The sequence below is a fragment of the Gymnoscopelus microlampas genome (assembly GCF_963454915.1).
Source record: "Gymnoscopelus microlampas genome assembly, chromosome: 21".
NCBI lineage: Eukaryota > Metazoa > Chordata > Actinopteri > Myctophiformes > Myctophidae > Gymnoscopelus > Gymnoscopelus microlampas.
Window position 1 is genome coordinate 7,393,297 of NC_139958.1, and position 130,334 is coordinate 7,523,630.

At 41.7% G+C, this 130,334-nt stretch overlaps 2 protein-coding genes across 2 annotated transcripts; both read right to left on the reverse strand.

Moving 5' to 3' along the window:
• Window positions 1-4,978: 4,978 nt before the first annotated feature.
• csgalnact1a (chondroitin sulfate N-acetylgalactosaminyltransferase 1a) lies at window positions 4,979-64,477 on the reverse strand. Its single transcript, XM_084047598.1, is given in 9 exon segments — window positions 4,979-5,420; window positions 7,879-7,960; window positions 8,077-8,171; window positions 9,171-9,349; window positions 26,949-27,050; window positions 35,627-35,843; window positions 46,031-46,439; window positions 46,442-48,072; window positions 64,341-64,477. Coding segments are annotated over 8 exon segments (1,833 nt in total). The 5' UTR covers window positions 46,895-48,072; window positions 64,341-64,477; the 3' UTR covers window positions 4,979-5,124.
• A 47,113-nt stretch (window positions 64,478-111,590) lies between these two features.
• On the reverse strand, window positions 111,591-113,686 carry nxnl2 (nucleoredoxin like 2). Its single transcript, XM_084047608.1, has 2 exons — window positions 113,234-113,686; window positions 111,591-111,889 (listed from the first exon to the last, which is right to left on the reverse strand). Exons 1-2 carry the CDS (start codon window positions 113,557-113,559, stop codon window positions 111,721-111,723), a joined length of 495 nt encoding a protein of 164 aa, XP_083903734.1. The 5' UTR covers window positions 113,560-113,686; the 3' UTR covers window positions 111,591-111,720.
• Between the last annotated feature and the right edge of the window lie 16,648 nt (window positions 113,687-130,334).

The following is a 130,334-nucleotide window of genomic DNA, read 5'->3' on the forward strand; positions in this document are numbered from 1 at the left end:
GAACGCTGTGTAAAGAGCGAGCTTAAGTATGGCAGAGATCGCTCATGGAAGCCGCTGACAGTTTGGGAACTGAAAAACCTTCTGGGGATGTTCTTCCTCACTGGACTGATCCAGAAGCCAAAGATTGATAACTATTGGTCAACGGATGAGGCACTAACAACACCCTACTTCCACAAATGCGTGTCCAGGAACCGGTTCCAACTGATCCTGAGTAGTCTCCATTTTGTGGACAATGAGACCATTCACAACAATGATGACCCGCTGTGCAAAGTCCGCACAGTCCTGGACACCTTACTGTCCAATTTCAAGGAAATGTTCCAGCCAGGCAAGAACATTAGCTTAGATGAGGGAATGTTGTGTTGGCGTCTCTCTTGGAAGACATACAACCCAGCAAAGCCCATAAAATATGGCATTAAATCATATATGCCACAGGGTACCTGTATGCCATGAAGCCGTTCTGTGGTGAGAAGGTCCCCCTGCAGGAAACCGGGACCTTTCTGCTAGGTGACCTAAAAGGTTACGGTTTTAGATTGTGGATGGACAACTACTACAACTCATTGAAGCTGTGTTACCACCTCCATAGTCTCCAGACCCATGTGTGCGGGACCCTGCGAAAGAACAGAGGGGAGCCACCAGTCATCAGGGACGTGACCAATTCCAAGCTGGGAATTGGGTCAACAGTAGTGCGTCACACTGGCGATGTGATGGTGGTGGCATGGAGAGACGAGAGAATCGTCAAGATGGTCTCCACCCTCCACCCTGATGACAGTTCCTGTGTGGCAGAAGGCCACAGATAAACGCCCCGCCCAGCAGGTTCCAATACAGAAGCCATCATGCATTATTGACTACAACAGGTACATGAATGGTGTTGACAAAATGCATGCAAAACTTAGCATATTACCTGTTTGTGAGGAAGACCACCAAGTGGCCAAAAAAGTTTGTCGCCTATCTGTTCCAAATTAGCCTGTTCAACGCCTATATCATATACAAGGCAAACAATCCTCTGCCCAGCTGTCCAACCCTGAAGTCCTTCATCCTCAGCGTGGTGAAATCGTGGGCCACCTTCGAACACCCTGGGGGGGAGGAGGAAGGGGGGGTTGAGGAAGTGGGGGTTGGGGAGGGGGGGGGGGGAGGAACGCATTGCCCCACCTGCTAACCCACCTGTTGACCCACCTGTACACAACCCGCGGGCGAGGGCACCAAAGAAGGACCCTGAGAGCAGGCTGAGTCAGAGAGTGGCTGACCATGAACTGATCCTAGTCCCCCAAACCTCAAAAACGAACCCAGGTAGGGCATGCCGGGTTTGCAAAAGAAGAGACGGCAAGAGAGTAGACACAAGGTACATGGGCAAGTCCTGTTTGGTCCCCTTGTGTAAAATCAAATGGACAACACTGTACCACTCGAGGAAGAACTACACTAAAAAGTAATTATTTGAAAGACATCGGAGTGAAACTCCTGTTTGCCCCCCCCCCCCCTTATTGTTTTGTAATTGTAATTGTTGTATTGTACCTGTTCGCCCCCAGAATAGGGATGCTAACGTTCATGTGGTTACATACCCTGTTTTGTTTTTTTAGCCTAATGCCTACTTGTTTACTTTTCATATGAATCTTATTGTTTTGGGCCTAATGCCATTTTTGTTTTACTAATCATATGAAGCTCACTACACTGAGAAAGTAGACTAGGCACATCTGCAAATCCTGTCCGGTCCCCTGTGTGTAGGTCACTGAGAACTCAAAGAGAACTATGTCTAATTGTTGTATTGTACCTGTTCGCCCCCAGAATATGGATGCTAGTGTTCATGTGGTTACAGACCCTGTTGAATATTGTTTGTATTTATTTTATACTGTGAAGTACAACCTTGAACCTCTATTTTTCTATTTTGGACTTAGTGTTCAGTACAGATGACAAAATCTAAAATATCCCAACAACCGGCAATTATGAAATTATTACAAACTATAGAAGCTATGGATGCATGGGTAATACATGTAGATTATCACTCTGTATTCAAACAGCCGAGACATAAACAGAAGACCTCCCCCAAAATGTAGACATAATACATAACGTGAACAATGTGCTAAAAATAGGTTTTATTCAGTTCATTCAAGTGGAGAATAAACCAAAAGACATCAAACACAAAAATACTTACATTTCAGAAGAACATAAAAAACTGTGAATGGCTAAAAATAACAAATATGATTCAAGAGTGCCTCCTTTTTTCATAGCTTTGGTCATCAAACAAAAGTACTGTTCAGTTTACTTGCTTCTAATGGAACAAATGAAGTGCTGGGTTGAGACTAATGTGTGTCGCGAGCTTCTTCCATTTGGCGGAGTCAGGTTAGGATGAGACATCAAGTCAGGTTAATGTCCAATATGTCTATAGAAGATTATATGAAATATACTGTATCTTTGCTGTCAGGCCAAAACCTTGTATCTCCATATTTCATCTTTTTTAAATTAGTTTTTATAAATGAATGTTACGAAAATAGCCAATCTACAAGATCCCAACGCAATTTGGGTTTAAATAAACCAATGAAAAGTATTAAAGAAGAACTACATTAGATATATGGGGACACAGGTAATCTTTTTTTCCAGGTTTACACAGGGCAACATCCTATAGACGGATTTCCGCGCGACGTCATCACAGAGCAGAATGCGCAATCTGCGCATGCCTGGGGGTCAGTGGGGGAAAGGCGCGTTCGAAAATACAGCCCTGAGCGGCAGTGAGCGCACTGGCCAATACAAACTAATAGGCGAGTGTGCTCCGGTGCGTAATTTCCAAACGCACCCATAGGCTTCCCCCCGCAGCTGCGCGGTCATATTCCTCTCATGTTTACTAACAGGAAACCTCCCTATAGGGTCATAACATGGATCAGGTTTCCACCTGACAGTGACAATATTATAACATACTAATCTCTGTTGGAAGTGTATAATTATGGGCATCTATGCTTAACAACAAGGGGAATGGTTTAAATACACTTTAATATCACATTTACCCTACTTTGTCTCTGTAGCAATGTACGTCACTCATTTAATATTCTAACTTTTCCACTTTCTCTCGCTGTGTGTGTGTGTGTGTGTGTGTGTGTGTGTGTGTGTGTGTGTGTGTGTGTGTGTGTGTGTGTGTGTGTGTGTGTGTGTGTGTGTGTGTGTGTGTGTGTGTGTGTGTGTGTGTGTGTGTGTGCTTGCGGTATGCAGAGGACACATAATGAGATAAAATAATAATAAAGGTTAGACTTAATATGGCTCATTCTGACTTGTTAACTAAGTCATCGTCGATATAACCTCAGTAAAGTATCTTCCTGCAGTCATATCATAAATATCATATCTTCTACGCATTCTGCCATTCATGTGTCAATAACTTAGTTTAATAATAAACTAGAAAATAATATACAACTTATCTAATTATAATAAGCTCATAATAATTTTCCCCTTAATTATTTGTAGCCAGTTTGTGTGGAGAGATGTCTAAATCATTGGTTCTCAAAGTGGGGTCCGGGGACCCCCAGGGGTACTGGGGGCGGGGGTTCCAGGGGGTACCCAGCAAAAATGTGTTAATATAGCGTCACAATAATTATGACCTTTTACACTTTGGCTATTCAAAAATAGCAGAGCTACAAGCGTGCCGCGCTACGAGCTTGTAGATCTGCTATTTTTGAAAAATCGTGAAAATTTGCGCAAATCTTTGAATATGTATATATATTTTTAAGCAAACATTTGTTGCTCAAATCTTTGCTTTTGGGGGGTCCCTGGAACAACATATTTGAGATGGGGGTCCGCGGCCAAATAAATATCATTTTGGGGGTCCTTGACATGAAAACGTTTGAGAACCACTGGTCTAAAAATCACCATCTAGTTGAATAGAATAGGATGATGGAGCACATCAAATAATACTGCACAGGTAAGGTATCACATACCGTATCTTTACGTTCTTTATAAAATGTCATAACATTGCATATGATCTCTGAAAACAACAGCAACATAAAAGCAATTGATACAAATTCTATACAGTAATTCACAAACAAACATTTAAACAGATCCATTACAGGCTTGTAAGGGAAGTCCTTCATTTTAAATCACCGGCGTGTACTGCTTCTGTCCACTAGGTGGACCTGACAGTCTGCAGAATATAAATGTAGTCGAGGCCAGTCAAAGGCAAAGTCTGTAGAGGCATTCTGAAGAGAAGGTTGTCCAGACACACAAGGCACGTCATTTAAGAAAATAAGATGTGAGGAGCATTGAGTCTTTGACAATTTACTCAGATATTGTCTTTCTCGGCATACTGTAGGTACCAAGAAGAAATTGTCTCTCTCTTGTGATTGTTTTGTTTGAGTATGTCATTCCAATCTGGTTCTGCTGTGAGGAGGTACAGTGAGAGTAAGACACATGGAAAAGCACAGTAGAGATGGCTCTATCACGGTGGATATGTTCAGTAACAATCCAATGAAACACATTGCTGATCCAGGCGTCTCTCAACGTGAGCAAAACCTTATGTGTCTCCTCAAGAGTAATGCCAAGTCGGGGGCGCCCGCTGGCCTAGCGGTCCAGGCTCATACCACATTTGGGGCCCTATTTTCGCCGGTGCCTTACCCATTATCCCTGAACTTCTTTGCCATTTTTTAAAATATTTTCAAATAGTTCAACTGGCCGATCTACATCGACACGTTGTGAGCTTGTAGATTGGCTATTTGAACGATTTGAAAATGTTTTTAAAAATATAAAAAAAAATGGCAAAGAAGTTTAGGGATAAGAATGGGTGAGGCACCGGCGAAAATAGGGCCCATAGGCTCTAATGCCTTATGAAAGCGTGTCGCGGGTTCGCGTCCCGATCCCGACGGCCTTTGATGCGTGTCACTCCCTGTCTCTCTCTCCCTGTTTCCTGTCTATCTCCACTATCCATCCATCTATCAATAAAGGCAGAAAACCCCCCCCCCCCCCAAAAAAAAAGAAGAGTAATGCCAAATCAATTAGGCATTGTGAGCTCTTGACATCATGAAAAGTCCTCAGTATTATTCAAATACCGTCTAATGAAGAGCTCTCATCCGATCACTAGTATTTTAATACGATTATCAATGCTTCATCATCAGCCATCATCATGATGCTAATGATTATCACTATGATGCATCATCATGTCTTTTTGGGGCTTTGGGGGTTTTGCTGTTTTTGTTTATGGAGGTGGGCCTCGATCTCGTGTCTAAAGAACAGCATTCCCAGCTGGCCGTGCGAGGCCTCGTTCATGGCTTTGGACTGCATGCACATGCGGTACTGCTCCGGCGGGAGCTCGTCGGCGCAGCGCTTCTCGTGCCACAGGTGGAACAGGCCTCTGGACGGCGCGCGGATCACCAGCAGGTTGCTGTGGAGATATTTTCTGTAGAGATGGACGTCTTCGCCGCCCCAGCCTTTGATGTCCACGTCAAACCCTCCTGTAAGACAGTGGGAGCACAAACGTTGGAATGGTGAAATTGAATTAGAACATATTTTGCCAGCATTGTTTTCCAAGTTGCATGCACATTGGTTTTTATTGTCTAAGTTTTGTGTCTTTGTGTGGATTAGCAACCCAGGCGCGTATGAACACTAGGGATGCTTCAACATGGATGCCTGACCAGTGTGGCATCGAAGATGGAGAGCCACTGTTAGTTTAAATCCTGGTGAAAGAAAAAGGTGAATAACATACTGCAAGAATAATATACAAAACCATATGATTTCTGTTTACGCTTCACTTCTTCTAGGGCTGCAACTATCAATTATTTTCTTAGTGATTATTCTATTGATTACTTATTCGATTAATCGAATAAGTGCTTAATGTGACTTAATGACTTATACAAGAGTGTCACACAAAAAAATAGCAAAAATACATGATCTACATACAAGCTCTCAACAATTTTTTAATAATCATTTAAATCAATTAGTTTAATTTACTGTTGCACCCTCAGCTACTTCTATAACACATTCTGCTGTCTAATCACAACATGTTTTCTCTCTCGGCACTTCTTGCTTTGGCTATGTCACAAAACAGGAATGATAAGATAAGCATGGTGTGGCATCCAAGAACACCTCAACTAGACATGTTTTAACCTGCATTCTTAGAGCAGTCAACATCAGTTCCCCTCCATCTAGTGTATTTACCCCTTTAGTCTGGAAGTCATGTTTTACTTTGCTTTTATTTCATGTTTTATATACAGTTGGTGCACGGCAGTGTTGATTTCGTCGACTGAAACTATGACGAAAAATGTTCATCGACTACCTTTTTTCACCGACGAAAACTAAATACAAACAAAATAAAAACTAAGCTACGATGACTAAAGCTAAGACTAAATATATTGACAATTTTGTCAACAAATAAAAACTATTAAAATGTTAGGGAGGGACGAGTGGAGGAAGAGATCCAGTAGAACTAAAAGACAAGTCATTTTATGTTTGGTTGCGCTCGGGTGTTGCGCGCTGAAAATAGCCGATCTACAAGCTCACAACGCGTCGCAGCGCGACGCGTTGTGAGCTTGTAGATCGGCTATTTTCAGCATGCAACCAAGTGTAAAATCAGCCATTACGACGCCATCAAGGCACCACCAAAATACATTTTAGTCGACTAAATCAACTGTAGATTTAGTCGACTAAAACTAGACAAAAACTAAAACATTTCAGATGACTAAAATAAGACAAAAACTAAATGGAATTTTATTCAAAAGACTATGAATAAACTAGATCAAAATTTGATGTCAAAATCAACACTGACGTCTACACATATAGCATCATTTGTTGTCGCGCTATCCTACTATTCCTACCCTACTCTCCTAGTGTAAGATCCTACTATCTGATTATAGAATGACTAACCCTGTCCTCATCCATTTTCTCCTCAGTGTGGGTGCATTTTTGTTGAACTATAACTCAATTTAGACTCTGCTGTGGGTGGAAATGCCCTCATCCACTCCTCTCCACAGAGGGTTGACCAACAGAGCTCAAATTGGACACAGGCATCATTGACCGTTGGCATAATGCAGGGAGTGAGAGGCCCTTTCTTCCCTTCTCCCCAAATGTAAGCTGTTTATTAGCATTTCTGTGAACTCTCACTCAATTAAGGCTGCAGTGGGTGGAGACAGGAGAGTGGCTCAAGGGAGGCACGCACGCACACGCACACACACACACACACACACACACACACACACACACACACACACACACACACGTTTTTGTATTTCCTCTTACAGTATTTGCTATCAGAAAGTGGAAGTTGCAAGTTCTGTAGAGTACAGATTGCATTGTCAGTCAGGCCACATAATTACTCACAAGTGACAGTGGAGAGAACTGCAGAAAAGAGAAGCTGGCTTAATGCACAAACTGGTTAATGTTTACAGTATAAGGGCATTTGGATTAAAATGCATATCAAGCCGCATAGACCCACCCTGCAAGGCTGGGCTACACGTAGCTTAGATAATACTTGATGCACCAACATGTGCTCGTGTGTGATCAATAAAGCACCGAAGCTTTCATTACAAAACATTCTCATCAATTGTGAGTAAAATTGCCGGGGTGGTTTGTTTATTTTTGGAACACAGCTCTTATATGAGGCGATCTAAGATTCCCCTATGGAGATTTCAACACAAAAAAATAACTCTGCGACCCAGGGTGATCTGTAGTAGCAGTTGTGGTCCCAAGTCTCAAGTCTGCACATAAGTTGGACACACACATCTCCGGATATGGACTGGTTCTCAACATTAGGTCCAGGGACCACCAGCGGTCCAAATGGACCCTTTACGGGTCTGTAACTCTAAAAAACGAAAGCAAAAAAAAATGTTGATTGGGGTCCCAGAGATAAATGGGGATCCGTGGTATCAACCTGAAATGAAAAAGGTTGAAATCACAAGACTAGCAGTTATAATTCACCTATGTTGATGAAGTCGGTTTTGTATTGGCAGGTCATGCCAAAACCAAAGTCCCTCCAGAACCCTGTGTCTTTCTTCATCACCTGAGAGGCAAAAAGAAACAAAGCAGTACATTTATTAACAAAAAATCACTGCAACTGGATGTCTATCCCTACAGTAAGATATGAAAATAAAAGCCGTATGAAATGTATTCTCTCACCAGTTGCTGCTCCACAGGCGGGATGCGGTCGTGGTTTCCATAGATCAGTGACGGGTTGTACTGGCTGAACAACACAGGGTAGAAAACCTTTTTACCTGCAGAGACAGAGAGACATGGAGGTCAGACCACTGTGTGTGTGTGTGTGTGTGTGTGTGTGTGTGTGTGTGTGTGCGTGTGCGTGTGCGTGTGCGTGTGCGTGTGCGTGTGCGTGTGCGTGTGCGTGTGCGTGTGCGTGCGCGTGCGCGTGCGTGTGCGTGTGTGTGTGTGTGTGTGTGTGCGTGCGTGCGTGCGTGCGTGCGTGCGTGTGTGTGTAAAAGTATTTGAAAAGGGACATTCTGCATAATGATTACTGTCTACTTTTGGTGCTTTAAGAAGATGTTGATACCAATACTTTTGTACTTTTACTCAAGACATTTTTTTTAAAAATAATTTGTATCCCTCGATTTTGTAATCCTTTTTTCACCCGGTGCCAATTTGCTAAGTGATCCTGGGCACTACACTCCCCTCACCAGCCTAGGGAGGCCAGGGCCGAGCTCATGCCTCCTTCAATGCATGAGAGCCAACTGACCTTCTTGTCACCTGACAGGGGAGAGTTTCCCTGGTTGGACGTAGCGCGTGGAAGGAACACGTTATTCCAACCAGTTCCCTTCCCCTCCATCAGGCGCCCCGGCTGACCAGGGGGAGGCAGTATAGTGACCAGGATTACTACATGTTTTTGTGAGGGTATTAACTACCCTCACAGAACTCAAGAACATTTTGAATTCTGGACTTTCACTTGTAAGGGCACGGTCACACCACACTTTTATTTTACCTCTGGGGTGGAATCTGCCAATGCTTTGTCAATGCAAATGCGTGGATTCGAGTGAAAGGTGCACAAGATCCACACATTTGCATTGACAAAGCATTGGCAGATTCCGCCCCATAGATAAAAGTGCGGTGTGACCGCGCCCTAACAGAGTATTTCTACGTTGCAGTATCGATACTTTTACTTAAGTAAAACATTTGAGTACTTTTTCCACCACTGTGTGCGTGCGTGCGTTTGTACGCGTGTGTGTGTGTGTGTGTGCGTGTGTGTGTTGTGTGGGTCCACACACCAGGTTGTGCGTTGAGGCGACATGTGTTGAGGAAGTCAGCAGTGAAGTAGATGTCCACGTCACAGAAGAACAGCAGGACGTTGCTTCCCTTCCACGCTCTGGCTCCCAGATCTAGACCACGCCCCCGGGAAAACTCCTCGTCCAGCTGAAGCAGAGTGTAGTTCTTAAAGTTGACCTCCCTGAAGAAACAGAGGGAAAGAATTCATTAAAACTTTAAATATTATATATTATAACATTGGATATCAAGCTTCAGAAAAGCTTTTTTATCCACCTATATCTCCCAATTTATTCATTCTGTCAATTCTCAAGCCACCTTGTACAACAGTAGTCTGTTGGCACTGCTGACCCTATACTGTGAATAAGCTTTTTAATTATGAATGCATTAATTAAGTTGAAAGGCAGTAGGAATTAATTTGCTGATTGCCGATATTTTCGTGTCGATCGTCCTGGAGCTAAATATTCTGTGGCTCTTGAAAGGTTAGTAAAAAAATGCTCAAAAACGCTGGCACTGCTGACTTCATTTATTAATTGTGGCACTCAATGAGTCAAGGTGAAATAACGTGTAGACACATCTCAGCGTACGTGTGTCAGTTTGGCTGGAGCCTCAATCAAACCTCAGTAGGGGAGACCGAGGACGAAAGTAACACTTTTTGTATTTGCCTTCATAATTCACAGACTACTTGAAATATCCTAGTCATCTTTTGCTATAAGAAACATATATATGTGCCCTAATTAATAATACCATTTTTAAGCTTTCACTAATAAGGACAAGACTAAAATGTTAATTTGAATGCAATGAGTCACAGTGTTACAATTGCCCCCGTGACGGGGGCAGTTGTAACAGTGGTTGGGGGCAATTGTAACACTGTAAAAATAAGTCATATATAGACCACCGAAGTCTGACGTAATTTACACATCCTTCGCGGTTTTCCACCCCCATTCTGAATCCCATAGACGTCCTTAATATCGCGTCAAATAAGAACTGTGTTCCAAAAATAAACAAGTGACCCCGGCGGTTTGACTCTGATGGATATGAAGCATCAACTGACGGTGAGAAAACGATAATGTTACTTCCGCCGAATTAGTTACATTTTCGCCAGAAACAGACCGTATCAAATATGAGTGACTGACTATCATAAACGATACAGAACCTCCTCCCTGACAATATCGCCGAGACAGTTTGTTTATTTTTGGACCACAATTCTTATATGAGACGATTCTATGATGACCCAATGTTATTCTCCATAGAGAAATTACTTTACGAACGTGGGGATGAAAAAAATCTGTACACTCGAAAATGTACGTTTAGAACTCAAAATCTGTTTTTTGTTGAAAGCTTCTGCTGAGATGAAATGATCATTCTATTCTTTCATAGGCAGAGAGAGGACCCTACTGAGCATGTGCACAAGTAGTCTCACCCCTCTAGCTTATTTCTAATTAGAATTATTGAGTGTGTTACTTTTTCCCCCTGTTACTTTTGTCCCCGGTCTCCCCTACACACAACAAGAGGAAACAGGGAGGACCAGAGGAAACATCCACAGGATGAACTGACCAAGAACAGCTTCTGTCAGAACTTCAGCATTTCCCCCTGAGTACGTGTGCTTTTGTGCTTCTGCACGTATGCTTGTGTGTGTGTGTGTGTGTGTGCGTGCGTGCGTGCGTGCAGTGGTGTAAAGTAACTAAGTACATTTACTCAAGTACTGTACTTAAGTACAATTTTGAGGTATTTTTTACTTTACTGGAGTATTTCCAATTTTCAGTACTTTTACTTCTACTCCACTACATCTCAGAGGCAAATATTGTACTTTTACTCCACTACAATTCTTTAAAAACTTTAGTGACTAGTTACTTTGTATATTTGTATTATTATTACAAAACATACATTAACCACTTGTTCAGCCCTATAAACATTTCGGCCATTTGAAAATAGCCGATCTACAAGCTCTTGTAGAGCTTGTAGATCTGCTTTTTAAAGAATATTGAAAACGTGAAAACTTGTGAAATGGGACATTCTGCATAATGTGTACTTTTACTTTTGGTACTTTAACTACAATTTGATACCAATACCTTTGTACTTGTACTGAAGTACATTTTGAATACCTTACTTTTACTTGAAACAGAGTATTTCTACATTGCAGTATTGATACTTTTACTTACACGTAATTCTTATTTAGTACTTTGTCCACCACTGTGCGTGCGTGTGTGTGTGTGTGTGTGTGTGTGTGTGTGTGTGTGTGTGTGTGTGTGTGTGTGTGTGTGTGTGTGTGTGTGTGTGTTTGTTTGTCACTCATGACAAAGACTATAGTACAGGGGTCTTCAACAGGGGGTCCGGGACCCCTAGGGGGTCCTCAGAGCTACTATAGGGGGTCCGCCAAATCTTTGTGCGATAGGATTTAGTTTTTTTACATTAACCACTTGAACCCTAGAATTCCTTTTCTGAGGGGAACATTAGCCGCAAATAGCAGATCTACAAGCTCTCAACGCCTCGCGCTGCGAGGCGTTGAGAGCTTGTAGATCTGCTATTTTTAGCAAAGAGCCTAGGTGTAGAGGGAAAAAAGAGCAGACTTAAGTAAAAAAAAAAATTTAGTCTGAAACAATTTTTTATACAATATAGAGTAGGGGGTCCCTGCTTCATCTCTGTCTCTCAGCTAGGGGGTCCTTGGCCTGAAAACGTTGAAGACCCCTGCTATAGTAGATTGTTTGTGTTACCGTGTCTGATTGTCTTCCGTCCTCTAACACATCTGTAAATGACAATGACATAAAGCCTTGTTTTTCTACTCCTAACTGCCTTAAATAGCCACAGGACAATACAATACACACACACAGGCATCTGTGTGCTTGTTCCCCAAGAATGAGTGGGCTGAGAGAAGTATTTATCCTTCTGTGTAACGACCCCCACGGGCCAGCCTGGCAAACATACCGCTTTTCAGCTTCCAAGAATAGCGGGTGACGCCGGTGATTTTGGAGACTAAATGGGAACAGTTGAAACACTTATAATGCTCTGTAAACTTTCTCTCTCAATGTGTGTGTGTGTGTGTGTGTGTGTGTGTGTGTGTGTGTGTGTGCGCGCGCGTGTGTGTGCGCAAAAACACTTTGCAATAGCAATTACATGCTATAGCAAGCATGCACTGACATGCTATTATAGCAGAGACACATACAATAGCAGCAATAGTAACAGTACCTAAAACAACTAGTAGTCACAATCGTAGACACTCATTGACAAATGTGCAAGATACCGTATCTGTATTTTTTATATCAGCAACATAACAACAGTTTCCCTGTATTTTTATACGATAGCAGCGGTGATAACAGTAGGCCTGTAATATGTACATTGTGCAATGTGGCGTTGCCTCACACTATACGAGAAGACTGCGGTTTCAGTCTCTGGCAGTGATTCTTCTTCTCCTTTTTATTTTTCAATCTCAAGGACCCCCATTTTGATATGCATAAAGCCACAGACCCCCCGTCTGCTTCATAAAATAATAATGATAAATTATAATAATAATAATTAATTCATATTTTTAGGAATGTAAGAGAACTGGGCCCTTTTGTGAAGTGTTATGTTTAATTATTTAATCAAGTATTATTAATTATAATTCTATGACTATGTCTTATGCTAACCCATGAGCTCTGGGGGTCCCTGGACTCAGATAGAGTCCAGCCTGGTTTGTAGTTTGTGAATATAAACACAGCTGGTGTGCGCGCACGCACGCACGCACGCACGCACGCACGCACGCACGCACGCACGCACGCACGCACGCACGCACGCACGCACGCACGCACACACACACACACACACACACACACACACACACACACACACACACACACACACACACACACACACACACACACACACACACACACACACACACACACACACACACACAGTCAGTCTAAGGGGAAAAGGTCCCAACGAGGAATGGAATGGATAGACAGTGGGAACATAAACTACTTTTTGTCAAACAATACTTGGTGGATCAGTTGCATGGTCTGGGTGTATAATTACAGAGACGTGAATTGATTTACAACGCACATCATAAGGGGGTGTGACCTAAACCCTTCATTCAAAGGCGAGAAAAGTTACTCTGAATTGGAATGCGACCAACAACAAAAAAGTCACTGAAGTTGTCAGGGAGAGTTAGGAAACTTTCCCAATTCCCACAGTTAACAAGAGTGTGACAGAGAGGTCCTCTGTCACTGATGTTTGGCACTTTATAGCATTTTGCAAAGTTGTATTTTGCACAATTAAGTCATGATTTTAAGTATTTATAATCATGAGGGGCAAGTGCAACGTGTAATAGGTATGAGTGTGATAAGACATTGGTTCTCAAAGTGGGGTCCGGGGACCCCCAGAGGTCAAAAGGGGTCAAAGGGGTCAAAAGGGGCCATTTGTACACTCTCAGAGTTACATTAACATTGATTTTACCATAGAAATTGGGGTCCCAGGGATAGAAATGCAATTAAATGGGGGTCTGTAGCCCTAATGCATGTCAAACTGGGGGTCCTCTTGAAATGAAAAATCTTCTCTTATGGGGATATGTCCCTGGCATATCTTTTGAAATGGGGGTCCGCGGGCTAATAAGTGTCAATTCGGTGGTCCTTTACATGAAAAAGTTTGAGAACCACTGTGATAAGAGACCAAGGGCAATATGTTTGAGTAGTGCAATGTAGGGAATGCTGGGTGATTATTGAAAGCTTTTGTCCCTGTAAGTTGTGCTGTGGCCAGAGTAATTGGGCTGGACCAAGTCAGAAGGACAGAGGGGGGGGGGGGGGGGGGGGGGTGTTATAATGTGTATTTGGACTTGCTAGGGATATTGTGTAATGTTGTAGTATAAGAATCCTTATTGGTGTAGTTCATGGATTTTTAGTAGAAGTTATGAGAGTTAATGTTATCTGTATTTATGTATGTGTATTATTCGGTAATCTACCCCTTGACATGGTGGAGTCCAAACTGATAGCCTCCAGCTGAGTATAAAAGGCTGCCAGCAACAAACATATCCAGTTTGTTGGTAGGATAAGAGCTGGACACCTGTGTGGAGAGCTTCCTGTGTTCATGTATTGTTTGTATTGTCGGTGTACAATCAGAATAAATACACCTTTTTGGTTGCACCCTATCAAGGCCTCTGTACTAACTCCAACCGTAAGTCAGGCATTCTCACAAAGAGGTGTGTATTTATCGTTGAAGAAACACAAACATTATTGTACATTAACATGACGATGAGATCAGGATCATTCATCAACACCTGTTTTGCGACTAATCCTCCACATCCGCTGGCCTGACTAACACCATCAGCAACAAAGAACTGTGGCAACGCACCGACCAAAAACCAGCAGAGGAAGAGATCCTCAAACGGCGTTGGAGATGGATATAGGCCATACTCTCCGTAAACCAGCCTCAAACACCACGACAAGACAGTCCCTCAAGTAGAACCCCCAAGGGAAGAGAAAGGGAGGTCGGCCACGACACACCTGGCGCAGAGACTTATGGAGGCAGATGCCAAGAAAATGGGCCACACTTGGGGACAGCTGGAGGTGTGGGCTCAGGACCGAGATGCTTGGAGAACTCTTGTAGACGGCCTAAGCCCCCAGAAGGGCTAATAGTTAAGTAAGTAAGAACATGATGATTGTTCTGTATAAGATATGTTTTTCTTTCAAATGCTTCATTTTGTTATCAACACCAGCATCATGCCTTCACTCTGTGTGTGTGTGTGTGTGTGTGTGTGTGTGTGTGTGTGTGTGTGTGTGTGTGTGTGTGTGTGTGAGATATGAGAAATAGATGTTGTGAGGACCATTTCCTTGGTCCTCACAAGATAAATTGTTATTTTATGGTTGAAAAAAGATTTTTAGAGATACGTTTACAATTAGAAAAAGATTCAAGTTGGGGTTATAGGTTTAGGATGAGACCTTTAGAGGTTAGGTTTAGGGGGTTGGGGTTGTAGATTTTCCCCTATTTTATACTTAGTTGTGCGGCGATGTCACACACCGGAAAATAGTCGACCTACAAGCTCACAACGTGTCGCAGCGCGACACGTTGTGAGCTTGTAGATCTGCTATTTTTCGGCTTTAGACTTGCGCTTAAAAATGCCCCAAAAAATGTATAAATCAATCATACAATCGCTTCCTAAAATGTTCATGTCCTCGCAAGTATAGTAATACAAACGTGTGTGTGTGTTTGCACAGCTAAATCGTTCAAAATGCTAGGCCGATCAGCATCATATTTCTTGTGCACACTGACAGAAGGCCAAGGACATACATTCTTGAATATTTTTTCCAAATCTACTGTATGTCAGAGCAATTGTAAACATGTAGTATGAGATGTGGTTGCGAGATTAGTTGGACACACACACACACACACACACACACACACACACACACACACACACACACACACACACACACACAATACATGATGTCTTGGTGGAGATAATAACAGAACTGAACTGAACTGTACCACATTAGTGATGCTATGTATCATGGAACAACCAAGCAATTAAAATAAACATATTTCATGGATTAATAAAGCTCAGCTCAGGTGTAAATAATTCAGGGATCATTTTATGACGTCCGTAATTGAATGATTAAGAGGCAAAACTGGTGATGTATTATTCATCCTAGGAACTGCATCCATGTGAGCCTTATGCTAGTCTAAGAACATTATCTATTTGAAGCAGTCATCCCGTGTGTGTGTGTGTGTGTGTGTGTGTGTGTGAGTGTGTGTGTGTGTGTGTGTGTGTGTGTGTGTGTGTGTGTGTGTGTGTGTGTGTGTGTGTGTGTGTGTGTGTGTGTGTGTGTGTGTGTGTGTGTGTGTGTGTGTGTGTGTGTGACTGTGTGTGTGCGTGTGTGTGTGTGCGTGTGCGTGTGCGTGTGCGTGTGCGTGTGCGTGTGTGTGTGCGTGTGCGTGTGTGTGTGTGTGTGCGTGTGCTAGTACAGTACATAGAGCATTGGTTCTCAAAGTGGGGTCCGGGGACCCCCAGGGGTCCTTGAAGGAGTTCCAGGGGGTCCCCAGCTAAATGATAGATTAGGCACCAAATGGACCCTTATGGGTATGTAACTCTGAGAGTGTACAAATGGAACCAAATGGACCCTAACGGGTCCATTTGGTTCCATTTGTACACTCTCAGAGTTAAATTGACATTGATTTTACAATATAAATTGCGGTCCAAGTGATAGAAATGCCGTTAAATGGGGGTCTGTAGCCCTAATGCATGTCAAACTGGGGGTCCTTGAAATTGAAATGGTTGAGAATCACTGCTAGAGCCGTAAAAACATCTTCTCTTATGGGGGTCCCTGGCATATCTTTTGAAATGGGGGTCCGCGGGCTAATAAGTGTCAATTTGGGGGTCCTTGACATGAAAACGTTTGAGAACCACTGACATAGAGTATTAGGCTAGGAACGTAATTCTGCACCCTGCAGTGTCCTTAGTATCTTTATTGCTTTTCATATCTAGAGTACACAAACATAATCTACTGTACACAGCCATCTTCTCTGCCTCTCTTCCCACTGGTGCAATATATGACATACTAATTAACCCATTAAGACCGGGAAAGCATCTGTCATTTTATATTTTAACCACTTTAACCTTTATCTTATACTTTGGCTTTTCAAAAATAGCAGATCTACAAGCTCATAGCGCGGCACAGAGTGCCGATGAGCTTGTTAGATCTGCATTTCTTTTTTTAATCATGAAAAGTTTTGGAAATCTGAATTTGAATATATATATATATTTTTTTAAAGCAACATTTGTATGTAAATGTCTTCTAAATCCTAATCCTTTTTTTTTTTTTTTAAGTGTTGCTATAATATCAGTTTCCCAACTTTTTCATGTTAAGGACCCCCCAAAAAATGTATTTGACCTCCATCTCAAAATATGTTGTTCCAGGGACCGCCCAGAAGCAAAGATTTGAGTAACAAATGTTCGCTTAAAAAAAATATATATATATATAATGTATATCCAAAAATGTGCACACATTTTTCACGATTAAAAAAAAAATCGGTGCCGAGCTAGATCTTGTATATCTGCTATTTTTGAATAGCCCAAAGAAATCTTAAAATGACACGGACGCGTTCCCGGTCTCAATGGGTTAAATATGAGTAGGAGCTAAAGCGCCGCGGAGGTTCACATGTTGAAATAGTGTCAAAATAACAGGCGTACTAAAAGAAGTGTCATGTTCCCACGTAGCAGCAGACCAGATCCTGTTAGTTCTGCCAGGGGAGAGAGACACACATTTTCTCTCTTATCTATAATAGCCTGAGTTTTACACCGTGGTACGGCAGTGTCGCCCCGCTGAAAACAGCCGATCTACAAGCTCAAAACGTGTCACGATGCAACGCGCTTTGAGCTTGTAGATTGGCCAGTTCCAGCGAGTGACATACCGGTCGTAACCACAGTGTACAAATTAAGCATCTCTCTCTCTCTCTCTCTCTCTCTCTCTCTCTCTCTCTCTCTCTCTCTCTCTCTCTCTCTCTCTCTCTGTCTCTGTGAATGAGTTTTTTTACACCTCCCTTGGGTTTGATTTGTAGGTACAGTACGTGTGATAACAACAATGTACAGGCATTGTGGTTAGAAAAAGTACAATGTTATCATATAATAACAAATGGTGGAAAGTAACTAAGTACAATTTTGAGGTCTTTTTTTTTTTTACTTTATTGGAGTATTTCCAGTCTTCAGTACTTTTACTTCTACTCCACTACATCTCAGAGGAAAATATTGTACTTTTACTCCACCACAATGATTTTAAACCTTTAGTTACTAGTTACTTAGTAGATTTTGATTATTATTAAAAAACATACATTAACTACTTCAGCCCTATATACATTTCGTCCATTTGAAAATGGACGAAATGCTCACGAAATGGACGAAATGCTCACAATGCGTCGCGATGCGACGCATTGTGAGCATTGTAGATCTGCTATTTTCAAAAGACTTTCTTATACAATTTGAACTGGAAATGGGACATTTATTTCTGCATAATGAGTACTTTCTACTTTTGGTGCTTTAAGTACATTTTGATGCCGATTCTTCTGTACCTTTACTCAAGTCAATTTTTAATTCCAGACTAGAGTATTTCTACACTGCAGTATTGATGCTTCTACTTAAGTAAGAAATGTGAATACTTTTTTTCCACCACTGGTTTTCACATACACATACATGTGATGATACGGCTGCATCCAGCAGCTGTCTTTTCCTCCGCTGGTACTACACTACACTACCGTCTCCGGAGACATAACCGTATCTAATGGGTTTTTGAAGGTCTTATAGGAGACACGGTTTGTTCTTTGACCAAAAGTCTGGAACAACAGAGAAAGAATCTAAATCCTAAATCATCTGGTTCCTTCATTTCCCCGTCAGATCTGCCATGAAATCAACCAGCTGCCGTTTCAACCGCAATCCATCCAACTTTTATGACCTGCCCGCTCGTCTAAGAGGGAATCCCATCCCCTGCTTGCTTGCCACTTGTGAGCTTCAGGCAATACTACTCGTCTACCAGTAGGTGTCCTACCTGACAACAGGGTCTACATTTCTCAATGGGCTTTTAACCCATTAAGGCCTGAGTCCGATTCTTGTGTGATGTTTTCTAAAAAAGTTTTTTGAAAAATATATTAAAAAAAAGTTTTCTCACGATTTTTCAAAAATAGCAGATCTACAAGCTCATGGCGCGGCACTCGGTGCCGCGCCATGAGCTTGTATATCTGCTATTTTTGAATAGCCAAAGAAATCTAAAGTGACACAGATGCGTTCCAGGTATTAATGGGTTAAGCTATACCAAACAGTATACAGTAAAATACAGAGGTGCTGTAATATAAATGATATCTGTTGTTCTATTATTACACATGCTGAGTTTTGTTTATGTGTACATAATATTCATTAATATCATTTATATACACTTTGTTGTTGGTCTGGCTTCCATCCATCTGCCTGCTACAGCAGTGGTTCTCACACTTTTTCATGTCAAGGACCCCCAAATTGATAAATATTTGGCTGCTGACCCCCGTCTGAAAATGTGTTGTGCCAGGGACCCCCAGGAGCAAAGATTTCTGTTAAAAATGTTCACTAATGTTCAAGATTTTAGAAAAATAGCAGATCTACAACCTCTACAAGCTCATATGAGCTTGTAGATATGCTATTCTTGAATAGCCAAAGTATAACAGGTTAAAGTGGTTAAAATGATTGAGGCGCTAATTCTCATTTAGCTGGGAACCCCCTGGAACCCCCCTCAATGACCCCCTGGGGGTCCCCGGACCCCACAATGAGAAACAATGTGCTACAGTATATGCAGAACAGGAACTCTGGGGCCTCATTTTGGGGTCATTGAAATTAGGTTAAGACAGACAGACAGACAGACAGACAGACAGACAGACAGACAGACACACACACACACACAGGCCCTCTTCTAGACCAGTGGTTCTCAAAGTGGGGTGGATAATGGGGTGGAAATGTATTAACACCTTTTGCTGGGGGACCCCCTGGAACCCCCCTCAAGGACCACTGGTGGTCCCCGGACCACTGGTTGAGAACCACTCTGCTGTACGTGATCAGGAGTGAAAGTGACTCCGACGCAGAGCTTGAGGATCAAACGGTTGACTTTCTGATTCCTAGACAGCCTCTCTCTCCCCCCCCCCCCCCCCCCCCCGAGCCACCGATTGTCACTTGATAAACAGCTCGATCCTCTTTATCTTCTCCTCTCTTCTCGCTCCCTTTTAACCCATTAACAACTGAGGCCGATTCTACAAAATGTTTTTTTATTTATTTAGAATGTCTTCTAAAAACATTTTTTTGAAAAAACGTGTTACTATGTCAGTGGTTCTCAAACTTTTTCATGTCAAGGACCTCCAAAATGTATAATGTATTTGGCCGCGCCGACCCCCATCTCAAAATATTTTTTTTCCAGGGACCCCCCAGAAGCAAAGATTTGCGTTACAAATGTTTGCTAGAAAAAAGATTTGCACAAATTTTTTACGATTTGCACACATTTTTTACGATTTGACGAAGATTTGAGTTCAAAATGTTTGCTTCAAAAATATATATATTCAAAGAGTTGCACATTTTGCAGTTGCAAATTTTCAATTTTTTTCAAAAATAGCAGATCTACAAGCTCGTAGCGCGGCACTCGGTGCCGCGCTATGAGCTTGTAGATCTGCTATTTTTGAATAGCCCAAAGTGTAAAATTAATGCTTTTTAGCTCAAATCAAAAAAAGATGCGACACAGATGCGTTCCAGGTCTTACTGGGTTAAGATTGTTGTCTCTATATCCTGTTTGACAATCTGCTTCAGATTTGATGGATTCCCTCTTAGTTCACTTCCACTCCTCAGCAACCTGCTCTGTCCTGCTCTGAAATACAGTAATCATTCATGTGTATTGATTCATATCCGTCTTCAAATGCCTAAGACTGCATAACTACTAGACCCCACCGTGCATTCTACTCATCTCAATCACACGCACGCGAACGAGCGCACGCCACACGCACGCAGTGGTGGAAAGTAACTAAGTACATTTACTCAATTTACACAATTTTTAGGTATTTTTACTTTACTGGAGTATTTCCAATAGTTTTACTTCTACTCCGCTACATCTCAGAGGCAAATATTGTACTTTTACTCCACTACAGTTATTTGACAACTTTAGTTACTAGTTACTTTGCAGACATAAATTATTATATTAACATACATTAACCACTTTAGCCCTATTTTATACATAGGCTATTTTCAAACATTTGAGTACTTTTACTTTTGGCACTTTAAGTATATGTTGATGCCAAAACCTTTGTACTTTTACTCAAGTAACATTTTGAACACAGGGCCTTTTACTTGTAACAGAGTATTTTTATATTGTGGTATTGGATATATCTGGAGTACCTCTTCCACTTCTTCCATATGTGTGCGTGCGCGCACACACACACACACACACGCACACGCACACGCACACACGCACACGCACACGCGCACACGCGCGCACACACGCACACGCCCACGCCCACGCCCACGCGCACGCGCACGCGCACGCGCGCGCGCACACGCGCGCACACACGCACACGCACGCGCACGCGCACGCGCCCACGCCCACGCCCACGCGCACGCGCGCACGCGCACGCACACGCGCACGCGCGCACACGCACACGCACACACACGCACACCCCCACGGGGTAGAATCATTCATGGTTAACATTCAAGTCAGTGCACAGACGTCACATCTCGACACAGAGCTCTGTGCTCCTTCAACTGAATCCTCTCCAAAGTGAAGGAGAACCTTTTTTCCAGACCCTTCTCCTCCCGTAGGTTGAAAAGCAGGGAGTGGGATTGATCTGTTCTCCAAACATTCAAAAATAGTTGGAGGCTTGGACCGGTGGTTTTCAACCTATTTCATATCAAGGTCCATTATTTATTCCAGGGCTCTTCAACAGGGGGTCCGGGACCCCTAGGGGGTCCTCAGAGCTCCTATAGGGGGTCCGCCAAATCGTTGTGTGATTTTTTTTCATTAACCACTTCAACCAAGCATCCCTTTTCTGAGGAGTACTTTAGCCAAAAATAGCAGATCTACAAGTGCACAACGCCTCGCGCCGCGAGGCGTTGTGCGCTTGTAGATCCGCTATTTTCGGCAAAGTGGTTTGATGTATGGGGGGAAAAAGAGCAGACTAAGTACAGAGTGAAAGGTCAGGTTTACTAAGTATTGTTTAAGTGCATGGTTAAATGTCTGGAAATCCACATTAACATGAATCCAACATGATAGTGCTGTGAAACAAGTCTATGAAGCTGCCTATGAAAAAATAAATATTTGATACAATATATAATGGGGGTCCCTACTTTATCTCGCTCTCAGCCAAGGGGTCCTTGGCCTGAAAACGTTGAAGACCCCTGATTTATTCGGCATTTGAGCCACGGAACCACCGGTTGATGAGATTTTAGCCTCTCAGACCCAAGACTTAAGAATCTTTTGTTATCATTGGTTGAGATTTTGTCAAAATAACAATTTTTCTACCTTCACTAATTACGTAGACTTCTTGTAAATTAAGTAATGCAGATGTTTAACAATAATTGAACTCTTGAGAGCGTAAAATGAAACCAAATGGACCCTTACGGGTCCATTTGGTTTCATTTTACGCTCTCAAGAGTTAAAGGTCTATAAGGGTCCATTTGGCTGTACCAACTCTCCATCATTTAGCTGGGGACCACCTGGAAACTCCTAATATGGTCATGTTGTGTAAGGCTGTACTGTATGTATGTATTCTAATGCTCATGTGACAGCCCGAATGGTTTTATTTGCACCTGTTAATAAGTATTTCTGTTTCAAGACATGATGTGTTGATGTAGGCCAGGGGAAAGGGTTGCAAATAGACAATTATGTTCCGGGCTATTTGACTCTCAACGGCTTTTCTAACCATGTGTTTAGAGCTTATAGCTGAAGACACTGCGGTATTCTCCAAGAGACGTTGAAACTTTCTTTGGGTAATTGGCGATCGAAAGACAGACAGACAGACAGACAGACAGACAGACAGACAGTGTATGTTTGGAGGTAGTCCAACATTTTAAACATGTTGCACAAAATGACAGCTATTTCCCAGATTTAACATCATGAAGCACACTAATAAAATTGTTTAAATAGCAATGTCGAAAATAGCTGATCTACAAGCTAGAGATTGTAGATCAGCTATTTTCGTAAATAGAAGATGTATGTAACGTCTATGTATATATATATATATATGTAACCGCAGCCACTGTGATGCGTTGTGAGCTTGTAGATCTGCTATTTTGGAGAAGGCTTGACAATCTTTGGAAGATGTGAGTACTTTTACTATGGTACTTAAAATATATTTTATATAGTAGTGATACACACGCACACACACACACACACACGCACGCGCATGCGCACGCATTGAAAAGCAGGGAGTGGGATTGATCTGTTCTACAAACATTCAAAAATAGTTGGAGGTTTAGACTAACAACATGCACGCACACGCACGCACGCACGTGCGCGCACACACAGACACAGACACAGACACACACACACACACACACACACACACACACACACACACACACACACACACACACACACACACACACACACACACACACACACACACACACACAGTCACACCAACAGGATATTGTAGAGGTGGATCAAGTGGTATCAGATCACCAACTAATGATCTAGCCTAAGCCTTGCTACTGGAAATAGATACTGAAGCGTGCACGTGTGCGTGCGTGCGTGCGCATACATCATGTCGGCCTATTTGTAAACAAGTGCATGCATATTATCGTGTATGCGTGTTACATCATGTAACTCTATTGAGTTTTGTATGGGTAATTGGGTATGCAGTGCACACGCGCGCTTGTGTGTGTGTGTATGCATGGATCATGCGCGCATCCTCTTTACGTGTACGAGCATTCCTATGTAATCGCCAAAAGATAGCGATCCTCCGCAACTAAACAGATGCATAATGACAGCATTCACTCAAGCCAGAGAAAGATGGTCAGATGAAGGAGAAGAACAGGGGAACAGGCCGCTGCTGTCTCTCCAGGCAAATCGGAGCTTATGTTGACACAGTGGCCGATTCACACTAACATAAACAGTTATATAAGAGTCGCTAGTGCAGCGTTATTGGCCACGGGCAGAAACTTTAAAAGCTTTTTAACCCATTAAAACCGGGAACACATCTTTGTAACCACTTTTAACCATTATTTTACACTTTGGCTATTCAAAAATAGCAGATCTACAAGCTCCGCGCTATGAGCTTGTAGATCTGCTATTTTTTGAAAAATCGTGAAAATTTGTGCAACTCTTTGAATATATTGCTTTGCTTCTGGGGGGTTCCTGGAACTAAATATTTTGAGATAGGGGTCGGCGGCCAAATACATATAATTTTGGTAACTTGTTAGGATTAGGATAGGATTTTGAATACATTTGTAGAATATATATTCAAAGATTTGCAAAAAAATAGCGGATCTATATATCTGCTATTTTTGAATAGCCAAAGAAATCTAAAAATGACACCGATTCTTTCCCGGTCTAAATGGGTTAAGTAGTTCAACGCCAGAAAAAAACTCCTCAGATCAGGAATTCATACCAGATAGATAGAGAGAGTGTGTGTTTCAAGGCCACTGAAAGCTTTCGAGACATGTGGAACAGACCAACAACATCGTCATGGCAACCCTCTTATGCTGGAGCTGTGTAGCTCAATCAACAGCTGAGCTGATCAGCATGCTGCTGTACTACAGACGAGGGGGTCAGTGCGAACGCAAATCTGTGTCGGGGCCGATCTGTGATCAGCATTATGCATGCAGAGACACTATAGGGGTCAATGCTGCATACATCAGGGCTGACCTGTGATCGGCATGCATGCAGACACAGGGGTTTGATTGATTGATTGATTGATAGATAGATAGATAGATAGATACTTTATTTGTCCTTGCGGAAATTCATTTTGTGCCAAGCAGCCATCAGGATACGAAAATCTAATTATTGATGAAATACTTTATTTAGAAGGTTGCAGAGAAAACGCACATGGAAGTACAGTTTACAATACATGGTCAACAAAAATGGATCGCTCATGAAAGCCGCAATGGCGTGTTTCAAATGAGATCCTCACGTACTCAATTCATGGAGACTTTGACAGGGGCAAGTTTGGAATTGCAGCCTCCTGAAGCCTCCTGAAGGTGTTCTTTTAGGGCAGTTTTGAAAGTGAGTAGGGTTTTACACTCCTTTACTCCTTTTGGTAGGGCATTGCGCATTTTTGTTTGCATAGCATTAGAATTTAATTTATTTATCATTTATTTATCTCCCGAGTTCATTCCCTTGTTTGTGCCAAATATGGGTTGGACATGATCAGTGCAGCTGATTTGGTGTTGTGATCGTGGACTTCATTTAAGTTTTTGAAGTATTTAGACAGGTACATGGGTATCTCAATGTTGTGGTGTATCTGGTAGACCAGCCCCATTGCAAGTTGCCGTACTCTGTCCTCAACCCTGAATGCATCCGACCCTAAACGTGTAAATGTGAATGTAAGCTACATCAGGGCTGACGCTGACCTGTGATCAGCATGCATGCAGTGACATAGGGGTCAATGTGAATGTAAGCTGCTTCAGGGCTGACCTCTGCGCTGCCTGCAGCGATGACTGAGCTCTGAGAAATGTACTTACTGTAGGTAAAAGTAGAAAATACCAAAATGTCGAAATATTCTGCATTCACATTTAAATTTGAAATTTACTATAAATATATACATTTTTTAATTGAAATTTGAATGCGGTACTTTTACATGTATTACCAAACACTATAAAATGCTACAAATGCCTCACTGCTTGGCACCCAGCATCACGGTTGGCCGAACCAAAATTACGGAGAGTTGGGACATCTGGAGGTGCACGAGTTCTGAGACCGCCCATCAGACGTCAATTTGTAGCCATTTCCGAAGAAAAGCGTTTGAAGGATCAGGTACTGGGCTTAAGTACCTGAGACAAACTAGTGTCATGTCCTGGAGGTTGTACTTGTACATCAAGGTGCCTCGCCGGCTCTGAAACCGTTGGTTTCCAAGGCAACTTACTTAGTGCTGAGGTGTCTGAATCAGCATAGGTAGCATACACCTTCCCTTTCTATTATTCATCTGGTAGGAGACAGTGTGGGGCACATCAATGAGGTAGGTGTGTGTGTGTGTGTGTGTGTGTGTGTGTGTGTGTGTGTGTGTGTGTGTGTGTGTGTGTGTGTGTGTGTGTGTGTGTGTGTGTGTGTGTGTGTGTGTGTGTGTGTGTGTGTGTGTGTGTGTGTGTGTGTGTGCGTGCGTGCGTGCGTGCGTGCGTGCGCACGCGTGCCACACCTGCCAACACTCCAAAGATTCTAGCAGGAGTCTCCATACTTCTATCTCAAGCTGTGCTCCCATTTTATCATTTATTTATCCCGTTAATCTCCCGATTTCATAAGTAATGCATGCGCACACGATACCTGCCTATACTGCGCTCGTTCGCTCAAACCCGCTCTGTTCACTTTGCTGCTGAAAAGTGAGAATGGATGAAAGAAGAATTTCTTCCCAAGAAGAAATACGCTTCTACATTTCACCTTCCCGTCTCCAACCCCCGAATATGTCACATATAGGCGAACACTGTCACAATGTTTTGAATAGACGAAGTATAAAATAGGCCTTAAGTGCTTAACCCATTAAGATCTGAGGCGATTCTTAAACATGTTTTCTAAATCCTAACAGTTTTTTGAAAAAAAAAAAAAAAAGATTTTTCAAAAATAGCAGATCTACAAGCTCATAGCGCGGCACCGAGTGCCGCGCTACGAGCATGTAGATCTGCTATTTTTGAATAGCCAAAGACATCTAAAGTGACACAGATGCGTTCCAGGTCTTAGTGGATTAATCTGTGAGATATGGTTATATGGGGGCGGGTTTGTTGAGGGTTGCTATTACGGAGAGAGAGAGAGAGAGAGAGAGAGAGAGAGAGAGAGAGAGAGAGAGAGAGAGAGAGAGAGAGAGAGAGAGAGAGAGAGAGAGAGAGAGAGAGAGAGAGAGAGAGAGAGAGAGAGAGAGAGAGAGAGAGAGAGAGAGAGAGAGAGAGAGAGAGAGAGAGAGAGAGAGAGAATGAAGTGAGTGTGATGTGATGTATCTGCAGAAGCACGTGAAAAGGGTTTCTGTATAGTAATTAGATTGCATGTACTGTAGTGTGTCTGAAGGATGGGATTCCACCAACTTGAACGTGTTCTCCTGTGTGTGTGCGTGTGTGTGTGTGTGCGTGTGTGCGCGTGTGCGCGTGCGTGTGTGTGTGTGTGTGTGATGGCACCTACCTGGACGTGTTCTCCAGTGTGCTGCGGACCTCACTCATCTGCTCCTTGCCAAAGTACACCACTGTCAGATGAACACGACCGTCCTGGCGCACACACACTTCCCTGGAAGCGCACACACACACACACACACACACGTTACTATACTTGTGAGAGCAAAGGTTTAGGACGACAATTTCATAAATGTCACTTTTTCCATTTTTGGCCATTTAACCCATTAAGACCTGAGGCCGATTCTACATGTCTCCTAAATCCCAATTCTGAAAAATGTATGTTTCTATATCAGTGTTGCTCAATATTTTTCATGTCAAGGACCCCCAGAATGACATGTATTTGGCCGCGGACCCCCATCGCAAAATATGTTGTTCCAGGGACCCCCAGAAGCAAAGATTTGAGTTAAAAATGTTCGCTTTAAAAATATATATATTCAAAGATTTGCACACATTTTCACTATTTAAAAAAAATAGCAGATCTACAAGCTCATAGCGCGGCACTCGGTGCCGCGCTATGAGCTTGTAGATCTGCTATTTTTGAATAGCTAAAGTGTAAAATAATGCTTTTTAGCTCAAATAAAAAAAATTACAGATGCGTTCCAGGTCTTAATGGGTTAAACCCTAACCTTAGTTTTAATTAGGAAGAAGAGACAAACTGGAAAGGAGACTTTTGGAATAATAGAGCAAGATATCTCACCAATATGTGTAGTTACATCATGGCAAGGTAACTACACCATTGGTTGTCAAAGTGGTGTCCAGGGACCCCCAGGGGTCCTTGGGGGAGTTCCAGGGGGTCCCCAGCATCGCAATCATTCATTGTAACCACTTTATCCATTTATACGCTGGCTATTCAAAAACGGCAGATCTACAAGCTCACAGCACGTCACTTCATGCTGCGCTGCAAGCTTGTACATCAGCTATCTTTGAAAATATTTTTAGAATATCGAACACGTTTGGGAAAAAAAATATAATTACATTTTTTTTTTAACAAATCTTTTCTTCTGGTGGTCCCTGGCACAAAACCCTTTCAGATGGGAGTTCCGTGGACGAATACATATTCAATTTGGGGGTCCTTGACACAAAAACATTACAATTACATGCATGCGAACAAATGAAGTTGGCCGGTATTGGCCAGACCGACATATCGGTTGGGCTGAGGGCTCCACTAGAAAATGTCTACAAAGGACACATCCAGAGAAAAAGAGAGACAAAGTAAGACCTAGTGGGACATTCCTGCGTGCATTTTAATGGAGACATGTCAAATATACCACACACATGTCGACCATGCTTCATCTGGCCTCCCTAAATGCATGCATAGATGCACAAACACAACACGCACACTGCACACACACACACACACACACACACACACACACACACACACACACACACACACACACACACACACACACACACACACACACACACACACACACACACACACACACACACACTGCACTGTTGGATTAACCGACACTAACTCCAGATCTATGGCTCGTGTGGTGGAGTGCATCATGCCGTATAGGCTCAGTCCTCGCCACGGCCGGTCTGGGTTCAGGTCTGACCCCCGAGGCCCTTTAGCAGCCTGTCCTTCCCCATATCTCTCCTGCCATTTCCTGACTCTCTCCACTGTCGCTAATACAGGCGTGAAAATGTCTAAGAAATAACCAAATGAAGGATCTCTATCTCCAGAAAAGATATGAAAATATATGAGTATTTCGACAGATACAGCATCTAGCCTCAGTAGCCTGTGTCATCCAAATAGCGCACGTTTCTTGATATTTGTGTATTATCAGTGTGTGTGTGTGTGTGTGTGTGTGTGTGTGTGTGTGTGTGTGTGCGTGCGTGTACATACTGTATACTGTATAGACAGAGAGAGGCGAGAGGTAGAGCGAGGAAGAGAGAGACGGGAGAGAGAGACTGATGTTTCTATATCAGTGGTGCTCAAACCTTTTCATGTCAAGGACCCCAAAATGATATGTTTGGCCGCCGACCCCCATCTCAAATAGTTTTGTTCCAGGGACCCCCCAGAAGCAAAGATTTGTGTTACAAACGTTCGCTTTAAAAGAATATAATATTCAAAGATTTGCACACATTTTCACAATTTTTCAAAAATAGCCAAAGTGTAAAATAATGCTTTTTAGTTCAAATCAAAAATGACACAGATGCGTTCCAGGTCTTAATGGTATTGTTATCAGTGTCTGTGTGTGTGTGTGTGCGTGTGTGTGTGTGTGTGTGTGTGTGTGTGAGTGTGTGTGTGTGTGCGCGTGTGTACTGTGTATACTGTATAGAAAGAGAGAGGCGAGGGAGAGAGTGGGAGAAAGAGAGCAAAGGGAGAGAGGGAGAGCGGGTGAAAGATGGAGAGAGGATGAGAGAGTGAGAGATGGGTGGGAGGAGTGGGAGAGAGAGCGAGAGAGAGAGTCAAACTAATCAGCTAATACGGCTATTTGCTCGTTGCTCAGCAGTCTGTCACCATCAGCAGAGAAGAGACATCCTCCTTGAAGGCTGATTTGTTATATATGCCTGCTGCTGCTGCTGCTGCTGCTTATCAAAGCTCTTTTTACATGTAAATCCTGCTTAGTAGCAGTCTTGTAGCCCATTAAAACATTAAAACGCCCCCTGGGCAGAACAGCAGTGTGTGATATATATATATATATTTATACAGCACGGCTAGCATTCCCTCTTCATAACGATAAGTCGCTGAGGTAACACTTTACCCTCATTCACGATTAACCCTTTAAGACCGGGAACGCATCTGTGCCATATTAAGATGTCTTTAGCTATATAAAAATAGCAGATCTACAAGCTCATAGCGCGGCACCGAGTGCCGCGCTATGAGCTTGTAGATCTGCTATTTTTAGCGGTGCCAACCGCTCTACACTTGACTTTGTCCGTATGTCCGTCCGTCCGTCCGTATCAGCACGGGATGATGAGCACGGGATTTTACACAGCTATAACTCCAGTTTGCAACATGCCACCAAGTCCAAATATGGTATGTGGACTTAGACCACCAATAGGGACGAGCATGAATTGCTGAAGTTATCACAGCGGGGTCCAGGGACCCCCCGCGTATGTTCTGTCCGTCCGCCCGTTTAGGGCACGGGATTTAAAACAGCTATAACTCCAGGTTGAAGCCTGCCACCAAGTCCTAATTTGGTTTGTGGACTTACACCACCAATAGGGACGAGCATGAATTTCTGAAGTTATCACAGCGGGGTCCAGGGACCCCCCGCGTATGTTCTGTCCGTCCGCCCGTTTAGGGCACAGGATTTAAAACAGCTATAACTCCAGTTTGCAGCATGCCACCAAGTCCACATTTGGTATGTGGACTTACACCACAAATAGGGACGAGCATGAATTGCTGAAGTTATCAAAGCGGGGTCCAGGGACCCCCCGCGTATGTTATGTCCGTCCGCCCGTTTAGGGCACGGGATTTAAAACAGCTATAACTCCAGTTTGCAGCATGCCACCAAGTCCAAATTTGGTATGTGGACTTAGACCACCAATAGGGACGAGCATGAATTGCTGAAGCCCCGCCCCCTCTGTCTTCCCATTGGCTGGCCTTTAAACAGCCATAACTCACGTTCGCAGCATGCTACGGAGTACAAATTTTGTGCATGGACTAAAACCACCAATAGGGACAAACTGTAATTACTTAAGCCACGCCCCCTCTATCTGCCCATTGGCTGGCCTTTAAACAGCCATTATTCCAGTTTGCAGCATGCTACCAAGTACAAATTTGGTAAGTGGACTCAGACCACCAATAGGGACGAACTGAAATGAGTTACGCCCCGCCCCAAAGGCACCGCTTCCTTCACACAGGGTGTGATTTTTTTTTGAAGAGTCGTGAAAATGTGTGCAAATCTTTAGTTTCAATATATATATATATACTTTTTTAAAGCGAAAGTTTTTAACTCAAATCTTTGCTTCTGGGGATTTTACAAATGTCTTCTAAATCCTAACATAGTTTTTTTTTAAATACATTTTTTTTACTTATGTTGCTATATTATCAATGGTTTTCAAACTGTTTTCATGCCAAGGACCCCCAAAATAATATGTTTTTGACCGCGGACCCCCTCCCATCTAAAGATATTTTGTCCCAGGGACCCCCAGAAGCAAAGATTTGAGTTACAAATGTATATAAAAGATTTGCACAAATTTTCAGGATTTTTCTAAAAATAGCAGATCTACAAGCTCATAGCGCGGCACTCGGTGCCGCGCTATGAGCTTGTATATCTGCTATTTTTGAATAGCCAAAGAAATCTTAAAATGACACGCATGCGTTCCCTTCCCGGCCTTAAAGGGTTAACCACTTTTAACCTGGTGGTGTCCCTGTTTTGGGCGTATTATTTTACATATACGTATAGGTGAAGATTAGGACTGCAGGAAAACATCGATTTGAATACGAATCGCGATTGTCATGTTGGACGATTCAGAATCGATTCTCATTTTCAAAAAAAGAGATTTAAAAAGTATTTTTGTGTAATGACATTTTTGAGTGTGTGGCAAGTTCTTGGCTGAATCGGGGGGGAAGAATCAAATCGTGAGATAGCAGAAGATTCACAGCCCTAGTGAAGATTTTCTATAGTTGTGAAAATAGCACATTGTGTGAGCTTGCAGATCTGCTATCTTTGCTATTCAACAAATGTGTCGCGATGCAACGCATTGTGTGCTGTTTTCAAAAGATTTTTACACATTTGAAAACTTGTGAAATGGCACATTCTGCATACTGAGTACTTTCTACCTTTGGTACTTTAAGTACATTTTGATACCAATACTTTTTTCTACATTGCAGTATTGATAATTTGACTTAAGTAAAACATTTGAGTACTTTTCCACCACTGTGTATATATACGTATATAAGGTGCATAAGGGTGATTGTGTTAGTTTTCTGCGTTTCAGACATTTTTCGCAGCACAACAACAAACATGTAGACCCACACGGTGCACCTGATTCGGATGCTATCAATGCATAGAATGGGAGATTATCACGTTCTATCAGACCATTGAATGGGCGAAGTAGGCGACCTACCGTCTACCCCGCGATTTATCAGACCATTCAGTGGGCGTAATCAGGAGCTACTGACCTACCGACGGAGATGACTTAAATACTTTAGTTTCGGTTTTGGTTTTGGTTGTTTCGGTTTCGGACCATGACGGAGGCGCGCAGTCTCAGGCGAGGTGGAGCCCCGCGACGGGCCACCGAAGGAGCTAAGGCGACTGAGTTGCCGTCCGGAGCGGTGCGACCCTCGCCTGTGCCTACTCAGCGCCGTTCGAGTTATGTACCGATATGGACAGAATCGTAAATATTGTTGTGGGGACTGCTCCGCCTCCGTCGGTAGGCCAGTAGCTCCTGATTACGCCCAATGAATGGTCTGACAAATCGCGGGGTAGACGGTAGCTCGCCTACTTCGCCCATTCAATGGTCTGATAAAACGTGATAATCTCCCATTCAATGCATTGATAGCATTCGAAGCCGGACATCTGCCAGACAGGCAGTGAAAAATACATTATTTCTACTTCTATTCTACTTCCACTTCAGATTAATAACTAATTAATATTCCTGCTCTGTAGCCTGAAAAGATGAAAGATGACACAATGTCATAATGTCACGCCCTGGTGAAAAGCAATTTACTTTTAACCCATTAAGACCTGAAGGCGATTCTACAAATGTCTTCTAAATCGTAACAGTTTTCTGAAAAACATATGTTTCTATATCAGTGGTGCTCAAACTTTTTCATGTCAAGGACCCCCAAAATTATATGTATTTGGCCGCCGACCCCCATCTCAAAATAGTTTTGTTCCAGGGACCCCCCAGAAGCAAAGATTTGAGTTACAAATGTTCGCTTTAAAAGAATATATATTCAAAGAGATGCACACATTTTCACAATTTTTCAAAAATAGCAGATCTAGCAAGCTTGTATATCTGCTATTTTTGAATAGCCAAAGTGTAGAATAATGCTTTTTAGCTCAAATCAAAAAATGACATAGATGCGTTCCAGGTCTTAATGGGCTAATAATGCTAGACTATTCTAGGATCAACCTTTCACAAAGCAGAAACCTGAAAATGAGAGGGCAACACCTAAAGTGGTAATGTTATGAGTCTTTTAGCTATTATTAGACACGCTATACTGCACAATTATTTAAATATTTGTGTTATTCTTTGCAAAATCAACCCGATTTCACACAGAACCATCGTGGGCAGTTTGTCTGTGTATAGCCGTCACCCACGCACGTGTTTCAACATACAATAGACAGAGCCCACACAAGTCCATGTGTGCTGCAACAGGAAAGTAAGTGTGTGTGTGTGTGTGTGTGTGTGTGTGTGTGTGTGTGTGTGTGTGTGTGTGTGTGTGTGTGTGTGTGTGTGTGTGTGTGTGTGTGTGTGTGTGTGTGTGTGTGTGTGTGTGTGTGTGTGCGTGCGTGCGTGCGTGCGTGCGTGCGTGCGTGTGTGTGTCCATGTGCACGCGTGTGTGTCTGTCGGTGCGTGTGATGGTAATATCAGGGCTACAAGCTAACCCACTGTCCAGACATAATGATCCCAGCTCATCCACTGAAAGGACACAGATTAAACATGATTACTTTTCCCAAAAAAAAACCTCTATGATGTTTATTCTGTCCTTTTCCTTGTTTACCCAATTCCCTCTCTTCATGTAAATGTCTGCCTTCCTGTCCTGTCCGTGCCTCTGGCCCCATACTGACTCTATCTTCAGACATCTATCTCCCCAAACAATATGACTCAACCATCCTACTGTTTCCAAAAAGAATTGTTATGCACCATACGAATAGGGTGACCACCCGTCCCGAAATTCGCGGGACAGTCCCGAAATTGGACCCTCTGTCCCGCGTCCCGCACAAGCAGAGCAATGTCCCGAAAATCAAAGATATGAAAAAATAAAAAAATAAAAAATAATATCAGGCAAAAATAAGAATTCCATAACATAGCCCTAACCTAACCCTAACCCTAAAACCGAAAACCGAAATAAAGAAACCAAAAACTGGAAACAAACGAACCCAACCCGCCCAGAACCGCGCGTGCGCACGGGGGGTCCTCATGCACACGCGCTACGCGCGCGTGCATGTGTCCCGCGAACCGGGTTCATCTGTCCCTCAATGGGCCTGTTTGAAGGTGGTCACCCTACATACGAACCATATAGTCGCTGGTGCCGGACAAAAAAAAAATCGACATGTGTTGTTACCAGAAGACCCAATTGTTGGTCGAAACCCGGAGCAGCAGCTGTTGTGCGGACTTCTTTCTTTTATTCAACCATCCTACTAACTAACCTACAATAAAATCCTACTATCCCATGATCCTATTATATCCTATTAGCCTACTAAAAAGACTTCAGTCTATCTGCATCAGGGGGTCCTCAGAGTTACTACAGGGGGTCCGTCAAATCTTTGTGCGGCTTTAACATTAACCACTTCAACCCCAGCATCCCTATTCTGAGGAGACCTTTATAGCCAAAAAATAGCAGATCTACAAGCGCACAACGCCTCGCGCTGCGAGGCGTTGTGCGCTTGTAGATCGGCTATTTTCGGCAAAGAGGTTTGGTGGTGTAGAGGTAAAAAAGAGCAGACCAAGTACAGAGTGAAAGGTCAAGTTTACTTAGTGTTGAGGGTTTAAGTGGTTAAATGTCTGAACATCTAAGTCTATGAAGCTATCTATGAAATCTATGAAAACAATTCTATTTTATACAATATGTAATGGGGGTCCCTGCTTCATCTCTCTCTCAGCCAAGGCGTCCTTGGCTTGAAAAACGTTGAAGACCCCTGATCTACATATGGTGACAACAGTAATGGGTATAAAACAGAAACAACGTTTTTAATCTCATAGGTACTTATGACTCTGGTACAGTATTTTTCTTGCAGTGGAGTCATGTTAAGTTGCCCCAGTCAATATGGCGGCAACGTTGATGTATGATGCAGTGGCTAATGCAGTGTCAACTCCATTCATATATTATGTCTATGGGTTAAGTGGCTTGCTCAGGGGCACTTTGACACGTAGACTGGACAGACCAGGGGGCAGGCAAACTGAGGACCTTTCTGGTTATTAGATGGCCTTGTCTGCCGCTAGGCTTTTAACAAACCCTAAGAAGTGTGACCATATCACCCCTACTGTACTGTATATTGGGTATTGCTCTTCATTGGTTACCTGTAAGCTGCAGAATCGATTTTAAGATTTTACTCATCACTTGTAAAGCCCTGCATGGACAGGCTCCCAAGTACATTACTGATATGCTGGAGCCCTACAAGCCGGAGCGTAGCCTCAGACCAAGGCTCTATTGGTCGTGTGTGCCACGGCAAACCTCACTACTCGGGGTGAGCGGGCTTTTTCGGTCCGGGCCCCTTCATGGGCTCTGGAACGGCCTCCCGGAGGAGCTGAGGCTAGCACAATCGGTGCTTTCTTTTAAATCTCTTCTGAAAACACACTTGTATGCTAAGTGTTTTTCTTAAGTCTATCTGCTTTTAACTGGCACTTTTACTTCCACTGCTGTATATTGTTGTTGTTTTTTTGTATTGCTTGGTTGTTTTTATTGCTTGTTTTTGACATGTCTGTAAAGCACTTTGTAACATTGTTTATAAAAGCGCTATACAAATAAATTCATCATCATTATCATCAAATTATAGTAGTTATCAATGAGATATTAAAGTAAAAAACTGTAATGTAAATGAGTTGAGAACTGACCTGAAGTTGTGCATGAACTGCTTGAACTTTTCCGTGCGCTTGGACAGCGGGACGATGATATTGATGAGGACGTTGGACGTGTCCACTCTCTCGTTCTTCACCTTCATCAGTGGACCAAAGGGACGGAAATAGACCAGGTGACGAAACTCTCTGCTGGACTCTCCTTTGAAGGTCAGCTCATACAGCGTCCCTTTGTCCTTCTCCGTACGGGCGATTCCTGTCCAAAAAAGACAAGACGGATATTTAAATCCAGTGGTTTGGGACGGTTTTGACCTACGGTAACAGCTGACAGTGAGGACCATATGTAGCGTCTTCCGTGGTGGAAAAAGTAACATTTTTTAAAAGTATCAATACTGCAATGTAGAAAAACAAAAGTATTGGTATCAAAATGTACTTAAAATACCAAAAGTAGAAAGTTCTCATTGTGCAGAATGTCCCATTTCACAAGTTTTCTAACATATAAAATGTATTAAAAAAAAATGAAAATAGCCGATCTACAAGCTCACAATGCGTCGCATCGCGACGCATTGTGAGCTTGTAGGTCGGCTATTTTCGAATGGCCAAAATGTATATAAGGCTGAAGTGATGTATGTTTTGTAATAATAATCAAAATCTACAAAGTAACTAGTAACTAAAGTTTTCAAATAATTGTAGTGGAGTAAAAGTACAATATTTGCCTCTAAGATGTAGTGGAAGTACTTGAGTAAATGTACTTAGTTACTTTACACCACTGTGTCAAGTACACTTCTGTGTATTGTAAACAGTAACACCTCTGCATGCGTGAGCAAAGGATTACTGAAAGTAATTGCTCCACGTGAAAAACGGAGATGGAGAATTGCTCGCCCATGATGAAACCATTGACTCATAAAGAATAATTACGTCCCTGAGCAAGTCGGCCGCCTGACAACACAGAACACATAGATCTGAATATATACTGCATGTTAGGCTGCCTGCACCATTAAATAAACAGCCTGTTCTATGCATCCTGTTTCTATGAGCAGCCTTAAGCTTCCAGCTGTTACTGGCTGTCTTACTTAGCCTGCCAGGAGGACATTGTTGACATCCTCTGATTGTTTTTAAGAGAAAGGATGACCAGCCTGTTAGATGAAGGAGAGAGGATGACCATGTTGTGTAGACTATTCATAACATACATGTCAGTGAAGTTATAACTTTTAAGTACTGACTTCAACGATATTCAGTCAGTCTCGTAGATTAACCCATTAAGACCTGAGGCCAATTCTACAAATGCCTCTTTTTGTTGCTGTAATATCAGTGGTTCTCAGACCCCCAAAATTATACGTATTTGGCCGCGGACCCCCAAATATTTTGTACCAGGGACCCCCAAAAGCAATTTTTTTTAATAATAATATTTTAATAAAAAAATGTTTGCTTAAAAATATATATATATTCAAAGATTTGCATCAATGATCACGATTAAAAAGAAATAGCGATCTACAAGCTCATAGCGCGGCACGAAGTGACGCTTGTACAGTATATCTGCTATTTTTGAATAGCCAACCAATGTGCTATATACTGTAGCTCAAATCTAAAATGACACAGATGCTCTTTAATGGGTGGGTAAATGTGTGAAAATCTTTAAATATATATATTTAAAGAAATATATATATATATTTAAAGATGTGCACAAATGTTCACTTTTTTTTTTGTAGATCTACAAGCTATGAGCTTGTATATCTGCTATTTTTGAATAGCCCAAAGAAATCTTAAAATGACACGGATACTTTCCCGGCTATATTGGTTAAATGGCTTTTTAAAAGCCATTTAAGCTATAACTAGGCTAAGTTTGAACTTAGTGTGAGGTGGTGCAACTGGGCCCAGCAGATCACTTTAATTACATTTCTCTGACGGCCATTATTTCCGTATACCTTTGAACAAAACAAAACATGGTGTTGTGGACTATAGGACTGTGTTATGATAGTGTATTGTGTACATGTTCTGGCTAACAACAGTGGTTAGAGGTACTGCTTTACAGCCATGCGGCAGCTGTTTTATGGAAAATGGGTGCTACAGTACTTTTTGTTTTGCCAAGTCAGTGTATAGGTCTCCTGAGAAAGGTGTCACAGGCTATGCACGGTGTGGGTGCACACTATAAAAGGCTTGACACTCACACAAAATACACAGCGTCAGACAATAAAGTCAGCGAGAATAAACAACAAACAACACAAAACAACGAACCTGAAGTATCTCTGAAAAATATAGCAATTGCTAATTAATTAAATGCTTTTTGCTTGTAGAGTCAATACAGGAACTTGCAAACAGTCTTAAACCAGTAGAAACTGACACCCTGACAGTGGACCAGAGCACTCAAAAGATCAAAACATGTATGTATGTAGTAGATAGAAATGTGCATTCAGTAGAATAGAGCACACATTTCCACCAGGAGGCATTCCCTAAAATAATAACAGTGATGTAAGCAGTGAAATGTCTACCGACAGTCATGACAGAGTAGACCAGCATGTGATTACCAGGTGCAAACCATCTCTACTGTCTTCCTTCCTCTCTCTCTCTCTCTCTCTCTTTTTTTCTCTCTCTCTCTCTCTCTCTCTCTCTCTCTCTCTCTCTCTCTCTCTCTCTCTCTCTCTCTCTCTCTCTCTCTCTCTCTCTCTCTCTCTCTCTCACACATTCATTGTCTACCTCTCTCTCTCTCACATTCAATGTCTACCTCTCCCTATCTGTCTCTCTGTCTGGGGCATGTGATGAAAATGTTTTGCGGTTGGGGCAAGTATGAAACGGTGCGGTTCAATGGGGGGAAGAATATATTAAAGGATACGGTTGCACTTTATAATAACTACACAAACAACGACGCGTTGTGAGCTTGTAGATCGGCTATTTTCAATTAGCCTATGTATAAAATAGGGCCAACGTGGTTAATGTATGATAATATAATAATATAGTAATTTATATCTGGAAAGTAACTAGTAATTAAAGTTTTCAAGTATTAAAAGTGGTGTAAAAGTACAATATTTGCCTCTGAGATGTAGTGGAGTAGAAGTAATTGGAATTGCAAATTGGAAATAGTAAAGTAACTCAAAATTGTACTTAAGTACAGTACTACTTAAAGGGATATTTCACTTTCAAAAAAGGTTTTGGTCATTTTATCGTCTACTCAGGCTTTTGTGAACCCCCCAGACAGTTTTTAAGTTGCTCGATTCAGTATTTAGATATTTGATATTCATTTTATCAGATGCTGTACCACCCTTTACCCTTCCTATACAAACCCATTGTAACTTCAAACTCAATTTTAACCATGTTAGATTCATCAAAAACACCCGTCGTCGACTCATACATACTCACACCCGTCGTCGACTCATACCGCCCCCCTCACGTATTAGGGGGGCGGTATGAGTCACCAGAACCAAGGACATTTTTTGAAAGTGAAATATCCCTTTAAGTACGTGTACTTAGTTACTTTCCACCACTGCTCTTTGTGTGTTCGTGTGTGTGTGTGTGTGTGTGCGTGAGTGCATTTGTGCATGTGATTAGCGCGTACATACTGTACTGTATGTGCGTACGTGCATGCATTTATGTGTGCCTGGGTGCATATGTTCACTATAAAACCAACGCTTACAAAGCCTTAATCAGTGAACCCTGATGAGTGCTTTGTAAGCAGAAATGCATCCACTTTATGAAGTATATTGAGCTCTGCAGGTGATTTCCCAGTTGTTTTCTTCTGGTATTCTATACGTATAATATGCTTATATGCTGTTCAAGCATCTTGTTTGAGCTGTGAGATGTCTTTCTTTCATATACGTTTAGACAAGAGAGACTGATGAGGGATTCATGTCTCCTTAGATCAGTGGTTCTCAAACTTTTTCATGTCAAGGACCCCCAGATTGACACTTATTAGCCCGTAGACCCCCATTTGAAAAGATGTTTACGGCTCTAGCAGTGATTCTCAATCATTGTAATTTAAGGACCCCCCCCCCAGTTTGACATGCATTAGGCTATACGGACCCCCATTTAATGGCGTTTCTATCTCTGGGACCCCAATTCATATTGTAAAATCAATGTTAATTTAACTCTGAGAGTGTACAAATGGAACCAAATGGACCCTAACGGGTCCATTTGGTTCCATTTGTACACTCTCAGAGTTATAGAGCCGTAAGGGTCCATTTGGTTCCTATAAATGATTTAGCTGGGGACCCCCTGGTATCCCCTCAAGTACCCCTGGGGGTCCCCGGACCCCAGTTTGAGAACCAATGCCCTAGATGTCAGGTGCAATCCATTCCTTGTAAAAGTGTTTATTTTCATGAAATGGAAAAAAGAAAAGAAAAACCTGTTGCAATGGATCCTAATGGAGTTATGAGCATTTAGTTACTGTAGTACTTTTCATTGGTTAACCACTTTCAACCTGGTGTTCCTATATTTTGGGCATGTCCTTATAAAAAGTTAGAGATAGGGCTTAAAGGAGAATTTTGGACTAAGGTTTTCTTATTTTTTCTATGATGTTATGATATCTTTGGATGACATTTTTGTACTGGTACAGTAGAAAAATGTCATAACTCCATCCCGGGTCCGCCACAGCTTAAAACGTTTGCAGATAGGCCTTGCGCTAGATTGCGTATTTTAATAGTTTTTTTTTTTTTTGTGAGATCTGACGTTCATAGTGACAGAACACTGTCAAAAAAAAGAAAAGAAAAACAGAAGTCTCGTCTAGCGAGACTTAGTTGTTTTTTTTTGTTGTTTTTTTGGTTACATAGTGTTCTGTCACTATGAACGTCAGATCTCACAAAAAAAAAAAGCGCAAGGCCTATCCGCGCACGTTTTAAGCTGGGAAGGAGCCGGGAAGGAGTTATGACATTTTTCAACTGTACCATTCATCCTAAGATATCATAACATCATAGAAAAGGTAAGAAAAACTTAGTCCAAAATTCTCCTTTAGGTGGTTAAATATTTGTAAAGCGAAAAGAGAGACATAAGTGTAACTGGAACATTGAGCTGTAAAAAAAAAAAAATGATATGGAGATACAAGGTTCCCACCTGACAGTGTGGATATCCTACATTCACCCACAGCATTTCTCTCAGTGACATGACACTCCTGTCTCTGAGGTAACAGCATGGTTATGGTTTCAGTGCTAGTAGGTGGGGGTGGGGTGGTACTGTATAAGAGTGTGTTTTTTTTAAACGGTGCTTAAGTGGTTAAACTGTTCCTCATTTTGCTGGGGACCCCCTGGAACCCCCTCAAGGGCCCCTGTGTGTCCCCGGGCTCCACTTTGAGAAACCAGTGTTGTAAGGAATTCATTAAGCAGGGAGGGAACACGACCACAAATGACACAAATCTGTTGAGAATTACGTGCCGGACCCTACTGACACTGTCTGGAGCTGGGAGGGTCACACACACTATGCGATGTATTAATAATGGCTATAATATTGTGACTTCATATCTGTCCTAGTGATGACAATATACATCACCTATACTTTTCAATGAGTTCAGTTCAGTGTCCGAAAGATTCGTTTTTACCTACTCTGTTTGCACTGTGTGATGTTGTAATCAGTATTTTTATATTGCGGTATTCACAATATATATATATATTTTTTTATATTGCGGTATTGCTACTTTTACTTGCTTCCGGAGGTCCAGGCTCCCAAAGATCTGGCGCCGTGCTGCGGTCATAGCCCTTCCAAAGCCAAACAAACCTGCTGAGGACCCTAAATCCTACAGACCCATCTCACTGCTCTGCGTCCCATTCAAGATCTTGGAGAGGATGATTCACAGCCGCATCGAGCCAGTAGTGGACCCACAACTCCCACGGGAACAGGCCGGTTTCCGTCGCGGACGGTCAACGGTCGACCAGGTGACACTGCTCACTCAGGATATTGAGGACAGCTTTCAGCTAAAACAGAAGGCTGGAGTAGTGTTGCTGGATCTTACAGCTGCCTATGACACCGTCTGGCACCGTGGACTCCACCTGAAGCTACTGAAGACCATCCCCGACAGGCACATGGTCAAGTTCATCATGGAGATGCTGACGAACCGCAGCTTCACCTTAAAGACCAGTGATGGACAATGCAGTAGGCTCAGGAGGCTGAGGAATGGCGTTCCGCAGGGGTCTGTCCTCGCACCGATGTTGTTCAACATATACATCCACGATCCACCGGAGACAACATCCCGGAAATATGGCTACGCTGACGACCTGGCCATCATGATGCGACGACCAACATGGGAGGCGATGGAAGTCGGCCTGAACCAGGATATGGGTATCCTTGAAGCCTATCTGCGCAAGTGGCGCCTACAGCTCAGCATTGGCAAGACAGTGTCAGCTGCTTACCACCTCAACAACCGCGAAGCAGGAAGGGAACTGGAAGTATTCGTCAACAACAAGCGCCTGGAGTTCCAGCAAGCCCCGCGGTACCTTGGTGTACGTCTGGACAGGACACTTTCCTTCAAACAACACCTGGAAGAAGTGACAGCCAAAGTGTCATCAAGGGTCTCACTAATCCGACGTCTCGCCGGTACCAGCTGGGGTGCATCTGCCAAGGTGCTCCGAATCTCCACGCAAGCCCTGGTCTTCTCTGCAGCTGAGTACTGTGCCCCAGCCTGGTGCAGAAGCCCACATGCCAGGAAGGTCGACGTTGCCATAAACAACGCTCTTCGGACCATAACTGGCTGCCTGAAGCCCACCCCTGTATTCCACCTGCCAGTGCTAGCGGGAATTGCCCCGGCCGGCCTCCGACGAGAGGCTGCTACCCTCGCCCTTGCAAGGAAAGCCTGTAGACATGACTGGCATATCCTGCACAACACCACCACAACAGTGTTGCCTCTAGATAGGCTCAAGTCCCGCCACCCGTACAACAAGGCGGTACAAGAGCTGCTCAGGTCCATCCCTGAGGACCTGTCTACAGAGGCATGGCTGGCGGCAGCCTGGAAGCAGGAGTGGGAGTTGGCCGGGCCCACACGCATCCACCGCTACATCCAGGACCCGGGAGGCGGCATTAAAGGAGAGGAACTGCCACGCCGGCAATGGACCCTGCTGAACCGCCTGCGAACCGGGGTCGGACGCTTCAAAACATCCATGAGGAAGTGGGGCCTGGCGGACGGAGCAGCATGCGAGTGTGGGGAGCCGGAGCAGACCGCTGAGCACATAATCACAGTCTGTCCCCTGTATAAACCACCCTCGGAGGCCGGCCTCTTCGATGTGGGACCCGAGACGAGGGCGTGGCTGTACACTACTGAACTGGACATCTGATGATGACACACGAAAGAAGAAGAAGCTACTTTTACTTATGTAAAATATCTGAGTACTTCTCCCACCACTGACGAAGAGAGAAAGAGCATACTAGAGGGAGGGAGAGAGAGAATGAAAGAGAACTGTAAAGAAATGCAATTATGCATTTTGTCAGAGTTGAAGATCTTTTGGTCTGGTCGTACTTGAGGCTGTAGATGTGATACTCTTTACTCTAGTAGTCTATTCAGCAGGCCTCAGGGCTAAAGCATGAAAGGGAAGAACGCGATAAGGAGCAAGACGGAGAGAAAGATGGAAAGGATAGTTGGAGCAAACAGAATAACAAAGAAGACAGGACAGGAAGAGAGACATTAAAAATAATTGTGATGAGAGAGAGAGAGAGAGAGAGAGAGAGAGAGAGAGAGAGAGAGAGAGAGAGAGAGAGAGAGAGAGAGAGAGAGAGAGAGAGAGAGAGAGAGAGAGAGAGAGAGAGAGAGAGAGAGAGAGAGAGAGAGAGAGAGAGAGAGAGAGAGAGAGAGAGAGAGAGAGAGAGAGAGAGAGAGAGAGAATATTCCTAACCATTATAAAGGTTACTGTACCCATATCTGCAAAGTAACAAGTAAGTTTTCAAATAACTGTTGTGGAGTAAAAGTACAATATTTGCCTCTGAGATGTAGTGGAGTAAAAGTACTGAAAACTGGAAATACTCCAGTAAAGTAAAAATGCCTCAAAATTGTACTTTACAATAGTACAGTACTTGAGTAAATGTACTTGGTTACTTTACACCACTAGAGAGAGAGAGAGAGAGAGAGAGAGAGAGAGAGAGAGAGAGAGATAATATTCCTAACCATTATATAAGTTACTGTACCCATAGATCGGTTGTGTGATAGTGAAACCAGTCAGGACTTCCTGTCATAACAAGGTTAGTTTCCTGTGTTGTCAGGCTTCATCATTGAGAGAGGGGCGGGGCTCGGCTTACATGGAATAAAAATACTATATATTTGATCAGGCTAGGCTGTCTCTATTTGTTTTACTGATGCATTGCATTTACATTCAGCCTCGATGTTGGGTGTTTACTCCTAAACCAAGCCTAAACCTGATTTATATCTGTTGTCGTGTGTGTCAGCGTCGCGTGCAGAGCTGACACCCATTGTGTGAGCTTCAAGAATCAAGAGCTTGTAGATCTGCTATATTCGGCACGCGACACTGAGGCACAACAGATTATAAATCAGGCTAAACCTTTTGTGTGGCTGCCTGGGTATATACCAATACCCATATACTTTGTGTGCTATTATTGTGTGCTATTTTATCTCCTGGAACGCATCTGTGTCACTTTAGATTTCTTTGGCTATTCAAAAATAGCAGATATACAAGCTCATAGCGCGGCACCAAGTGCCGCGCTATGAGCTTGTAGATCTGCTATTTTTGAAAAATCTTGAAAAAAAATGTTTTTGATTTTTTTCCAAAAACTGTTAGGATTTAGATTTTTTTTAAAGAATCGCCTCAGGTCTTAATGGGTTATACTGTAGAAGACTATAAGTATACAGACATTAGCCAGGCTATACAGTTCATTATAAAACCTCTACATTGTGCTACAATAGTTGTAGTTCAAGAGTAGGTTGAAAGAAAAGTCACTTAATCCTTTTTAAGTACTAAAGTAAAAACATACAAGCTTACGGGAGATGTCATTTCCTTTTAAACAGGATATACCTAACCTTTGTGGAATGAGTCTCTCTCTCTCTCTGTCTCTCTCACACACACACACACACACACACACACACACACACACACACACACACACACACAGACACACACACACACACACACACACACACACACACACACACACACAGACACACACACACACACACACACACACACACACACACACACACACACACACACACACACACACACACACACACACACACACACACACACACACACACACACACACACACACACACACACGCTGGTGGTGATGCTCCCCTGTAAACAAGGAGCAGCTGTGTTCATGTCCTACGGCATGTGTGTGATCATGTGAGTGCATTACTGTCTGCAGGATATCCTGACTTCAGGAGTCTCTCTCTCTCTCTCTCATAAAACATTTACACAGTAAAGCCCTCTCAGTGTTCATAATAATCATTTCACTCTGAGTGCAGAAATTGACCATTACTGGTCAATTTGTACACTCTCAGTGTACTGTACACTCTCAGAGTAAAATGAACACAGGATTGGGTTCATGGGGTGTGTAATTCATAGAAAATAAATCATTTTTTGGATGAACTATTCCTTTAACTCTGAGAGAGAATAAATGGACACTAAGGGTCCATTTGGTTCCATTTGTACACTCAAGAGTTACAGTCTCGTAAGGAGGTCCCCAGACCCCAGGTTGACAACCAGTGGTTTAAAAATGGACCGGCTTTGAATGCTACCAATGCATTGAATGGGACATTATCACGTTGTTTTATCAGACCACTGAATGGGCGAAGTAGGCGACATACTGACCTACCTGCGATTTATCAGACCATTCATTGGGTGTAATCAGGAGATACTGACCTACTCGGAGGCAGAGCAGTCCCCACAACATGATTTACCATTCTGTGTCTATCGGTACATAACTTGGACGGTCGCAACGCAACGTTCGGCACGGCAACTCGCTCGCTTTAGCTCGCTCGGTGGTCCCTCACGTGGCTCCAGTTCGCTTGAGACTGTCCACAAATAACGATTTTTAGCAGCCTGTGCTGGTCATTACCGCCACTGCAGGCCGTTCGTTTATTCCTCCGTTACCCAGAATTCCATTTGTTTTCACCGGAAGACAATCTCTTAAAAACAGCGTGAGATTCCTTTTTGTTATTAGCGCGGTAGTTCCTGGCCAAACAGGAAACCGGTGCATTTCTGTTTCCGTTTTCCGGCCGGATGACGTCATTTTCGCGGGAATGGCTAACCTAACCACCGTTTCAATATAAAATAGTTTATAAAAGGCTTTCGGGGGTGAAATTCATGGAGTGGGTGTTGTGAAACATTTGCCACTCACAAAAGATATACAATTTAACTTTAGTTTTGTTGAAAAAGTTACCTAGTATTACTTTCAAGTCATCGTAGGTCAGTATGTCCTGATAACACCCAATAAATGGTCTGATAAATCACGAGTAGGTCGCCTACTTCGCCCATTCAATGGTCTGATAAAACGTGATAATGTGTCGACCTATATCCTCACCTTCTATGAAGTCAGACGGCGTGTAGACCTTGCCCGTCGTCTTGCCCCCTTTGCCCAGACCCTCCGGCTGAGCCTGAGGCGGCGGTGGTACGTTGAGGCTGTGGAGGGCCGTCTCCAGCACGTCGCCCAGCTCGTCCCTCCTGTCCTTCCGGACGGGCTTCTCCTCGGGGTGCCGGGTCAGCCCCGTCTCCAGCTGGTACACCCTCTGCAGGGTGAAGCTCTCGAAGGGCACCACCGCGTACTCGCTGGGCAGACGGGTGCCGGCGTTCACCTCGGCCTTCAGCAGCTGGCTCCTCAGGAACTCCTGGAGGTCGGCCTGTTGGCTCTTGGCCCCCTGCGCCTCCCCCAAGCCCCCGCCGCCCCGAGCCACGCCCAGTACCCCTCCTCCTTGTCCCTCCGCCGGGCCCCCCCGGGCCCGGCCGCAGCCGCCGCCGCCCTCTCCAGGGTCTCCTGGACCCCTTTGAGCTGCTGGCTCCTCTCCTGCAAGGCCTCCTTCAGCTGCGCGATCTGTTTCTTCAAGGAGGTGATGTGGAGGCGGTGCTGCTCCTCGCGCTCCTGGAGAAGGGCTTGGTAGGACTGGGCTCCTCCTCCTCCTCCTGGGGGGGCGGGGCCTCCGCTCTGGACCGCTCCGGTTCCTCCTTCCCTTGCCGCGGCGGGCCCCCCCGCTCCAGCGGCCCCGTGCCCCGTGCCCCCCAGCAGGGTGAGATGGTTGGGTCCGGCGTGGGGCAGGGCGTGGCTCAGCGGGGGCTCGTCGGAGTGCGGCGGGCTGCAGGTCATGACGTAGAGGAGGGACAGCGAGCAGCACACGAGGACGAGCACCCCTCCCACGCGGGACGCCCAGGACAGGAGCCCGCGCCGCAACATCACAACAACAACACACTTAACGCTGCGCTTATCTATCTGATTTAAACGGCCATACACCCAGAACAGGAACAGGACCAGTGGTGGAAAAAGTACTATCGATACTGGAATATAGAAATACTATGTTAGTAAGTAAAAGTCCGGAATTCAAAATCCACTTGAGTACAAGTACAAAAGTATTGGCATCAAAATGTACTTAAAGTACTCATTATGCAGAATGTCCCAGTTCAAGTTCTCAGTTTTGAAAATAGCAGATCTACAAGCTCTCAATGCGTCGCGATGCGACGCATTGTGAGCTTGTAGATCAGCTCTTTTCAAATGGCTGAAATGTATATTAAGGGCTGAAGTGGTTAATAATAATCAAAATCTTCAAAGTAACTAAAAGTTTTCAAATAATTGTACTGGAGTAAAAGTACAATATTTGCCTCTGAGATGTAGTGGAGTAGAAGTAAAACTGCTGGAAATTGGAAATACTCAAGTAAGGTACAAATATCTCAAAATTGTACTTAAGTACAGTACTTAGGTAAATGTACTTAGCTACTGTCCACCACTGAACAGGACACAACAACACACATACACATGAGCCTATGTGTGCGGGTACGCACGCATGGCAGAAACAGTGTATAATAACCTCACACACTACGATAATGCTTGCATGTGTCACTTATTATCTTTAAGCTGCACAGTGAGGTGTGGGGGGGGGGGGGGCAGTAGTAGTTAAGATATCAGCGTTCGGTCATCGTATCATGAATTAGGTCATTGCTTTTCCATTGACATGCTAGACGAAACTCTCCCGTTGGTTCCATTCAGCTCCACAGACCAGAGCCTGGTGGTTCCATCATCATCTAACAGTCATCTGCGACTCATATGTACAAATGATGTCATCATTTAGTCTCTCTCAGTTGGTCCAGAATAATATCCTCGTCTTCCCGTCTGTGTAACAGACAGACAGACAGACAGCTCTGAGATACTGTCTAAGAATGTAAGCCCAGGATATTGAACAGTGTGTTTGTCTCATGGAATGCAGAATGCTCCACTGATGGTCTCATGCGAAAGGATTGATGCATCCAGCATCAGGCTGGAGGGATGGATGTAGATGTACGGGGCATGAGGAAACGGATCCTCTGTGGTCGCCGGCGGTTTCGTCATGGGCCGCACGATCCCCCTGAGACCTCTGTGGGCTGAGAGAGAGACAGAGAGAGAGAGAGAGACAGAGAGAGAGAGAGAGAGGGAGAGGGAGGGGACATTTTTATAACTTGATGATTCTTAACATCTTGCACCATCATCACATACTTATGTTGTATTGTTTAAATGAAGTTTAAGAGAGGAGGAAAACATGCCAGACCACTCTCTCTCTGACATGCTGGTTTAGAACTAGCGTGCAGCAGAGGCCAAAGCCAAACTAAGCATTCCTCCAAGACTACAGCTCCTGACAAAACACACTGAAGTGTCACCGACGTGTGAAAGAATGAAGCAATGTGCGAGGGCATGTGTGCCCGTAAAGTCTATACGGGCGCGCACAAACACACACACACACACACACACACACACACACACACACACACACACACACACACACACACACACACACACACACACGCGCGCACGCGCAAGGATAGCGTACAGTATGTGGATTCTGGATAAGAGAGCACACATATTAATTTGAATATGAATGGAAAGGATATGTGTATATTTATGTTTCAGTGTCAGTGTGTGTGTGTGTGTGTGTGTGTGTGTGTGTGTGTGTGTGTGTGTGTGTGTGTGTGTGTGTGTGTGTGTGTGTGTGTGTGTGTGTGTGTGTGTGTGTGTGTGTGTGTGTGTGTGTGTGTCAGGGTTAGTGTGTGTGTGTGTCTGTGCGTTTGTGTGTGCGCGCGTGCATGTGTGCACTGTGTGCGTGTGTGAGCACAAGTGCGTGCGTGCACTGTGTGCATGTGTGTGTGCGTGCGTGCACGAGTGCGTGAGAGTCTATTGACTTAGCGCACAGTTAGCTCTTTGGCAGGCCTAACTGAAGCCGAGATCCTAATGAAAGGATTAGTTTATGGCAGTAGTGAATACTGGACTGTGCTCTAACTAACAGCTGAATGAGGGAAGACAGGACATCTGTTCAGCCGGACCTCCACTGCTCTGAAAATGTTTGAAGCAAGGAACGGTTGGGCTAAATGAGATCTTGTGCAGTTATGGTAGAAAATAAAAATGATTTGATGGAGTGTCACTCCCATGTACCGGTCTCTCTTAGTCAATGTCTTCATGAGGTCATAAGGGTGACTAAACCCTAGAATGAACCACTTAACCAGTTTGTTTTGACAGAATCTAAACAAAATGGTGTGATCAGTTACTATGGGACATTAACATCAGGTTAACTTAAAGGTAGGGTAAGTGATAAATATATATATATATATTAAAAAAAACTTCAAAGGTTAAAGTACCATAATCTGATAGTAATCATTGCTACAGAGCGTTTGTTTGGTCACAGGGGTCTCTCCAGCTCTTTAGTAAACAGAATATATGTACATTTTCAGGTAGGTGACAACATTTAAGCCAATCAGGAGAGAGTACTGAAAATGCATTTCCTGTTTAATAAAGAGCTGGAGAGACACGGAGACTCCTTTTACTGAACAAACACTCTATAACAATGAGTACTATCAGAATATAGAGCTATTTGACACTTATTTTAACCAAAGTAAATCACTTACCCTACCCTAAGTAATAAATCACAGTTGTTGTGGACGTCGTTGAAACAGCAAGAAAGACAAAACATAGGGTAGCCTATTGGAGAGCCTGATTCGGATAGGGACATGTGATCTGATGCAGGACTATATCACTATGACAGAGAGTGACAAGATGAGTCTGCTCCAAACCAAACACTCTGTTGCCACTCTTGTTCAGTTGGCCCCGTAATTCCCAATGGAAGTGGGAATAGGATCGGTGCCAGGGGCGGATTAACCCCCGCCTCGGACCATTGGTATATCTGCCAACGGATATGCCGATGGTCCGAAGCGGTGGCAATATCTGTTTCTTGTTCCCGTTCCTAAAGTGTATCAGTTAGATATAGGGTTCAAGTGTTTAAACCAGGAAAGTAATAATTTGAAATAAGAGGGTTATTTTCCTGTTACTCCATAGCTCTAGTAGCAATATGAAATACATGGAAACCAGCGGTGAATGAACAAGAGAATGATGTTACATTTCTCCAATCTCCACCACAATGTCTTTAAGCCCTGAGGTTTAGCCTAGGATCATAATTAGAATGAGGATAATGGATGTTAAGTCTAGGTGCAGGCAGGGGAACATAATTGCACACGCCACCACAATGAGCTGATGAGTCTGACATCAGAATGTCAAATCTCATCATCACTCACAATCATCATAATGGATAGCAGCTTTCAGACATAAAAAAAACTAGTTTGGTGCAATTCTGAAACATCATCTTAGAATCATTACCATAGAAGCTCTCCACAGGTTTTTGATTTGTGCAATGCGTCATTGTTGTGAGCTTGTAGAACTGCTATTTTCTCCAATGTTCACGGCAGAATAGGGACGCTTTGGTTGATGTGGTTACGTGCGTGCTTATTGTTTTGAATAATAATAATTAGAAAAGACCACAATTTTGATATGATTATGAATGGATAAAAATGCCTGTCATGTATGTTTTCTGTGTGGGGCAGCATAATACTCCAGTGTGTTCATTCCACCTTGAGTTTCAATAACAGAAGGTGCATTGGTTGATATTGAAAATATATTTTGCATGACATGTCTCTGTCTGTCTGTCTGTCTGTCTGTCCATTATAACTATTTATTGTTCTTCTTGTGACCATTACTAGTGCCGGACCCTTTCTGACTTTCAGAGCCTGGCTTAGTTAAGAGGCATGAAGCAAAGTGTGAAAGTGTAGTTATTAATGACACGGTCTGTCTCTGTGTATATAATGTATGTGTGTGTCCCTCTGTGTCCACAAGTTTGTCCACCAGTGGTTTACTGCAAATACCAAAACAAACACACAAGCCCACTGTGTCTCAACATCTGGTCCGGGGACAACCAGAAGTCGTCCAAATGGACCCTTACGGTTCTGTAACACTCAGAGTAAAATTCCTTAACTTTCAAAAAAAGACATTAATAGTGGAATTAGCCGAGTGGAAAATAGCCGATCTACACGCTCAAAATGTGTCGCATCACGACATTGAGCGTGTAAATCTGCTATTTCCACTATTTTTGAAAATGTTTGAAAGTATGAGTGATTCATTGATTGATTCTTTTATTTTCGTAATAATATATGAACATTTTTAACATGTTACTGATCATGACGATTATGCAAAAAAATATTATCTGAAATAATTGCGATTAGGTGATTATGTAATAATTGTGACAGGCCTAGGTACAGTAAAGAGCCACATACGGGCTCAGCTACTAGGTTGCCTTGTTAAAATGGAGGCATAATGGCGTACATGATTTATGAATGGTGACTCCATCAAACTGCTGAGCCTCACTAGGTATGAATACGTCGATTCACTAGCTATAGCTACGTGGCACTCTGTGGCTAACAGAGCCATATATATATATATACCAACACCTAAGGATTCAAATGAAGGCACGACTCTGTAGCTGCCCTATATCTACAGTAATGAAGACAACATTGCTGCACAGAGCAGTGGCTCTCAAACCTTTTCACGTCAAGGACCCGTCACCCTCCCAAATTGATATTTGGCTGCGAACCCCCATCTGAAAATATGTTGTGCCAGGGACCCCCAGAGGCAAAGATTTGTGTTAAAAATGTTCACTAAAGTTCGAGATTTTTGAAAAAATAGCCAAAGTGTAAAAAAGTGGTTATAATTATGGTGATGCTACGTTAATTACTTTTGCTGAGGACCCCCTAGAACCCCCCCCCCCCCAAGGACCCCTGGGGGTCCCCGGACCCCACTTTGAGAACCAGCTGTCAACTTTGTATGAAAATTAATGATCTGCCCCCTATAACCCAGAAGGTTTACCATCACTTCCAGTAAAATCAAACTGGCATGGAGTTTCACACAGGAAATGATGTAATTTGGGGTGCATGCGTTGTCTTGGCAACTCTTGCCTCAGAAGTAGTCCCTGTGTCCTTACTTCACCCACGAGTCAAAAGAATATACACAATTCCAAATTAGCCTAGAGAAATAACACTACTGTGAATCTTCTTAGCATTTTAATGTATCTTCCACTATGTCACTGTTTCTTCTCTGCCGGTGCTGGGCCATATGAACTAAAAAATATGTTTTAACCAGGTTCTTAGATAAAGAAATTCAAGATTTTAACAAAATGTTTTACAATCTTTAGAAAATAGACAATTTACAAGCTCACAACGCGTCGCGATTGCGACACGTTGTGAGCTTGTATATTGGCTATTTTCGGATAGTCCGACATCTGAAATAGTGTACAGGAATAGTGCATTATTTGCGTTATAATGCGTTATTTTTGGGGCTTTTTGAGCCTCCAGTAGAGAGACAGGAAACACTGAAAAAGGGGGCATGGGAGTCACATGCAGTGAACGGTCCGGGGGCGGCTGGGAATCGAACCCGGGGACTTGCTCTCAGGCATTAGAGCACACTAATGCCTGAAGACAGTAGGTATAGCTGATATATTGCACTTTTACCTTAGCGCTAGGTAGGGAATGCACATAAGACTTCTGGTGATTAGTAGTTTCGTTCACTACCTATGTTGAATGCACTTATTGTAAGTCGCTTTGGATAAAAGCGTCTGCTAAATGACCGTAATGTAATGTAAAGCACACGTGATACACAGGAAATGATGTGTATCAGATCATGTCCACATCAACGCGATAGAGTACATTACTACACCAGAAAAACAAACAAACAAACAAAAAATACTGTAACATAACATGTATTGTTATATTGCAAGAGTTCCTGTTTCTGTGTGGTTTTGTGGCCCAGAATGACTTCCCCATTTGTGTTTCTATTAGGTTTAACACACTCTGAGACTTATTGATTAGACTCAGTCACACAGATTCCATCACAAATCTCCCACATCTGTGTTTGCATAATGCTGTTTGGACTGAGGGCAGAGAATCTGCACAGCGTTATTTCAGAGCAGTGTAAACAGTTTCAGGCTCATACACAAACAGAGAAACGAGACTCAGTGTCCACGGCCAGCCCGGGCCAGGCCGGGCCGGTGGGATGCATTTCCTGAAATGACAGAGCTGATAAATGTGTTTTTTTTTCCGTTTATGACACGTCTGATTCCCTTTTGCCCTGAAATAGAAATATATTTGCAGGGCTGAGAAAGGGAGAGTGTGGACTGGAGGAAGTGGGACAGTGGAAGATATGAAATATACACCAAATGGGGGGGGGGGGGGGGGGGGGGGGAGGGAGAGAGAGAGAGAGAGAGAGAGAGAGAGAGAGAGAGAGAGAGAGAGAGAGAGAGAGAGAGAGAGAGAGAGAGAGAGAGAGAGAGAGAGAGAGAGAGTGAGAGAGAGAGAGAGAGAGAGAGAGAGAGAGAGAGAGAGAGAGAGAGAGAGAGAGAGAGAGAGAGACTCCGTCAGAGTCTAGATAGAGATCAGAGAGACACCTCCTGTGTTGTTGATCTCTGGGGGCATCTGGTTCAGACACAAAATGCACTTCCTGTCCCTCCTTCTGCAGCTTCTGCCTAGAGGGCATTGTCTGTGTGTGTGTGTGCATGCGTGCGTGCACGTGTGCGTGAGTTGTACTGTATGTGAAGAGAAGTACTCAGATATTTTACTTATAAGTAAAGGTAGCAGTACCACAATATAAAAATACTCTGTTACAAGTGAAAGGCCTGTGTTCAAAATGCTACTTGAGTAAAAGTACAAAAGTATTGGCATAAAAAATATACTTAGTACCAAAAAATAAATAAATAGCCGATCTACAAGCTCACAACGCGTCGCGGTGCGACGCGTTGTGAGCTTGTAGATCTGCTATTTTCAAATAGCCTAGGTATAAATTAGGGCTAAAGTGGTTAATGTATGTTTTATAATATAATAATTTATATCTGCAAAGTAACTAGTAACTAAAGTTTTCAAATCAAAAAGAGAGAGAAAGAAGCGCTAAAGGGATCATTCAGTGGCTCTGAGATATAGGTGCTCTTTGGTGACACAGGTAGGATCATATAAACAAAAGAGGATTTACAAAGAAGTACTGCTTGCCAAAAAGGTGTGAAATGCAGACTTGCAAAGAAAAGAATTCCAAGGCACTCTGTCTGTCGTGAAGAAAATGTATGAATTTATTTAGAGGTCATACTCATTCGCCTTGCTCTAAATAAATTCATACATTTTCTGAGTGGCTTGGGATTCTTTTCTTTGCAAGTCTGCATTTCACACCTTTTTGGCAAGCAGTACTTCTTTGTAAATCCTCTTTTGTTTAAAGTTTTCAAATAATTGTAGTGGAGTAAAAGTACAATATTTGCCTCTGAGATGTAGTGGAGTAAGTAAAAGTAGCCGACTGAAAATTGGAAGTACTCCAGCAAAGTAAAAAATACCTCAAAACTGTACTTAAAGTGTTTTAGTCTTAAAGCGTAAGTAAGTGTTAAATAGCTCTATATTCTGATAGTACTTATTGCTATAGAGTGTTTGTTCAGTAAAAGGAGTCTCCATGTCTCTCCAGCTCTCTCCTGATTGGCTTAAATGTTGTCACCTACCTGAAAATGTTCTATATTCTGTTTACTAAAGAGCTGGAGAGACCCCTGTGACCAAACAAACGCTCTGTACCAATGATTACTCTCAGAATATAGTACTATAGTACCTTTTTAACAAAAAAATGTATACACCAAAAAATATCACTTACCCTACCTTTAATTACAATACTTGAGTAAATGTACTTAGTTACTTTACACCACTGGTTGTACTGTACTGTAGGTGAAGAGATGAGGAGAATGAGGTATAGACACAATCAGGCTAAACGTGCACACAGTAAAACCCTGGTGTTCATTTATCTCATGAGAGTTACTTATGTCTCCTAAATCCTAAGAGTTTTCCGAAAAACGTATGTTTCTATATCAGTGGTGCTCAAACTTTTTCATGTCGAGGACCACCCAAAATGATATGTATTTGGCCGCGGACCCCCATCTCAAAATATTTTATTCCAGGGACCCCCCCAGAAGCAAAGATTTGAGTTCAAAATGTTCGCTTTAAAAGAATATAAATATATTAATTTGCACACATTTTCTCGATTTTTCAAAAATAGCAGATCTACAAGCTCATAGCGCGGCACTCGGTGCCGCGCTATGAGCTTGTATATCTGATATTTTTGAATAGCCCAAAGTGTAAAATCAAATCAAAAAATGACACAGATGCGTTCCAGGTCTTGATTGGTTAATTGCATCGACTTTGTACACTCTCAGGTGTACAGTACAACAAATTGACAACCGATGGTTTTACTACGTGGGGCGGCAAGAGAAGGAGAAGAGACAGAATGAATGAAAGAACAGAAGCGTATAGTTCCAATTCTCCATTTCCTCTGTTCCATTCATGGACGAGCGTCACACCGCCGCAGCAGAAATCACACACCGCTGGCATGTTGTGTTTGCATGTGTTTGTCTGTGTGGCAGACAGTGAGCAGACCATAGCCCTACTCTGTCTGAGGCATTAGACCGTCTACACGGCAGCGCTTTTGACATGAAACGGTAGGATAACTCCGGGAAGTTATCCTACTCCAAGAAAAAAGAAGTGTGTAGATTAGTCATAGCACCGCAAAGTGTGCTATGTACTTCTAACAATTAACCGTGTGTGTGTGTGTGTGTGTGTGTGTAATATCTATTTACATGTGTCTCTATGTGTATGTATTTTTACCTAGTGTGCATAATGTGTGTGTGTGTGCAGTCTTAACCCCTGAGACCGCTTCTAAAATCGCCTTCTAAATCAGTGGGTTTTTTTTCATGTCAAGGACCCCCAAAATGATATGTATTTGACCGCGGACCCCCATCTCAAAGAAATGTTTTGTTCCAGGGACCCCCAGAAGCAAAGATTTGAGTTACAAATGTTCGCTTTAAAAATATATATATATTCAAAGATTTGTACACATTTTCAGGATCTTTCAAAAATAGCCAAAGTATAAAAGGTTATAATTATTGTGATGCTATATTAACACACTTTGCTGGGGACCCCATGGAACCCACCCAAGGACCCCTGGGGGTTCCCGGACCCCACTTTGAGAACCAATGTTCTAAATCAAATAATAATAATAATAATAATAAATAATAATAATAATAATGTTGCTGTATATATAGAGCAACATCTAAAATGACACAGACGCTGTCCCCGGATTGAAAGGCATAAAGACGTGTACAGTAGGTTCAAAGTGTCATGTGTCAATGTGCGTGCATGTTATATTATATTATATTGCATTACAGTATATTAACTAATCAAGTTTGTGCTCCACTCAGGTCAAATTGTACATTTTTACATGTCGGCTCACTGGAAAGACTCTTGGCTACACTAAATGGAATGGAGCCATTAACCACTTAAACCCTCTACTGTACATCAAATAATGAAATAGCAGATCCACATGCTCACAACATGTCACATTGTGACGTCATCGCTAAACGTTATTTTCATCAAATGTTCACCTATTATGCCAAGAATAGGGATGCTAGGGTTCATGTGGTTAATCACTCAGGCTTGTGTTTTGTTTTCTTTCTTTTGTTTTACCACAATGTTAAGAATGTAATTTAGATGTTATTTCATTCATTGTCCTATAATTTCGATGTACCGATAATTATTCTGATAGTATTGTTTAGATCAGTGGTTCTCAAACTGGGGTCCGGGGACCCCCAGGGGTCCTTGAGGAGTTACATGACTGTAACTTTGAGAGTGTACAAATGGAACCAAATGGACCCTTACGGGTCCATTTGGTTCCATTTGTACACTCTCAGAGTTAGGATTTCATAGTATAGATTGGGGTCCCAGAGATATCAAATGGGGGGTCCATGGCCTAAAGGCCTTGAAATGAAAAAGTTTGAGAACCACTGGTTTAGATGCTAGGTTCTTGGTTTTCCTGTGACTCTAATTTCCTGAGGCACTGACTACACTCTGTCCCTTTGCATTCTATCTAAGTGATTACCTTGCCTATTGTAAGCAGCACTCGATAAGAGCGACTAAATTGAAATTGTAATTAGTGTCATTGGTTACACCTGTGTTTACCCTACTATTTCACATTAATATGGCTGCTGTGAAAAAGTTAAATTCCAGGTAAATCCCTGCATATTTTTGTTTGTATGGCATGTCTGAGAGGTGGCGTCTGACACGATTTGTCGTCTTAGGTATTTCATGGTCCGATGCCCTTCCAAGTCTGTTAGAAGTGTGTGTGTGTGTGTGTGTATGTGTTTGTGTTTACTAGTGGGCTAATGTTAAATTATCCATTGTGATGGGTACATTTTAATGGGCCACCGGCCACATAACAAATTCAATAATGAGATATTGCAAATATTCTCCATTTCATTCTGTGGAGAAAGGAGAAAATAGTTCACTAAATCATAACCTATCTATATCTCTGTTGCCTCTGCTTTCATCTGTGTTGATGACACAGTAAATGACATAGTAGTTACACTCTGATTTCAGTAAATAAAGACGTACTGTACAAGACATGGAGGTACATTGTTGAATAATGTGATTAAGGGAGTTAATATTGAGAAATAGTGATGAAGGACTTAACCACCCTTCATCGTTTGGTATGAGTCAGAGCTGTTTGTGTGCAGTGTGTGTGCACGTGTTGGCCTGGAATGTCAGGTGACAGGTCTGTTGTTTTTGTTGTTTTCTCAGGCAATCTGTCTGAACTTGACCCTTGGACACCTCTCTTTAACAAGAAGAATGTCTTGAGGGCAGAATGAACTTGACTGGATAGAAGAAGATAGAGATAGAGAAGAGAAGAGAAGAGAAGAGAAGAGAAGAGAAGAGAAGAGACCACACACTAAAACTAACCTCAGATATTACTTACAGTGAGTGAGTCACAGCTGCTGTATAAAAGAAAACACCAATATGAGAGAGTTGTTACTGAAGAAATTAGGCAAAGCTAGAGAGAGAGACAATTAAGGAGATTTTGTTGAGTTTTAGTCATATTTTAGTCATCAGAAATGTTTTATTTATAGTCTAGTTTTAGTCGACTAAATCTACAGTTGATTTAGTCGACTAAAATGTATTTTGGCGGTGCCTTGATGGCGTCGTAATGACTGATTTTACACTTGGTTGCATGCTGAAAATAGCCGATCTACAAGCCCGCGACGCGTTGTGAACTTGTAGATCTGCTATTTCAGAGCGCGACACCCAAGTGCAACCAAACATAAAATGACGTGTCTATTAGTTCTACTGGATCTCTTCTCCACTCGTCCCTCACTAACATTTTTGTCTAGTTTTTATTTGTTGACGAAATTGTCAATATATTTAGTCTTAGTTTTAGTCATCATAGCTTAGTTTTTTTTTCATAGTATTTAGTTTTCGTCAGTGAAAAAAGTTGTTTCGGCATAGTTTTAGTCGACAAAATCAACACTGGACAGTAATGAGAGTTGCATTTGACTTCTAATACTGGCAGAAAGGGGGGGTTGTGGGAGAAAAATAAGTAGAGAAAGGGGTCCTTTGATGTCTCTAGTTCCCTCAGGTGATTCTCTTTACCATTCATTAGAGACTGGTTTCCCCTGCCAGACCTGCCATCTGGAAGACCCTTAAACACATGCTACACTTTTCTCTCTCTTCCGTTTCACTACTAACTACTACTACAGGGCAAGCGCCTCATGTTAACATCACATTCACTCCTTTTTCCTCTCTTCTCTTCCTCTCTATGTCTAAGTGCTTAATGTATAGTCTGTCGTACGGCCACACAATTGCCAATGTACAAGCTCACGCTCGTGTGAGCTTGTAGATCTGCTATTTTTTGCCGTATGACGCATCGTATGACAAAGTACAAAAGAGCAGTGGTGGATAAGTACTCAGATGTTTTACTGAAGTAAAAGTACCAATACCACATTATAAAAAATACTCTGTTACAAGTAAAAGGCCCTATGTTCAAAATGTTACTTGAGTAAAAGTTCAAAAGTATTGGCACCAAAATATACTTAAAGTACCAAAAGTAAAAGTACTAAAATGTTTGAAAATAGCAGATCTACAAGCTCACAACGCGTCGCATGAGATTGTAGATCGGCTATTTTCAAATAGCCTATGTATAAAGGGCTAAAGTGGTTAATGTATGTTTTATAATATAATCATTTGGTAACTAGTAACTAAAGTTTTCAAATAATTGTTGTGGAGTAACAGTACAATATTTGCCTCTGAGATGTAGTGGAGTAGAAGTAAAAGCATTGAAAATTGGAAATACTCCAGTAAAGTATCAAATACCACAAAACTGTGCTTAAGTACAGTACTTGAGTAAATGTACTTAGTTACTTTACACCACTGCAAAGGAGCTTAGCTCACTTGACTCTAACCCTGAACATGAGTGTGTCACACTACTAAATTCATTTAAAACGGGCAGCAGCAGGGAACACAAACGTTGGGGTTTCTGCCTGCCTGGCAGGACTTCATTCATTCATGATTTACACCGTGCAATGAATCAGGCAAAGTGATCCAAAACGGAACATGAAAACAGATTGATCTGCTCCATAAAACATATAAACCATCAATGCAATAAACAGCCACCACTCACCACCCAACTCCACAATGTCCTCATTCACATTGTGAAGGCAAATTAACGACGGCTAAGTGCTACTAATGTTGTCAGTGATTTATCCCCATAGTGCTCTCTCTCATATTCAGCAAACCACGAAAAGCCACAGCAGAACACTAAGCATAGAGCATCTACAGTATATGTAATTATTGGTGAAATAACTTAGTTTGTGTATAATGAATGAGAGACACGTAGGAAGAGTACTGTTGCTCATTTTCTCAGCTGTCTCAGAACAATCTGATGTCTTTACATGGGAGGAGATTATGTTAGAATGAGATGATAGAAATGATCAATGGCTTAAGGGGGGCATACATAACAGCAGTGGTGGAAAAAGTACTCACATTTCTTACTTAAGTATCAATACTGCAATGTAGATATACTCTACTATACTGTTACAAGTAAAGTCCGGAATTCAAAATTTGCTTGAGTAAAAGTACAAAAGTATTGCCATAAAAATGTACTTAAAGTACCAAAAGTAGAAAGTACTCATTATGCAGAATGTCCCATTTCGCAGCAAGTTTTCAAATGTATAAAAACGTTTGAAAATAGCAGATCTACAAGCACAAAATGCATCGCATCGCGACGCATTGTGAGCTTGTAGATCGGCTGTTTTCAAATGGCCGAAATGTATATAGGGCTGAAGTGGTTAATGTATGTTCTACAAAGTAACTAGTAACTCAAGTTTACAAATAATTGTAGTGGAGTAATAGTGCAATATTTGCCTCTGAGATGTAGTGGAGTAGAAGTAAAAGTATACAGAAAATTGGAAATACTCCAGAAAAGTAAGAATACCTCAAAATTGTAAATGTACTTAGTTACTTTACACCACTGGCTATGATGACCAATGTACATACTTTGTAATTTTTTTCTGCCTATCGCTGCTATTCTTTATCTTGTCTTTGTTGTTGTTTATTATTTCTGCCACAATGTTGAGGAACCAAAACCAAAGAATCGTGCTCTTGTGTTGTGTTCTCGTATATCAAATCTAATAATAAACAGTCTTGAAAACTTTTGAGTCATGGGAGAGATTATGTAAGAAGGAGCCAATAGAAATGATCGATGGGTAAGAGAGAAGACAATAATAGACAAGAGTAAACCTTAAGGTTTGTGCTTGTTAATGTGTAACCCAAGCCAAGAGAGTGAGCTCTTCAGAAATGTGCAGACAACATGAGCCGGTCTCATGGGTCCTCAAGTCAAAGAAGCACTCACACAAACACACACACACACACACACACACACACACACACGCACGCACGCACGCACACGCACACGCCCTCACACACACACACACACACACACACGCACACGCACACGCACACGCACACGCACACAAACAAGATGCGCAGCAAAACAGAAGCACAGACACATTTGTGCACACGTTTTATCCTTGCAAAACACAAGGTAAATAAATCCCCAGATAATTATTTCTAGGACTTGTTTTTTTCACCAATGGATGGATAGTGAAAAACTCAAAGCAGTGCCAGCCAAGTTCAGTCCAGTTCCTCCAGACGTCATTACATCCCTCTGCCCCCTGGACAGACAGCTATAGACACCACTTTACCAGGGAAGGCAGAGCCAGCGGTTGTCCCTAACGTGGACAGTTAACCACTAAATCCTCTATACCAGTGGTTCTCAAACTTTTTCATGTCAAGGACCCCCAAATTGACATGCATTGGGGCTACGGACCCCCATTTAATGGCATTTCTATCACTTGGACCGCAATTTATATTGTAAAATTGATGTCAATTTAACTCTGAGAGTGTACAAATGGAACCAAATGGACCCGTTAGGGTCCATTTGGTTCCATTTGTACACTCTCAGAGTTACAGACCCATAGGGGTCCATTTGGTGCCTAATCTATCATTTAGCTGGGGACCCCCTGGAACCACGTCAAGGACCCCTGGGGGTCCCCAGACCCCACTTTGAGAACCAATGCTCTATACTTGGTCAGACGGACCCGAGTTGCAACTGCACTTGGTATGCTCTTTTTACACCCTACCTCACTTTGCCCCTACCTCACAATGTTCCCCCCAGAATAGAGATGCTGGGGTTCACCCAGCATCCTTTTTGTGGGGGGGGGCTTTCCCAGAAAATAGCAGATCTACAAACTCACAATGCATCTCCGGTCAACCAGGTATAGGGTTTAACCCATTAAGACCAGAGGCCGATTCTACAAATGTCTTCTAAATCCTAACAGTTGTTTTTTTTAAACTTATGTTGCTATAATATCAGTGGTGATCAAACTTTTTCATGTCAAGGACCTCCAAAATGATATGTATTTGGCCGTGGACCCCCATCCCCCAGAAGCAAAGATTTGAGTTACAAATGTTCGCTTTAAAAATATATATGTATTCAAAGATTTGCCCAAATTTTCATTTGCTATTTTTTAATAGCCTAAGTATAAAATAGTGGTCCAGGCAATTTAAAGCCAACTGTTTAACCCCTAATGTGGACAGTTAACACCCAGACAGCAGACAGCCAACTGTTGTCCCTGCCGTGGACAGTTTTTGCATCCAGGCAGAGCCAACGGTTGTCCCTAACGTGGATGGTTAACATCTAGGGGCCAGAGCCAAGCACTGTCCCTAACGTGGATGGTTAACATCTAGGGGCCAGAGCCAAGCACTGTCCCTAGCGTGGATGGTTAACATGCAGCGACTGAAGCCAAGAGGATCCGCTTTGTAGAGCCAGTACAACTCCTCGGTTTGTCTCCGGCAACTGAACCCTCTCTGTTACACTGGATAATTTATGTGGGCAATTTCTAATGGTTTATGCGTGGGTGAAACACAGGTGGCTCTGGGGGCCATTATCCTTCAGTGGCATTTAACCACTTTAACCCATTAAGACCTGAGGCGATTCTTAAAAATGTTTTCTAAATCCTAACAGTTTTTTGAAAAAAAATGAGCTTGTATATCTGCTATTTTTGAATAGCCAAAGAAGTCTAAAGTGACACAGATGCGTTCCAGGTCTCAATGGTTAAGGCCTTTTTTAGACACATTGTGAGCTTGTAGATTTGCTAATGAAATGTTTTGAAATTATGTTTTATTTAGCCTATAATGCCATGCACCAAAATAGGAACAACAGTTAATGTGGTTATTAAAGCTTCCTTGGCTAAATATTTCTATATATATCCTCTCCTTGCATCACCTAAACAAGACGGCACGTCTGTTATGTAATTGGAGGTGAAGCATTAATGAAACAGGGATGTTACATCATAGTTTCACACCAGGCCCGCAGCGCACACACACACACACACACACACACACACACACACACACACACACACACACACACACACACACACACACAGCACAAAGCTGCCGCTGTACTGAGCATCTCTGAGGAGGAAACCTTATCTTTGAGGAAGAGAAGGCACATAATACGTCATGACATATCATATCGCATTACAGTGTCCCATTAATCATGTCCATGCCTACTAGGGCACTAGGCACCACCGAGCTGATAATAACACTATAACAAATAAGCATATATACTGCTCTGTCTCTCCTCCACTAAGAGCTCATAATAAAACTGAATAATTCATATACTACAATGGAACCCCACATAGGCCTAATATAGCCTAATCTGGTCCCATTCATCCAACATGGAAAGTTTATAACCAAAATATTTCATGGAATGAATGAGGCACTTATAGTTGTTAATGTCTGCTAAGCTGGATTAGAAATATTTCCCTGATAAGACCCGGGCTCTTTCAGTAAATTTAGTGTGTGCTTGTGAGTGTGTGCCTGTGAGTGTGCGCGCGCGCGTGCGCGTGTGTGCGTGTGTGTGCGCGCGCGCAGGTAGGAGTTTGCAGAAGAACACGCATACATTACTGCATTCATGATTAAGTGTTATTCAGAACTGATTTTTCATTATAAGTAGCCCTATTAAAATGTTCAGTGAAAGCACGCTCGCACGCGCGCCCGCGGGCACACACACACACACACACACACACACACACACACACACACACACACACACGAGTAAAGGTGCGTTTAAGTCTTGTTAACTTAGGCTATCATACGATATTTACGTAGTTGTACGCAACTTGTAGAACACCACGCAGCCATAGCCTTGGATCAAGATTATCAGATGTATTTATCAGATGTATCGAGTCTTGACTTTTACTTTCGTATCTACGATAGTCTTGGCCTGCACCCCCCCCAATGCGTCCTGCACTTTCACCAGTAAAGCCCGTACTTCTCCGTAAATGTACAAAAAAACATACATAAGGGGCTTACCCGGTTGGCCCGAATGCTTACTCGCACTTCGGAGTCTTTCTGCAATGTATTAGTCAGTATTGTTCAATAAAGAAGTGTTTTAATCCAGTTTGTGGCCGAACACCATTTTCCTCCCATCATTTACTTCCTGTTTACATCAAGTGCATCTGTCTTTCACCAGATGCGCCCCGTCACTACCGCCAACTGAGTACACGGAACTTCCGACATAATCCGACACAGGCGGCCGTAAAACACACATCTATTGAAAAATACGGACTAACACATTGCACAAAGACACCGAAGCGTGAGTTAACATTTGGGGAAACCGGGTAAGCACCGTTACATATATGTTTTGTCCATTTACGGAGTAGTACGGGCTTTACTGGTGAAAGTGCAGGACGCAATTGGGGGTCGCAGGCCAAGACTATCGTAGATACGAAAGTAAGAGTCAAGACATGATAAAATACATCTATGTATCCAAGGCTAATGCATTACGATACAGCCTTGTGATTTGCTGATAGAAGCTGTTGTTTCATGCAGCTATTATCTTCTCTCGTTACTTTTAGGATAGATTGGCTACTTACCATTAAACCCGTTGCTATTCGGCTGTTCATCCAGGATGGTCTGTAGAGGAGACTGGACCATAGAGGTATAATATAACGGACTGGACTGACTGCGGTGCGTCCCGTCCGGTCCGCTGGGTCCGGACTGAAGGCGAGACAAGCGCAACTTGCGGCGAACAGGAGAGCGTTGTGTGTGGGTCTGCTCTCTCTCTCTTTCTCTCTGGTGTCTCTCTCTCTCTCTCTCTCTCTCTCTGGTCCACCCCACCCACCCCGAGCCCCCGCCTAGTTCTCTCACTCCGCTCCACACTGCATAAAGGCAGCGTTTGTTACCTGATTGAGCTCCACACCAACACTACTGCCTTTATATTCCACTAAAGCCCACTGACTCCACATTTAAATTAGACATCTATGTTGACCCGTCTTTTCTTTCGAACTGAGCTTCAGTGGTGGAAAAAGTACTCTTTTTTTTGTGTGTGTCTGGAATTCAAAATTTACTTGAGTAAAAGTACAAAAGTACTGGTATCAAAATGTACTTAAGTACCAAAGTAGAAGAAGTAGTAGAAAGGACTCATTTCACAAGTTTTCAAATGTATAAATTGTAAAAAAATAAATAAATGATCTTTGTATAAGAAATGTTGAAGTCGTTAATGTATGTTTTGTAATAATAATCAAAATCTACAAAGTAACTAGTAACTAAAGTTTTCAAATAATTGTAGTGGAGTAAAGATACAATATTAGCCTCTGAGATGTAGTGGAGTAGAAGTAAAAGTATTGAAAACTGGAAACAAATCCAGTAAAGTAAAAAGTAAAAAAATCCTCAAAATTGTATTAAATGGGTAATATGAGCCTTCACATCATCAGCTCACAGTTTATCCATGTCCCTGCGTTCTCCTTTAGAGCTGATGCTCATAACTTCATGTGTCATCATGGTATATTATATTTTAAAAAGACACTACTACGTTGGAACATTTTCTAGTGAGACTCTCTCTGTCCAGCAGCACCACCTAGTGTTTACACATGCAAGTGCAGTGCATGTGGCTCCTATCACATTATTCCAGTGGTTTTCAACCTTTTTCGCGTCAAGGACCCCCAAATTGACACATATTAGCCCACGGACCCCCATTTGAAAAGATATGCCTGGGACTCAACCATTTTGATTTCTTGGGGGTCCCAATCGACACTGTATCATCATCATTAGTGTTCATTTAACTCTGAGAGTGTACAAATGGAACCAAATGGACCCTAACGGGTCCATTTGGTTCCATTTGTGTACTCTCAGAGTTACAGACACATAAGGGTCAATTTGGTTCCTAACTATTAATTTGTCTGGAACCCCCTCGAGGACCACTGGTGGTCCCCGGACCACTGGTTGAGAACTACTGCATTATTCCATGTCAGAGTTGACAAAGAAAAGTCAAGCAAATTTGAGGCACGATTTTGAACATCATAATAATAATAATAATAATAATAATAATAAAGCACAATCCCTGAAGATGAATTATGAATAGCAGAAGATACAATATGTTGACCGGCTGTTATGCTACAGAGAAATTAACCTGCACTGCATCAAGTTATAAATAATAATTAGGACATTTTACATTTTTTGTTATTAGATATTTATTATTGCCATCATACTTGAACATGTTCACCATATTAAAGTTATATGGTCTAGATTAGAAGCAGACCCTCCATGAATTCAGGTTGGTGGATATACTAATTCCCTAGACTAGCAGCAGGCTCTTTAAATCCTCTGGGTTTTCCATAACCAATAATTGTTAGCATGTCTGTATGAGCCATTTTGATGGTGTTATTGGTAGTTTGCCATTATTACTTTTGGACACTGGGTGGCGGGCTGTAGTTTTGACAGCACTTATTTAAAGGGTCACAGGTGCACTGATGAGTTTGGACAGAGGACACAGGTTGGCGAGGAGCCACACCGTGTTTACCAGTAGCAAGGAGAAGCAGACAGAACCACTAATCAGAGATTCACTACAGAAATGACACTGCAATATCAATGCCATGGTATGTTCATAACAAACTGCAACTACAATAAATACACCTAAATCTGGATTTATGGACTGGACATCCATCCGGTTTGTTTTTTGCTTTGTCTACTGCCTAGGATCACTCCACACAACACCACACCCACATCCAAGTTTTTGGCTCTTTAATTTCATCCCTGGTGGGCAATAAATAACATCCTAAAAACAACCCAACCTCTTTGTCTCCCCACAAATTACATTAAATACGACATACTTACAAACATATTCTAGATTTGGTCAACAGGAATATATAATGTTAATACAGTCAATCTCGCAACATTTAAACACATTTTTACGGGGCCAGAGCTCAGCTCTGGACCTGTTTTGTTATTGGCAGTATTCTGTCACTTCTTCTGCCACTTTTCGCAGTTCTGGCTGAACCGTGCAGTCGCTTTTTACGAAACTCGGCCATATGGTAGATGGTCATGAAAAACGATCAAGAAATAATTCTCACAATCTTTCGTCCAAAGGTGGCGCTATAGCACTCAATTGAAAATGGCAACTTTGAACAGGTACAACTCATGCCCTGTTTGACCTAGAGCCATGAAACTTGAATACACATATGCGTCTCCTCATGCTGAACAACTTTCACCCTCTGACTTTTGACCTCTGACCTTTAGATCTCCCACCATTTTGCATTATATGAAAAACAGTCATTGGCTCCTAACTTCTGCATTTTTTCACTTATGGAAAATCCGTTGGAAATTTTTGTATGCAGAGGTCCAAAGTTCAAGTGTTAAACGTTTCGTGCAGATTGCTCAAAAATCCCAGGAGGAGATAGATTTTAACTATTACAGTTTTATGAAAATTATTCATCTGTGCCTAAAACATACATGCAGACTCACATTTCTTTGAAACTTTGCAGAAATGTACAGGGTCATTCCAAATATCACTGAAACCAATCTTACTCCAATTGGCCAAAAGGGGGCGCTATAGCAATTTTTTGAAAAGGCAGACTTTAAACAGGCATAAGTCATGCCTCGTTTGGCCGAAAGTCGTGAAACTTGCTTACACATGTGCCTTGACTCATGAAGAACACATCTATCGCTTTGACCATTAAGCTCCGCCCTTAGATTGTCCGCAATTTTGAGCAGTTTGAAAAACACTTAAACCCAGGATTTTTCAGCTATTTGCGTGAAACTGTATCATCTGTGTGATCTCCTTTTTCACAGTTACTTGTCTGTTGGGCCAATGGTGTCTCCCTTAAATGAATGCCTCACAATCCCAAGGTTGCCAGTTCAAGCCTCACTTGATGCCGACTTAATTTAAGTTGAATTGCAAACAACATGACTGTATCAATGAATACATATGCAAATGGTAAAGATAACCTGAAATGCTTATTTGAGAGTACGTTTTTTCAACGTATGACATACTTCATTCTGAAAATAGCTGATCTACAATCTCACAACCTTTCATGGTTTGTGAGCTTGTAGATCGGCTACTTTCACTAGTTTTGGTTCTGAGGAGATGTACAATTTCTTCATTGGTAAATGGTTTGTGAACGAGTGATCTTAGTGTTAGTGAAACAGGGGCTTGGTTCATGAAAGAAGGCAAGAGTTTATGATCTTCAACAGACAATATCAGCCTGGACAAAGCTATAGCACTATAGGTAGTGTAGCAGCCTATTAGTCTGAAGGTTGAGAGTTCGAATCCTGTTAATGGCAGTAGGTTGAGATGTCCAATCAAACCATTATGTTTCCATCTCTCTCTCTCATCAATCTATTGTTTCCATGTCACTCTCTCTCTCTTCAATCTATTCCGTTTCCATGTCTCTCTCTCTCTCTATTCACTGGCCCCGTATTATCGCTGCTTGCAGCTATATTTCTGTTTCATATTCAGGCAGAAATATTAATGGTAGACCAGGGGTCTTCAACAGGGGGTCCGGGACCCCTAGGTGGTCCTCAGAGTTACTACAGGGGGCCCGCCAAATCTTTGTGTGATATGATTATTATTTTTTTTACATTAACCACTTCAACCCTAGCATTCCTTTTCTGAGGAGAACTTTTGACAAAAATAGTAGATCTACAAGCTCACAACGCCTCAAGCTGTGAGGCATTGTGAGCTTGTAGATCGGCTATTTTCGGCAAAGAGTTATAGGTGTAGAGGGAAAAAAGAGCAGCAAAGGGTTATCTGAAACACAATTTTATACAATATAGAGGGGGTCCCTGCTTCATCTCTCTCTCAGCTAGGGGGTCCTTGGCCTGAAAACATTGAAGACCCCTGCATTAACATGTAACAAATTCAAATGCACATCAAGAGGAGAAGAGATGGCAGAGTATAACCTACATTTCTGAACACTGAAATAATTTTCTAAATATATCCTGTTGAAACAAAGTCACAGCTATCTAACTTATAAGGTAATAGTAGACCTACTGTTCCATTGACTTGCCTATTATAGTGTGATGGCTTATTTTCTCTTATTTCACTTTGACTATAGGCTATTCTCTTTGTTTGGTACGATTGAATAAACATTATACATTTCAAACAAAGTATTTCTCTTAGTTGTTATTTATTCATCTAAAAGCATGCTTGCTTAACATCTGGGGGCAACATCCAAAAGGGCAAATATACAAAACAAAAATGCAAAACAGCGAATATAGAGACACAAAATAAGGTGTTATTGTCAGATACTCCCTAGAAAGTAGACACAGGGCTGTGTGAATGCATGTTATTGGTTGACACTCCCTAAGCAGGCTTCAGAGCCAGAAAGAGAGTTATGACACTATAGCGTTGACTCCCATTGTAAGAATGAAATGCGGAAGTGCTCTGTCTGTCAATGAGATAGTTCCAATGTTTGGAACTATAGCCCATAGAGGCCCGCCTAGCGGCGAGATCAAAGCGTGACGTTACTCTCTCTTCTACTCTCTGGCAGGCTTCAGGCGCGCGCGGCTCTTTGAAGTCCTCAGGTTGCCCCGCCCCCTCCTCCACAAACAGGGTGTTTAACTCAAGCTCTGTTGTATTTGGTAAGTAAAACAGTGAAATAAACTTATAACGTAACGTTTACACCTCATGGACGTTGGGGGAGAGGTGTCAGTGTTGTCAGAGAGTGGAAACTGCTCAATGACATGACGTGACAGTTTGAAGGAGAAGTTAATTAATTAATTAGCAGCTGAGTGACAAACTGAGTGCATTCTGCAGGTGAGTTATCACAGGCAGCTACAGTAGCCTAGCGACCTATACCTATAGTTAACTGCTCTATTGATATTTAATAGAGGTGAATTGTGTGTAATGTCGCTTCTATAATTCTTAATTGGTAAAACAAAAAACAGTCGGGATATATAGCACTGTTTGTGTGCTGTATTAGTGAATAATGTTGTGTTATATAGCTGTGTTTGTTTGCTGTCCTTTCAGGCAGATACCTCCATATTTCAACTGTTTTCTTTTTCTTCCTGCCCTGTAACTTAATCCCCTACTTGAGTGGTTCTCAACAGTGGTCCGGGGACCACCAGTGGAACCCCCTCAAGGACCACTGGTGGTCCTTCATTAAATGATAGATATTTAGGAACCAAATGGACCCTTATGATAAGGGTCTTCATGTGTCTGTAACTCTCAGAGTGTACAAATGGAACCAAATGGACCCTAACGGGTCCGGGGACCACCAGTGGTTCTTGAGGGGGTTCCCAGCTAAATGATAGATATTTAGGAACCGAATGGACCCGAATGATAAGGGTCTTCATGTGTCTGTTACTCTGAGAGTGTACAAATGGAACCAATTGGGACCACCAGTGGTCCTTGAGGGGGTTCCAGGGGGTCCCCAGCTAAATGATAGATATTTAAGAACCGAATGGACCCAGCTTATGATAAGGGTCTTATGTGTCTGTTACTCCCAGATAGAAATGCCATTAAATAGGGGGTCCGTAGCCCTAATGCATGACAAACTGGGGGGGTCCTTGATATTAAAATGTTTGAGAATCACTGCTAGAGCCATAAAAGTCTTCTCTTATGGGAGTCCCTGGTATATCTTTTCAAATGGGGGTCCGCAGGCTAATAAGTGTCAATTTGAGGGTCCTTGACATGAAAAGGGTTGTCTCTTCATACAAGAGACACACAAAAGTAGTGAAAATAGCCGATCTACAAGCTCACAACGTGTTGCCATGCAAGCTTGTAGATCAGCTATTTTCATGTTTTTTTTTATTATAATTTGGACATTCAACGTTTCCACCCAACAGCAAAGACAAAGAGTCCGGAATACAAAATTAACTTGAGTAAAAGTACAAAAGTATTGGCATCAAAATGTACTTAAAGTAACAAAAGTAAAAGTACTAAAATGTTTGAAAATAGCAGATCTACAAGCTCACAACGCGTCGCGACGCGTTGTAGATCTGCTATTTTCAAATAGCCTAGCTATAAAATAGGGCTTATGTGGTTAATGTATGTTTTATAATGTAATCATTTATATCTGCCAAGTAGCTAGTAACTACAGTTTTCAAATAAGTGTAGTGGAGTAAAAGTACAATATTGTCCCCTGAGATGTAGTGGCGTAGAAGTCAAAATATAGACAATTGGAAATACTCCAGTAGTCATCAATATTGTACTTAAGTACAGTACTTGAGTAAATGCACTTAGTTACTTTACACTGCTTTCAAGGTCTGCAAGTGGAGAGCCAGCCAGATGTATGGAGGATGGAGATGACGGGAGACACCGCTGGAGGACTCATCTGAGGATGAACCAGAGAGAGAGGGGGGTCTATCTCTCTATCCATGGGTTCTAAAGTTTGACCCCGGCCATCACAACTGATGAAGTCAAGCAGAAGACGGCTCAAGGTACTGTAGGAACCTTTTTCTATTATTTTCTGCTGCAGCTTGTGTTTTATACTGTGTGTTTACTAATGTGATTCAAGCTGTTCTATTCTATTCCTGTCATTTTGGGAACAAATGGCTGGGGTGGCAATGAAACATGTTCATTGATTGTAGATTGATTGTTTCTGGCTCTGGAATTGAAGGTTGATGATGTGAATCTATACAGTTTGTATGTTGTGTTGTGTTCTGTCTGTCGTTGACGACGGTAGTGAGTTGTAACAGGGAACAATATGTGTGTGTATGTAGATGTTGGTCACTTGTCAATTACGCAAAATCTTACGTGTGTGAGTTTAAGGTAGAGGTTTTGGGCTTTGTTGACATAACGTCCATCAATTGCAAATATTCATTTGGTACAGTATTGGTACATGACTGACTTGGTGGTAATGTCTATGTAGGCCTATTCCACATGGCCCATTTTCTTTCTTTCTTTCTTTCTTTCTTTCTTTCCTCAGTAATATTTGTGTGTTGTGACAGGGTGGATGTTTTGGTTCATATGATTGGCCTGGCATCACCTCTGTCAATGTAGGCCTTTTCCTAAGACCTGCCAGCCTCATCCATCTCTCTCTGTCTGTGACTCCGTGGTAGGTGGTCCCCGTAGAGGTCCACATTTCTGATGTGGTCCACCCATGTGACACCTGTAGTGCTGTGAGTGTCTCAGCCCCATACAGCACTGACCGCAGTATGGGAAGGACACTTTCCTTTTTCTTGTATGTGTAGGACGTGTAGCGATGCATGACATTGTGTTCAAGCACCCATTGGTGCAAGATCGTGTCCTTGTGGGAGAATGTGTGGTTACCTGAGGCATAAAAATAATAATATACAAAACAGCAGCTATGCAACAATATCAATAAATACAGCTACACATCAGTCGAGCAGATAACGTTTCGAAATACATTTAACCCCATGTCCTGCTTTCCCTCAGCCAGTCCTTTAAGGATGACTTCAAAGAAAATAACTTAACTGGGAAAGAATCTGTGTCATTTTAGACATGTGCTATTTTTGGCTTTTTTTATGCCTTTATTGATAGGATACTTAGTCTGACAGGAAATGGGGAGAGAGAGAGAGATGGGGAATGACATGCAGCAAAGGTCGTCGGGATCGGGACTCGAACCCGTGACCCGCTGTCAGGCTACGCCAGTGGTCCAGGCCAAGTGTTTGCATTTTGTTTTATTAATTTTGAATTGCGAAAAAGTAATTCTAAAACTAAACCACTGACTAAACCACTGATTTAGAAGGCAGTTGTAGAATTGACCTCGGGTTTTAATGGGTTAAGGTCTGCAGGTAACTGCGACAGTTGCTGTGAATATTACCCAGGAAGCAGCTCAGTGGAACTCCTCCCCCTGGGTAGCGTGGTGGTCCTGAACATTATGGACTTTAGTAACTTCATTGCTAAGGTAGTTCGGAGCTATACGTAATATATACTACTAAAAATCCTGTGTACCATGTCATGCCAAAAGAGTGAATATAGCCGATCTACAAGCTCACAACGCGCCTCATCGTGAGCTTGTGGATCTGCTGTTTTTTTTGCTTTTGTGTACGCTCGCTGTGCATCTGTAGAATTTATTTCTGTGCTTTTTGTGCCTTTTATTGATAGGATAGTAGTGATAGGATTGTAGTGATAGGATAGTAGTTTGACAGGAAATGGGGAGAGAGAGAGATGGGGAGTGACACGCAGCATAGGCCGTCGGGATCGGGACTCGAACCAGCGACGCGCTGTCAGGCTACTTTGGAGCCTATAGGTGCCCGGACCACTACGCCAGCGATCCGGGCCACGATATTTTTTTTTATCTTCTTATTTTTGATGAATGTTTTGAAACATGTTTGTTGAAAGTAGTTAATCAGAAATAGCCCTGCATATCTTTGAAGTGAACAACCACGGCCAATAAAATACCTGCCTGCATGCATGCATCTATGCATCTCTTTCTCTATGCAGCATGCATGGGGAATGTACTTGATCACAACGAGGCCACACTGTAATCGCCCTCCCTTCTCCACTGCTATGAGGATTCAATCTGTCTGGCACACTGCGAGGCCCCTCCTCACTGCTGTGGCCCCCTTGGCCCCTCCATCTCTCTCTCTCTCTCTCTCTCACTCACTCACTCACTCACTCACTCACTCACTCACTCACTCACTCACACACACACACACACACACACACACACACACACACACACACACACACACACACACACACACACACACACACACACACACACACACACACACACACACACACACACACACACACACACACACACACACACACACACACACACACACACACACACACACACACACACACACACACACACACACACACACACACACACAGGAACCACAAGGACCTCAGGGTGCTGTGTTCTCTGAACCAGTGGTTCTCCATCTTTTTCATGTCAAGGACTCCCCAAAATGACATGTATTTGGCTGCGGACCCCCATCTAGAAAAATATGTATATATTTCAAAAATAGCAGATCTACAAGCTCATAGCGCAGCACTCGGTGCCGCGCTATGAGCTTGTAGATAGCCAAAGTACAAAATATGGTTAAAGTGGTTAAAATGATTGTGACGCTATATTAACACATTTTTGCTTGGGACCCCCTGGTACCCCCCCCCCCCCCCAAAGGACCCCTAGGGGAACCAATGCTCTGAACTAGACATTCATAACAATGACCATGCCATATATTACCCCTATGGAAACCTTTTGTATGAGTTATAATATGTGGCCTATTATATGCCAAGTTATAAGGTTGCTGTCGGGTACTAGAAACCTCTTATATCCATATTTTAACCCTTTGTGTTTTTTTGGAAATTAATGCCCTACTTCAGGGGTCTTCACCCCTAGGAGGTCCTCAGAGTTACTACAGGGGGTCTGCCAAATCTTTGTGTGATATGATTTCTTTTTTTTTACCGTAACCACTTAAACTCTAGCATCCCTTTTTCTAAGGAGAACTTTTAGCTAAAAATAGCAGATCTACAAGCTCACAACGCCTCACGATGCGAGGCGCTGTGAGCTTGTAGATCGGCTATTTTTGGCAAAGAGGCATAGGTGTAGAGGGAAAAAAAGACCAGACCAATTAAACAAAAAAAAAGTTTAATCTGAAACAAAATGTTATACAATATAGAGGGGGTCCCTGCTTCATCTCTCTCTCAGCTAGGGGGTCTGTAGCAACCACAGGGTCCTTGGCCTGAAAAGGTTGAAGACCCCTGTGGTAGACATTATGTTGGATATATTTGAAGTTCTGCCTCTTGAACGCTAGATGGCAGTAGAATATAATTCAGGAGTTAAATCATCACGTCATTAACATCACATAGTCTGTGTGATTTAGTGTCTTGCCTTGTCATTGGATGTAACTGAGACAGAATAAGGAAGAGAAATAGACTCTAAACAACAATGAGAGACTGGGATGAAACTGAAACCTTCAGCCTCAAAATGTGCTTCCTGTGAACACATGCACATATTCTTCTATAGACCTGAGAAGGGTTTACATTGCTTTGCTTAATTGCTTTACAGTGGAATAGATTGCAGAGATGTCTTCATTTCTTGCTTCACTAAAACTGTGACCCCAACCACAACCACCACATGACCTGCAGAACAACAACACAATACATTTATTATGTGTTTATTATAAAAAGGGGTTCACAAAAACTTCTGTTCAAACAGTCCAAAATGTTAACATAAAAGGGTATCTTCGATGATATAGTTTACAGTCCAAAAACACAAGAAATAGCACATCAAACTATGGATAACTTTGCTCATCGAATGCAGCAAACGTACTGATCTCTGATCTGACAAACTAAAAAAGCTAACATTAAATCAAACACACCTGGCTAAACTAATTTAAACACACCTGGCCCTGAAATTAGCTGCCAGCTAGTCCCTCTCTTATTGGCTGAACACAAATGATCAATTAAACATAATACCAAATACTCAAATATAATAAAGTCTATCATCATCACAATACATGTCCTTTAAGAACTCATGTGAAGAAGAATTACACACACAACCCTAACGCGGTAATGCCTCTTCCCTAGCACAGGACCTACTTCTGTAAAGCAGGGGTCTTCAACAGGTGGTCCGGGACCTCTAGGGGGTCCTCAGAGTTACTACAGGGGGTCCGCCAGATCTTTATGTGATAGGACTTTTCCTTTTTTTACATTAACCACTTGAACCCTAGCATCCCTTTTCTGAGAAGAATTTTAGCCAAAAAATAGCAGATCTACAAGCTTGTAGATCTGCTATTTTTGGCTAAAGAGGTATAGGTGTAGAGGAAAAAAGAGCAGACCTAATTTAAAATAAAAAAGTTATATAGAGGGGGTCTCTTTCAGCTAGGGGGTCCCTGGCCTGAAAACGTTGGAAGACCCCTGCTGTAAAGCACAACATTTTCTAAATGACATTGAATAACTAAGAGGTGATCATATAGCTACTAACTGTCATTGTGAAGAGAAGAGAAGAGAAGAGAAGAGACATAGCTGTTTGTATCACGGTTGAGACAGAAGATTGTATTATGTCCTCTTCTCTTTTCTCACACTGTGTGAGTAGGCTACTGACGCACACTCAGACACAGGTTTTTATGAAGGAACTAATAAACATTTTCCTAGTGCGTTTCTTAGGTAAAGGATTGAAATGTAGATCAAAGACCATGTGACATACGGTACCTCTACAGTGCGGTCCGGAATAGGCTGATGTTCTTGAGGCATGTTCACCCTAAAGGCATGGGTTTCCGAGGCTATGTTCACCCTGGGCCTGACCTGTCCTGGAGGATCAGCGACGGACCTTTTCTTTTTGCTGTCAAATCAAAAGATTTAACTTAATATTTACATCATTTAGATTAATGTCCAAAGACATTACTGTAGTCTTTGCTCCACTCAACGCTTGACCCAGCCTTGGATCAAGACTATCATAGATGTATTCGATCGATTTTGACATTTAGACACGAAAGTCGAAGGCAAACTGGATAAAATCCCTCTATGATAGAGAGTCTTGATCCAAGGCTACGCTTGACCCATGATGTGGTCGTGTGGCAGACGCGCTTAATGGGTGTGTGTCGCACTTGAGAGATTGACAGAAATCTGCTAGGTGCTTTGTGGAAAGTAGCTAATATTTAATAATTAAGTCAGGGGTCTTCAACGTTTTCAGGCTAGGGAGTTGACCCCCTAGCTGAGAGAGAGATGAAGCAGGGACCCCCTCTATATAACTTTTTTTTTTTTAAATTAAGTCTGCTCTTTTTTTTTCTCTACACCATATACTTCTTTGACAAAAATAGCCGATCTACAAGCTCACAACGCCTCGCGCTGCGAGGTGTTGTGAGCTTGTTGATCGGCTATTTTTAGGGTTCAAGTGGTTAAGGTAAAGAAAATTATAATCATAACACAAAGATTTGGCGAACCCCCTGTAGTAACTCTGAGGACCCCCTAGGGGTCCCGGACCCCCTGTTGAAGACCCCTGAATTAAGTTTTAATCTTGTAGGTGTACATTTAATAAACTATGTGGTGAATATTTTGTTATCATTTATAGTTATCAGTGAGAACAGGTTTATCAGGTTTATCAAGCTGTGGGCTGGCACACAGATTGAGAATGCATCGAGATGGCTCGGAAGTGGGGTGGTGAGGAGGGGGTTACATTTGCACTGACGTCAATGAGACCACCTGAGTGCAAATCAAGTTTTAAAGATGCTTGCCCCCAAAGGGCCAATACGACTACTAAGGACGCTTGATCCTGATTGGATTGTGATATTCGGTAGGTGGTTTGAAGACACCACTTTTGGTGTAACACTATTATGGCCAGTCACAGCTTTTAGAGTTACATGGTAGAATAGCAAACGGCCGTCACTCCCAGGGCAGACCCAAACGCAGAACTGTAAAATAAGACCCCCCCCCCCCCACACACACACACACACACACACACACACACACACACACACACACACACACACACACACACACACACACACACACACACACACACACACACCAATAGTCGTGGCAATTCCAAACAAAAAGCACAACCAAAAGAACCGCTGCAGGTCCGAATGCAACTCCCATAACTAGTCCTAGAACCTTGGAATCTGAATAATCAGCTTCAGAGAAACACAATAAAAATTAGGTTAAAAGTTAAAATCTGCAGTTCTAATGTCATTTTCTACAGTTATTCTTGATTTATGAATAATAATATTAGTATAGCGATAGTATTACTGAAGCCGAAATTACATAATCATTTCATATTATGTTTGTATGTCTGTATGTATGCATTTCCATAATCACAAGTAATCCCAAAATAATTATTGTCATCGGGTTGTAAATGCATTGGGTTACCTCTGGAAGCCCTGAGAGTAAAATATAGAGATCAAGAGAGAGGTCACAATTATGAATACCGTTACAACGCGCTCATGGCGAAATGATGTCATTATTGAAATATGACAAAATGTCGCCGCTGTCAGGCAGAAACCTACCTCGTATCTCATGTTTGTTTTTGGCTTAACGCCCTACTTCATCACACAAGAGTGTCAAGCAGAGGGGGCGCCAGAGAGCAAGCTATGGAGTAGACGTGTGTTAGCTGAGCTCTCCAGAACTTTTCAACAAACATTCTTTAAAAAGGCAATTCCGTTTAAAATTTCACTTCTACCTATTGTTGTGGGTGTCGACATTCATTAAAAGGGACCAACTGATCCACTACGTGTGCATAATGACGGGGAAGGGGCGACGTGGGGGCCGCCATGGTGGCGAAACTACACTGAGGCCTAGTACACCAAGCGGATCCCCGGACCCCCATGACGGCTCTACGGGGGAGGATACGGTTACGGCCCTGGCATCCGTTGATTTTAGAGAGATGCTGCTTACATCACTACGTGGAGATATTGGTGACATTGTCAAGTCTGAGATCAGAGATGCGATTGATAAAGAGATAGCGGGGCTTAAAACAAGTGTTGCCGCCGTGGAAACGGGCTTACAGTCTCACGTTAGCTCGGTTGCTACAGAGCTAGCCACGCTAAAGTCTACTACAGCCGACGTGGAGGTGAGCCTTTCTACGTGTTCAGACGACGTTACAGTCCTACAACAGGAAGTCGCGCAGCTCAAGACCGCGGTTGCTTCTTTGCAAAGTAAATGTGAAAGTTTAGAAAATATGTCACGTCGGAGCAACGTCAGGCTGGTAGGTGTACCAGAAACACATTCTAGCTCCCCGGAGGCGGTGGCTGCGTTGTTACAGAAGGCCCTCGGCCTACCACAGGCACCGACTGTCGACAGATCACACCGCATATTACGTCCAGCAAATAGCCAGGCCCAGGGGGATCGGCCGCGCGTTATCATCGCCCGTCTACACTACTGCCAGGAATGTGTCGAAATTCTCCGCCGGGCCAGAGAGAAACAACGGATCAAGATGGACGGAATGACCATCTCGGTCTTCCAGGATTTCTCAGCTCAGGTGGCTAAAGATCGAGCAGCATACTCCGACGTGAAGAAGCAGCTGCGGGACGTGGACGGGGTGCGTTATGGCGTTGTTTTTCCATCTCGGTTCAGACTGACCTACAATAACCAAGAGCGGTTCTTCTCTACACCAGCCGAGGTACAGGCCTATATCTCAGCTAATATCCCCACACAGGGAGATGATCCGGTCCCGGACCTAGAATGACTGTGATGTCTTATTTAAGGTACTCTGTGGACTATTTCAGACAGATATGTACGAAATGTGAGTAATCATAAACAGTGGCTATAGTGATTGTCTTGTCTTTCTTCTCCTTTTCTTTTCTCTCTTTTTCTCTTTTCCTCCTCTTTTCTTTCTAATCTTTACGAACGTCATTTCAATTGCCTACATAACTTCTCTTTCTTCTTTCTTTCTCCTCTATACGTCTTTTTATTTGGTTTCAATGTTGCTATTTTTGCTATCATGACTAATGTCGGCAATATCTACTAGTGGTGGCATCTCTGCCTCTCTCTCTTATTTTGTGTATTTTGTTTTTTCTCTTCCCTTTTCTCTTTGATAGTATTTATTTTACTTTGCTGTGTATACAATTTTTGTGCGCGTATATGGACACAAGTGTGAATATAAATATGAGTGATCTCTGTGGACAAATGTAAATCTATTTTCCCCTGGAGATGGCTGGCATATTGGTTTCAGCCAATAGAGGGCACTGAAAGGTCATTGAAAAGCATTCAAATGGTGTGTGTGTGTGTGTGTGTGTGTGTGTGTGTGTGTGTGTGTGTGTGTTTGTGTGTGTGGACACAGAGGGAATGTATATAAAAGTAAAGGAGGGGTCCCTCTATTATTCAGTTTGGACTTATTTCCCCTTGCACTGGTTGTCATTTTTATCTCAGCCAGTGAAAGACATAGACAGGTCACAGATGGAGATCACTCATACTATACGTGTGAAAATGGCTGGGTGTGCATTTGACAGTTGTGCAGTGGTTGTGGCAGTGGGTGATTAGCTTTACCCGCTGCCACGGCTACCCATCTTTTATTTCCCTTTTATACACTTTAGTGCTCTCTGTGTGTGTGTGTGTGTGTGTGTGTGTGTGTGTGTGTGTGTGTGTGTGTGTGTGTGTGTGTGTGTGTGTGTGTGTGTGTGTGTGTGTGTGTGTGTGTGTGTGTGCGCGCTTATTTGTAAGAAGGATTGTATGTGGTTATACATTTTATTTATTTTTTCCTTTAAACTATTGTTGTTATATCACTGTTTTCTTTTTTATATGTCTCTTCCATTAATTGTGCAAAGTCACTAGAAGTGCATTCGTATCACTTTTTTCTAGATTATCTTTCTAATTTTGTATAGTCTTTTGTAGTCTCATAGAGGCCTTTCGACTCTGGTCACCTAATAGTGTGGCATGTGTTATGCAAAGAGTGGTGCACTGCGGCTGCGTGCATCACGATACGTTATACGGCTAAATACCACATGCCATGTCATGTATATATGTGTGGATTTGTTTATACATATGTGAGCATGTATGCACATGTACTAGGGCTGCCACCTCCTCAGAAATGACAGTCGAAAATTGGTCTTAACATTTTTTGCAGATGCTCAAATACACTTGAATGTCATTACTATCATTATAAAAAGTACATTACTATTATTATTATTATTATTTTATTTTTTTTTATTATTGAAAAAAAAAAAAAAAAAAAAAAAAAAAAAAAAAGTGGTACTCAGGTATTTATCTCATTTGGCGGCCCTGACGTGTGCATACTATGTATATTTGTTTTGTGCTTACGTGTGTGGATCGATATTGGTTTTATTTTTGACTTTATATCTTTATTTGACGCTCGGGAATGGTTGTCACCTACAACCTTATTTTTTTATATGCCTTAGTTTGATTTCTATAATATGTTCTGGAAGCTAGCTATAGTGGATAGCTGAGTTTTTTGACCCAACTATGTTGGATGGGGGATTTAGTTCCGTAAGCAACGGGACAGGAGCGACCTGGCAGTTTAGAGCAGGTCAGCTTAGGGAATCAAGGTCGTTTTTTGTGTTTTATGTGTTTGTATCTGTGTTTAATGTCAAACAGTTATGCTTCGGGTCGGGTTTGAGGTTTTTCACTGCAAGATTTTACTTTCTGCCTGTAAAAATCCAGCCGTCTATGTTGATAATTATATACTACACAACTGATCAATGGCTTCTGCTCCAGGTGTAGGTTCAATTAGATTCATCTGTTGGAACATTAAGGGGATCCAACACCCTATTAAACGCAACAGGATTTTCACACACTTAAAGTCACTGGGTCCCGATATAATGTATCTACAGGAGACACATCTACGAGACAATGAACATACTAAATTGAAGACAGGCTGGGTTGAACAAATTTTTCACTCCAAATATGACGACAGGTCCAGGGGAGCAGCAATATTAATTAGGAAAGGGGTCCCATTTACACCAATTAAAGTAATACCTGATAAAAATGGCAGGTTTATTATCGTATCGGGAAAACTATACGGTAACCTAGTTTTGCTGGTTAACCTGTATGGTCCTAACTGGGACAACCCCCAATTCTTCTCACAATTAATAGAAAAACTCCCCGATTTGGACTCACATCTGCTCTTGATGGGAGGTGACTTTAACGTTTCTCTCCACCCAATTGATAAATCTAACCCAAAAAGTAACCAAACTAGTTCTAAATCTGGAGCGACAATCTTGTCATTTATGGAGTCCTACGGAGTGTTCGACCCTTGGAGACACACCAACCCCACCTCTAAAAAGTACTCATTTTTCTCCCCAGTACATCTCTCCTATTCTAGGATCGATTTTTTCTTGATTGACCATAGGGCTATTTCCTTCGTCAGTAAAAGTCAGTATCATAGCATTGTGGTTTCTGACCACTGCCCCGTTCAACTAGATATGTCGTTTCCCAATTGCCCGGCACACCAGAGATCGTGGCAGCTTGATACGCTCCTATTGACGAAGAAATCATTCCGAAAGCTTATTTCCGATCAAATTGACCTGTTTTTGGAGCTCAACAGTACACCGGGAATGTCGTATTCTACTATTTGGGAATCGCTGAAGGCGTACCTTAGGGGCCAGGTTATCTCGTACGCAGCCCATAAGAAGAGGGAACGAACCAAGCGCCTCACGGAACTATCTCAACAGATTTCTGACGCCGACACTAGGCTAGCCAATGACCCCACGCCAGAACTGAATAAAGAGCGATTGCTGTTGCAAACAGAGTTCAACAACCTATCTATAAAACAAACGGAACGACTATTATTTAAAACGAAGCAAACATACTATGAACATGGAGAGAGGGCCGGGAGACTACTCTGCCACCAACTCAAACAATCTGCTGCTCATAGTGCGATCCCTGAGATCCGTCTTGCACCGGATGCAACCTCCACGCACCCGCAGATTATAAACGACAAATTTAAGGCATACTACACTAAATTGTACACCTCGCAAAGTTCGGTGGATGTTACGGAGATTGACTCATTTTTAGATGAATTGGAACTGGTCACGGTTGATAAGGGGGATAAGGCTAATCTCAATGTCCCTATAAATGAAGCAGAAATACTGGAGGCAATTAGTTCTATGCAGAGCGGGAAGGCGCCCGGCCCCGACGGATTCCCCACAGAATTCTATAAGTCTTTTTCATCTAAATTGGCACCTTTCCTGTGTTTGCTGTTTAAAGAAATTGCCCAAGAAGGAACATTACCTCCCACTATGACCCAGGCGACGATAACAGTTCTACCTAAAAAAGGTAGAGACCCGCTGGACTGTGGATCCTACCGTCCCATCAGTCTTTTGTGCTGTGACTATAAGATTCTAACCAAAATCCTGTCGCGTCGTCTCGAGAGTGTTATACCTAAAGTCATTGATCCGGACCAAACGGGTTTCGTTCCCGGGAGACAATCATTTTACAACATGCGTAGACTGTTTGATGTAATCTACTCAACCCGCTCCACTACGGAACCAGAGGTCGTGCTCTCCCTAGACGCGGAGAAAGCCTTTGATCGCGTGGAGTGGGGCTACCTACTCAGAGTCCTAGAAAAAATGGAGTTCGGCCCGTCGTTTATCACATGGATAAAAATTGTATATGACTCTCCTGCAGCCTCGGTGCGCACAAATTCCCTTAGATCGGACTACTTCACGTTACACAGAGGGACCCGGCAGGGCTGCAGCCTCTCCCCATACCTATTCGATTTAGCTATTGAGCCGTTAGCGGTAGCCTTGAGAAAGCAAAACAACATAGCGGGCATCACAAGAGGTCACTTATCACATAAGGTATCCCTATACGCTGATGACCTCCTGCTTTATATATCCAATCCTTTAGCATCCATCCCGGAACTCATAAAGCTTTTACAGGGCTTTGGGAGACTGTCAGGCTACAAACTAAACTTCTCTAAAAGCCTACTTTTCCCTATAAACGATCTGGCAACATCCCTCGACTATAGTAACTTCCCCTTTAAATTGGAACGCCAATCCTTCACCTACTTAGGTATCAAAGTTACTCAGTCATTCAAAGATCTTTATGATTTCAATTTCAAATTACTATTGGAACGCACCAAACAAGATCTCCAAAGATGGTCGCTTCTCCCTATTACATTGGCTGGCCGAGTGAATACGGTTAAAATGACAGTACTACCGCGTTTCCTGTACCTATTTCAAATGATACCCATCTTACTTACCAAAGCTTGGTTTGGAAAACTGAACAGTCATATTACTACTTTTATCTGGGGCAACTCAGTTCCACGAATCAAAAGAGCTAGCCTGGAGATGCCTAAATGTGAGGGGGGAATGGGCTTGCCGAACTTTTTGTTCTATTATTGGTCGGCCAATATGTCCAAATTGAATTATTGGCTTTCCATGCATGAAACTGGCCAGGGACCAGCTTGGGTCTCAATGGAACTTAACCCTGATGTGTCGGTCCCATTGATTTCTGCCTTGAGCTGTCCCTTGCCTTTTGGCTTCGCCCTACAGGGTGTAAACCCGGTGGTTAAGCACACTATTAAAATATGGTTCCAATTCAGAAAGCATTTTGGCCTCAACAAGGCAGGCACGCTCCTTCCATTGGTTGGTAATCACCTGTTCCCCCCATCATTGAACGATGCGGCTTTTAAGATTTGGCATAGATCCGGCTTGGTTTATTTTGAAGACCTCTTCATTGAGGGTTCATTTGCCTCATTTGCGATGCTACAACAGGACAATGACATCCCGAAAACTCACTTCTTTAGATACCTACAGGTGCGCAGCTTTGCCCAAAAACACTTCCCGTTCCCCTCCTCACCGCCCAAAAACGCTATAAATACAATACTCGAACTCCATCCCTTAAGGAAAAAGAATATATCAAAGATCTATAATATAGTACAGGACATAAATCCTCTCTCCTTTGACACCACGAAATTGGCGTGGGAATCGGATCTGGATGTCACACTCTCAGAGGAGATCTGGTCTGATTGTTTGAAACGTATACACACTACCTCCTTATGTATAAGGCACAGCTTTATCCAATTTAAAGTCACACATAGACTTCATTATTCTAACGATAAGTTAGCCAAGATTTACCCTGATTTTGAGGCGGGATGTCCGAGATGTCAGCACAGACCAGCCACGCTGGGCCACATGTTTTGGTCGTGCAACTCATTGGTCAGGCTATGGGAGGGGATTTTTGAAGCGATTTCCTATATAGGTGGTGGAGAGGTGAATCCCTGCCCGGTGGTTGCCGTTTTTGGTGTGTCTCCGATCGGGGGACGGTTCACGGGTCTCCAAGCAAATGCTGTAGCATTCACTACACTGATGGCTCGCAGACTGATACTTAGACAATGGAAATCAAAGAAACCTCCCTCATTCCAACAATGGGTCAAAGAGGTACTCTCTATGTTACCCCTAGAGAAATTGAGGTATAATCGTAGCGGCTCCAAAGATAGATACATTAAAACCTGGACCCCTTTTGTAGAATTTGTTGAAAACATACCTTTCACTTAAATGCATACTCCTTTATACAATTGATGACGCCCAACAAAATCTGACCATATCAACCTCTGGCCGGAGGCCCACAAAACAGAGACGGCTGGATACAGAATATTTATTTTCTCATGTATTTTTTTATTCACCGATTTCAATAACAGAAATATCTACCTTGACTCAAAAAAAGTACAACATATTTTGACGAGAGTTAAACTGTTTGACCTGTCTGTCTGTCCGTTTGTTTGTCTGTCTTGTCTTTTTCCTTTTTGGTAAGATATATATACATATATATTTTTTTATTATTATTATTATTATTATTATTTTTTCTCATTTTTTGCAATGTCCTGTCATTTTTTTTTTTTTGTCTTATGACCTTGGGGGGAGGGTTGGGGATTGGGGGAACAAGTTGTCATATATACGACTATTTACTTGTATCTTGTGTGTAAAAATGAAAAATAAAAACAAAGTGTTCAAAAAAAAAAGAGTGTCAAGCAATTGTAGTGAAAATAGCAGCTCTACAAGCTCACAACGGGTCACAATGCGACCCGTTGTGAGCTTGTGTATCCGTTATTTTCACTGGAGAGTTCCAGCTGTGTATTAGCCTGTACGCACAGCTGTAAATTCCATGCGGGTAATGAATTTCATTCATACATACATACAGGCTGTGTGCACACACAGAACAAAATACGACATAATCAGCTCTAAACAATGTAGGCAACAAAGAGAATAATATGTTACTTGTTACATATTACTCCTTAAAATAAATGTATAAAAGTTATAATATTATATTTCTTATTACTTGGACTCAAGAATAAAATATTATATTACATATATTTTACATTACTCACTATGTAAAATGTAAAAAACTATGTAAAATTACTTTAGCTCGCCCACCCGCAAAAAAAAGAAAAAAGAGATGCAACACAAACTGTTTAGCCAGCTCCTTTTAGAACGGAATCCATTTTTTTGGGAATAATAATATGTGTCACCAATCAACCAAAAAGGCTATGAAATAAAGCAGCAATCTCAAAGAAATGTTTTCAAAAGGCATCCAACAAAACATGAGTATTATGTACTATTTTTCACATAGTAATATGGTATAATATTACTGTTTTGGCAGAGTGTAATACCTTACACTACTCGTTACTGGGTAAAATAATAACATTACAGTAATATATTAAAAGTAACTTGTTATTGCCCAACACTGCTGTACACTGTATGCAGTCAGTGACAAAAAGCTCTCCGCTCCGTTGACCACTAGATCCACATGCAGCGCACAGCCAAAATGTTTAAATGGTTTGATCGGTGGTTTAAATGGTTTGAAAGCCACATTACCTTCGACAGGGAGGGGAAGCAGGCAGATTCCTCTCCCTGATAAAGGTGATGACAGCTGGTTTCATGATGCTGGCCATAGAGAGATGCTTCCTCTGTTTGATTCCACTGTTGATAATGTTGTGAATGGAGGAGAGCTCTCCGGTGCCCCTACTTTGGGCATGTCATTAAAGGTGAAGTTAAAAAAAAAAAACAATCTACAAACATGTTTAAATATAAATGTCTTTCTCGATCAGGATGTGGTTTCTCTGGAACTTCACAGATTTCTAACTGTCATTCTGACAGGAAGCTGATATCATCAACATGTGTATGAGAGGAACAGTCTGTTATAATCCTGACATGTTCAGTTCAACCCTCTTTTTCCATCCTTGTCTGTAGCTACATTAACCTATTAAGACCTGAGGCCGATTCTACAAATATCTTTTTGTGAAAAACATTATACTTCTATATCTGTGGTGCTCATAATTTTATGTATTTGGCCGCCGACCCCCATCTCAAAATAATTTTGTTCCAGGGACCCCAGAAGCAAATATTTGAGTTAAAAATGTTTGCTTTAATGAAATGTGTATATATATATACAGTATATTCAAAGATTTGCGCCAATTGTCACGATTTTTCAAAAGTAGCATATTTACAAGCTCATAGCGGGTCACGAAATGACGAGCTATGAGCTTGTATATCTGCATTTTTTTAATAGCCAAAGTATAAAATATTAAGTTTAAACAGTTCCAAATAATACTTATATATATTGTAGTTTTTGAATGGCGCTAGGTTTAAAGTGGTTAAAATCTCTCGCCTAAAGGGCAGGACTATGTGGTTGTGGTGGGTGTTGCCTGTTGGCATTTTTCCAGAGTGTTTCCTGCCATGCCCTGCCTCTACGGTGAGAGTCTTACCGCTGGTTTCCACTGAGTGTTGACGTGAACTGATCATTGGCTGCAGCCACAGAGTTCTATAGAACCCAGAGGAATTCAGCCAAGAGATGGAGTGAGATAAGGTGCACAGACTGCACAACAACACATGCATGATGAATCAATCAAGTCTGTCAACCCAAGCAAAGAATCGGGTTTGAATAAACATGCATCTACAGTACTAGAATGTAGTGAAGTTTAATATGGTGCCATGTGAGAGGGCATGAACAGCCACAGTACAGCATAAGACAGTCAGTGAGTGTCTCTCTTCGTCGCCGTGGGCACTCGCTCTGCTAGCGGCCTCACTCGGGCCGCACAGGGCTCAAGTCCGCTTCTGGCGCTCTGCCGGCCTTTTGTTTTAAGTTTAGTTTTTAATGTGTTTAATCGACATTGAGTCTACAATGCATTATGCATGACATGACACGGATTTCCCTGAATGTTGAAAAGCAACGCTACCGCTGTACCCAGCGCTGACCTGTGATGCAAGGAGGTCGTGACCACAGATCGGTATGTGTGACCAGATGGTAGTGTGTTATACTCAAGTTTGATCTGGTCCCTACAGGCTGAGGCAGCATGAGGCTATGATCTGTTCTATCATTAGACATGACTTACTGTACTTCCTTACTTATCCCCATTACGCCGGCCGGTGCATAGGGCAGCTCTTTTAGCTCTTGCTCATTTGATTTTCCTATTTTGTCTCATCTGTTTATGAAAGTAGGTATAGCTGATATATTGCACTTTTACTTTAGCGCTATAGGTATACTCTTAGTTGCTTGTTTTAGAAGAGAATGCACTTAATACTTCTTGTGATTAGTAGTTTAGTTCCCTACCTATGTTGAATGCACTTATTGTAAGTCGCTTTGGATAAAAGCGTCTGCTAAATGACCGTAATGTAATGTAATGTAATGTAATGTAATGTAGGGCAGCAACAAAGTTTCTCCACTTCCATCTGTCTTTTCCATTTTACATGACAACACCTGGATACACTGCTCTGTGAGCTGGAAACCCCACAGGGAGACATTTGCAGTTTTGAATGAATGAATTTTATATTTTGGCAATGTCCATTGCATTAAACCAGTGGTTTACAAACTTTTTATGACGTTGTGGCCGTCGCGATTTTGACTTTCATTCAATTAAAATGTTTGGATAAAGACAAATGAAATCATACGTACGGTATTGCATACATACGATTGTAGTGGTTCTCAAAGTGAGGTCCAGGGACCCTCTGGGTTATTTTAGGGGGTTCCAGATGGACCCTTACAGGTCTGTAACTCTTGAGAGTGTACGAAATGGAACCAAATGGACCCTTACAGGTCTGTAACTCTGAGAGTGTACGAAATGGAACCAGATGGACCCTTACAGGTCTGTAACTCTGAGAGTGTACAAATGGAACCAAATGGACCCTTACAGGTCTGTAACTCTGAGAGTGTACAAATGGAACCAAATGGACCCTTACAGGTCTGCAACTCTGAGAGTGTACAAATGGAACCAAATGAACCCTTACAGGTCTGTAACTCTGAGAGTGTACAAATGGAACCAAATGGACCGTAAGGGTCCATTTGGTTCCATTTGTACACTCTCAGAGCTATGGTGGTCCTTCAAATTAAAAAGTTTGATAACTACTGACAATGTGATAAACCAGCTCCGGAAACAGTTCCAAATGTGATGGAACCGATTCCGGTTCCTCAATGTTGGATCCGATTCCTCCAGGTTCCGGATCCCAACCCTAGTTTGGATGTGCCTGAGGGCTTAATGGGGGACAGGACATAGAGAAGAGAAAGTGTTTGTTTTTCTTGCTGTTGGATTTCACAATGAGTTTCATTCTTACTTTTTACTTTTTCTATAACAGCAACACCTGTTTGCATTCTATGTAAGAACACAGGTCAGTATTATCTGTGAGCGGGGTGGATGGGTGGTTCATTTGGGCAGTGCTTCTCAAACTTTCCTTGCTTTGCTTTACCTTTGCCTTCTGTGTGTTATATTCGAATATATTCGAATATCTGCACATTTTTAAGACCAATATTTGAATATAATTTCTGAGGAAAGTTGACGTGCATGTCCTTTCAAACTCATGTAGAGAGGAACTACACACACAACCGTAATGCCTCTTCAGCAGCTCAGGAAACCTACTTCTGTAAAGCAGAACATTTTCTAAATGCTTGAGCTGTTGTCATGACATTGTCATCACAATCAATTAAAGAGGTGCTTTTATAACTTAGAGTGTGTGTTGCAAGGGGTCCAAGAGACAAAGTGGAAGGAGAGCAAGCAATACTAATATTGTGTCGATATTAGTCTGGAATCTCTGTGTGGAACCTGCATTTCCAAGGGGCAAACAAAGAAAAAAGCCTCTGGTGATAAACCTGCCCCATATGTGAATACTGGGCCCTGATCGTGACTGATATTATCCTTTTTAATGCATGAGGAGGCCATGGTTTTTCAATAGCTTTTTATTTTTTTTAAATACATTTTTGAAATGAAAATAAATACATATATAAAAAAAATACAGCCCCCTCACACATTACTATCAGTCACCAGACGTTATGATGACTTTCTAGGTCATAGTATGTGGATTGTGGACGGAGTTGGAGTCACAAAAAGTTGGGGAAAATAAATAAATGAATAGTGAAGAGAACATGACTGTGCTCGCTGCCCAGTGAGCCCAATAACAATCAATATGACAAAAGTGTAATCAGTAATATAATAAAATGGAATGCTTTGATTACTGTCTCCAACGTCTATGTAGACTCTACATAGACGTTGGAGACAAAGTAATCAAAGTTAATATGATTCTCTAACTGTACTCTACATTGTAGAGTACAGTTAGACAATCAGCATATTAACTTTCATAATAATTAGATGAACTAAAAGGTGATCATAGTCATAGCTACACTTTGTTTGTAGAGAAGAGAAGAAGAGAAGTGTCAGGGTGCAAGTCACAGAGGCAGGACAAGAGGCACACGCAGATTTTAGATTATTTATTAACATGAAAGCAGAAACACAAGGATCACTGGAAATCAACACTGGGTATTCCTATGAACTAACCATAAAGAATACAGAACACTATGACTACTATTTATAATCTGGCAAAGAACAAACAACACAGGAGTTTAAATGGATATTTCACTTTCAAACGTTTTGTTTTGGGTAATTTTAACGGCTACTTTTGTGAGCAGCCCAGACAGTTTTTAAGTTGCTTGATTCAGTATTTAGATATTTGATATTTGATCAGACACGCCCCCTTCCTATACAAACCCATTGTAACTTCGAACTCCATTTTAATCATGATAGATTCATTGAAAACACCTGTCCATAGTTCTGGTGACTGATATTGTCCTTCTAATGTGTGAGGGGGCCGTGTTTTTTCAATTACATTTTTAATTTATGTTTTATAATTAATAATTTTTAAAATAAACTAAAAACAATAAAATAAAATGAATGAAAAAACGAATCGAAAAAACATGGCCCCCTCACATATTAGGAGGGCAGTATGAGTCACCAGAACCAAGGATGTTTTTTTTTCCGATGAATCTAATCTATTTTTTTTTTAAAGTAATTTGATTGAATATTTTTTGATTGAATATTTTATTAGGCAGAAATGTAAAACAGCATAGTTACATTTAAAATACTTTGTCTAAAATGTCCGTTCAAAAAAGTCCTTGCGGTCTTGTTTCCATTGATTGAGGTCCTTGGTATTCAATTCATAGTCATATATAGTGGCACCAACAGTTCAAATATCAACACAGAAATACAAAAAGTCGAAAGTCTAAGCAAGAATAACACTACATGTTCAAACAATGGGGGGGGGTGCGATTAGCTTTTTTGAGACGATCATTGTGGTCATTACTATTAATGTTTGGACTAAAAAACATCCATAGATGTGTTCTGACCTGAATGGCATGATGATATAGACAGAAATAGACAGAAAAGGCAATTCTGCAATGTGGCATATCAGCATATTTCCTATATATTGTCTATTTAAGTGACTGGACTGACAAATGATTGAGACTATAACTGTTACTTGGTTGGATTAGATAAGTAGTATCTAATCCAAGTATTTTGGTATGAAAATATTTAAATGTAACCAAGTATAGGCCTATACTGGATCCATAACTCCATGTCTGGCATTTGTTACAAACTTAACCGCTTGAAAATTGGTTGAAAAGTCAGGGAGTTGATGATTTAATAGCGGAGAGGCCGTCTGCTTCAATTGACTATACAGCGGCCATTTTGGCATTTTTCATTGTAGAAACGGGGTGGCATTTCATTAACTTAATAGCAAAATGGCCACCGTGTGAATATGGTCTGTTGACATAAATGTATTAGAAGGCTCAGCTTCCACTCCTGCAGTGGCCAATGAGGTATCTACGTTTCTGTATCTATGGGGAGGAGAAGAGAAGAGAAGATACGTAGGTTGTATCACGGTTGAGTCAGAAGATTGTAATGTTCTCTTCTCTTTTCTCACACTGCTGCTGAACCAGAGGTGGGACGACCTTTACGACATTTTTTCCTGTCAAATCAAAAGACATACCTTATTATTTACATCAGTGGTTTTCAACCCTTTTCGTGCCAAGGACCCCTAAATTGATATGCATTTGTCCGCGGACCCCCATCTGAAAATGCTTTGTGCCAGGGACCCTCAGTAGCAAAGTTAAAAGAGTTTAAAAAAAGATCTCTTTCAAAAATATATATATTCAAAGATATGCACACATTTTCAAGATTTTTCAAAAATAGCAGATCTACAAGCTCATAGCGCGGCACTCAGTGCCGCGCTATGAGCTTGTACTGTATATCTGCTATTTTTCAATAGCCAAAGCTAAGTGGTTAAAATGATTGTGACACTATGTTAATTAATTTAGCTGGGGACCATGCTGGGGACCCAGTGCCCCGATGCATTTAATGTCCAAAGAAATTACAGTAGTCTTATGGTACGTTTAGCCACACTTCGCTCCGCTCAACGCTTGAACCACGAGGGGTCCGTGTGGCAGATGTGCTTAATGGTTGTTGAGAGATTGACAGAAATCTGACAGAAATTATAGGTGCTGAGTGGAAAGTAGCTAATGTTGATAATAAAGTTTTAATCTTGTAGGTGTACATTTAATCAAGATTGATAAATTATATGTGGTCTAATTTTTGACTAAAGTATTGTGTACAATATGCGCAGAACTGTCTGTGGAATAGACAGGACACACACACACACACACACACACACACACACACACACACACACACACACACACACACACACACACACACACACACACACACACACACACACACACACACACACACACACACACACACACACTCACCAGCAAGCGCCGCAAACGCTGCAAATTAGAATCAGCACAGCCACTGAAACTCCAACTGCTACTTTAACTCCTTTTGCAATTACTTTCTTGTCGTTTGCTTTGGAGAAACACATTAACAATGAGAGGAGAAGTTAAAATCTGCAGTTCTGATGTCATTGTCAGTTATACACCTGTTAGAGAGTAGCCCCCACTATTCGTCCGGAATGTCTTCGTTGCTGAGGGTGAGTTTTACTATTAAATTGCGGTGCTATAAATAGACAACCGATATACTGTAGCCAAATACAAATACTCTGTAAAAACCTTTATCACAATACAAATACAAAATACTGAGAAATGTATTTGAGATATTAATATATTAATTTGGGGTGCTATAAATAGACAACCGATATACTGTAGCCACGCATAACCAAATGTAACTCTATAATCAATAATAATCAGAGACTATTCATTAATATGAGTTGGTAGAGATGGGTGAAAATACATCAAAACACAGTATGATACAAATGACAAATACTTGGTTCAAAAATGTATCACAATACAAATACAATACAATACAAATACAAAACTATATTTGAGATTAGATTGCATATTTTGAAAATACATTTCATAAAAATGTATGCAGTGATTTATCAATTCATAGATTGACTGCCAAATGATTAAATGAATTGCCTAAGTCAGTATTTCTGACATGGGCCTACAGTATCACAGGACTAGCGCAACACCACTGAATACAATGCTATATCATTATATCATTAGGGGAGAACGGGGTAAGATGAGACACTTCTCACTTTCAAGTTGTCCTGGAAGCAAGGCAAAATGAGCTAGCAGTCAAATCTAATTATTATTATTTCAGGATGTAGCAATTGAAATTATGAGTAAGCATCTATGAAAAAGAGCCATAAAAATATGACTTAAAAAAAGAAAGGTCAGAATTGTCTAGAATAATACTTCAGGTAATTTCTTTGCTAAATTATTCACATGGTGTTAAACATTGTCAAATCACCAACATATATATATATATATTTTTAGACCTGGGTAAATATGCTTTGATATAACAATTAAGCGCATTTTCATAGCGCTTTTCTAAGTAGCCTACTCACTTACTCAAAGTGCTTTTACAGTGGTTCATTCATTCATACATCACACACACACACACACACACACACACACACACACACACACACACACACACACACACACACACACGCACTAGGGCATTCACAAATAGTGATTTTTAGCATTCGAATTATTCGACCTATAAGTATTAGAATATTCGATTAATCGATTTGATTATAAAAATAAAAAAAAATTAAAAAGTTTTTTTTTTTTTTCAATGGCATTGATAACTCGACTCAAGGAATGCCAGTTGACGTCACACCAGAGCTCACAGCTGCGTGTCTGCTGTAGAAAAGCCACTAAAAAAATAAATCTAAAAAAAAAATAGAATAATCGAATAGTCGGTTTGATAGTCGAATATTCGAATATTAGATTATTCTGTTAATGCCCTAACAACACACACACACACACACGCACGCACACGCACACACACACCGGTGGCGGAGGAAACAGTGCAAGGCACCAACCTGCTCATCGGGAGCATTTAGGGCTTCAGTGTTGAAGTGCTCAAGGACACTTCGACACTAACTATGGGTCTGGCAAGTATCAAAAGTCTCCACTAACTACTAAGTTATTTAATAATTCCTCCTTCACACTACAACATGAATTAGCAATGACAAAAGCACATCACACCCCCCTCTATCCTGACTATATGGTCCAGCCCAATCATACTGAAACACATAACAGGTAATTGTTAAGCATTCAATCGAAACAATAAAACTTCACATTGCACTTCTCAAACATATTGCACCTACTCTCTATTCATAGTAGCCACATGTTCTGTGTGTTGTCACTGATGTTGTATCCTAATTACTTACCGGAAGGACGAGGAGGAGGAGGAGGACGTTTAGGACGAGGAGGAGGAGGACGTTTACGAAGAGGTTGAAAATGAGGAGGAGGAGGAGTTGGGGGCTTGGAGTTGGGAGGAGGAGTTGGGGGCTTGGAGTTGGGAGGAGGAGTTGGGGGCTTGGGTCTCCAACCTAGAAGTACGTTGAAAAGTATTTTCATACAAATGACAATTAATCGGTCAAAAATGTATCACAATAAAAATACAAAATATCTGATAAATGTATTTGAGATTAGATTGCGTATTTTGAAAGTACATTTTTATAAAAATTGATGCAGTGATTTGTCAATTCATATTATTGACTGCAAATTATTAAATTAATTGCCTATGTCAGAATTTCTGACATAGGCCTACAGTATCACAGGAGCAGAGCAACACCACTGAATACAATGCTATATCATTAGGGGAGAACGGGGTAAGATGAGCCACTTCTCACTTTCAAGTTGTCCTGGAAGCAAGGCAAAATGAGATAGCAGTCAAATCTAGTTATTATTATTTCAGGATGTAGCAATTGAAATTATGAGTAAGCATCCATGAAAAAGAGCCATAGAAATATGACTTAAAAAAAGAAAAGTCATTCAGCATAATTTGAGTAGCAAAGAAATGATAACAAATATGAATAATGATTCATATTAGGACAATTGGCTCACTTTGACCCAGAGCATTTGGTTAATTTTGCCCCACAGCCACCATTTTAGACAGAATTGGCTAGAATATTACTTCAGGTAATGTATTTGCTGAATTATTCACACAAGCTTATAGCGCGGCACCGAGTGCCGCGCTATGAGCTTGTAGATCTGGTCCCTGGAACAACATATTTTGAGCTGGGGGTACGCGGCCAAATACATATTATTTTGGGGGTTCTTCACATGAAAAAGTTTGAGAACTTTTTGTTACTTTTTTTACTTTACACCCCTGGTAAGGGCGCCCTGCATGTCCCGTTGTGCAGCGTAGCGTTCGGGTTGGAGCAGGATACACAGTCGTCGTAGTCGGGCCCGTTGCACAGGGCGCAGTCACTGTGACAGCCGCCTTCTCCTATATATGTGATTATAGGAGGATGGTGTTAAACATTGTCAAATCACCAACATGTATATATATATATTTTTTTAGACCTGGGTAAATATGCTTTGATATAGCAGTCATTATACCTGACGTGTAGAAATATTACTTTGACCAGAACATTTAAGAAAGGAAAAGGTCACATGACAACACAGTTTTCTATTTATTTTAGCCCATAAGACTTGAGGCCGATTCTACAAATGCCTTCTAAATCAGTAGGTCGCACACTTTCAAGATTTATCACAATACAAATACAAAATACCTGTCTGAGAAACGTAATAGATTGCGTATTTTGAAAATGCATTTAATAAAACATGATGCAATGATTAGTCAATTCATAGATTGACTGCCAAATATTAAATTAATTGCCTACTGTATGTCAGAATTTCTAAGAATAAATGGATCATGCAAGCAGAGTGTTTTTCATGGTGTTTGGAGCAGGCAGACAAAATGTTTACCACTGTGTGGTAAACTGTTATCGCCCCCCCAAAAAATGCATTTTATTTTTTTTTAAAAACCTTTTAAAATAGTTCAAATAGCCGGTCTACAAGCTCACAACATGTCGCTGTAGATTGGCTAGTTCAAAATAGTAAAATATGGCTTATAAGTTTAGGGATAAGGGGTATGGAGGCGCGCAAGAAGGGCCCTACATGCACAATCCTACACAGAGCTACCTCTACGCCTGTACTTCACAGCCAGCAAAACTGCTCTGCCAGCTTAATAATAATTATACTAATAGGCTAATAAGGAGAAGAAGAGGAGGAAGAAAAGTGCAGCAGCTTGATATAAGGTGCCAACTGACAGTGAGTACGTGGGTGGCCCTTACATATGACCCTGATTTTTAACTTGTATACTGGTATAAAGCAGTAGGCAGCATAATCAAAAATGAATCTGTACCAATGGACCAGCACCAGCCAGCTGTGTATGGACTGGACTGTCAAGAAAAACAGCTTTTCTGACCAAGAACTTAATTAATACGTTGATTTATCTTACCTTCTACATGGAGAGCTAGCAGGTAGATGATAAAGGTGATGACAGCTGGTTTCATGATGCTGGCCATAGAGAGATGACTTGTTGTTACCAGTGCCGAGCCTATAATGTTGTGAATGGAGGAAATCACTCCTTTTCATGGTGGAAGGTGGAGCTTCTTCATAGACGTGTGTAGAGAACACCCAGCCACTCACCAACACTGCTGTAGTCTAAATAAAATCAATCCTCCATTGCTCTTTTGGGAGAACTTAAGATTTCCTGGAGAGTCAGAATCGATCATATTTGAACAATCTTGTTCATGAAATAACTATCTTTAGTGTATGCTTCAGAAGGGGTTTGTGATCTCAGTCTGTGCCTGTGATTACTCTGTATTACAGTATTACAGGAGCACTTTACATTACATTACAGTCATTTAGCAGACGCTTTTATCCAAAGCGACTTACAATAAGTGCATTCAACATAGGTAGGGAGCGAAACTACTAATCACCAGAAGTATTGTCTTAAGTGCATTCTCTTCTAAAATGGAGTAGAGCCACACCACTGAATACAATGCCTACTGTATATCATTACAATAAATGTTGTTTTTATATCTTGAAGAGAAACAAATGTATAAAATGTTGCATTGAAAGTAATATTGACATTGATTTAATTCATCGCTGTATGGTTAGGGAGCCCGCCTAGGACTCCGGCCTAGGACTCAGAATACTGCAATATATATTCATATTGGGTCATGATAACCTCTTATGACACAGGAGATGTCCACAGGACTGCTCACTCAGAAGTGAGCAGTCCCTAAAAACTAATTTTACTATGATGTACTATGATTTTGACAAAAGGGTTATTATTGAGAATTATTGTTGATTTAATTCATTTTTATCCTTTTTATACTTTGAGACTATGAGTCAGTCGTTCCTTAATATTACTTTTTTTGATCCTGAAGAAATAATCAAGAATATGATTCTATTATTTTGGTTTATTTTATTGTTTTATGACCATACTGTACTATTGCTATACTACTATACTATTACTGTATGTCTAATCATATGTTTGAATTGTACTCGGCTTGAGAGAATGTTTGGGGCTTTTTGTGCAGCAGTGACAGTTGGGCAAGGAGGAAAACAGAAGTTGGTTAAATGACGAAATCTAGCAGGAAAGGCTGTACTTTGGGCTGGTGAAAGCAGATACCACACACACAGGTCAAAGGGCCAACACTGAAAAGTTCATGTGTCATACATCAGTGGTTCTCAACCTTTTCAGGCCGTGACCCCCAAAAAGAATCATATTTGAACTGGGGAACCCCCGACATAATCATATTTTAACTGGGGACCCCCTACCCAGACAGAATTGTAGGAGTTGAGGCATTACATTTAGTCTGACATGAAAATAGCTGATCTACAAGTTGCGAGGCGTTGTGAGCTTGTAGATCGGCTATTTTCACAATGTTTGCCTCTGTTTCTGGTCTTTTTTCATTTCTTTACTCTTTTTTTTTGGGAACTCTTAAAAAAAAAAATCACTGTCATCTGGGGACCCCCTCAAACTCATGTGGCGACCCCCCTGGGGGTCCCGACCCACAGGTTGAGAACCACTGCAATACATTACCATTCACAGCTAAATGGACACATGAAAATGAAAAGTACCTCTATAATAAAAACGCCTAAAAGCAACGACCGCTAACAAAGTATGGGTGCAGCAGATGCAATAATAATAAACATAGACAAAACAGAGCCAGTGCAAAATGTCAGATATACAAATAAAAAAATAATACAAATAGAAATAAAGATACAGAAGAATCACAGGAATGGCTTGACATCAAACTCCTCATTGAGCCCACAAGGAGACATAGTATTGAGTGTGCATATTATAAAAGGATTCTCGTTGGAGGAGTAAACGGTAACGAGGGGGGGTCTGTCGACTTTTTCTATCCCCCAAATAACGGAGAGAAGTAATGCTGTGTTTTTTAAATGTGCTGCAACTGGGTTGCACTCATCACCACATCTGATATTACTTCTATGTTCACTAACACAAGTGCGAAGGCCTCTGCTAGTCTTGCCTATGTAAGCAAGCCCACACGGGCATTTGATGATGAGATGAACCACAGACGTGGTGGAGCATGTGATCGCTCGCCGTATAGTTACTTCTTTACCACTGTGTGGATGTGTTATAGTGACTTCTTTACCACTGTGTGGATGTGTAAAATATTAACATTTAGTGGTATATAGAGCAGCAAATTAATAACATAATCGTTCACTTTGTGATACAAGCATGAAATTTGGCACAAATACTTTGTAAGGGCCACTCTGGTGGAAAAGGGCGCTGGCCTTTCTCAAGACCTTAGAGGAGCAGATACTGATATAATTTTTCAGGTTATGATACAAGGACGAAATTTGGCAAAAAATACTCTGTAAGGTCCACTCGTGTGAAAAAGGGCACTGGCCACTCAATTCAATTCAATTCAATTTTATTAAAGTGTCAAATCACAACAAGTTGTCTCAAGACACTTTACATGTAGAGAAGAGACCCAACATCCCACCCTGAGCAAGCAATTTTGCGACAGTGGCAACGAAAAACTCCCTCTTAATTCAACAGGAAGAAACGTCAGGCAGACCCTAGGCTCTAGGGCGGGGGCCTTCTGCCTCGACCGTGTTGGGGGAAAGAAGAGAGAGAGAAAGGGAGAGACAGAGGAGAGACAGAAAGAGATACAGTGCAAGCAGTAACAATAACAATAATAGCAAATATAATAGTGTAAGATACTAGCATATGATAGTATAATATAGTACAGCAATAGTGTGTATGCAGTATATAATGGAATAATATAAAAATGTTTAAGATAATATAATATGCGGTATAGTGTAGTGTAGTAGAAGTCCACGGTCGTGTCCAGGTCGTGCTCCATGGAGAGAGGCCCGGTCCGGTCCGCAGTCACAGTCTTGAGCCGCAGCTGGGGGTCCGTAGTAACAGTCCATAGACTCCATGGAGAGGCCCAGGCCCGGTCCGCAGTCACAGTCTTGAGCCGCAGCTGGGGGTCCATAGTAATAGTCCATGGACCTGCGACGTGGGTGGTAGAAGAAACTCCGGGGAACGAGTCCCGGTTGTAGAATTAGTGGCAGGCCTTACTAGAGCGTGAATCCGTACAGGGTTAATTACGATTGTACCAATGGGACACAAACCCACACAACCAAAGGGAGGACGGGAAGAGAGAGGACGAGGGGAGAGAGGAGAAAGGGGAAGGTGGGGGAGAGAGGATGACTATAGGGGGACTGAGTCTATACACTTCGGCTATAGGCTTTATCATAGAGAAAGGTTTTTAGTCTAGTTTTAAATATACAGAGTGTGTCTGCTTTACGGACTGAGACTGGGAGAAGGTTCCACAGCTGAGGTGCTTGAAACTTAAATGCTCTACCTCCTGTTCTAGTTTTTTGGGGGTTTACTGGAACCGTAAGCATTTTTTCATACTGTGGACGCAGTGGTGTTCTGGCTGGTTTACGGGGCTCGATGAGTTCTTTGAGATATACTGGTGCCTGTCCATTGAGAGCCTTGTATGTGAGGAGGAGAACTTTAAACTCTATTCTGTATTTAACCGGGAGCCAGTGCAAAGAGGCCAATGAAGGAGTGATATGATCTCTTCTTCTGGTTCCTGTCAGTATGCGCGCAGCGGCATTCTGGACAAGCTGCAGGCTATTTAGGGACTTACTTGGGCAGCCTGATAGTAAGGCGTTGCAATAGTCCAGCCTAGAAGTAACAAATGCGTGGACAAGTTTTTCTGCATCATTTTGGGACAGAATGTGCCTAACTTTTGCAATATTACGCAGGTGAAAAAAGGCATTTCTTGAAATTTGTTTTATGTGGGACTGAAAGGACATGTCTTGGTCAAACGTGACTCCCAGATTCTTTACAGTGGCCCTGGAGGTCAAGGTAATACCATCTAGGGTAAAATTCTCATCGATTAATTTATCTCTGAGGTGCTTAGGGCCGAGTACAATAACTTCAGTTTTGTCCGAGTTGAGGAGTAGGTAATTACGGGTCATCCAACTCTTGATGTCTATAAGACATGCTTGAAGTTTAGCCAGTTGATCTGTTTCATCTGGCTTCATTGATAGATATAATTGTGTATCATCTGCATAGCAATGGAAATTTATAGAGTGTTTCCTAATTATCTCACCTAAGGGAAGCATATATAGAGTGAATAGTATTGGTCCAAGTACAGAGCCTTGTGGGACTCCGTATTTAACCTTTTCGCGTAGTGAAGGTGTATCGTTAACGTTTACAAATTGAAATCTGTCAGACAGATAGGACTCAAACCAGTTCAATGCAGCACCCTTAATGCCAACCAGATGCTCAAGTCTCTGCAACAAAATATGGTGATCAATAGTATCAAATGCAGCACTGAGGTCCAACAGAACCAGTACAGAGAGAAGGTTATTATCGGATGCAATCAGGAGGTCATTTGTGACCTTCACCAATGCCGTCTCAGTGCTATGGTGTGCTCTGAATCCTGACTGAAAAGCTTCAAATAGCTTGTTGTTATGTAAAAAATCACATAACTGCTTGGCGACTGCTTTCTCAAGGATTTTAGAGAGAAATGGGAGGTTCGATATAGGTCTATAGTTAGCCAAAATGCCTGAGTCGAGAGTAGGCTTCTTGAGGAGGGGTTTGATGACAGCTACCTTAAAGGACTGTGGTACGTAGCCCGTCACCAGAGACATATTGATCATATCGAGTAGGGGTGCACCAACCGGGGTCAGGGCCTCTTTAAGCAATTTAGTTGGGACTGGATCCAAGAGACAGGTCGTTGGTTTGGAAGATGTGATCATTAAAGTGAATTCGGAGAGCTCGACCGGGGAGAAACTGTCCAAATATACACTGTGTCGTACAGTCACTTCTGAGGATATTACGTCGGAGGGCGGTCCGGTAGGGGCTGAGAGTAGTAGGTTATCAATACTATCTCTGATAGTATTGATTTTACCATTGAAAAAATTCATGAAATCATTGCTGTTAAGGGATATAGGAATACGCGGATCAGTAGAGTCATGACTTTTTGTCAATTTGGCTAGAGTGTCAAAAAGGAACCTATGGTTGTTTTTGTTTTCCTCTATTAGAGAGGAATAATAGGTGGCTCTGGCATTGCAGAGAGCCTTCCTATATATTTTAAGGCTGTTCTGCCAGGCTATACAGGATTCTTTCTGTTTGGTTGAACGCCATATCCTTTCAAGCTTACGTGACGTTCGCTTGAGATTTTTAGTTCCAGAGTTATACCATGGGGCTAGCCTCTGTTGCTTTATTACCCTCTTTCTTAAAGGAGCAACAGAGTCAAGCGTTGTCTGAAGGGAGCCTGTGACATTATCAACAAAGTGGTCGACCTGAGAGGGGCTATAGGTATAAAGATCTTCAATTGTATTGGAATATACTGAGTTGATGGCTGATGGTATTGCTTCCTTAAATTTGCCCACAGCACTATCAGATATATTTCTACCAAATACATTTTTGTCCAATGGTGAGTAATCAATTAATGTAAAATCAAAAGTTATTAAATAGTGGTCGGAGAGGTTCTCATTATATGGGAAGACTATGAGATGTTCAATTTCAATACCATAGACCAAAACAAGGTCGAGGGTATGGTTGAACTTGTGAGTAGGTTTATCTACACACTGAGAGAAACCAATTGACTCAATTAATGTAATAAACGCTTTACTGAGGCTATCGGTTGCAACATCCACGTGGATATTCATATCGGCAGCCAGAATGATTCTGTCAGAGTCTAGGACTAGGCGTGATAGAAACTCTGAGAATTCAGATAGAAATTCAGTGTAGGCCCCAGGAGGGCGGTACACTGTAACAAACAATAGAGGCTGTAATGATTTCCAGCTTGGGTGCGAAAGAGTGAGAACCAGACTTTCAAACGTTTTGTAAGTCAGCCTGGGTCTGGGGCTGATTATTAAGCTTGAGTTGAATATGGCTGCAACGCCACCTCCAATCTGGCCGGTGTCTCGGGGAATATGAGCATTTATGTGACTTGGTGGGGTGGCTGTATTTAGGGGGACGTATTCTTGCTCACCCAGCCATGTTTCAGTAAGACAAAGTAGATCAAGATGGTTGTCTGATACGATTTCATTTACCAATACACCTTTATAGCGTAGGGATCTAATGTTCAGGAGTCCACATTTAATTATTTTATTTTGATCTGTGCCAAGTTTTTATGCACAACTCCTCGAGCCCTTGGTTTCACATGCCTAGGGGGTCGAGTAGTTTCAATTGTTCTGATTTGTAGGGTAGGTGGCTGCTCTCAAAAGACATGGCCACATTTTTCAAGATAGCTTCCAGGAGTTGTACCAATATTGTCCTATTTCAGCTTACATACACACATAGTACAGTTTAGTGTAGTTTTTGTCATGACTATTATAGTCTGTGAGCCAGGACAAAAAATGTGGGCCATGGGTACCATCTGGGGGGAATAATTCTCATAGTGATTTTTGGGAACACCCCTAGTGCTAGAAAATATGTGATAGGATTGCTGCGGTGGTAGCTTTCTGTGTTTTCACTCCATCCATTCATAACCCCATGCCAAAACACACTTCTAAAGATTATAGAGAGAACCGAATGAGGCATTCCACTTCAAACTGATTGTTTTATGTTATTATTGACCCTCTCTCTTTGGAAAATGTTGTGCGTGGCTCAGACAACATGTTTTTCAGAGAAGTTGTTAAAATTAGCAACTCTAGAAATATATATATATATTGACTATACACAGTGGTGGAAAAAAGTACTCAAATGTTTTACTTAAGTTAAAGTATCAATACTGCAATGTAGAAGTACTCCGTCACAAGTAAAAGTCCAGAATTCAAAATGTACGTGAGTAAAAGTAGAAAAGTATTGGCATCAAAATATACTTAAAGTACCAAAAGTAAAAGTACTAAGATATTTGAAAATAGCAGATCTACAAGCTCACAACGCGTCGCGATGCGACGCGTTGTGAGCTTGTAGATCGGCTATTTTCAAATAGCCTATGTATGAAATAGTAACTAGTAACTAGTAACTAAAGTTTTCAAATAATTTTAGTGGTGTAAAAGTACAATATTTGCCTCTGAGATGTAGTGGAGTAGGAGTAAAAGTATTGGAAATTGGAAATACTCAATTAAAGTACAAATAACTCAACACTTTACTTAGATACAGTGCTTAAGTAAATGTACTTAGTTACTTTTCTCAGTCACTACAGGCCGGTTGCTCTCACGCCGGTGATCATGAAGTGTTTTGAGAGACTGGTGCTGGCCAATTAACATCAAGACCTGCATCCCCCAACCCACGATCAACATCAGTTTGCCTACAAGGCCAACAGATCAACTGATGACGCTGTGGCACTAGTGCTACACACGGCTCTCTCTCATCCGGAGAATTTCGGGGAGAAAGCCTAATATCTACGTGAGAATGTTGATTGTTGATTTTAGCTCTGCATTTAACTGCATCAACCCCAGTATATTGGTCATTAAACTACAGATGCTCGGTATAGAACCGCATCTCTGTCTGTGGATAAAGGATTTCCTGACTAACAGGCCCCAAAAGGTCAGGCTAGGCCAGCACACATCCTCCACTATCACATCGAACACAGGCGTTCCCTCAAGGATGTGTTCTCAGCCCAATCCTTTACTCTCTTTTTTTACCAGTGACTGTACTGCCCACCATCATTCTAACACTCTGGTCGAGTTCGCAGATGACACGGCCATAGTGGGTCTGAGAACAAATAATGACAAGGTGGCATACAGGGAGGAGGTCAGTGCACTGACTGTCTGGTGCAAGGACAATGATCTGAGCTTGAATACAAAAAAAAACTAAGGAGATAATCATGGATTGCAGGAGGGAAAAACCCAGTCACAGTTGTCTTAGCATCGGGGGGGGGGGGGTTGAGAGGGTCTCCAGTTTTAAATTCCTCGGCGTGCACATTTCGGAGGACTTAGTTGACCTGGAGCCTCAACACCTCAAATCTGGTCAAAAAGGCCCAGAAACGCCTCTTCTTTCTGAGGAAACTGAAGCGCAGTGGACTTCCACAAAACCTGCTTATCAACTTTTACCGTTCCACCATCGAGAGTATCCTGACTTATGCCTGCACAGTCTGGTATTCCAGCTGCACTGATGCAGAGAGGAAGGATCTGCAGCGGGTGACTAAAACGGCGCAATGGATTATTGGTTCTCCGCTTCCACGCCTGAGTGACATTCACTCAAACCGTCTCCAAAACAGGGCCTTGAAGATCTTCAGGGACCCCTCACATCCTGGACACCACCTGCTTCAGACCCTCCCCTCGGGCATGACAAAGAAACATCTTATCATCTTATCTTATCTTTTCACCACTGACTATACATTACTCAAGGTGTGTTTCTGTTTTCATGAAAGATGTTGAGGCAAGTCCACACCAACGCAACTAGTCGCAACTTGCAACCAGTTGCAAAACATTTCAGCGGTCTGGACTGACCGGTAGCAGGCCTGTTTCTTTGGGGAAATGGTTTCAAGTTGTTGCAAGTATTGCAGTTGCACAATTGTGTTGCGAATCATTGGAGTGGACCGGCTTACACAAAGGTTTCCCCAGTAAATAACCTAAAGATTTAATACCATGTATAGCCTACATGATTCTAAGGACATTATGAATAAAAAAAAATCAATAAACAACATTTTGCGTGTGTAATGCATGGGATAACCTTTTACTTTACCATCATTACATACATGAATATCACCTTTGCAGCAGGTGCTTTTTCCACCTCTATGGCTGGCAAAATTGCTAACTCATTCATTCATTCAGTGTAAACTTGTCTGACCTACAGTATGCACACCGTTTAACAAAGAGAGAGGGTCAATAATGACATAAAACAATCAGTTTGAAGTGGAATTGCCTTCATTATAGGAAATTTAATGAGTGAATTTTTACGTAAATAACGAATGATGTAGTTTTTTTGTAACACAATGCAAGGGTTAAATGAACTGGGGCTGGAACCTGCTGCATAATCGATTCTTAATATTTACTCAAGAATGAATGAATGAGTTAGCAATTTTGCCAGCCATAGAGGTGAAAAAAAGCAACTGCTGCAAAGGTGATATTCATGTTTATTACACGGCTTGGTTGAATGCTCGATTCTGATTGGTCAGTCATCGGTCATTATTTCTGGATAATGACCGATGAGCTCTATAACGGACCGCTGTGTAATCAGAGACTCAGAACACCTGCTCATGTCAGCCTGTGCTGCTTGGTTATATGCTTTATCCAACATGACAGCCATGTAAACAAACAAACAATGTCATTTACAACTAAACGTTGCTCTCAAGAATGTTTTTGAAAACATTTGAAGTGAGAAATAGACGATGCAATAACCGAGAAGTCATTCTATTTGATCCACTGCGCTTCCTTGTTTATCGTGGCACAACAACGGGGGAATACCAAAACGCTCGCCCCAAAACACAGTCGCCCCGGGGCAAATCCGGCGGTATTACAGGCAAATCGGCAGTAAATAGAATGGGGGCCGAGTGTGTTTTGGGGCGAGTTTTTTTCCATTTCGTCATTTGTTTTTGCGAGGCGAACTTGTCCGCCCAGCCCAATACTTATGGAATACTTTCATTGCCGTAAGCAAGGAAATACTTCGTTTTGTTGTTACTTTTGGGTAAATGTATTTATGTATTTATTAAGTAGCCGTGTAATAAGCGGGATAATGCATGGGGAGGTAGTCATTATTGAAATTTAAAGCCCTTCAGGGCGATTAACCACCTCGGCTGCGCCTCGGTGGTTAATCGCCCTGTCGGGCTTTAAATTTCAATAATGACTACCTCCCCATGCATTATCCCTTGCACAGTATGTAATGTTAACCCATTCAATCCGGGAAAGCATCAGTGTCATTTTAGACTTTAGCGTTGTTGGTGCTTATCAGTGTTTAGCTTATCAGTGTCACAAATGCTGTCTAACAGCCCCGATCAATTAGCTAGTAATAGTAGATGTAGTTAGATAGCCGACCGTGCCTGAGTTGACAGGGTGTGCCAGTGTGGGAGAGCCGATCGAGCCAAGGGTAAGCGGGGCTATTCATGACTTGTTCATGTATACTTGCCCGGAAGGTGTACAGATGACACAGGACTTAAAAGGCACTGGATGAAGGATCGGGCTAGGTGTAGGTCTCTTGAACCTAGTTGTATCCCATACCTGAATGTGCTGTATCACTTTGATTAAGTTGGTAAAAGGATAGCCCCTAGGCGTTAATCAGAAATCAAGGTGAAGGTGGTGGTATAGAAGCTACTTTGATCTACTTCTATGTTGGATTTTTTTAGAGGCCAGTGCCTTTTTCCGTAAGAGTGGCCCTTACAGAGTATGTGTGCTACACTAAATGGAACAGAGCCTTCATTAGAAGCATTGGTAAGACCTGTGAAGGAAGTAAGGAGGGGGCCCAATTTCTTTCCAATATGGCTGATGTGCATAGAGCCTATTGGAACACTTGTAGTTACCAGGAGGAATGTCTGATAGGAAAGAAGAATTAGTGGGTGGTGTAATAAGAGTGAACAAGTTGGTCCCTTAGATTGGGAGGGCGTCTGAACACCAGCCTGGGGGGGCTCCTTGAAAACATGTTTTAATCTGAGATCCGTGTTAATGATATGCCAATGTTTGTGCAAAATGTTACAGAAATCAAATTCTCTTGCTCTTGTTAATTGTATAAAATATAAAAAATATATAAGCAGTTCAAAATCTATTTAAATGTAAAGCCCTTTGTAAAGTAGAGATATGGTAGCTAGACATACATAGGAAGATTGGAAGGTAGCCCAAACTGTCATTTTAAATGAGGTATTCCAATAAAAAAAGGTACTGTACTGTAGTTCTCAAAGCCCTGGGCTCAAGGCTCAGAAGGTCCCTATCAGCTCTCTGAAAAACAAAAAACTAAACTGCATTCAATTTGTACCCCCCTTTGTAGGATTGCTCACACTGTTGCACTAATGTACAAACATATTGTATATAGAAGTTTATTTGTGTATATACCTTACTGCATATTCTATAAATACAGATACTAAATTATTCCTGCCCATATTATGCATATTTTCCTTTGCCGCTAAACCTTATTTTAGTGTCTTATTATATTACATCCAGTATTATCACTATCATCTTGTTGTTAAATTGTATCGTTGTTAGCACAGTCTTACGGAACACGCTACACCAACATTTTGCTGCTTGTACCCGTATGAGTGACATATCTTGAATCTTGCCATTATGACATGATTCACACATACCGTAATCATTGGTAAGACCTGTGAAGGAAGTAAGGAGGGGGCCCAATTTCTTTCCAATATGGCTGCTGTGCATAGAGCCTATTGGAACACTTGTAGTTACCAGGAGGAATGTCTGATAGGAAAGAAGAATTAGTGGGTGGTGTAATAAGAGTGAACAAGTTGGTCCCTTAGATTGGGAGGGCGCCTGAACACCAGCCTGGGGGGGCTCCTTGAAAACATGTTTTAATCTGAGATCCGTGTTAATGATATGCCAATGTTTGTGCAAAATGTTACAGAAATATCAAATTCTCTTGCTCTTGTTAAGAGCCTTCCAATCAGTCAGCTATTCTCCCTTTTGTATCACCAGATATTGTGTGTGTGTGTGTGTGTGTGTGTGTGTGTGTGTGTGTGTGTGTGTGTGTGTGTGTGTGTGTGTGTGTGTGTGTGTGTGTGTGTGTGTGTGTGTGTGTGTGTGTGTGAGATAAGGACTTATCTAAACATTTTACACCGTCAGTGAGAATGTACAAACATTCCTGTGTCAAACCTTCCATGTTTCAACTCTGTACTGAAAATCCTGAAATCTTTGCACATCTCTCTGATAATACACCGGATGTTGTTGTTGTCAATGAAGGAAACAGATCAGTTTCCATTCTTGAAATGGCCTGCACCTTTGATTCTAGCTTAGAGGAAGCTTTTATGACCAAAGTCATTAAATACCAGCCTCTCCTCCATACCATCACAGAGCTAGGTTATAGGTGCAATCTATTTGTGTTTATCTTTGGCAGCCTAGGACAACATACGTTGGATGTAAGAGGCTTCCAACAACTTGGGATGCCAAAAAAAGCCTAAACGGCTTGCAAAATTCTGTGGAATCTCTTCTACTATCGGTAGCCGCCAAATATGGCGAAGACGCTGTTATTTGTACCCCTAAAGCGTGTGGGAGTATCTGTCCATGATTTGCTTACTGTACATTTTTTACAGCACCTTCTAATATTTGTGTCCTTGTATTGTATCTCTTATGTGGACATAAATAAACTATTAAATATGTGTGAGTGTGTGTCTGTGAGTGTGTGTGTGCGCGTGCGTGTGTGTTAGTGAGAAGAAGGCAACATATTCTAAATGCTGTGCAATTCTAGCAGTGGCTAGTCCATCCGTTAAATGGTAAATAGCGACACCTGCTGGTATGATGTGGCATGAAAAGGAACACATAATTTAAATGAACATTCAGGATTGTGGGACTGTGCAGTGATGCACATTAACAGTGCATTTACTCAAGTACTGTACTTAAGTACAATTTTGAGGAATTTACTTTACTTTCTGTACTTTTACTTCTACTCCACTACATCTCAGAGGCAAATATTGTACTTTTACTCCACTACAATTATTTGAAAACTTTAGTTACTAGTTACTTTGCAGACATAAATTATTATATTATAAAACACACATTAACCACTTTTTTATACATAGGCTATTTGAAAATAGCCGATCTACAAGCTCACAACGCGTCGCATCGCAACCTTGTAGATCTGCTATTTTCAAACATTTTTAGTACTTTTACTTTTGGTACTTTAAGCATATTTTGATGCCAATTCTTTTGTACTTTTACATTTTGAATACAGGCCTTTTACCTGTAAGGGCACGGTCACACCGCACTTTTATTTTACCTCTGGGGCGGAATCTGCCAATGCTTTGTCAATGCAAATGCGTGGATTCATGGTCTTGCGGATTTTTTCCAAGAATCCACGCATTTGCATTGACAAAGCATTGTCAGATTCCGCCCCAGAGGTAAAATAAAAGTGCGGTGGGAGCACGCCCTGAGGGCGCGCTCCCACCGCACTTTTATTTTACCTCTGGGGCAGAATCTGCCAATGCTTTGTCAATGCAAATGCGTGGATTCACGCAAGAGCAGATTTTTCCGCTTGTCGCGCAGACCTTGCGTTTATCCGCTCTACACGAAGAAGCATAAATCTGCTGGAGGCAGGAGCTGATTTTCCCCCTCTGTCCAATCGGGTGAGTCGAAGGCGGACCGTCCCAAGACTCAGAAAGCAACATGGTGCTCTCAGTGGACCAACTGGTTGTAGCTGTTGCATCTCACCCAGTACTTTATGATTTGTGCACTTGGGGTTCGTACATCTACATACACATTCAGATTTAAAATATAAAGTGCTTACCCTACGGCCACGGATTTTACAATCATGTACGGGCCCTCAGAAGTACCCGTATCTTCCGTATTGTTCAATAAAAAGCATTTTAATCGATTGGTGGCCATTTTCCCATAGAGTTATAATGTACCAACAGTGCAATACACCTCTCAACCGCTAGGGTCGCGCAGTTGAAAGCATACGGAGAAAATGACCACTGATTGGATTAAAATGCTTTTTATTGAACAATACGGAAGATACGGATATTTATGAGGACCTGTACATGATTGTAACATCCGTGGTCATGGCCAAGTATTTTATATTTTAAATTTGAATGTGTATGTAGATGTACAAACCCCAAGTGTGAAAGTGCAAAGACATTTTTTTGTCTAGTGGCTAGTGTCTAGTGGCGGTGCGGGCTACGGGGACGGTCTTGAATGTGAGTGACAGGTGCGTCACAGCGTTTTTTTAGAATCCGCTGGCTGCAAAAAACTGTGGCCGCGCACAACCTGCGTTTAACAGCAGCCAGCCAACTTTTGGTGAGAGCGCGCCCTAACAGAGTATTTTTATATTGTGGTATTGGTATTACTACTTTTACTTAAGTAAAATATCTGAGTACTTCTTCCGCCACTGAGACCTGATTGAATGTGCTAGCATGTCGGAAACTCTGTCCCGTGGGCTTTTGGTGTTTTAATGACATCACGGGGGAACTAGACCTGTGTTTAATTAAGTACACACAGGCTCCATGACACCAGAACCACACAGTAATGGGAGACTATAGAATAAACAAGAATACCCAGTTAATTTCACCTCATAAAACTACACACAATCACTGACAAGTGACGACAACAAGCAATTTCCAAAATGTGAGCACAATCTTTTAATAATCAATTGTATAAAATATAAAAAATATATAAGCAGTTCAAAATCTATTTAAATGTAAAGCCCTTTGTAAAGTAGAGATATGGTGGCTAGACATACATAGGACGATTGGAAGGTAGCCCAAACTGTCATTTTAAATGAGGTATTCCAATAAAAAAAGGTACTGTACTGTAGTTCTCAAAGCCCTGGGCTCAAGGCTCAGAAGGTCAGCTCTCTGAAAAACAAAAAACTAAACTGCATTCAATTTGTACCCCCCTTTGTAGGATTGCTCACACTGTTGTACTAATGTACAAACATATTGTATATAGAAGTTTATTTGTGTATATACCTTACTGCATATTCTATAAATACAGATACTAAATTATTCCTGCCCATATTATGCATATTTTCCTTTGCCGCTAAACCTTATTTTAGTGTCTTATTATATTGCATCCAGTATTATCACTATCATCTTGTTGTTACATTGTATCGTTGTTAGCACAGTCTTGCGGAACACGCTACACCAACATTTTGCTGCTTGTACCCGTATGAGTGACATATCTTGCCATTATGACATGATTCACACATACCGTAATAACAGTATCATGCTAAAACACAATGGACTTAAAGGGATATTTCACTTCAAGAAAATTGGTCATTTTATCATCTACTGTTCGGGAATACCCGGACAGTTTTTAAGTTGCTTGATTCACTATTGAGATATTTGATATTCATTTTATCAGACACGCCCCCTTCCTATACAAACCTTAGTTCCTATACAAACCATTGTAACTTCAAGCTCCATTTTAACTATGTTAGATTCATCAAAAACACCCGTCCTTGGTTCTGGTGACTGACATTGTCCTTCTAATACATGAGGAGAATGTTCAATTGCTTTTTTCATTTATTTCTAATAATTCTTTTGGAAAATGAAAAAAAATTAAATACAATAAAAAAATAAAATAATAATAAATGAAAAAAGTAATCGAGGACCAAGGACAGGTGTTTTTGATGAATCTAACATGTTAAAAATGGAGTTTGAAGTTAGTTTGTATAGGAAGGGGGTGTGTCTGATAAAATGAATATCAAATATCTAAATACTGAATCAAGCAACTTAAAAACTGTCCGGGGGGGCTCACCAAAGCCTGAGTAGACAATAAAATGACCCAAACATTTTTTGAAAATGAAATATCCTGTCTATAATGCATACGTTTGTGTAATAATGGTTAAGAAAATATGTAGTATTTATTCATTTCATTCATTCATTTCTTGGTTTTGTTCTGTAGTGTGAAAATGTTTCATGCAACTCCGCAAATTTTGTTCTAATAGTCTTATTTGACCCAATGAAAAAGAAGAGCAGAGATGCATGACTTCCCCCTTTGTCCATCTCTGTCGTTCACTATCCCTTGAAATTCTGAAAGACCTCGGCAGCCTCGAGCCAGGTTCTGAAGCACGACAGACCCTTGTCTCGGATCTGTTTCCTGCCCTTGTCTGTGATCACCTCGCCGTTCTCCTTCACGATCACCAGCCTGGGCACCGCCGTGATCTTATAGCGCTGCTTCAGCTCACTGTCACATGGAGAGAAAGACAAATAATAATAGAACACACACACACACACACACACACACACACACACACACACACACACACACACACACACACACACACACACACACACACACACACACACACACTATTTACCCTTTCCCTTCTTACTATAGGCTAAATCGCAAGAACATATATTAATAGTATGTTCTCAAAGTGGGGCTCTCAAAGTGGGGTCCGGGGACCCCCAGGGGTACTTGAGGGGGTTCCAGGGGGTACCCAGCAAAATGAGTAAATATAGCATCAGAATAATTATGACCTTTTATACTTTGGCTATTCAAAAATAGCAGATATACAGTACAAGCGCGGCACCGAGTGCCGCGCTATGAGCTTGTAGATCTGCTATTTTTGAAAAATCAAAAACCAATATTTGTAACTCAAATCTTTGCTTCTGAGGGGTCCCTAGAACTAAATATTTTTAGATGGGGGCCCGCGGCCAAATACGTATAATTTTGGGGGTCCTTGACATGAAAAAGTTTGAGAACCACTGCTGTATGTAATTGGAGTAGTTTGTCTTGTAGGCTATACAATATATTATGTACAGCTTATTACCCTCCAGGTTAGGCCTATAAGATGCTTAGGAGTGTCAGCTTCTAGGATTATGTCCAGTGTACAGGCCAAAGTGTCCTCCACACTGTCTGTGTGACAGTTGACACAGACTGCTTGACACAGGGATGGCAGGGGAGAAATACATCAAAATGTATCTTGTTAGTAACAAGATACATAGTAACATAGTAACTTAGTAACAAGTTGTTACTAAGTACAAGTAGGCCTACCCCAAAAACAAGTGAAAATACCAGTGCCAAATAATGTAATCTATTAATTAAAATACATGATTTTGTACAGACATCTTTTGTACTACATCTCAGATCCAAATATTGTACTTTTAACTTCACTACATTTATTTGAAAACTTACGTTTTGTACTATCGACAGAGTAGGCTACGTATTTGGTATTTCTACATTGATTGCAGTATTGATATTTTTACTTAAAGTAAAACAATTTGAGTACTATTTCCACCACTGTTCATATCTACTTAATTACATCATGGTTCTTTAAGTGGGGCCCGGGGACCCCTGGGGGGGGCAGCAAAACAAGTTGATATGTCGTCAAAATATTTTTAACCACTTTAAACATATTTTATACTTTGGCTATTAAAAAATAGCAGATATACAAGCTCATGGCGCGGCACTTATCTGTTATTTTAGACAAATCCTGGCTTTTTTTTTTTTAAGACAGTGGGTCCAAAAACACCATTTTGGGGGTCCTTGACATGAAAAAGTGTGAGAACCAGTGACTTGACTCACAGTTTATACTGATCAGTCCAGGGCAGAGCCAGCCAGTCTCCGTGCATGTCATGGTAATACTCCACCATGTCGTCGGGCGTCTTGTCCGACGACACGAACACGATCTCGAACTGCGCGGGGCTCTGGTCGTCGCTCGATCCCCCCGATCCTTCAGGATCCACCAGATCCGTGTAGAAGTCGCAGAGGATCGGCGTGAAGTCCCGGCAGGGCGGGCACCAGCCGGCCGAGAAGTAGATCCCCACCACTTTGTTCCTCAGAGCCTCGTCGGGATCCACCAGATCGCCGTCTTTATTCAGGAGAGTTCTCCCCGAAAACACATCGACCATGGTGGATCCTACTACTGAAAGATTACACTTCGGTAACGTGAGCCGCACGTTTTAGAATGATGACAAAATCGATAGAATGTTGCCGGTGGTTCCGTTCACATGTCGCTTGTCGTTCACAGTGTGAACATTCTCTCTCTGCGCTTCCTCTTCGTTGTGAAGACAAGTGGCTGCTCTGGCTGCCTGGATCCAACGTTGCCAAGTTTCGCGAGAGAAACAAGCAAACCAGGCATTGGTGGAAGTAACCAAGTACATGATGTATGTAGCCTACTCAAGTAAGTGCAGTAGCCTACTGTACTTAAGTACAATTTTTAGGTATTTGTACTTTACTTGAGTATTTCCAATTTCCAATTTCCAATGCTTTTTACTTCTACGTAACTACATCTCAGAGACAAATATTGTACTTTTCCTCCTACAATTATTTTAAAACGTATAGTTACTAGTTACTTTGTAGATTTTGATTATTATTACAAACCCACTTCAGACCTACTTTGGCCATTTGAAAATAGGCGATCTGCAAGCTCACAATGGGTCGCGATGCGACACACTGTGAGCTTGTAGATCTGCTATTTTCAAAAGATGTTCAGGATTTGAAAACTTGAAATGAGACATTCTGCATAATGAGTACTTTTACTTTTGGTACTTTAAGTACATTTTGATGCCAATACTTTTGTACTTTTAGTCAAGTACATTTTGAATTCCGGACTTTTACTTGTAACAGAGTATTTCTACATTGAAAATAGCTGATCTACAAGCTCATAACGTGTCGCGATGTAGATCTACTATTTTCAAAAAATATATTGAAGAAAATGTGATCAATGTGGAATATTTTTTTAACATTTTAACAACACAAATATTGTATGGGGTCCCACTCCCTGGCATCAAATATTTTCAGGGGAATCCGCAGACAAATACATATTAATATGGGGGTCCTTGACATGAATTTGTTTGAGAACCACTGGTTTAAACAACATTTAGTAAACAAGCCCAAATAAGAAACTACACTTTAGAAACAAGCCCAAAAAAACCCGCAATTAACCAATATATTTACAAGCAACTTTACAGAAAAACAAGCCCATACTCGCTTATAATAAGCGGACATGGCAACACTGGTCACTGTCGTTTTGTTTACATTTCTGAAAAAGCTGTGTCGTCATCATTACCAGCCGACCAATAAGCATACAGGAACTTTGTTGTCGTAATTCATTAGCCACGTGGGTTGGATTCCCCCTCCCCTGGATCGCCTCTGTCACTAGATGGCCACCCTAGAAAGGAGCAGTGGTGGAAAAAGTAGTCAAATGTTTTACTACTTAAGTAAAAGTAGCAATACTGCAATGTAGTCCGGAATTAAAAATTTACTTGAGTAAAAGTACAAAAGTATTGGCATCAAAATGTACTTAAAGTACCAAAAGTAAAATGTTTGAAAATACCAGATCTACAAGCTCACCAATATGCGTTGTGAGCTTGTAGATCGACTATTTTCAAATAGCCCATATATAAAATAGGGCTAAGGTGGTTAATGTATGTTTTATAATATAATGATTTATATCTACAAAGTAACTAGTAACTGAAGTTTTGAAATAATTGGAGTGGAGTAAACGTACTGTATTTGCCTCTGAGGTGTAGTGGAGTAGAAGTAAAAGTATAGACATTTGGAAATACTCCAGTTAAGTAAAAGTGCCTCAAAATTGTACTTATAGACCATTGCCGGTGGACACAAACCCTTGTAAAACTATTGCCCGTGGACACAGTGGTTAATCTCAAGTGCAAAGGGGCTACAGGGCTGACAAGAGCCTAGTACAGCCTAATAGAGCCTATTAGAGTCTAGTAAGACCTAGAACATTCTAGTCTAGCCTATTCCAGCTGGACCCAGCCCTGTATAGCCTATTACAGTCATTTAACTACCCCCATGCCCTAGGCTATTCTCCCAGTGGGTTGGACTTTGTGTGCTGGAATGTGCCGGACTGCTGGGCTCTGGTGGGCTATAATGGGCTATAATGGGCTCTGGTGGGCTGTGCTGGGCTCTGTTAGGTTGCCGTGCCCTCTTTTAGCCAGTGGATGTGTAAAGTGCATCTGTTCTTTCTTAGGCGATGACCATCCCTGCTACAAAGTTTTGTGGCGTTATGTGAAGCCATTTGGGAGTTGGGTGTCTTTTTGCGATTGACCACGCCCATTGCCCCGCCCCCTTATGGCAGAGGGGCAAGGGAAGTTAATTTGGTTCATCATCAGCCCATGCTACACCCTTCCACCAAGTTTCATAAAAGTTGGCGCAGTAGTTTTTCCGTAATCCTGCTTACAAACAGACGCTCAGACAAACAAGTGGTGGTGAAACCATATCTTCTTTGGCGGAGGAATAAAAAAAACTGGGACCCTTGTTTCACTGGCATCCGGTGGATTCTTATTGGAGACACATTGAACTTTGAAAAAATGCTGGATGATTGATTGATTGATTGAAATTTGTATTAGGCAAAAGAATGTAAAACAACACAGTTACATTTATAATGCTTTTGTCTAAAAGGTCCGGCCAAAAAAGTCCTTGCGGGCTTGTTTCCATTGGGGTCCTTGAATTAATTTCATAGACATATATAGTAGCAACCAAACATACAAAAATCAACATAAGAATACAGAGGGAAAAAAAAAATATACCATTATACAAAAAAGGTCATGGGAAAATAATGAAATATATACAAAACAAAACATGATCAAAATAAAAATAAAAAGTGTGTACAAAAAAGGGGGAGGGGGGGGTCGTCTGTCTACAGGGAAACTGGTACTAGCTCCTCTTTAGGCCTCCAGAAAGATGAGTTTTTAGGGCTGTTTTGAATGAGCCCAGCGAACTGCATTTTTTGAGGGATGGGGAGACTATTCCATTCCTTGGTGGCAGTGCTATAGAAGGAGAATTTGCCCATGTTTGTTTTATGGGTGGGTGTTACCAGATTGTTGTTTACGCTCCCTCTAGTTTTGTGACTGTGGGTGTCACTAACTTTTTCGAGGTACTTATACAGATATGCAGGTATAGGGGGCATTTCGGGCAAATCTGCATTTACAATTTTGAAGACCAGTCCCATTTTTAATTGTATAACCCTGTCTTCCACCCTGTCTTGTTTTGGGAGGTTTGAAGCTTAGTCTTCAGTGACACTGAGGTGTTGGAGTACCAAGAGGAGCTAGCATAGTCAAAAAGGGGCTGAATCAGGGCCCCAGAGAGGGTCCTGAGTGCCTGAGGGTTGACAAAAGAGGAAACTCTGCCCATAAATCTGGTTCTCTGGTTTACTCCTTTGAACACCTTTGTTGCCATGCTTTCACCTGTCAGGTGTTTGTCAAGAATACATCCCAAATAGGTAATCTCTTCTTTGCTAGTGATGATTGTGTCATCGACTTTGACCTTGAAGTCATTTACCTTCATTTTACTGAGGGAATGTTTGGTCCCAAATAGGATGGATTCGGTTTTCCCAAGGTGTAGTGACAGTTTGTTATCGGTATGCCAGGTACGGATTTTTGAGAGTTCAGAGCTGAGAGCTTCCTCGACTTGCAACTTGTCCTCACCCGAAATCAGGAGTGCCGAGTCATCAGCGAACAGGAACAGTTTAGAGTTACAGGCAGCATTCATGTCGTTAATGTATAGAAGAAACAGTAACGGCCCTAGAATGCTGCCTTGAGGAACCCCGCAGCTCACCGGGAGGGATGAGGACATGGTTCCGTTGATGTCAACCACTTGTTCTCTACCCTCCAAGTAAGATCTCATCCAATTTAGTGATGTGCAATCAAAACCAATCGCCCTCAGCTTATCAAGTAGAATTTCGTGGTTTACAGTGTCAAATGCCTTTTGGAGGTCCAGCATGACCATGCCGCAGTATTTGCCCGAGTCTACCTCACGTTTGATGTGATCGGTCAAGTACAGTAGGCATGTGTCAGTGGAGTGGGATGTTCTGAAGCCCGATTGGAATTCAAACAGCTTACGCTCGCTGAGGTAGCTGTTGATTTGTTCTTGGATTGATCGCTCTATAACCTTTGAGATTGAACAAAGGATGGAAACAGGCCTATAGTTGCCAGGATCTAGTTTGCTTCCTTTTTTAAATAGAGGGATTACTCTTGCCAACTTGAATTCTTGTGGGACATGACACTGACTTATGGATAAGTTTGTAATATGGGCTACTAAGGGAGCAATGGAGACCGCTGCGTCTCTGAGGAATCTGGTGGGGATGTTGTCAAGGCCGGTGGCCTTGTTTGGCTGTAGGGCGAGGAGTTTTTTTTGCACATCAACAGTCAAAACAGGTTTGAAAGAGAAAGAATCCTTTTTAGCCCCTAGTTTCTCATAGTGAGCTTGAATGTGGTCGGGGCCATACAGACCTGAATGCTGAGGGAGTTTGCTTACCAACTGGGTTGAAACTGTGGTGAAGAAACTGTTAAAACAGTCCGCTACCAATTGCTTGTCGGTAGTGAGCGAGCCACTTGAAATAATGCAAATGTTTGTAGATTTTGTCTGAATTTTTCCGTTGCAGCCTAATTGTTTTAGTGCCTCCCACAGTTTTTGTGGGTGGCTTTTGTTAGCCTCTATGTTCTCATTTAAGAAATTCTTTTTGGCATTTCTGATCAAATTAGTAACTACGTTTCGTAGTTTTCTGCACTTTTCAAGTAGCTCCTCACTTTTGTTTTTTCTGAACTCGGAGAAGCTTTTGTTCCTGAGTTTGATGGTATTCAAAATATCACCCTTCATCCAAGGTTCTGTGCTAGCTTTGACCCTCACCACCTTTGTGCATGGTGCGATGTTATCAAGTACACACAAAAAAGCTTTTTTGAAACAGGACCAGGACTCCTCCACAGAGGTGCAATTTAGGACATGGGACCAGTCCATTTTTTCAAGAGCTGTTGTTAGAAGATCACTAGAGTAGTGTTTCATAGACCTGCAGCTGATTGTCCTGTGACAATGAGCTCTAGGTCCGTGAATCTTCCGAGTGCAGAAAATGATATTGTGATCACTTAAACTGCACTCAATAACACCGCTCTTGGAAATTCTGGACTGGTCCGTCGTCAACACTAGGTCTATGATTGATTGAGAAGCAATGCCCACCCTTGTAAAATGCTTTATCAGCTGGGTAAAGCTGTGCAGGTCACAGAACTTTCTGAGGGACTTAAAGGTAGCTGAGTCTTCCTTCAGAACACAAGTGTTAAAGTCACCAATTAGTACCGTCTCAGTGTTTCCTAAACCCACAACATGTTCCTCAATCAAGTCATAAAATGCATTTTGATCTGGGGGTCTGTATATGGCGCCAATTATCAGTGGTTTTGCATGTGGGTATAAGATTTTGACCCAGATGATGTGGGGAAACCCTTGAGTCGACCTCGACCAATATCCCCCAGGCAAAGGACTGTTGGGAAACTCAGAGAGAAATAAATCTCTGTTTCCACGACGATCCCACAGGGGAAATCCTTGCAGATGACCAGTGGCCGCTTGAAATACAGGGAAAAGAACTCCATTTCCCAGCATTCCTCTCGGTGGGATGCTATGCATTTGTCCTGGTATCGGCTGGTGGTGGTGGAGGAGGAGGTGGGGGGGGGGTGGGGGAGGGGAGAAGCCTTTGTCCCGCGTCGACGCCAAGCAGTAATCCATCCAGGGGATAGAGGAAAAAACACCGTTTTCATGTGCTTCCCTCTGGGAGAAGCCCTGCGGTTGTCTTGGGCCCATGTGACCCATGTGGCGCATGGGGAAATCCTCTTGATGACGTTGTTGGGAAAGCCCTTGTCTCGTCATCACCGGGAACGTATGTCTTGGATGCCAACTTTTACTCAAAAATGCCTACATGGTTACAGAATTTTCCATTTTCGGCCCCGTCTAGAATGAATGAACCATTGTAAAGCGCTTTGAGCACTTGGAAAAGCGCTATAAAAATGCAATTCATTATTCCACATTTTTGATGAATAGCATGAGAACGAGTTCATTCCCTTACACAAATACTTGAGCAAAAGTACAAAAGTTCACATGTTTAAAAATGTATAAAAAATCCTTTGAAAATAGCAGATCTACAAGCTCACAACGTGTCGCTAAAGAGACGCGTTTTGAGCTTGTAGATCTGCTATTTTCAAATAGCCATGGGTGAAGTGGTTCATGTATGTTTTACAAAGTGACTAGTAGTAACTACATTTTTCAAATAATTGTAGTGGAGTAAAAGTACAATATTTGCCTCTGAGACGTAGTGGAGTAGAGGTAAAAGTATTGGAAATTGGTAATACTCCAGTCAAGTAAAAGTACCTCAAAATTGTACTAAAGTACAGTACTTGAGTAAATATACTTAGTTACTTTGCCCCACTGTTGGTTGGCGCTTTGAATGTTTCTCTTCCAAAACCTCTTTCAGTTTGTAAAGATTCTGAAGAAACTCTTGTACAGGACGTAGTGGGCAGATCTCACAGAGACAGTGTTCAGTCTGTGTTGGTCCCTGTAGAGAAGAGTTAATGCATTATTTCCAGCAAACGATGAGCTCTTGTCTTGATCGCTCTTTAAAGTAAGTAAAGTAAGCAGTGGTGGATGAAGTACTCAGATATCTTGTTACTTGAGTAAAAGTATAAAAGTATTCTCATCAAAAAAATATACTTAAAGTACCAAAAGTAAAAGTACTCAAATGTTTGAAAATAGCAGATCTACAAGCTCACAACACGCGATGGGACGCGTTGTGAGCTCGTAGATCGGCCATATAAAATAGGGCTAAAGTGGTTAATGTATGTTTTATAATATAATAATTTATATCTGCAAAGTAACTATATAGTAATTAAAGTTTTCAAATAATTGTAGTGGAGTAAAAGCGAATATTTGCTATAATCTGATCATTGCTATAGTTGCTGTAGTTTGTTCAGTAAGGGGGGTCTCCCTGTCTCTCTGGCTCTTTAGTAAACAGAAAATACATTTTCAGGTGGGGATACCAATTGTTTCCAGTCAGGAGAGAGTATACAGGATAAATATGTGAAATTAGAAGTGATCAAACAAAAAATAAGACAAAAAATAAAACAAGCAGACAACAGACATTTGGACACTGCTGTATAAGTTGATAATGGTTCTCCCTCCAATAGAAACAACAGAAAGATTGTCTCGGCTCTAGTTACATAATGCAGTGGTTCTCAAACCTTTTCATGTCAAGGACCCCCGAAATGATATGTATTTGGCCGCGGACCCCCATCTCAAAATATTTTGTTCCAGAGGGACCCAGAAGCAAAGATTTGAGCTAAACATGTTTGCTTTAAAAAATATATGTATTCAAAGACAAATTGTCATGATTTTTCAAAAATAGCAGATCTACAAGCTCAAGAGTGCCGCGCTATGGGCTTGTAGATCTGCTATTTTTGAATAGCCAAAGTATAAAATATGGAAAAATGGGTTAAAATGATTGTGACGCTTTATCAGCTAAATTTGCTGGGGACCCTCTGGTACCCCCCCAAGGACCCTTGGGGGTCCCCAAACCCCACTTTGAATACCAATGGCATAATGCATTGTGCTTATGTTCCAGCCAGTTGCAGGAGCCATTCTATATTCTTAATCGCTTTGCAGTAAAATGAAATACTTACATCTTGTGTTTTATTCAAGTAATGCCTCGTCAGGTCTATGTGGAAACGTTGTCCCTCTGTGGTCTCACATGTATCCTTTATGGTGCCCAATTCAACCTCGAAACACCTGAATACGTCATTAACGCAGGAGTCCTGTGAGCAAAAGAAAGAAATAGTTAGGGTGTGGTCACATAGAACTGGAATTTTACCTTTGCGGGTGGATTCTGACAATGTGTTTTAATGGGAACGGAGCGGTTTGTTGCCAGAATTTGGCAGAATTCACCCTCATAAGCAAGGGATAATGCATGGGGAGGTAGTCATTATTGAAATTTAAAGCCCGACAGGGCGATTAACCACCGAGGCGCAGCCGAGGTGGTTAATCGCCCTGAAGGGCTTTAAATTTCAATAATGACTACCTCCCCATGCATTATCCCGCTTATTACACGGCTGCTTAATAAATACATAAATACATTTACCCAAAAGTAACAACAAAACGAAGTATTTCCTTGCTTACGGCAATGAAAGTATTCCATAAGTATTGGGCTGGGCGGACAAGTTCGCCTCGCAAAAACAAATGACGAAATGGAAAAAAAACTCGCCCCAAAACACACTCGCCCCCCATTCTATTTACTGCCGATTTGCCTGTAATACCGCCGGATTTGCCCCGGGGCGACTGTGTTTTGGGGCGAGCGTTTTGGTATTCCCCCGTTGTTGTGCCACGATAAACAAGGAAGCGCAGTGGATCAAATAGAATGACTTCTCGGTTATTGCATCGTCTATTTCTCACTTCAAATGTTTTCAAAAACATTCTTGAGAGCAACGTTTAGTTGTAAATGACATTGTTTGTTTGTTTACATGGCTGTCATGTTGGATAAAGCATATAACCAAGCAGCACAGGTTGACATGTGCAGGTGTTCTGAGTCTCTGATTACACAGCGGTCCGTTATTGAGCTCAGCGGTCATTATCCAGAAATAATGACCGATGACTGACCAATCAGAATCGAGCATTCAACCAAGCCGTGTAATAAGCAGAATTAAAGTTCTCTCTGACCGCACCCTTAGGGCACGGTCACACCAAAATATGGCTGCCCGCTGATAAACTCATGTTGCACGCGGCCGAGTTTTTTGCAGCCAGAGCATTCTAAAAAACCTTGCAGCACATGCTGTCCCAATAACCAGTGACCCACCTGCCACTCACTTTCAGGACCCTCCCCGTTGCCACCTTCGACTCACCCGATTGGACAGAGGGGGGAAAAGCAGCATCTGTCTCGAGCATTTATCTGTCTCAAATAAACGCAAGGTGTGCGCGACACGCGGAACGATGCGCAAGACCATCAAACCACACGATTCTCATTGAAAAAGCATTGGCAGATTCAGCCCCATAGGTCAAATAAAAGTGCGGTGTGACCGTGCCCTTAGTGATGAAAACAAGTTTAACAAATGAAAGTGTGCAAAACAGAGAGCTGTGTACAAATACTGCTAAATCTAGGATTTTTTAAACCTGAGGCCGATTTTAAAAACGCTGACTGAATCCTGACCTAAGTTTTCAGAAAAACTTTTTTTTTAAATTCAAAACATAAAAAAGATTATCTGTTGTAATATACATAGCAACATCTAAAATGACACAGATGCTTTCCCGGTTTTAAAGGTACAGTATAACAACGTATAGGCTTTCCAGGTCTTTTTTAATAGAGGTTAAGGGAATGGTTCACCCAAGAAATAGTCTCGCGTAGCCAGACCCCACAGAAAATGAAAAACAGCGACCTCTGCTGTTTGTCTGCTGTTTGTGATATTGTCTGTGGGGTCTGGAGGGAGGCAAATGGGAAGCGCGCAGGGAAACCCCGGTTTCATGTCTGCCTTCAGCGCATCACTTCCGGTTGGTGCGACTACGTTTTCATTCCCACTAACAATATTTCTACACGGAACACTAACACCACTTCTCCCAGAGAACATGGATGGTTTTGGTTATAAGCCCACTTGTTTCTATGATGAAAGAGTAATTTAAAATGTGAATATCTTTCCGTGGTTTTGTCCGCTCCGAGGACGCCATTGTTAAATTAGTTTCGGCTAGTTTCGAGGGGGGAAGGGTGGATGGACACGTGAATCCCGCCCACTACATTTGATTGGGTAAAGCGCGGCCTACTTCCTGATCTGAAGGCACGCCCACTTGTAGCCAATGCGCACACGTTATGACGAACCTCTCCGACAGATTCCACCGCAGGGCAGAATCTGTTCTTGAGAGATTACCCAAGAAATTACTATTTCTATTGTTTACCTACTGATGTTGCTTGACTGGGAGGAACGGATAGTTTTTGTTTGTTAAAATATTCCCTAGCGGTAAATCCCGAATGGAATGAAATGAATGGAATTATTCAGAGACCTGATTTAACAACAGTAAAAACTATATTTAAATCCAAAACACTGCTCATAGTGTGTCCGAACTTTAATTCTACCAATGTGGTTTGTTGCCATCGGCATGAAAAGCATTGTCAGAATCTGCCCTCATACAGTAGGTAGAATTAAAGTTCGGTGTGACAGCGCCCTTAAGGAATATTTTACAAACGAAAACTATCTGTGACTTAAAGACATCACCGGGTAGGTAATCGATAGAAATATAGTCATTTCTTAGGTGAACCATTTCTTTAACTGGTTAAGTTATAATGTAGTGTAAGTTTGGTCCCTTCCTAGAAATGTAGGAGTTAAATATTTGTCTCCGAAATTTAGTCATATTGAGTAATACTCAAGTAAAGTACAGATGCCCGAACAATTAAAGGTAGGGTAAGTGAGTTACTTTGGTTAAAATAAGTGTTAAATAGCTCTAAATTGTGATAGTACTCATTGCTATAGAGTGTTTGTTCAGTAAAAGGAGTCTCCATGTCTCTCCAGCTCTTTATTATACAGAAAATGCATTTTCCGTGCTCTCTCCTGATTGGCTTAAATGTTGTCACCTACCTGAAAATGTACTATATTCTGTTTACTAAAGAGCTGGAGAGACCCCTGTGACTGAACAAACGCTCTGTAGCAATGATTACTATCACAATATAGTACTTTAACCTTTTTAACAAAACAAAACAAAAAGTTTACCAAAAAATATCACTTACCCAACCTTTGAAGGACGACTTCACCACTTTTCAACATATCTTCATATAATAGGTCCTCACTAATGCTCATGATAAAATGGCTAAAAAAAAATGTAATCAGTCTGTGTCTCAGAGGAGGGCTGTAGACAGTTCAGAAACCCGTCTACCAGTGACATCATCGATGGGGAATCCAAGCTAATAGAAACTGCAGGCTTTGTATTCCTGGAAAGTTGCAATGCAATAATAGATCCCATTGTTCTCGCCTTAATAAAAATCTGAATAAAAAATTGTAATCTTTTTGGGAAAAAAAAATGCTGCCTAACGATGATGTCACTGGTAGACGGGTTTCTGGACTGTCCACAGCCCTCCTATGAGACACAGACCAAGTAGAACAAAATTGTATCATTTTATCATGAGCATTAGTGAGGACCTATTATATGAAGATATGTTGAAAAGTGGTGAAGTCGTCCTTTAAGTACAGTAGTAAATGTACTTTGTTAAAGGACGACTTCACCGCTTTTCAACCTATCTTCATATAATTGGTCCTCACTAATACTCATGATAAAATGGTACAATTCTTTTCTACACGGTCTGTGTCTCAGAGGAGGGCTGTGGACAGTTCAGAGTCCCGTCTACCAGTGACATCATCAATGGGGAATCCAAGCTAATAGAAACTGCAGGCTTTCTATTCCTGGAAAGTTGCAATGCAATAAAAGAAGCCATTGTTCTCGTGTTAATAAAAATCTAAATAAAAAATGTGAAATCTTGTTGAAAAAAAAATGCCTAACGCCTAACGATGATGTCACTGGTAGACGGGTTTCTGGACTGTCCACAGCCCTCCTATGAGACACAGACCAAGTAGAAAAAAAATTGAACCATTTTATCATGAGTATTAGTGAGGACCAATTATATGAAGATAGGTTGAAAAGCGGTGAAGTCGTCCTTTAATGTCCGCCACTGACAATGTAAAGCAGGTAATAAAATGTACTCTTACCTTCACATTGGGAGTGTAGAATACGTGTGAATCCTGTTCGTGTGGAAGAAGTCAGACTATATTACTGAGAATTAAAAAATAAATGAGTTAAAAATGCAGAAGGACAAACAAATTACAATGTTAACCTACACATAAGGGCATCCCAATTAATGCAGGTGTGAAATCAGACAGAGGGTTTGCTTGGAGGCAGCCTGAGAGGGTAAAAATCAAAAAAATGCAAAGGGTGGAACGATGCTCCATGATCAGCAGTCAGATTTATGTTCAGCTTCCAGAATGGTTGAAGAATACAGGATTGATATTAGGCTACTTGAACTCAAATATATAGCAATGTTGCCAGGTCTGGTTATTATAAGTTTCCCCCAAGATTGTATTTCAATAGCAGATCTACAAGCTCACAACGCGTCGCTTGCGATGCGATGCGTTTTGAGCTTGCATATCTGCTATTTTCAAATAGCCGATGTATACAGTAGATTTAAAGTGCTCATGTAGGCCATAGTCGCTTCTTTTGGGCTTGTTTTCCTAGACCTCTTTGCTTGTTTCTCTCACAGAATCTGGCGGACATAAGTGACTCAATTGACTCTAGATCTTTGCGTGGGCTTTCTGATGTTTTTGCGTGGGCGTGAGCCTGGCCCTGCTGCGTAGTATTGTTGTGTACAGCTTCATTCAACCAAACCCCGCTCTGCCGCCCTGCGATTGGCTGAATGACAAGGACTAAATGACAAGGACTCCGTCCTTGTCATTTTGTCATTTTTTATTGCTCAACCCTGTCTTCTACCCTGAGATGTACTAGGGAGCAAAATGTGTTGGACAAAGGTGGAAGTACTAGTTTATTACAGGGACAGAGCTCTCAGCTCTGTACCTGTTTTATTATTGGCAGTATTCTGTCACTTCTTCTTCTTCTTCTTCTTCTTCTTCTGCCACTTTTCGCAGTTCTGGCTGAACCGTGCTGTCGCTTTTTACGAAACTCGGCCATATGGTAGATGGTCATGAAAAACGATCAAAAAATAATTCTCACAATCTTTCGTCCAAAGGTGGCGCTATAGCACTCAATTGAAAATGCCAACTTTGAACAGGTACAACTCATGCCCTGTTTGACCTACAGCCATGAAACTGATATGCGTCTCCTCATGCTGAACAACTTTCACACTCTGACTTTTGACCTCTGACCTTTAGATCTCCCACCATTTTGAATTATATGAAAAACAGTCATTGGCTCCTAACTTCTGCATTTTTTCACTTATGGAAATTCCGCCGCCTAGAAGTTGTCGGCAGAGGTCCAAAGTTCAAGTGTTAAACGTTTCGTGCAGATTGCTCCAAAATCCTAGGATTCCATAGATTTTAACTATTGCAGTTTTATGAAAATTATTCATCTGCGCCTAAAACATACATGCAGACTCACATTTCTTTGAAACTTTGCAGAAATGTGCAGGGTCATTCCAAATATCACTGAAACCAATCTTACTCCAATTGGCCAAAGGGGGGCGCTATAGCAATTTTTGAAAATGCAGACTTTAAACAGGCATAAGTCATGCCTCGTTTGGCCGAAAGTCGTGAAACTTGCTTACACATGTGCCTTGACTCATGAGGAACACACGTATCGATTTGACCATTAAGCTCCGCCCTTAGATTTTCCGCAATTTTGAGCAGTTTGAAAAATACTTGTTTTTGCCAGTTCTGGCTTAACCGTGCATACGCTTTTTACGAAACTCGGCCATATGGTAGATGCTCATGAAAAACTACCAAGAAATAATTCTCACACTCATTCGTCAAAGGGTGGTGCTATAGCACTCAATTGAAAGTGCCAACTTTGAACAGGTACAACTCATGCCCTGTTTGACCTACAACCATGAAACTTCGATACACACATGCGTCTCTTCATGCCCGACAACTTTTGTTGTCTGACTTTTGACCTCTGACCTTTAGATCGCCCACCATTTTGAATTATATGAAAAACAGTCATTGGCTCCTAACTTCTGCATTTTTTCACTTATGGAAAATCCGCTCCCATCATTATGTCGGCAGAGATCCAAAGTTCAAGTGTTAAACGTTTCGTGCCGATTGCTCCAAAATCCCAGGATTCCATAGATTTTAACTATTGCAGTTTTATGAAAATTATTCATCTGCGCCTAACACATACTGTACATGCAAGACTCACATTTCTTTGAAACGTTGCAGTAATGTAGAGAGTCATTCCAAATATCACTGAAACCAATCTCACTCCAATTGGCCAAAGGGGGGCGCTATAGCAATTTTTTGAAAATGCAAACTTTAAACAGGCAAAAGTCATGCCTCGTTTGGCCGAAAGTCGTGAAACTTGCTTACACTTGTGCCTTGACTCATGAGGAACACATCTATCGCTTTGACCAGTAAGCTCCGCCCTTAGATTGTCCGCAATTTTGAGCAGTTTGAAAAATACTTAAACCCAGGATTTTTCAGCTATTTGCGTGAAACTGTATCTTCTGTGTGATCTCCTTTTTCACAGTTCCTTGTCTGTTGGTCCAATGGCGTCTCCCTTAAATAAGTGCCTCACAATCTCAAGGTCGCCAGTTTAAGCCTCACTTGCAGACTTCATTTAAGTTGAATTGCAAACCACATGACTGTATCAATGAATACATGTGCAAATGGTAAAGATAACCTGAAATGCATATTTGAGAGTACGTTTTTCAACGTATGACATACTTCATTCTGAAAATAGCCGATCTACCATCTCAATCTATTCCGTTTCCATGGCGCTCTCTCTCTCTCTCTCTCTCTCTCTCTCTCTCATATCAATCTATTCCGTTTCCATGTCTCTCTCTCTCTCTCTCTCTCTCTCTCTCTCTCTCTCTCTCTCTCTCTCTCTAGTTTCCATGTCTGGCCCTGTATTATCGCTGCTTGCAGCTATATATTTTTTTACAATTCCTGAAAAGTAACAGTTGTGGAAATTATATATTGTACTGTACGAGGTTTAAACCCGACCACTTTAATCAGTCCTAACAAATCATTCCCAGCTGTACTCTGTAGTACAGCTGGGAATGATTTGTTAGGACCACTTTAATCAGTCCTAACAAATCATTCCCAGCTGTACTCTGTAGTACAGCTGGGAATGATTTGTTAGGACTGATTAAAGTGGTCGGGTTTAAACCTCGTACAGTACAATATATCGCTCTCTCTCTCTCAGACCACAGCACGGTTCAGCCAGAACTGCGAAAAGTGGAAGAAGAAGAAGAAGAAGAAGAAGAAGAAGAAGAAGAAGAAGAAGAAGAAGAAGAAGAAGAAGAAGAAGAAGAAGAAGAAGAAGAAGAAGAAGAAGAAGAAGAAGAAGAAGAAGAAGAAGAAGAAGAAGAAGAAGAAGAAGAAGAAGAAGAAGTCAAATCATTCCCAGCTGTACTCTGTACTACAGAGTACAGCTGGGAATGATTTGTTAGGACTGATTAAAGTGGTCGGGTTTAAACCTCGTAGTCTGTACTTCCCGGAAAGCATATTTCACTACCAAGACCTCAGAAGACCTTTGCCTTTGTAAATGAACACTCAGTGTATTAGTAAAACCACACCCCTGAGTCATATAGAAATTCCCATTCAAAAAATCCCATTGAGGTTTTTTCTTTTTTACAGGGACAGAGCTCTCAGCTCTGTACCTGTTTTATTATTGGCAGTATTCTGTCACTTCTTCTTCTTCTTCTTCTTCTTCTTCTGCCACTTTTCGCAGTTCTGGCTGAAACCGTGCTGTCGCTTTTTACGAAACTCGGCCATATGGTAGATGGTCATGAAAAACGATCAAAAAATAATTCTCACAATCTTTCGTCCAAAGGTGGCGCTATAGCACTCAATTGAAAATGCCAACTTTGAACAGGTACAACTCATGCCCTGTTTGACCTACAGCCATGAAACTGATATGCGTCTCCTCATGCTGAACAACTTTCACACTCTGACTTTTGACCTCTGACCTTTAGATCTCCCACCATTTTGAATTATATGAAAAACAGTCATTGGCTCCTAACTTCTGCATTTTTTCACTTATGGAAATTCCGCCGCCTAGAAGTTGTTGGCAGAGGTCCAAAGTTCAAGTGTTAAACGTTTCGTGCAGATTGCTCCAAAATCCTAGGATTCCATAGATTTTAACTATTGCAGTTTTATGAAAATTATTCATCTGCGCCTAAAACATACATGCAGATTCACATTTCTTTGAAACTTTGCAGAAATGTACAGGGTCATTCCAAATATCACTGAAACCAATCTTACTCCAATTGGCCAAAGGGGGGCGCTATAGCAATTTTTTGAAAATGCAGACTTTAAACAGGCATAAGTCATGCCTCGTTTGGCCGAAAGTCGTGAAACTTGCTTACACATGTGCCTTGACTCATGAGGAACACACGTATCGATTTGACCATTAAGCTCCGCCCTTAGATTTTCCGCAATTTTGAGCAGTTTGAAAAATACTTGTTTTTGCCAGTTCTGGCTTAACCGTGCATACGCTTTTTACGAAACTCGGCCATATGGTAGATGCTTGATTGATGTACTTTCTTTAGTAAGACATGAGAACAACAGTACATGGAAGTACAAATTCACAATACAAGGTCTACTAAACTGGAAGACTCATAAAAGCACTGAGCTTGTTTCAAATGAGTTCCCCATGCACACAAATCATGATGACATATAAGAGACAGACAGATATACACAACTACTATAGAATGTCATACAATCAGTTTACAGGTTACTGGTATGAAGAGTGAGAAATATGTACAAAATGAGAAGGAGAGAGGTGGGGGGGGGTAGGGGGGTAGGTTAGGTTAGGACTTAGACAGGGGCCATTTTCCAATTGCGGCCTCCTGAAGGTGTATCTTTAGGGATGTTTTGAAAGAGAGAAGGGTTTTACACTCCTTTACTCCTTTTGGTAGGGCGTTCCACATTTTTGATGAATAGCATGAGAACGAGTTACTTCCCTTTGTTGAGCCAAAAAAGGGTTGGACAAGGTTTGTGGAGCTGCCTCTGGTATTGTGATCATGGACATCATTAACATTTTGGAAGTATTTTGACAAATACAGGGGGATCCCAATGTTGTGGTATATCTTGAAGACCAGGCCCATAGCAAGTTGCTGTACTCTGTCCGCAACCCTAAGCCATCCAATCCTATCAAAATGATCAGGGGTTATGAAAAACTACCAAGAAATAATTCTCACACTCATTCGTCAAAG

Bases quoted from the DNA above. Each gene is read 5' to 3' on its own strand.
- nxnl2 (XM_084047608.1), bottom strand. From the start codon at position 113,559: ATGGTCGATGTGTTTTCGGGGAGAACTCTCCTGAATAAAGACGGCGAT. The intron at 111,890-113,233 runs GTGAGTCAAGTC...TCCATGTGACAG, and splicing joins TGGACTGATCAGTATAAACT to TGAGCTGAAGCAGCGCTATA.